The sequence below is a fragment of the Lepisosteus platostomus genome, chromosome 5 (assembly GCF_059453375.1).
Source record: "Lepisosteus platostomus isolate fLepPlt1 chromosome 5, fLepPlt1.hap1, whole genome shotgun sequence".
Classification (NCBI taxonomy): Eukaryota; Metazoa; Chordata; class Actinopteri; order Semionotiformes; family Lepisosteidae; genus Lepisosteus; species Lepisosteus platostomus.
In genome coordinates, this window is record NC_142615.1 from 44,509,376 (window position 1) to 44,653,554 (window position 144,179).

The following is a 144,179-nucleotide window of genomic DNA, read 5'->3' on the forward strand; positions in this document are numbered from 1 at the left end:
GATATTCAGACGTGAGAATATATTAAAATAAAGGATTTGATGTTGTTTTTCACCTGTCTAATCAAAGCTTGTTCAAAAATTATCTGATTATAGGACACACGAGTTTATAATCATACTCATTCCACTTTTTAACCCCGTATATATGCACAATATGAAACGTATATACACTAAATCTCACGTGTGACTCCCATAATATACATTTCTTTACGAAAATTAGGAACACTTACTACAATTATCAACCCCCCATGACGAGGCAATATTTCATACCTTTGTTTCTTTGTGGGTTCAAAGTTCTGTCCTGTCGTTTCACACGTAATGTTTTGGTAGTTATCTCAATTTTCCTTTGCAATTATCTCCAAGATCATCATCAACTTTTTGTAAAACGCTATGCACAACTGATATTTAAAGAAAGTCCTGTACCAAAACGTCTTCGTAGGGAAAGACAACTTTTTTTCCTTACGTTAGTCGCTACACGGTTACTCAAAAAATCCATTCACCGCCTTTAAAAAAAAAGTTTCGTTTTTTATTGTGGTTCACTGACATTTCTGTCACAATTCTGAGGGACCCCAAATAAAATTCACTTGCCGGTATAAAGACGCCGGCGAGGATAAGACAGGTATCGAACCACCTGCGTATCTAGCGGACGTTTAAAATAAAAAAAATGGCGTGTAATGTTGCGAAGGGCTACTGTTTTTTTTATAGTTTGTCGATTGTAAGGGACGTGGGCCGCGACAGAAATACTGGACGGGGTGGGAAAAGGTTTATTGATGGTTTATTGTACCGCAACGGTCACAATTGACTCACCAGCAAAGATGGCGCCGAGGCCACATCGGCTCCCTCCCGCCCTGCCTCGCACCGAAGCTCGAGCTGCGGAGCGCGACGCCAAACCGCCAGTCCACGGGCGCGGGCGCCGGACATAGACGTCATAAACCCTTCCGAGGCGCAGGAATTATAGATCACTGTAGTTTCTTCTGGACCCGGGTTAGGGACAGTGTGCCCTCCGTGAGAGTCTTCTGAGGAAGCCAGTGTCTCATGGGTGTCCAGGCTTGGTACCATCTGTCCATCACAGGACACACAGACACACACACTCACACACCCTGGACAGGACACCAGTCCATCACAGGACACACACACACTCACTCACACACCCTGGACAGGACACCAGTCCATCACAGGACATACACACACCCTAGATAGGACACCAGTCACTCACAGGATACACACACACACTCACACACCCTGAACAGGACACCAGTCCCTCACAGGACACACACACAACCTGGATAGGACACCAGTCCCTCACAGGACACTCAGACACACACACTCACACACCCTGGACAGGAACCAGTCCATCACATGACAAACACACATTCACTCACACACCCTGGACAGGACAGCACTCCATCATAGGACACACACACACCAGGGCCAGTTTTCCCAGAAGCCAATTAGCCCAAAAGCCTGTCTTTGGACCCGAAGAACACAGGGAGAACATGCAGACTCCACACAGACAGCCCCCCCCCCCCCCCCCGGGTCCAGACCCGAGCCCGGAGCCCCCCCGCGCTGAACCCCTCCGTACAGACGGCCGCACACAGCTCCGTTGTTCCCGATTCCCGAGGTGATCTGTTAAAAGAAGCCGGTGTGTTGCCTCCAGGTGACATTTCCTACTGGAGTCAGGACAGGAGGCTCTTCTGTACACAGAAGGGGATGGGGGTGGGGAACAAGCCGCCCAGCCCTGTGGTTGAAGCCGATACCCCAGCTTCTCTCCAGACACAGCTGGGTGAGCTCCTCCAGTCAGTACAGGGGGCTCTACTGTACACAGAGGGTGGCGGGGGTGTGGAACAACTCCTTTGTTCGGGGCCTTGGGGCATTCTTGTTGTGAAAGGCGCTATATAAAAAAAACTGAATTGAAATTGAATCTTACAGGTTTGGGTTTTTCAGAGATCTTGTCAGAGATCTTGTCTGACGTGCCCGTTTCAAAAACGTAACGACACTCCTCACGTCCGAGCGCCGCCGGTCTGTGACGTAACGTATCCTTACACAACCATGACGGTTTCATCATGGACAGCACGAAAGCCCGAAAAGTGGTTGACGTTTTAATTTGGCAACGCCACGATGGATCCCAGTTTTTTTTTTTATTTTGGAGGCCAAAAAGGACAAAAAAGGAAACGTCCGGAGTGGATCGATGGTCATCTCTGCGGTTGTTCTGATGTTCTGAAAAAACAAAACAAAAAAAAAAAACGGCTTGCTTGCCCGGTCGTGTAGTGTTTCCACACCCCACGCAAATCAACTTCTCTTCGCCCCCGGGGGCTCGTCGCCCGCAGCACCCCTCTCACGTGATAGGGGCTTACCCCGGCTGTGACGTACTTACCCTACCCCCTTCCGCCAACGTCATACCGAAGGTCGCGCTTCGGGCCGCGGCGATGCTGACGGACTGTCTTGTAGCGTGAGAAGGGTTTAAATTTCGACTTAAGGAGTTGGCCATCGTTATATTTCGCGAGGTATCATACGGGGGGAAAAAGAACATTTATATTTATCAACCTACTAGTAATACTGGGTGGATGTCACGTTCCCCAAAGTTCAGTGCCTCTTTCTAATAAAGTAGAAACGTGACATTGAACTCCGTTCGAAACAGGAGAAATCACCAGGACACGATACAACTGACGTCCGGAAAAGAAAAAAAGAACTCCTATTCCCATTTGTAATGACCCCGTAGTGTTTTTCCCGGTGTGCGCTCATCTTTCGGAGACCCGTTTCTCTCTGGTGTTTTGCTGTTGGAATAAATGCCGAGGTGACCCTTCTGTGTGGAGTCTGCGTGTTCTCTCCAGCGGGTCGTTTCCTCCACCGCAGGGGCTGGTCAAACCGGGGTCTCCCAATCGTCACAGAAGTGTGTGTCATTTTGGGTGGTGGTGGGGGGGTGCATCGGGGATACTGCGCCCCGAGGGGATAACCTCTCACCTTACTCCGGACGAAGGGAGAAGACCTGTACCTTCACGAGTCCGGGTTGTGAAAACTTCTTCTGGCAGTTCAAAACGTTTCGAAGAGACTACAGCGCTACCCTGTTTTCCATTTCTATCGTGTATTATTATACAGTCATAAGTATCTGTACTGATCACAGATCCCCCTCTCACTACCAGGACTGAAGCCCAGTGCAGCACGAATAATAATAATAATAATTAATCCGTCTGGACTCTCCACTCAGAGCTCTTCCCAGGTCAGGGGGATCCCCTCCAGCCCCCCCAGTGTGCAGCCCCCACGTGGATGATGCTCCAGTCCGCTCAGCACACAGCAGCTCTCAGTGGGGAGGAGAGCAGAGGGATGGAGCCAGTTCAGAGAGGGGGGGTGATAAGGAGGCCATGATGGGTCAAGACCAGGGGGGGAATCAGGCCAGGACACTGGGGTAACACCCCTACTCCTCTCCAGAAACACCCCGGGATTGTTAATGAGCACAGAGAGTCAGGACCTCGGTTTGACGTCTTATCCGAAGGACGGCGCCTGTTTACAGTCCAGTGTCCCCCGTCACTATACTGGGGCATCAGGACCCACACAGACCGCAGGGTGAAAGCGCCCCCTGCTGGCCCCACTCACACCTCTCCCAGCAGCAACCTCAGTTTTTCCCAGGAGTCTCCCCTCCAGGTACTGACCAAGCTTCTACCTGCTGGGCTCCAGTGGGGAGGGGGCTGCTAGCTGGGAGCTGCAGGGTGAGATGGCTGCTGGGCAAACGATGGCTAAAGAGCTTCCTAGGACACCCTGGAGTTCGTGGTCAACTTCCTTCTCTTCAGACGGAGGTGGCTTGAAATCTGTCTCGTTTCAAGGAGTATTGGACACGATGCCCCCCCTGCTTTAGCCCCGCTAACTGGTGGCACGCCGACAACGAGGGCTCTCGGCCTCAATCCATCAACCACAAACTCTCCGGGATGAAAGAGAAAGACAGACTCTGTTCGTTCGTTTCGGGGGGGGAGGGAAAAAACCAAAAGCTTTTTTTAAAAAACATTTTAATGATGCTTAACAAAACAACAAAAATTACAATACAGATTAATGTCAAGGGACACCCCCCCCCCATCTTACGATCATCACAGGACCTTAAAATAATACTTAATAATACAAGGTCATGCAGACGATCTGAGGACTCAGGTGGAGATAATGTGAAAGTTTTCCACAGTCCTGTCTGGGGTCCCTCAGCTTCAGTCCAGACTGGGGTCTGGGGTCCCTCAGCTTCAGTCCAGACTGGGGTCCCTCAGCTTCAGTCCAGACTGGGATCTGGGGTCCCTCAGCTCCGGTCCAGTCCAGTCTGGGGTCCCTCAGCTCCGGTCCAGTCCAGTCTGGGGCCCCTCAGCTCTGGTCCAGTCCAGTATGGGGCCCCTCAGCTCCAGTGCAGTCCAGTCCAGTCTGGTGTCCCTCAGCTCCAGTGCAGCCCAGTCTGGGGTCCCTCAGCTTCGGTCCAGCACAGACTGGGGTCCCTCAGCTTCGGCCCAGCACAGACTGGGGTCCCTCAGCTTCGGTCCAGCACAGTCTGCGGTCCCTCAGCTTCAGTCCAGACTGGTGTCCCTCAGCTTCGGCCCAGCACAGACTGGGGTCCCTCAGCTTTGGTCCAGACTGGGGTCCCTCAGCTCCAGTGCAGTCCATACTGGGGTCCCTCAGCTTCGGTCCAGCACAGACTGGGGTCTCTCAGCTTCGGTCCAGACTGGGGTCCCTCAGCTTCAGTCCAGCACAGTCTGGGGTCCCTTAGCTTTGGTCCAGTCCAGTCTGGGGTCCCTCAGCTTCGGTCCAGCACAGCCTGGGGCCCCTCAGCTCCAGTCCAGTCCAGTCTGGGGCCCCTCAGCTTTGGTCCAGCAAAGTCTGGAGTCCCTCAGCTTCGGTCCAGCACAGACTGGGGTCCCTCAGCTTTGGCCCAGCACAGACTGGGGTCCCTCAGCTTCGGTCCAGCACAGTCTGGGGTCCCTCAGCTCCAGTCCAGTCCAGTCTGGTGTCTCTCAGCTCCGGTCCAGTGCAGTCTGGGGTCCCTCAGCTTCGGTCCAGCACTGTCTGGGGTCCCTTGGCTCCAGTCCAGTCCAGTCTGGTGTCCCTCAGCTCCAGTCCAGTCCAGTCCAGTCCAGTCCTTGGTGGGGAAGGCGACTCCGATCTTAGCTGGCACAGAACCAGGAAAGGAACCTGGAAAGAATATTGTTATTGCAGGTGTGAGGGACACAGACACGGACATCACCATGACATCAAACAGCAAGAGGAGACTCCTCCTTGAATCACAGACACGACCGGGCGGCGTCCCCCTGTCTGCTCACCTGCACCTCCTCTTCTTCTTGTCCTTCCCGGCAGCCTGCTCCTCCTCTCCCTCGCTCTTCCTCTCCTGACACACGGTCTCCGCCGCCTCCATCGGCTCGTCCTTATCATCTGTCTCCACCGACATGCAGCTCAGGGACTTTAAAAAGACGCACCAGCACTTCTGAAGCAGAGACAGGAGAGTCACGTTAAGAGTCGGACTGGACACTCCAGGACATGAACACTGCACTGAGAGAGAGAGGGGTTCATACACACACACTGACTGGACACTCCAGTACATGAACACTGCACTGAGAGAGAGAGGGGTTCATACACACACACTGACTGGACACTGGACAGGAGTAAAGAGAGGATCAGAGCATTACCCACCTTCTTTTTCTTCTGTCTCACAGGAGGTGGTGATTGGACCTCCTCCAGCTGGAGTCCGAGGAGGGAGAGAGGGGGCAGGAGAGGGACAGCACAGGGAGAGAAAGAGAGAGACAGGTGAGTCAAGTGTCCCAAGAGTACAGAGACTCTGCTGAGATCACACTCGCAGTGAGTGAGCCTGGGTGTAGCCCACTAATACTGACCCACTGTACACCATAGGACAGAGAAGAGGAGGAGGAGAGAGACACACTGCCTGGACACCACAGGACAGAGAGGAGGAGGAGAGAGACACACTGACTGGACACCACAGCACAGAGAGGAGGAGGAGAGAGACACTGACAGACAGGGCTGACAAGACAGACAAGATGGCGAAACTCCACCACAGACAGGACAGGAGGCAGGGTGGGACCAGCACTGACCTTCTTCCTCTCTCCTGCCGGAGGAGCTGTCTCCACCTCCTCTTCCTCCTGCAAGTCAAGAGACAGGCTGAGAGAGAGACGGGCTGGTGGGACATCGGCGAACAGAGCTGAAGGCAGAGAGCCGGGGAGACAGGCCCAGCTGGGACAACGCAGGACAGACAGAGAGACAGACAGAAAGGAAGGAGAGAGAGACACAAAGATGAAGGCACAGAAAGACAGCAGGCAAAGAGAAAGATTGAGATTGAGGGACAAACAAACCGAGAGAGAGAGCGGAAGGAGAGAGAGAGAGGAAAGAGAGAGAAGGACAGACAGACTGACAGACGGGGCTGAAAGAGAGAGAGACAGAGAGGCAGGGACAGACAGACAGCAGGACGAGAGAGAGACAGAGATCGAGGGACAATAATTTGGTTTCGAAATTTATTCTGAAAATATACAATCATTCACTCCTGAAAAATATCGAGTTCAAATTATACATTATGTACAATATTGTAATCAACATATGGCTAATCATCAAAAATAAAATAAAAAAACTGTACTGGGGGACACAGCTGGCTGTGCTGTTCTGGACAGAACACACTGAGGTCCAGTTTCCACCTCCTGCAGGATCAAACAGCACCTCCACTGGCTCTCCAGTGAACAGAGGGACAGACAGAGAGGCTTCAGGCTGCAGGGTGACATTGTCTCTGTGAGCTGAAAGACAATCAGGACAGAGGATGATATAAGAACACACTCTGTCAAGAATATAGAGCCCTCTAGTGATCCTACTGTAGACCTGCTCACCACCCACAGTGACGATCACAGTGCTGATACTGCTTCCATTAAGGTCCCTCACTGTGTAGTTGCCCTGATCAGCTGGAGTGAGGGAGCGGAGTGTCAGAGAGCTGTTCTGCACTGACACTCACTGTTCGTACCTGGGGCCAGGGAGCCCTGCGCTGCTCAGTAAGACTATACGATTCTGGACAGATTGAGCAGGATCAAACAGCACCTCCACTGGACCAGCAGTGTGGAGGGGGGAGACAGAGAGGCACCAGGCTGCAGGCTGTGGACTTCTGAGTGAGCTGAAAAGGGACAGGTAGAAACATGTTGAATATTTAGTTTTACAACAATACCTTGAGTTTGGACTGCGATCAGCTTCATTTTGTATTTCAGCTGTGAAAATGCAATTTCAAAAATGCACGCCACAGTCATGTTAGGTTCAAGTTACAGTTGCATCACAACTCAATACATTTGCAATTCACTTCTGAGATAATTGTTCCTGGTGTTTGTGTTGTGTATGCCTTGCAATGGAGGGGTGAGAAATAATGGACTTATTACATTATAATGAATAATAATTGCTTACACTTATATAGTGCTTTTCTGGACACTCCACTCAAAGCGCTTTGCAGGACATGGGGACTCCCCTCCACCACCACCAATGTGCAGCATCCACCTGGATGATGGGACGGCAGCCATAGTGCACCAGAACGCTCCCCACACACCAGCTATGAGTGGGGAGGAGAGCAGAGTAATGAAGCCAATTCATAAATGGGGGTTATTAGGAGGCCATGATTGGTAAGGGTCAATGGGAAATTTGGCCAGGACACTGGGGTAAAACCCCTACTCTTTTCGAGAAACACCCCGGGATTTTTAATGACCACAGAGAGTCAGGACCTCGGTTTTACGTCTCATCTGAAGGACGGCACCTGTTTACAGTTTTTCCAGTGTCCCCGTCACTATACTGGGGCATTAGGACCCACATGGACCACAGGGTGAGAGTTCCCCCTGCTGGCCCCACTAACACCTCTTCCAGCAGCAACCTTAGTTATTATTGTGAAGAATGAAAGAATATTAGGAACATGAAAAGGTTGAATGTTTTAAATGCGTTTTTTTACTGAAACATCCGCTACAGAGATGCGCACACACGTCATTACAAACGCACACCCGCACAGAGACGTCCTCAAGCGCCTTGTTCACAATTATGGGCTCCAATAGGAACAAAAAACGCCAACCTGACAACTCGAGCATTCAAACCAAGAACCCAACAGGTACTCACGTTGGCAGCCTGTGCAGAAAAGCAGAAAGAACCACAAGCCTTCTCTATTGGGAGGAAAAACACACAGTCCCTCTCTCACACTCCTGATTTCCTTAAATAGCTCATTCTTCATCTCTGGCTCCTACATACAGTATAGCAGCGCTCAGTCTGCTTTGAATAAGCCATAAATCTAAGATTTGTTTTATCTGTTCCTCTTGTCTAGGCCTAGAGCTGCTTTTCATAAAAGAGCTGTTTGCATAAATAGCTAGGGTTACAGCTGAAGACACCAGCTTCATCCCCCAGTGTGTTATACGTCGGGAGCAAGAGAAGAGGGCCAGGCCGTGCCTTTTCATAGATTTTTCTTCTGAAAAGTCAGTTTCTCAGAGGCAGATTTAGCCCTTCATGCAGTGTAGAGAGATAGACAGGCCAGCGCGCGCACAGTTAGAGCTGCACCCTCACACAGAGTCAGACCCGCACAGACACGTCCTCTTGTTTAAACAAATACACAAACCTGACGGCGCTCACAATGATCCAGACACACACACACACACACACACACACACACACACACGACATCAGTAGTCACTCTCGCACACTGGACCCCAGCTCAGTCCTCACCTCCAGCTCCTGCGAACCGCTTCGAACAAACTGCATTAAGAAAATTAGGTTGCGTTCCGGTAGCAGGCCATCCTGGGCACCAGTGTGAGTTACACACTCATTTGTAAAAGCCCTTCCGCATCGTCGGGCATGCTTCACAGTGCTGGACCTGGGGTGTGGGTGCTGTCTGTGTGGAGTTTGCATGTTCTCTCCCTGGTCTGTGGGGGTTTCCTCCAGGTGCTCCAGTTTCCCACAGTCCAGGGACAGGCTGCCACTTTCACTGGGCAGTGCACCGTCACCATGGCAGCATGGTGGGTCGGATCTGATTTCAGTCTTTATTTCCTTTTTTAGAGATCCTGTAACCAGGACCTGTTCACTGCCATGACGGACATAAGGAACAATAAAGCCGAAGTCTTTTTTCCCACAAGAAACAACAAAACCGAAGTATTGTTCGATGTGCCGGTACAAACTTTTAGGTTATATAGTCCTTCCTTGCTGCTTCAGACGTCATTCGGTGTTATGGTAAGGGGGGGGTCGTGGTATTTGGCCAGTTAAGAGACCCTGGCCAAATGGTCAGTTTAAGATTATGCCCCCTCGCATCTGGAATCCTTATCAGTTAACCCCCTTTCCTGCCATAAACCCCTGTTGCTTAGAAGTCTAATTTTCAGGCAGAACTGACTTAAGTTAACCCTATTTACATCTTGTCTCTTACTTCAGCCCTCTTCCATTTGCTAGTTAAAAGTTGTACAACCCATTTGTATGCGACAAAAGAAGCCAGTCTGTTTCCGCCCGGCTTCGATCTGAGGGCCTTTCACATGCGAGGCGAACATGATAACCACTACACTACGGAAACGGTGGGAAGATGTGCCCAGCATGAGCTTCGCCAATGCGTTTCAGCTGCTTCCAGTGCCTTTATTGGAGTGCGCTGATGGACCGTGCTCTCTCTCCAGAGACCAGCACGCCTGTCATGGACGGAGCAGGAAAGGCGGTGCCACATTCTACAGCCCTCTCCACGCAATCGGGCTACTGAAGTGGAGAAAATCGCCTCTCCAGAAAGTGCAAATATCATAGAGGTAGAGGTAGGGAGAGAGGAGGAGTACAAATTCAAGCAGAGGCCTGAGTGGAGCACTGTCGTATGGCCCTGACATCAATCCCTCAACTCTCTGCATAAAGCAGTGTCTTATGGCCATAACATCCCACCCCCACCACTCTCAATGGAAAGCACTGTCGTATAACCATGACATCCCACCTCCACCGCTCTCTGCGAAAAGCAGTATCGTCAGGCCCTGACATCCCACCCCCACCACTCTCTGCATAAAGAAGTGTCGTATGGCCCTGACACCACCCCTCCACTCTCTGCGTTAAGCTGTGTTTTCAGGCCCTGACATCCCACCCCCACCACTCTCTGCGGAAAGCACTGTCATATAGCCCTGACACCCACCCCTCCACTCTTTGAATAAAGCAGTGTCGTCAAGCCCTGACATCCCACCCCCGCCATTCTCTACGTAAAGAAGTGTCATATGGCCCTGACACCCACCCTCCACTCTCTGCGTTAAGCTGTGTTGTCAGGCCCTGACATCCCACCCCCGCCACTCTCTGTGTAAAGCAGTGTCATATGGCCCTGACACCAATCCCTCCACTCTCTACGTAAAGAAGTGTTGTATGGCCCTGACACCCACCCATCCACTCTCTGCGTTAAGCTGTGTTGTCAGGCCCTGACATCCCACCTCCGCCACTCTCTATGTTAACCCCTGTTAACTCGCTTGCTGAATGATCTCTCAAGAAATCCCTGGTGAGATTCAACAGGTGTTTTCTTCAACAGCCACTAAAAGTCTGATGACCTTCTCTGGATTTCCTGAATATGATGTAAAATTAGTTCAAATCATTTGGTAGTTAACAGAACAAAATGCTTTGGAGGTACATTTAAAACAACAGAGCAACACTGTAGCACTTCGTGTGTGACTGAGTTTAATTGTGTAAACCTGTCTCTCTATGAACACGAGCAAAGAGTTCTCACTCAACAGAAGATTGCGATGTGAGCACAATAATGTAAGACATCTGGTGATGCCAGGGATTGAACTCAGAACTTCATACATGAAAAGCATGCACTCTACCACTGAACTACATCCCCTATGGCACAGATGGTGGAACTGACTTAAAGATGTGCATATGTTCACTGACCACAATCCACCCTTCATGAATAATTGAAATGAATAATTTATTTTTATATCCAGTCACATGGGCGACGGTGGTTGATTCTTCAACGGGGGAGAGCGTTTTTCTACCTCCTTACTCGACTGTCTTTCAATTATGTTTTCTTTGAAATCTTTTTGCATCTTTTAAGTGCTTGCGATTAAATTACGCATAGAAAAACAGCAGTACAGTTGATGTTCATGGACCGATGCACACAACTCCAGTGATAAAGCCCTGTCTGTAAATATTGTAGAAGAACGTTAAACCACGGGAATGGTAACAAGAAGGATCGTGTTCTTATTTAATATGTGCTTTTGAATTGCCTTGTCAATACACACAGGCTTTAGAGATGGACAAATAATTTACAGTGGTGTTTGTAAACAAAGATGGAACATGTTTTTTTCTATACCAGGAAGAAAGGAGCAGACTCTTAAACTTTAAGAGACAGAAACAATACCTCATCACAGCTAACACTAATTAAAACAACATCACAACAGAAGAGTGAAGCCTTGAGTGAATCAAATTAGTTTTCATTGGTCGTCTGTGTCTTCATAACTTTGTAGGTGAGAGAGAGGATTGCGAAAATGTGCGGGTGCTTCTTAGAAGTGTGTTGGTAGTACAGGTGACTTCCAAATAATTGAGCCGGGTTTTAATCCCGGCCAGTGCATCCCCAAACCTTTTCAAGATAATCATTTATCCGGTAGCACATCTCCTGAAACTAACATTCGAGGTAGGAAGCGTGCTCTTAAACACCAAAACACTCAAAAAGGAAGAAGCAGATCTCTGTACACAAGACAGTAGTGCGATATGAGAATTTCTGAGTTCTTGATGGATTCAGGCTCCTTCTCAGAGGTCCTTGCTCGCCAAATAACTTTACATCTGAGGAAGAGCACCACGGAAAAAAAACCCAACTCAACAAGCGAGCGTGTTGGTTGCTCTTGCTCTTAATGCAAGGAGCTGTTTTTTTTTCCTTGCAATAATCATTATTAACCAAAAACAGCAGCACAGGTAAGTCGCATTTGTGATTATGTCACTTCTCTGCTTCAGCAAGGTCAATAAAAGACTCTGAAAGTAGTAAAGCAAAACTGAACTCAAAATCATATTAGGAATTCTGAGCGATATATCCATACAGGTAATCCAATAAGAACGTTGAAATATTTGAATTAATCTCTCTATATATTTCGCTGCTTTTTACCCGGAGTAAAACTATTGGATTGAAGGAATGCTAACCGCTGGGTTAAAATGTATAGTTGTTATTTGGAGAAATCTGTAAACTCGTGATCTTATATATTTTAAAAGACAGCACAGGGAAAAACGACAGTGCTGATTATTTTCCAGAGACAGAGCACTGATGACCTCTCCGAGCTGATTGATAAAGCCCACCCAGTGGATACTCTAGCAGAACGTCAAAGAACATTCACCTTTGTATCCAAAGAAACCACAGGAACAACATCAGGAAGCACAATCAATTCCCCTTTTAAATCTTTCCTGTAAGGTATGCTATGTGAATCCATGAAGTTAATCCTCTGATCTCTTTTGATCACGAACAAAGTATTTCTGATGGAGCGCTATGTTCAAAGATTTAATAAGCTTTATCCCTGCCAACGATTCGGCGTGAAGAATTAAAAGTTTCACAGACAAAAGCAGCTCACCACCACAGCCAATATTAAATGTACTTGCCGGTACACTATCATGTGCACTGCCTCAAAAGTGATCTCGGCAGACGTTGTTCCCTACATAAAGCTGAACGTGCCAAAGAGAATTTCTGTTGAGAAAACAAAATATTTTTTCTGCCTTGATGTTAAGCCTGTCTTTTAGAAAGTCTATCTCTAAACACCTCCCGCAGCCTAACAAAAAGCGCTTTTACTGATTGTATTGCAGGTCTTAAAACATTAATATTTGGCAGCAGTGGGATTCAAACCCACGCCCCCAGAGAGACTGGAGCCTAAATCCAGTACCTTAGACCACTCAGCCACGCTACCTTCCTCCATACCCATCTTCCTCACATTGCTGGCTTGGACTATGGGGGGCTTCAGCTCTTGTCGTCAGATCTAATGATATCATGACATGTGGAAGTGACTGCACCTTCATCTTCCGAGATGCTTTCAATAACACAAACGCTACTTTCACTGGCACGAACACAGCAATAATGAAGGTGGTGGGATTCATCCTTTGTGCTGTTTGTAGGGGTGCAACTCTACGGTGATCTGCTGACTTGAAGAGCAAAAATCAAAATCCTCTGCTATTACTGTTGCTTTTTTCATAGTTTCTTCAAATCCTTCATTTGAACGTAGATTTTGAAGGATATTGATGATAATACCACATAAATTGTGGTTTTCTTGTGATCGCCAATTTTATTCAAATAACAGCCTTTTTTACAGTTCCTTGTGTGTTTCACAAGGTATAATAGCCCCCTTCGCATCCTCAGCTAACATATTTTAAAATTACAATAGCTTATACAGCATGCATGTTTACATTTATATTAAAATTAAAGTAAATATACAAGAATACATACAGTGCTAACCCAATAATTCTTGTCAGGTTCTGCAACAAATCTGCGTTGTTATTTTAACATGTTTCAGCTGAGGGTGCAACAGGAGTATAAATGAATTTTCCCACCAGCCATTCAAAGACCAAATTCCATGAGTGAACATTATTTTCTCAGATGTTGCCGGCATTGGACTTTGCCGGTGGTATTGAATTATGTCCACAACTGTTGTAGTAGTTCCTTCTTGAAATTCGACACGTGCAAAGCACTCGTAATTTCATAGGTGTTAAAGTTCGCTGAGTCTATTCGAGTCATGGTGTGTATCCCTGCCTATCATTGGGAGACGGGTAACTTTTTTACACTCAGATTCCAATCTTCAATGCTTTGTGTGAGAGCTTACATAACTTTCATTTTCTCACAATTTCTGACGATTGTTCCAAAGGGGCACCCTGTCAATTCCGAATACTTTTCAAAAATCTGCCTGCATGTTTGATTATTGTCATTTCATTTAGAAAAAGTTCAATATTGATCATAACTAAAGAAAATAATGATCACGAACAAAAAAGGGATAAAGATGCAAGTCGATCTTGAATCAGAGCTGGGTGAAACGGGCTTCTGTTCTGATATGGTTGTATGAGAAACAGGAGGAATCGCCAATCTCCTATAGAACATGAGTTGAATCAGGAGTGAGACATTTAGTATACTCGTGCATATGTCAACGCCTGACCTACATCGTAAAACTAACATTAAGTTGTCAGAGACATTCATTTATATACAAACAAGAGACAGACCAAGTAATAATTCTACATTAGTTCAGGTGGGTAAACCTGAACTAACTAACTAATAAACCTTTTAATAATTCTACATTAACGTGTCCTACATTGATCAGACTAATTGACATGGTCTGATTCAGAGCCTGTGCAGTTCGTGCTAATTACAACAAGGACAGTTCTGATCCCTCATCACCGAACTGAACACAAGTTCAGCTGTTCTCCAGTTTTGTTACGCATGGTTTTTCATTGCAATTGAGTTCAGAGCTGGAGCTGATCTCCAGACAGTACAGTGTTTTGGGTAAGTTGTCGAAATTCGCATGAGGCTGCAGACAACTTACCCAAAGTGTTTTCTATAGCTTTCAGGTGGAGTTCATTTATATAAAACAACGTAAGTGGTATAAACGCAACAAGCCAGACGGCAGTCCAACTTATAATTTTCTGACGCGAGGCCTGACGCGTTATTCATTATGCCACTGACCCTGCTATTGTAGTGCTAAAAAACACGTTTTCTACATTTATGTCTGTTCACTCTAAAAACTAAAAAAGACAAAGGGTTTGTGTGTCCCGCTAAAATTCCGCTTCATTTCGAATGCAAATAAAAACCGTTTTGTTCCAAGAAATCATAGATTTGTCACATCCTTCATACTATACTTCTCTCTTGTATTAGTAAAGCATTTTGATTTAAACTGAACAATATATGAAAGGTTTCATCTATACACTTACACATAATAAGTATACGAATAAATACTCGGAAGAAGCCGCAGCTCAGGTATTAGAGAGATTTAAAATCGGATCGGAGGATTTAGAGTCCAGACTGCAAACCAACAGCTTACACAGGTCTTTTATAGAACCCTTTTGATTTCCTCTACTTTGTCCCTGTGATGTCATTGTCCTGCTCGCAGCCGAGCCCGACACACGTCTGGTTTCTGTCGCTTGACGCACACCCTGCGGTCCATGCGGGTCCTAATACCCCAGTACAATGAAGGGGACACTAAACTGTAAACAGGTGCCGTCCTTCGGCTGAGACGTAAAACCGAGGTCCTGACTCTCTGTGATCATTCAGGAGAATGGTGGTGGTGGAGGGGAGTCCCCATTACCTGTAAAGCGCATTGAGTGGAGTATCCAGAACAGCGCTATATAAGTGTGCGCAATAATAATAATAATAATAATTATTATTATTATTATTGTAATGTAAAATGCAATAAAAAATAAAAAAATATCAAACTTTGATTCAAAATAGATTAATGTAAAAACTGATAAAGCTAATGCTTTTTTCAGGGCTATAGCTGTAGCTGCGAGAAGGTTAAAAGCGCACAAGTGATCTGTCTTTCGTCAAAGTAATTGCCGGAGCAGTAAGACGCAGAGCACCATCCAGCAGCTGTAGACGATGTTCGGGGAAGAGCTAATTCTGTTTTTAGCACAGGGAGTGAGAATGAGCTCAGTCCGGCTCCGAGCAGAATCCATCCTGGTTTGGTTACAGTGCGCCTGAGGATCTTTGGATCGCAACGTAAAAAAAACAATTGCTCACATCGTGTGACTTCCACGACAGGAAGGAAAGATATCACTTAAAAAAATCAGAACTGAAGATTTGGATCCTGGGCCTCAATTTGATCAAATTATTAAAATAATAATTATTAAAATATCAGATTGTGTTTCTGCAACATTTCGTGCACAGTACGCCATTTTTATCTAAAAATAAAACAACAGTCACAACGAGAGCTTTATACGCAGTCTGGGGTATATTCCCCTTTTATATTTTTGCCACTTTATATCGAACCTGTTATACTCCCAGAAGTGCACAGTAGCTTGTACAAATGTACAATTCACCACTGGTATAAACAGATGTGTGCCGTGTTTGCCTTTGTAGGCATTTGTTTAAAAAATAAGTTCACAATACGATAAAAACACAGAAAGCACAAACTTCATAATACAACGATACAAAATCAATACCAAATCATTATGCCAATTAAGTACCTATCCTTTGAAAACAGAGAACACCTTTATATCTACAAAAAACTTGACATTGTATGTATTTTTGAATTACAAAGCAGACAGAGTAGTCCCTTAATTCAAAGATCGGATCTTGGCCAAAACAAGACAATCAGACGTGGGCTGAATTCGGAACAGGAACCTCTACTTCGTCGTTTATTGAACTTTTGATAAATGTCTGAATGAAACTGATTCGCTTTTTTAACTCTTTGATTAAAGTACACAAAAAGCACCTTCCTTCAAGCTAGATTCGAACCAGCGACCTAAGGACTCCCTACTAATTCCCCTCCACTCCTCCGCTCGACCAACTGAACTATCGAAGGGATGGCGGTAGGCTCTCTGGCACATACTGTCCAATGGAGTGAAATGTTCCGGGTGATTTAAATCCCACTTCGACATCAAGTTTCCAACTCGTTTCCTTAGTCTTGTTTACCTTGAATTTAAGCCACGAACCAGGATTCTACTGTATAAACTTCCAGGGATATTACAAAATGTTTGATGGGGCATCAATCATTCCAGGCGGAAATTGACTCCTTTTTTTTCTCGAGGGATCATATTAAACATTTCATTAGTATCGAGAGGAGGATCACCATGAGACACAAAACAAACAGTTTCTTTCTGTCTTTATTAGAAAGTAGCGTTTGTGCTACATTAATAATATTTTCGTGGAAATAAAGAAGTTTCGAAATGTGGTTTTGAGTTAAATATTAGCGTGTTCATGTAATTAGTTTGTGTTTGTCATTACTATATATATATATTGCCATGTTACTAGAATTTGTAACTGAAGTTTACTAGTTGTGTTTTTTATGATGGTTAGACATTTGTTGATTACAATATTGTATATAACGTATAATTTGAACTACATATTTTTCAGGTGTGAATAGTTGTATATTTTAAGAATAAATTTCTAAAATAAATCATTGGCTTTATTTACTAGTTTCTACACCTATAAAAATCTTTCTTTGATGTATAATAGACCTTTAACTATATATGTATAGTAGTCTTCTAAATTTATCCGTATAATAGAACTACAACCATTTATGTATAATAAACATATAATCAATTTCATTCTAGACCAGTTACGGAGCACAGTTACACGTCTGGTATGCGTTCAATAGTCGTATATTCTACATCTTTTGCCCACTGGGATGTGCCGATTTTAACTTGGCACACCAAGATACACATTTTCTAATGAAACCTTAATTAAAAGACAGTTTGTTTCTCGAAAGCGTGTTATGTAAAAAAAGAGAAAAACGAAAATATATGGATGGTAATCTTTCAAAGCTGAAAATTTTACTTTTGAAAAATTGACATTTTATGTACTGTATGCAGATGCATTCGCTGGTTTTAGAACTTTGCTGTACTTCCTGAATCATTTTCAGTATTATAAAGTGGGTGTAGATTTTTCTTTCAGGTTAGGAGGCGAGTGTGTACATGTGTTTGATTTTCGTTTCACTGATTCTCATTGAAGATTTGGGAATTAACGACGAAAGAATCAGTTGCCTCGGAAAGCAGAAGGTTTGGTTCTCAACGATATTGAAGACACGCCCATGTAGAGCAGCGGGTGATGATTTGTACTATAAAAGACCAAGTGCTCAAAGTGACGTCTGCGTTTACCGTTTAGACTTTTCATCTCGGGCGCACTTTTAGAAAGCAAAGATAGAGCAGTTGTGTTGAATCACATTATAACAGCTGTCAGCAGAGTGGCGCAGTGGAAGCGTGCTGGGCCCATAACCCAGAGGTCGATGGATCGAAACCATCCTCTGCTATGTACACTTTATGCACGATTGATAAGCATTAAAACTGTTTTTTTCTCTCGTGTGTATGAAAGCTTCACACTTAAGGTACTCTTTCATCTTTACCAATAGCAGATGCCCAAATGTATCTTTGGTTGTTCTGCGATCCTTCATAGTTTCCTCAATTCCTTCAAATGAACATCCATATCAAAGCAATTATGTATATATATATTACAATTAAGGTACATATTAAAAATATCAACGCACATTTGTATAATGCTCATTTAATAATGATTGTCAAGGATTGTCAAGTTCTCCAACAAATCTGTGTTCTAATTTTAAAATATTTTTGCTAAGGATACAACGGGTGTATAAATGAATTCTCCCAACAGCCAGTTAAAGAAAAATTCCACACGTGAAGATGGTTTTCTTGGACATTGACTTAGGTACTTATTTGTTTACTTGTTGTAGTTGCACACGAGTAAAACACGAAGATTTCCTGCCACATTCAAGAGGGTTTGCGAAGAAATCCCTTCAATTTTTAGCAGAGATTTTGTTTACATCATCACAATCTGAAGCACGTCCCTGAGTACGTTTGACCCACCAGCCCTTTGTTTAACAGCTGCACAGGGACACATTCCCGTTGCTTTTCACAACTCACATGTTTGTAGTTAAAGAAAATAAAATACTGTCATTTTCCTGCCAGCTGGCAGTATTTCTTCTGCACTGACCAAGAGTAACCAAGAAGTTCATTTCATCTTTCGCAGGCTGTAATCTACAGAAAAGGAAGTGAATACTTGTATTAAGCTAAATCAAGCCGACGGAGTTGCACTGCTGTTGTTTTTCTCCACTTTTCGTTAAAAGGAGAAAAAATCACTGGCATTTTTTGGAAGCATTTCTTCTGTCCTGAGAAGCAAGATTTGTATTTTATCTTTCAGAAGTTGTATGAATTTCTTGAAGTTCAGAAACAACTTGTTCCAGAAAAGAAATTAACACTTGCTTCAAAGTAAATCAAGACGTCGGTGTCTCTTGCTGTGTGTGCTCTTATCTGTCCATCTCTCTATCCTCTTCTCTCTGGCAGTCTGTGTAGAGTATCTGAAGGGGATGTAACACCACTTGGAAAAGAAAAAAATTCTCAGGAAAATTCTCAGGCAGAATAAAAAATCATTATTCTCTTCTCAGATTCACAGCTCAGACTCACACTCAGACAGGATCTCAACTCCGTACTGCTCTCTATCCTCACAATCCAGAACCAGAAGATATTCAGACAATCAGTGCTGCTACATGAACAATATCAGACAGAACAGCCTGGACTCATGTCACATTTCCCCCTTTTATCTTTCCTCCCAGCCCTCTTAGAGACATAGAAGAGCTCCTGGTTCTAATCTCTGTGAACTGGGCTCAGGGGTCACTGATCTGGCAGTTGTGGGCTCTGTTCCAGGTCGAAAGCAAGAAGGATCTATTAACGCTTTCCAGGACTTCCAAACCCTTCAGTATTACTTTCTTTACTGTATGTCAGCCTCCCAAAATGTTTATAAATGTTTTATGAGTGTGGAATTATCTTATTATTTATATACAGTATTTATGTAATAAACACCAGTAGTGACACTATGATCGGTATATTGATTATTTGTAGCCTATGGTCCGATGGTCGTGTCTACAATAGTGACCATTTGACCAGTCTGTAGCTCTGAGCAGTGGGACTCAGATCACACAGAAGTCCCGCCTGTGTGTGATTCCATACCAGCCCTGGGATTCAGTTACTCTCACAAATGTCTCACAGACCGTCTTATAAATTTACAATTAGATGAAGTCATGTAACAGTTCTACAGATAATTTAAATAATCAGACAGCAGTTTTGGCAGTGGATACATCTCCACATGGGAGAAAGGAACTGAAATATATGTGCTCACTGTAAAGTAGGAAGAGGTGGTCAGACAAGCAAAACAACTTTGCAGATAATGTGAAGTGACATTGTTTTGTGTCAATCAGCTCACAGATTTCGCTTCATGTGCCTTAAGCTGTGCAATTTGTATGGTTGTTGAATGAGATTGATTTCTTCACAAGCCCAGTCAATTGCCAGTGGAGAGCTTGCCGACACACACCTTCATGAAGACTCTCTTCATTGTCAAGTCGCCTCCTTTGCATACAATAGTAGCACCGACACTAAGAGAAAGGATGAGAAATAGCGTTTATCAAGCGATTGCAGTGTTTGTTTGACTGAGGATCCTTGTGTGCTGAACTGGCCTCTGGAGAAGTGTAGTGCAGTAAAACAGAAGGTTTGTGTCACTCAAGATTGTTACAGAACAGAACAATACAATTACAATACTTTTATGAGAGTAAATATTACTGGTGCATCACAGTTCTTATAATGGTGAAAACAGGAGCACCTTCTCTACATTTTTGACTGAAGTATTTAAATGGAAAGAAATACTATCACTATGCAATTCATAAATGCAATTGACCTCCTCTAAATGTTCTAGTTTGATGAAACAATGTATGGAATTAGGTGACAATATCGGAATTCATTCAAATGCTCAGGATTAATTTTCAGCAACAAAAAAAGTGCTCGGAAATATTTTACAAGAATGAAACCTTACATTCACCTAAATAAACATTCACCATCTACATTAGCAGAGAACGGTAGGACAGAAGGTTAGTGTCACTGGACACTGCATCAGAGAGGCCGATCTATTCTCCCTCATTATGCAGGCTTACCCACTCATGATGAACTGTCCTCCAGCGATACTCAGCTGCCATCATCGACTCAGACATGACGTTCATGTACATATTATACCTTAATATGGCACTGCGTTACAATAATTTGATCAAAACAACTGGTGAAAAAAAAGATAAAGACTTTGTCCAAAAAAGAAGCATTTATACCTTTCCTCTCCTACCAGCCATTACAAGTCACCTAGTTTTTAATTTAGAGCTAGATTAAAGCTCTAGTCTCTTTGGGGGTGTGAGTTGGAATCCCACTGCTGCCAAATATCTCCAACTATCTCAGTGTTAAGAAGCAAAAAACACACATTTGCTGCAGAAGTAACAGGAGAATTTGTGCCATTCAGCCTCATAGCGTGATGTCATTTTCTCAGGCTCATTTTTAGATGCTTGTGATCGAATCTATGATTCTTATGAGTGTGCCCTCCATAAAGGTAGCACAGATATAACGTGCCAAGTTTTCAGAGAATCGCACTAAATACAGGTCAGAAGAAGGCGACAAAGTGTCCGCTAGGCAGTTCAGCTATTTCAACGGTGTTCTCTGTTGTTTAGGTCCAGAATGACACCCGTTACAACCAGGAAACACACAGTGTCAGGCATCAAAAAGACTTCCCAAAACCCTGATCCTCTCCTTGATCCGGTGATGGCATCCAGACATTTCCTTCAACAAAGCCAGGATACGGTCTTCAACAACACGAGTGAAAGGCTAATTCCCAGCCTTTGCAATCCTTTGCAAAGAAGGACCCCATGTGCTCAGTGTTAAATGCGCTGTTCATTATTATTATTAATAATAATAATCTATACATTATATAGTGCCTTTAAAGGTGGCTTTTCAAAGTGCTTTACAGAATGAAACCAATAAAGTTAAAAAATACACAAGATAAGCAGGATGAGAATACACAGTTAGAGGAGACAATAGATGGTGGTATTAAATACAGTAGGAACAGAGGGGTAAAGAATAGTTCATTAAAGGCTCTTCTAAAGAAGAGGGTTTTGAGTCTGGATTTGAAGGAGTTTAGAGAAGGTGACTCTCTGATATCCTTGGGAATAAAGATCCAGAGCTTTGGTACAAAACAGGAGAAGGCCCTGTCACCCATAGAGTGTAGATGGACTGGGGGACAGATAGGAGACCAGAATTAGAAGAGCGAAGGTTGTGAGGTGGGGAGTAGGGCGATAACCCAGACAGGTACTGTGGTGTCAAGCCATGGAGAGCCTTATAGGTGAGCATGAGGATTTTGAAGTTGACAGGAAGCCAGTGCAAGGAGTCCAGGACAGGAGTAATGTGATCACAGTCCAGTGCTAATTTCTTTCTTGTGGCTGCTGGTTCATTTTCAACTGTGGACTCTTAAGAAGTCCTTTATTTGACTTGATCAACACTAATCCCTAGAGGATTTTGAAAGGTTGAATCAAAATGATACATGACTCTGGTGGGACTCGAACCCACAACCTTTGAATGACTTCATTCTATCAAAGCCTAGAAGTCCAATGCGCTCTCCATTGCGCCACAGAGCCAACCGATACATCGCTATATAAAACAGCTACAGAAAGCTGTAACTCATGCTTCTCCCGTTGTCTTTAAATTAAGCTCCATAAATATTGACAATGAGTGGCCTGTTGTCTACGAATAGATACCGCTGGGATTCACACCCAGGGTCTCCTGGTTTTTAGTGAGGCGTCTTAACCAGCTAAGCCATGGTGCCAAACCTGCTAAATGTTATCCACAACTTCAAACACCTGTGAGAAACGGGCAACTGCAGTGTTACGCCTGCTGGCTCAACAGATAATCCTTTTCGAAGTTTAAGGAGAGGATTTCTTTGTCAATTCAATTAAACATTTTAGAAATGCTGAACGATTGATGTGTTTCACGCGCAGAAATATTTTATCGTTACGTACTTTTTCTGTGCAGTAAGTTCTCCTTCAACTCCGCCCACCAACAGAGGTCGTTTTTAATACAGGAGTAAAGGCACACTGCACATCAGCAAAACATCCCGTACAGGTTTAGGGAGAGCGACATCAGTGATTGGAAAGTTGGAAGTTTCGGGTCACTTTTTTATTATAGATTCAAGCAGCCCTGAATACCTTTTCAAGAAACATTTCAGAATCCCAGTCACGTCCAGTATGATTGCTACACAGGTCTACAGTATACAATCAGAATACTGTTTGTGCATTATATAAAACACACCGCCCAAAGCATTTCTAAAACAGGAATTACATGTTTCTGAATGGCCCTCCTTTATAAATAAAATAAAAGGTCTGAAGCCTGCTCCAAAGAAGCACTGTATTCAGAGCTGACAAAGATGTGATAGGAAACATCTCGGAAAATGAAGATGCAGTCATTTCCACGCGTCGCACAACAAGAGCTGAACCCACCCGACGTTCTCAAGAGAGTAAGGTGTAAGGAGTGTGGCTGGGTGGTCTAAGTGCTGGGTTTGTGCTCCATTTTCTTCGCTGGGTTAGGTTTGAATCTTGCCACTGCTAAGTGTTGGTGGGTTAAGACCTTCCTTCTATTGCGACGTCAATGGGTAAAAGCTTTGCTTGGCAGTCTGTCGAGAGACTGAACTAGGTGTTTCAAGATAGTCTTTGTCAGCTTAACATCAAGGCATAAAAAAGCCTCATTTTGTGTTCCCAACAGCAATGCTCTTTGGTCCCTTCAGCATTATGCAGGGAACAACATCTGCCGTGACCACTTTTGAGTCAGTGTGAATCGTAGTGTGCCGCAATTGTTTTTAAAATTGGTTCTGTAGTGTAAGAAAAACCGGCCGTTCAGGGACGCCAAATATGTAACTGTAGTGGCTCTCTGAAGGCACCAGTTCTGTAGGGTTTGGGCATTTACTGAGACAATTATTTATTGTAGCAGTAAATCACAAAGTTGATTCTTTTGATGGCTTTAGAGTCCAACCATGCGACATAACTCAAACAACGCACACACACAGGTGCTAATACACGAGGATACATTTATTAATACATAGAATATGCATGTAAACCTAACAGATCTTATCGAGAGGGTTATCAGAATACAAAAGATATATATTCAATCAGTTACAAAGTGTTACACATATCAAGAGGACATACGTTCAGTATATCATTCATTAAGACCGTTTCGTAAAGTGAACTTGGTTACAACTTCTACATTAGATACTCAAAACAAGTACATAACTCTTAGGAATTAAATTGATATCAACTGGTTTGGATAACAATGGAATTCTCGAGCTGTAATGCAGTGAAGTTGAATACTCATCCAATTTCTGGGGATTCAGATCTCCTGCGGGCACAAACAAACAGTTGCAGGCTGTTGCTGTCCAATCCGCGCTCTCTGGCTCGGTGCCAGGCTGTGCTGTGCGGCTTGTGACGGTGCACTGCTGATGCTCACTGTTGGCTTTAACTAGCAAAGTTTGTGCACAGGAGAAAAGATGACTGTGGGTCCCAGAAAGTCAGGAAGAGGACCGGTTCGTTCCTGATGAAGAGCTAGTTCTGAATAGTGATTCAGCTGTCCACAGTTCCGACCTGTTCACGAGGCCTGCTGCTGGTTACTCTCTGGCAACCTCCACTCTAGACTCTTAGAACAAAGGAAAGTTCTGGCACTCGGACACACTGGCCGTTCCGTGGTTGTCCGAGCTGAGTCTCAGGATGGGCAGGAGGCACGCTGCGAGAATGTCCTGCCCTTGGGAGCCTTCTGCTCCTGGGCCGTCCTGCCCTGGAATTCTCCTTTGAATTCCCTTTAGAACAGTCCACAGAATCCTCTCCAGAATCTTACTAAATCTCCCTGAATCTTACTGAATCTCTCAGGCTCTCTGTGTTGCCTGTTTTTACCTGGAGGAACTTCAGCTCGTTGATTGGCTGAAAGTTCCATGGGCATCAGAGTCCCACGTGGGTTACTCGGCCCTACCAGCCCCTGATTGGTTGATCAAGGTGAGATATGAGTCACTTACTCCTGACACTTAGGAATGCAGTCCAGATGTCCAACTGGCACTCCCTAGACAGATAGGCACCAATGGATGACCATTGATCATGATAGCCAGGCTTAGCTAAGTGCATCCCCCTTTGGGAGCTGTCCTTATCAGGAACCTTAAATCAGCCTGCATGAATAGTTTCTCTGTGGCTGCACCACAGAGATGAACAGAGAAATGGGGCCTCATTTGGGAAGGCTCAGAACACTTAATTCTTTCTTATTAATAAGCCTCGCCGCTACAGTAGGCATGGTGCATTTGTCTGTGAAACTTGAATGCTGTGCTTTTTCACGCAGAATCATCGGCAGGAGCAAAGCTTATTCAATCTTTGCGCACAGCGCTCCATCAGAAATACTTTGTCCAAGTTTTGAAGAGATTGTGGGATTCTCTGCACACGCTCACATCGCGTACCTCAGACAACACCACCATTCGATGGGAAATTGATTCTACTTCTTGCAGTTGTTCCTGTGGTTGTGATAGTTACAAAGTTGCACTTTCCTCCACCTTCTGCTATAGTATTCATTGGGTGAGCTTCATCAATTGGCTCAGAAAGGTCAACTGTGCTTCGGAAAAAATCAGCAGCAGTGTCTTTATTTTGTCGGTGAGTATGGCTGTCTTTTAAAGCACATGAAAAACACGAGTTTGTGGATTTCTCCAAATAGCAACGAATTCAGTTGTGCAGAGCCTTACTGCTTTCAGAGGGTCTTTTACCGACGCTGCTGTAGTAGAGAAGTGACATAATCACAAACGCAACCATTTGTGCTGGCTGTTTAACTAAGTATTAAGCTTTTTTAACTATCACATGATTTTAACTAATTTAACATCATCTCCAGAAGAGCACCTCGCACTGCTCACTGAGCTGATGTATGTGCCCATTTCTCAAAAAATTAAATATCATCTGAACTGATTTTTTTCTACTTTAAATGCTTTCCTACTCTTTTAATATTTCAGTTAAATCTTTTATTTTGAAGTACTTTCCATTGATATTAATCCTAGTCCCGATGAATGATTCTGGGACATGGTGCGTCTTGAATAATGTTCTTATAGGTTTCAGTTTGGAAAAGTGCGCTCTCCAGAAGCTACCGAAACCTCTAATGGTCACACAAAGCTTAATGCAATAGCAACGTTTGGGGTTGAAAAAGAATATAACTTGCTATGAATATGAACACTGTTCCAGGAGGCGTGTAAGGACTATTTTGGCTCAGATCACCAATTTACCTTACATTTCTGATCCATTAATATCGCTATTGAATGCTAAAGGTAGGTCCTGGCAATACTTCTTGAGATCTTCTTTAGAAAAATTAAAAAATATATATTTCCAGTACTAAACAAAAAGTAAAAAATACTGATTACGTGCAACTGATAAAATCTCTCTTCCAGGGACGTTGTAGCTACATGCAAATTACAATGGAAAACTTTATCAGCTTTAAAAGTTTCTTTTGCATTTATAAGACGATCAGCATGACACTCAAAACATACCTGTATTCAGTAAGCGGTGAGTCTGCTGGCTGAGCAAGTTGCCTCCTCTACACACAATAGCAGCCCTGACGCTAAGATAAATGAAAAGAAATTGCTTTTATTGGGCACTTTTCATATCCGATGAGCTTGACATCTCCCAAGGGCGATGGAGTTTTTTTACGACACTGCTTTTCCCTTTTTTCTTCTTTCTGTACTCTGATGGAAAAAAAAAGAGAAATCATGTAAGGGAAAAATGTATTTTTTTCATGGAGAAAACATGCACCAGGAATGTTTTGTTTTGAAGAAGTGATTTAACATGATACATGACCTAATTTACTAGAGTAAATGCTCACACTGCAAGGTCTGCTTTACTACAAGAGAGAAGTAGAGTGAAAGATGTCATAATTGCACTGCGTTGTTGAAGAAAACATCTTTTTCTTTGAATTCTAAATCAATCAGAATTTCAAAGTGAAACACAAACCCTTTGTCTGTATTAAAGAGATGATATTTTAAAACTGATAAAAATGTAGAAAACACGTTTCTCACTTAGAAATTTAGGATGGGATTATTACTATTACTAGTAATTACTAGTTGCAGTGCTGAACTCACCATGGTGCAATTCAGTTACATCATTGGCCAGTGGTTTCATGGATAACGCGTCTGATTTTGCATCATGAGATTGGAGGTTCGACTTCTACCGGGTTCGTGTGTTTTTAAATCAGGCTACTCAGAAATAGAAGTCCATTATGTGAATGAACCGCACCTGAAAGCAAACGTTGGTCGGGTTTCCTTCTTTCCAGCATGAAATAGCAAATCGTTACAAAAGCACCAGCTAATGTCCAATTAGCAATAGTCATTTTAATTAACATGAATATACTGTAAGGTCTTGGTACATGGGATTGGATTTCATCCACAATTTAAAAAAGGGCAAATTATATTTATAGGCTTCAGACACATTTTAATACAAAAGTGACCTAAAACTCTGTAACTTTCAGGTTAGTTTGAACCTGTAATGAAAAAGGGGCCTGAAACTTCCATTCTGTGATGTAACTGTCTCTAAAGTCGGACGTGATGTTTCACGGATGTGCAGTGTGCCTTTTCTCTTGTCATGTTCAAAATGACTTGCTGTGTAATTTCCTGAATGCGTGTCCTGTACTGCTCTGTTATTTCATTTAGATTATCTACGTGGTGTACAGATAAAACCAAACTGCAAGGTCTAATTCCTGGGTTCGGCACCAGCTGAACCTGAACATACATCATCCGATCTCAACATGATTTGAACACACAACCTTTTGATGTGGTATCAGATGCACTACCATCACACCACTCCCCATAAGCGCTTTTAATTCCCCCAAGGAGAAAAATATTTTTTTTTCATTCTCTCCTGTGAGAAGCGCCGCTCTTCCAACGAGGGTCTCTTCTTCCCAGACCACAGATTATTTTTCCTGTCCGGCTCTCACACAGAGAGCAGACACACTGTCTCCACTAATGTGTTTACTACATCTATAGATCTGACCCCCTTACAGCCCTGATATTCCTGGACAGGATCCCATATTGAGCAGTATTTCTCACGTTCTGAACTTACAGTGTGTACACAATATACTTTATACACAAAGTAAGTGTTTTCGTAACTCTTGGACGTTTTGTCAAAATGTTACTGGCATGCCAAAATTGCCCCCTCAACTGAACAGTCCCACCCCCCTCAGTTTTGGATAAAAGGTTTGGATAAAAAGTTTTTGAACACTTTCACTTACTTAACTTGAGCCGTAAAAAATAGTTGTACTTTGTCAATGGTCAGATAACTACACCAACCCCGAATTCACAGTTACTACATCAGACTGTTTGATGTGCAGGAGGGCTATCTGTCCAGGAACAGCACGTTACATAGTGTCTATGTTTTGGGGTGTCAACATTATTATGACCTTATTTGCTCAGGTGGACCAATGCCTTGCAGTAGTTTATCCTTATACTTACAATCGTTATATAACTAGGACTGTAGTTATAGAAGTTTGTACTTTCTGTTGGTTTAACAATGATTTCTTAATGATTCAGAACCTCGTTACCGTTGATGTTGTTGCAAAAATGAACACATATGGTTGATGCTCCAGGCAAAAATAATCACGTGAGTTCTGATGAACGTGGAACTGTTCTTCATCACTAAATACCAGATTGCTTGTCGTTATCTTCTAACATGAAATACTAATCAGTGGCATGCTTGCGAGAATTCACTTGGATGGTTGCAATGGCTCCATTTAAACCGAAATATCACTGCCCCCCTCAGGATTTCAGACAACCCCCCCCCCCCCCTACAGATCATTCCCCTGGCGCCAGTCCTGGGTATAATGATGAACATAGCTGCCTTGCAAGCAGTGAATCTGGGTGTGATTCCCACCTGACCCATCAACAAACCTTTTCCAATGAGTCTTTGATCAATTTAAAAAAGTCTTGAAGCTGGTAGGCTAGGGAAGAAGCACTGTTTGAGTGCACTGAGGAAAATGTGCTACTGTGCTGTGCTGCTCCAGTAGCGCAATTGGTCAGGTTGTGGTGCTTTTATAGTGGAGTTATACCGAGGTTGTGAGCTCAATCATCACGTGGAGTATGTTCCGTTTTCAGCTGCAGAAACGTGCTGTTGAATTTATGTCGGTTCTTGTGTTACTTTTTCCTCTCGATGGAGCTGTATTAATGCAGGCACACCTGCTTCCATGTCAAGTTATTTTATCGTTGCTTACAAACCAACACACTGCAGACACCTCTGATATTGTCACTGCTTGTGGGCCACGTGTTCCTGCTGTCAGCCTACCATGATCATACACCTATAGAAATATTACTGCTGTAGGACAGGAGCGAAGAAACAAAACGAAAGCACACCAAGTTTAAAAAGGTCAAAATGTGTCAAAGCCCTTCCTCGAGGAGAATGGGGTTCAAACCTACTTGTGCAGAGTATCATGTATTAAGAGGAGATTGCCTTAACCACTAGGCCACCTCCATACACACTTCAGCCCCCTCCGGACATGAGTTGCCTCTTTCCCCATACTCAAGGGTAATTTTCCTCTTCCACCTACAATTTCAACATTTACCTTGGGAGATGTCAAACCACAGAGCCTGTGCTGCGCTTCAGTGTTAGCTGTAGTGGACACCCCATTGAACATAAAAAGCAAATTGAGCTCCTTGGACATAAGCCATTTCTCGTCACTTGCCCAGCGAGCAGGCTCAGCGCACACTGAATGCAGGTGTCTCAGAGCAATTGAGATGTGTCCAAGTGGCTGTAAAAGGGATATCTGATGCCAGTGCCATGGCTTAGTTCTCCGACGGCAGGCATAGCGGCGCGCCGGTTGGAGTATTCTCGGTCGCATTTAATGGCAACGTCAGCTCAAACCACCAAATGGAGACAGGCGTGCTGACAAGCTGACCCTGCTGATGCAGAATTAACACTAGGATGCGAGAATGCTGTGGCTTAGTTGGTTAGAGTGCCTGCCTAGTAAACAGGAGATCCTGGGGTTGAGTCTCAGTGGTGCCTGTCTTGCCACACAGTGTATCATTATGGAAAGCAACATCCTTCTACATTAAATTTAATGGAAGTGTTCATTTAATTTTTGGAACAACTTGTTTTTAAAAAAATCCATACAAATTGCGAAAGATAAAATACTCATCTGTTTTGTCAGTGCAGAGGAATTACTGCCAGCTGGCAAGGAAACAAAAACGATTTTTTTGTCTTTAGCCAAAAACCTGTGAATGTAGAAGAAAGGTGATGTGCGTTAGTTTCTATGGCACAGTCAGTCCGCATATCCTTCAGTTAAACATAACGTTGGTAAATCAAAAGTCCCCAGAGACGCATTTCAAATTAATCAGACCTCAACACCGTCTCCCCTAAATGTGATGGGGTTTCTTTGGATGTCCTTAAGCATCCTGATAGTTGCAGAGATTTCAAACTTTTGGCTAAAGTCAAACTACAAGAAGTTAATAGTTGAGCGCCTAAGTCAATATCACTGGGAATGTGACTATGTAAACTTAAATAGTATTCAAAATATTGCAATTTTGTTGTAGTTTAAAAAGATATTTTAGCTGGGGATCCTCAAATGATGAGGGTAGAAAAGAGAACTATTCGACACCATCAGGAGTGCTTAACGTGTGATAAAAGTGTTTTTTAATCACAAAGTGAAAATAGTGAATTTGTCTTTCACTTAGATGTTCATCAAAAGCTCATTAAACAATGAAGGAGAGGCTCGTGTTCCAAATTCACTTCGTGTCTCATTGTCTCAATCTCTTGCTTAGATTTTTAAAATGTACACTGTTGACTATACACTCTTCCTAACACGATTAAAGAGCCAAGTTTAGTTCAGAGGTAAAGCATCTCATGCATCGTATGAAGCTCTGTTTTCTATCACCAGCGTCTCCACTCTGATTTCTTTTTAAGCGCGATATCTTTTCTGTGATTTCTTTCGTTTGAATGCCCTCATGTGTGAATTTCAGCACAACACATAAACTCGTTTGTCTGTTTTAAAGAGATGCAATTTTTAAAACAGACAAAATGAAAGACTTATTAACTAAATACACATAGAAAACGTGCACCTAATTGAGAAAATTTGGACTGGGGCGATGTATTATTGTAGCGGCGCAAGCTCACAGTGGTGCACTTGAGGAATGCAGTACAAGGGCCAGTGGTACATTGGATAACGCATCTGATTACGGATCAGGAGACTGTAGGATCGTAATGTTCTTAAACCCAGTACCATAACCGTAGTGTGTTCAGTCCTACACAACCTTTCTATCGACTGAATAAGCCTCCTGTTCCATCTCCATCTTCTTCCCACACATTCCGGCTATTTCAGCACCGTTATTGTTGGACCACAGTCACAGATACGTAAGGGACACTATTCTGAAGAACCGTCTTAAATAAATAACGTTGCAAAAGGTAACAATAATGTTTTCTTAACGTAACCTTACATTTGGGCGTACAATACAATTTTCTGTACCCTCAAATAAAACAAAACCTTACTGCTTTCTCCTGAGAAACACAAGTGTAGTGTTAAATCACAATAAATAATACAACAAATATACTAAACTAACACCCAGATGTGACAACACACAGCTATGACAGAACACATTGAAGACTTAAAAGCCCTTTAAATTTTTATTTCCTTAATTTCCATTCTCTTCCCTCCCCAGGATAACTGAAAACTAACTATAATAAAGACTGTATATGCATTACTTGTAATACAGCTACTAATAAAAATATACATGGAACATATACATAATTATTAATAAATAACACTTTTATTAGTAAATACGTGTAATGATAACATTCATTGTGAATATTTGTGGTGTCTGGAAAGCAATTTTAGTTAAATATAATAATAATTTTCAAGCAAGTGGTGCATAAGCTTGTTACTTAATGAGTACATTATTTCCATTACATTCAAGACAGTTCTAATGTGATCGATTGTTCTGCTTAGTCCGCTACTGAGTAGCTTAAAACCTATGAAGAGGTGGTTTAAGCTAGACTCCTAATGCAGTAACATCTAACGGGCAGCAGCTGTTATTTTAGGTTTGTTGCAATTGAGAACAGGTTTAGTACAGAGCTGCTGACAAATTTCAGTGGAGTTTATTGTATAAGGGTTTATTGCAATTGACCCATTGTAGCTACCAATCAGCAGCAAGGAAAAACAAACTTCACTTGTGCCTTTTAAAAAAAGGGAAACAGAGTAGTAGTTTATGTGGTAATTTCAGGTACAATGTAAGAACTAAAGTTATCTACTCCCATAGTAATGCGTGGGGTCCTATAAATAGAAAAAAACAATTTTAACCCGAAAACACAACAAACACAAAACAAGAAGTCTTCCAGGAACCTAGGTAAATCCCTGTAGTAGTCTAACAACTACAAAAAAAAACAAATGCAATAACTTCAAAAGAAAAAGAACATTAAAAACAAATCTGGGGAACAACAAAAACACAGAGTCTAATTCGAGAGCTTTTTCAAGTCTTCAGTGCTCCTCTCGTCTCAGTAGACCTCTCTCATATATTTGTGTACAGGTCAGCTGGAGGTACACAGCTGATGGTAATTTAAGTAGGGAGCTGCGTCAGAATGCATGGGCTTCAAAGGAAAAAGTCAAGGTTTATTCCATGCTGAAAAGAGAAGGAAACACAATGTTTCAGCTGTGGAGCCTTATTTGATTGTGACTCGAAGTAAACCTTTACTTCTTCGTTTGATGTTAATTTATCTCCATCAGATACCTAATAATATCTTAACTTGACAGTTGCTTTCAGTAGCTAAAGACGCTGCTCCAGGTGAGGCTCGAACTCACAACCTCGGCATAACTTCGCTGTGCACTGCTGTATAAGTACCGCGCGCTGACCGATTGCGCCACTGGAGCTGTGCAAAGTGTGCTCCTCATACAGACTGACGCTGCAGAAACACAGGGTGAAAACGGTTTCGGTTGTGGATCCATCTATACATGGGGAACACTGAAATAGCAAGGAGAATACAAGAAAAGAAACTGAAAGAATTGTGCTAACAGCAAAGGGGGACGGAGGGAGGTGGTCGGACAAGTAAATCAGCCTGGTAGATTGTTTGTAGCGACATTTTTGAGTCAATCGGCACACTGATTTCTCTTCATGTGCCTTGAACTGTGCAGTTTGTATTTTCGTTGTAGATAGGTTTCTTCAGAAGTCCAGTAAATTGACAATAATGGAGAACTAGCTGACGCACCCCGTCGTGAAGACCCTCTGTAAGGTGATTACACGTTTCATTTTCAAGTCGCCTCCTTTACACTCAATTGCTTCCTCGACACTGAGAGAACATGAGAAATGGCTTCAATTTCAATGTGAAGCGCAGTTCAGGCTTGATGGCTTCACATCTCCCATCAATCAAATAAAATTGCAGTGAAGCGATCTAAATAAGACTCTGAAGTACTGGGAAAGATGATTATTTTGAGCGTGCCTCCCAGGGTCTGCTACGAGGCTGAAGTTACAGTAGCTTCTTATTCGCCAGCTTCTTATGCGTGTTTTTCGTTCCACCTTAAATGCTGCTGCTGTGATGTTATGTCGCCTTTCGCCTGTAGATGGCTCTCTTCGATCAGTACTAATCCGGCTGGAAAACTGTAGACATCTTCACTGAAAGGGAATATCCAAATAGCGACTGTCCAAACTATATTTTTGTATGGAATATATTTCAGAAAATCGCAAACCAATTTTAAAAACTCACCATAACACGGACTTACACTGGGAAAAAGTGATTGCACTTTCTGCTTATTTCTACGGCCTCCCCCCCGATTATGAAAATGTCTCACAGTTCTGACACTGATGTGTGAAAGACAATGTAACAGACTATCAAAATCCTGAAGTACAAACAATTTTAATGCACCAGTTTTTTAAATATGACCCTCTGATCTTGGCATGTCAGAATACATCGGGAAAAAGTATGGCACGAATTGCAATGTCACGCATTGTTGAGAATATCACTGACCTTGCCGATATTTGCAGGGGATACGAATGTTTTGCACATGTTGAACTACAACATGTAAAAATTGAGCTCCTTAGTCAATATCACTGGGAATGTCCAATAATGACGTACATCAGTAGCCTCAAAGAAACTTAGACTCACACATGGAGTTTTATCTTTGTATGGAGATTGGGAGAATTAATTTATACTCTCGTTGCTCATTAGCTAAATTATTTTAAAAATATGACACAGATTTGTTTGAGAAACTTGTAATTGCCTTAAAGAGAGTCTTCTTGAAGATGTGCACCAGCTAGCTCTCCACTGTCAATTGACAGGACTTGAGAAGAAACTGTTCTCATACAACCAACATACAAATTACACATCTTAAGGAACATGAAGAGAAATCCGTGTACTAAATAACATAAAACTGTCGCTGCAAATTATCACCAAGCTGTTTTATGTATCTGACCACCTCTTTCCTACTTTGCAGCGAGCACAATTCTTTCTGTTTCTTCATTGCTATTTTACTGTCTCTTTCCCCCATGCGGAGATGGATCCACAGCCGAAACTTTAGGTCGGTTCCTGTTACACTGTCCGATTGAAAGAGCTGTATGAAAGGCACTCCCATCTCTGCAGGAAAGTTGTTGCTGCTCTCAACACAATATACTGCAGCCAAATGTGATAGCGATACTGTCACTGCCTGTGGGCCACGTGTTCCTGCTGTCAGCCTATTATGTCATGTTCATCCACACCCAGAAACATTACTGCTGTAGCACAAGAGTTATAGGTGCAGTTGATAGAGCATGAATCTCTTAATCTCAGAACTGTGGGTTCAGTCCCCACATTGGGTCCCTCTGTGTCAGTTTGATCCCCCAAATCCTCCTAGCATGACCTGATGGTGTAACAGTGATACCCAGTACCCAGCGTAATTCAGCTTTCTTTCCACTTGATTCAGATTTTGATCTGAAATCATCGGCCGAACAAAAGTTTGTCTAAATCGAGGGAGATCTGCTCTCAATCAAGTATTAAACACTTCAGCATTTACTGTTTGAATACCGCACTTTGTCAAAACACTGCCGCTTCTTAAGCTAATAAGTAACGGTTTTTGAGCATGCATTGTATTGTTAATGCTTATATTAAAAAAGCATAAATTCACATAATGGAATTTTGACGGAACAAAGTAGTCCAGCCCCTTTACAACATTACATACCCACTGATTAAAGCTTAAAACTACAGTAGCAGGAGTAATAATAATGGCAAGAACATGTTTGGAGTTCGGCATTTCATTTATTCTGCGGAAACATCGTATCGGAATGAACTGCCCGAGATAAAAGAGTAATTGCAGCTTCAGATCATATTTTCCAGAGCATTGCATTGTTCTGTTCATGCTGACTACACGCTTTAAATTTGTAATTTACTGCAAGCGTTGCTTTTCCAGATTTTTCTGAAATTCCTCGCATTTGACTTGACTTGAACTTTATTGCCATATGTAACCGGTGCTGGTACAATGGAATTCTTACTTACAGAAAGTCTCTCGATTGTAAAACAAGTGTAAAAAAAACAAAACAAAGTGCAAACAGTGCATCAAGACAATGTACAAACAAACAATAGACAATGTGCAAGTAAACATGCAGACAGTTTGAATATAAACAATACAGATGTGTAAACAATGACTGGAGACGTACAATAAATAAATTACAATGAGGTAGATGGTGATGGTGTAGGTGTGGTCCGAGGGGGATGGCTAAATGTGTTCGCCAGTCTCACTGCTTGTGGATAAAAGCTATTGAAGAATCTAGTGGTAAGTGTCCGTATGCTCTTATATCTCTTGCCTGAGGGCAGTGGGGTGAAGAGCTCATGCCCGGGGTGGTGACTGTCCTCTGTGATGGCCAGAATTCTACCACGGCAGCGGTCCTCATAGAGCTGTTTAATCTTGGTGAGACCGCAGCCGATGATCTTCTGGGCCATATTTACCATTCTTTACAGTGCCTTTCTTTCTCGCGAAGAGGTGTTGCCATACCACACGGTGATCCCGTTGGTGAGGACGCTCTCGATAGTGCAGCGGTAGAAGTTCACCAACACATGTATTGGCATCCCCCATCGCTTGAGGCACCTCAAGAAATAAAGGAGCTGCTGAGCCTTCTTCATGATAGAGTCAGTGTTCACAGTCCAGGTTAGATCTTTAGAGATGTGAATTCCCAAAAACCTAAAGCTGGTGACTGTTTCCACTTCCGTTCCATCAATACTGAGTGGGCTGTGAGTGTGTGGCCTGTGTCTCCGAAAGTCCACTATTAGCTCTTTCGTTTTCTTTATGTTCAAGTCCAGGTTATTGCTATGACACCACCGAAGCAGCTGTACAACTTCATCCCTGTAAGTGGACTCGTCATCATCACTGATCAGTCCTATTATAGTGGTGTCATCGGCAAACTTAATGATGTGGTTGTTGCTGTGTCTTGCTGTGCAGTCGTGAGTAAATAGGGAGTACAACCTTGGACTCAGATAGCAGCCTTGTGGGGTTCCAGTGCTCAGGGTGAGTGGTGTTGATGTTTTATTGCCTATCCGCACCACCTGTGGTCTCTCGATAAGAAAGTCCAGCAGCCAGTTGCAGACAGAGTTGCACAGACCTAATCCCCTGAGCTTTGTCACCAGTTGACTGGGTATGATGGAATTGAATGCTGCACTGTAGTCCAAAAACAGCATTCTCACATACGAGTTCTTAGTGTCCAGGTGTTCCAAGGCTGTATGAAGAGCCAGGGAGACAGCATCATCCACTGATCTGTTGCTCTGGTAGGCGAACTGCAGGGGGTCCAGGGACTCTGTGATGGAGGAGTTGATGTGTGACAACACCAGCTTCTCCAGGCATTTTATCACCACAGATGTTAATGCTACTGGGCGGTAATTATTCAGGCATGCCACTTTTGTCTTTTTGGGGGTTGGAACAATAGTGTTTTTTTTAAAGCAGAGCCATCACTAAAATATTTCATTCCTGTCGCTGAATACATCGTGGAAACGGTATTTGCAACGGAATGCTGTCACACATGAAACCTTTTTGTTTTTCGGTTCTGAAGTTTGAAAATGAAAATAAAACGGGGGTCACCTCATAGGCTTGAAAGAAGTCCAAGCAGCATAAAAACCCGCGAATTCTCACAAATTGTGTTGCATTGTGCTGCACCTTTCTTCTGCTGCTTTTTTAAATCAGCCTTAAACATTTGAATGCATACCTTACTGCTGCTAATCACATTCACGTGTTTACGAAGCTTTTTTCTGTCCGTTATGTTTTTGCTAAGCAGTTTCTCCATTTTCCTCATACTGTGATTGTGAGCGAGCACAACAACACTGAAACAGTGTAAAGACAGATAAAAAAGTCAGGGTAAAACGCCTGACTGTCGGGAGTGGGATTTGAACCCGTGCCTCTATTTGGAGAGCGAAACACAAAGCTTAAAAGACATGAAGCTGTGAATTTGCTGTTTTAAACCGCTTGGATATCCTGAAAAATGTGTGCTGATTGTACCAGTCGCATCCGATTTTCCGTAACTTTAGAACGATTGATATGACTGGACGAACACAATTTATGGCGTTTAGCATGACATGGAAAACGGTACCGGAGCATTCGGGTCCGGACTACCAGACTCAGAAACAGTTTTTACCCCCGCACTATCAAACTATTAAACTCCCAGCCTCTCTCACTCTCACCTCACCTCTCACCTATGATCTGAACCTCACAGTGCCTTCTTTCTTACCAAAAACCCAAACACATATTGAAAATCTATCTCTACCATACATGTCAAAAGCTCACTCCCCATCATTTCTATCCCTTTATTTCATTCTGTTGATGCATGTTTTTGCACATAACCTGTTACCTTTTTGTTGTTTTGCACACTGCCTGTTGTTGTTTTTTGCACATCGGCTGTTGTCTCTTTCTTTTGTTATACAATTGTATTGTTGTTGTGTTTTTTTCTTTGTACTACTTATGTCCGAGAGCTAGCTAAATACCATTTCGTTATTCCATATACCTGCGTATGAGTATAATGACAATAAACTTGAACTTTTAACTTGAATTTGAACTTGAACTTGACATAGTCTTGCAGGCAGTATATTATTTTATCGTTTACTCGTTTAAAAAAACACGGTCTTCTCGTTTCTAAGTCAGATTTTTAGTGCTTTCGAACGTTCCTTCCAACCTGGACTGACAGCTCACCCGATCTGTTTGTGATCAGACCATGGAGTCGGGGGCTGTACAAAGCGCACGTTCCTTCCCAATGCTGAGGCGATCATTCAGAAGGTGGGTGTGAAGAGAAACAAGCTTTGTCGACTAAAAAACAAGGCAGGATATGCAAGAATACTAATCACTGGCGACAGTTATGTTCTCTTACTATTGAGATCCCTACATTGTGAGTTTTTTTAAGACTTTGAAACTAAAGGAAAGCGGTGACAAATGAAACAGGCACGGGTGGGGCTTGAACCCACGCTCTTCGGTTTACGAGACCGACGCCTTACCACTTGGCCACCGCGCCTACTTGTAAGCATGGGAATAAGGTTGTTCAAATTATTTTTTTCTGAATCTGGTTTACATCGCCAAATGTAAACCGGAGGCAGCAACAACAATAAAAGGGATACTTGTCCTTAAACTCGGACGTGAAGTTCTGCAGACATGTGCACAATGTCCTGTTTTCTTGCAGTGTAGACATTTTGCTGTTCACGCTCCGCATTCATCTGCTTTGTGCGTTGTTAGTCCGCACCTGTAACATGTAATGTCAGCCGTCCCCTGTTCTTCTATTTCTCTAGCATGACTGCGTCCTGCTGCTCGGCTTTTGATTGTAAATTTTGAGCGAGCGCCCCGTTCAGTGTCACTTTGTCACTGTGGTCAGAAAGCATTCTTGATTCTGCTTGAGCTGCTTCATGAATTCTAGCGACTGTAAGAGCTCTTTCTAAAGTCAGCCCTTCATCCTGCAGCAATTTATAGTCTCTTATGCGCACATTTTTCCACAAGTTGATCTCTTAACATGTCAGTTTCCAATACTCCAAAGTCACAAGATTTAGCCAGTTCTCGTAGTGCAGTCACAAAAGCATCAACAGATTCGTCCTGAGACTAAGTTCTCTGCCTAAATGTATGCCGTTCCAAAACCACATTTCTCCGCGGTGTAAAGTAAGCGTCTAAGGCAGCTACAGTCTGTTCATATGTACCTTTTTCTCCAGGGAGGTTGGCGAAAATCCGCTGCACGGGAGCCCCGATACAGTGCAGTAATGTAGCACGTCTCACGGCATCCTGAGCTTCTGTAGATCCACTGGCTATTTAACAAAATCTGTAGGACTCCATCCATATCTTGTATTCCGTATACAAATCCGGAGCTACGAGGTTCAGTGGAAGCGGTGGAAAAAGCTGGGCATAAGCAAAGCTTCTCGGCGCGGATGCCATATCGTCCATGGCGCAAGCTAAACGAAGTTCGTTTCTACCAGCAAGAGAACTAAAATCCGCACTGCACTCGCTTTGAGTCCGTCAAGCACTCATCTCTCGTCGCCTTCAATGTTGTGTATCTTAATAAAGAGACGTTTTTATATTATTTTAACTATTTTATTAACTACACAGATCACGCCCTTACACCATATATTCCTGCCTTCTACTCTCTCGTTCTGTTGTCTGGCGATGTCTACTCACTATACTACATTTAGCATGACTTCTTGTTGCAGTTGAGCTCAAAACTGGAGATGATCTCCATATTCTACCGCTGTAACAAGTCCGAAACGTAGGACACAGTACACACTTTTTAAGTGAAGTCAGGTTGTTAAAAAACTAAACCAGCGACCTGTCACAGAAACGTACCCCAGTCTCCCGCGCAACAAGCGGGGGTACTCAGCACTATACTAACGAGGAGCGCTTGTCTGCAGCTGAGCGTCAGCTCTGTTTACTGTCAGCAGTCATTGCCTCATTTCCAAAGACTTTTTCACCTGCTCTCAGCTTTTCTAGACAGTCATAAACGCTCAAGAAGTAATTCATGTCAGTTTGAAGTCTGTTTCTGTTGTCTCAGCTCTTGATAAAGAAAAGCCGTGCGTGGGAGACTCCCTCTCTGAAGAAGTTTGCCGTCACCCTGCGAGGGAGAAGAGCCATCAATCACCGAGGCAACCAGTGAGACAGTTAACATTAAACACGTGAAACGGAGATGTTGTGATTTTTTTCCCGCTTAAGGCTTCAATTGTTTCTACTCTAACGAGAAAGACCTCTTTATTAGAAGTGAGATTTTAACAAACGTCTCCAGGGTTAACTGCGACCTGAACGCAACGCCTTAGACCACCAGCCATCTTGCCTGTGGTACTTAGAGCAGCGCTCAATAAAAATGATCAGAAACCGAAAGCGCTTCTTATGCGGATCAGTATATTCCGATTCCACTGGTTCTGCAAAAGAAATAAGAAAAGCCGAACTCAAAGCACTGTGTTGCCATTACGGGTACCCTGCAGCTGCTTTAAGATCTACTCACACCGTGTTGCCATTAAGGCTACCTAGTTAAAAAAAAAAACTTATCGTCACCTTTTTGAACGTGATTATTAGACACCCGTTAAATCTCAACCGAGGTTTCTTGAGAGATCTTCAGCGAGTGAGTATTAAAAAACTACGTCGCTTCCAACCTCTGCTGTCACTGTAAACTCGGACGTGATGTTCTGCAGAGTTGCAGTGTGCCTTTCCTCTTGTATTCAAGAGTACTCACTGTGTGAGCTCCTCACTGCGTGTTCTGTACTCTACTGTGATTTAATTTAGATGATTACGTGGAGTAGAGTGACAAGATCTACTTGAACACTTTCGGTTTGTGAAATGAAACACTAAATACACTACTGTAAATACAAGTAATGGACATTTAAAATAACCAAGTACAGCTAGAACAGTGAAAGATTAAAGACTATTTAGAATGACATTCACAATAGACTTAAGAACAGCACATCCGCCCGAACAGGGACTTGAACCCTGGGCCCTCAGATTAAAAGTCTGATGCTCTACCGACTGAGCTATCCGGGCTCAGTGAAAGTCGACACTGTCGAGATCCTCACAAGTCACGTGTCTCTTGTTCCGAAGAGCAGTCATACCTGACCCGTCTGGAATGACCACTGACAGACTTTATCATGAAGCGACGGCACCACTCCCAGTAGAATGAGTGAGAAATACAGCATGACATTGGTAGTTAAGGGGCTCCCACAATCCATCTTTCCTCACATTACTGATTTTTTTCAATAGCATTTGGACCTTTTTTCACATTCAGATTTTTTTCTCATTTAATAAAATCTTTTAATCAACAACATTAAAAAGAAAACAAATGGAACGTTTTTTGGAACAATAATTAAAAAAAATATTTCAATGCCTTGGTTGTATACGTGTGCACACCCTTTATAAAGGGAGTTGCAACAGTGCTGAAATTTAAAGAGCATTTCTGTAGAGAAAACAGCCTTGATGTTAAGCTTAGGGAGCCTGTCTTTTCGAAATTCTATTTCTTGACACCTTGCACAGCCTCCCGACAGACTAACAAATATTTGTTGGAGAAATTGGCTCACACACCGGAAGACACTAACGTTTATTTACATTAGAGTATGTGAATAACAGTTTAACCGAAAAAGTTTGTCATTGTGATTTTGTTAAAATTCAATAAATCGTCTATCAACAGTTAGAATTTATTAAGAAATTGTTTTATTTCATAAACTATAAGACAATTCAGAGAGTTTATAGGTCATATCCGTCGCTTATGTTCTTTTAACTCTAGAGTTCAGGATCCAAACCCAGCTGCGGACGATTGTGTTTCTTGAATCTCTTGTAATCATCAAAAGTCGATGTGTAGTCCTTCAGTACTTTCTCGAGTTGTGCCATGGATATTTTATACGTTCAATACTTGTCATGCTCTTTTGCATTTTCCTTAACAAACGGAAAAAGTTCAAAGTGTGTTTATGGCAGTGTTTCACATCTACACGAAAGCACTTGTAACAGTACAGGACACGCAGTGAGGAGTTCGTGAAGCTTTCAGTTTAGTGCGGAGTTTAGAAGGAGGATTCACTCGCTGAATGATCTCTCAAGAAATCCTGGGTGAGATTCAACAGGTGTTTTCTGCAACAGCCATGACAAGTGTGAAGCAATCTCAGGATTTCCTGAATTTGAACTAAATTATTAGTTCAAATAATTTAGGATTTAACAGAACTAAATGAGGTACATTTAAAACAGCAGCGCAACTCTGCAGCACGTCGAGTGTGCCTGCATTTAATTGTGTAAACCTGGCTCTCTCTGAACACAAGCAAAGAGTTCTCACTCAACAGAAGATTGCAATGTGAGTACTGTAATATAAAGCACCTGGAGATGCCAGGGATTGAACCCGGGACCTCATACATGCGAAGCATGCACTCTACCACTGAGCTACATCCCCGATGGAAAAGGTAATGGAACAGACTTGTCCAGATGCTCACTGATCACAATCCACCACTCACGAAGAATGCCTGCAGTTTCCCACTTGTGCGTTTCCTCTACTACAGAGTAAATGCATGGGAATGAAGAAATAAGGAAGGAAAAATAATCGCATTGAAGCTTCAAGAGACTGGGCACAAATTAATCTATTATTTTTGTATCCAGTCACACGTGCGACGGTGGTTAATTCCCAGACGCGGGAGTGCTTTTTTCTACCTCCTTACTCGACTGTCTTTCAATTCTGTTTTATTTGAAAGCTTTTTGCATCTTTTAAGTGCTCTTGATTAAACTATGCATAGAAAAACAGCACTACTGATTATTTTCATGGGCCGATGCACACTTGTTCTGTACAACTCGAGTGATAAAGCCCTGTCTGCAAATATTGTAGAAGAACATAAAAGGGTGAAACAACGCCCCAACCACAGGAATGGTAACAGGCAGGATCGTGTTCTTATTTGATAAGTCCTTTTGAGATGTCTTGTCAATGCACACAGGCGTTAGAGCTGAATAATTTACTTTTAGTGGTGTTTTTAAACAAAGATGGAACATGTTATTTCTATACCAGGAAGAAAGGAGCAGACTTTAAGAGGCAAAAACGACACCTTATCAAAGCTAATATCAATTAAAATGACATCACAACAAAAGAGTGGAGCCTTGAGTGAATAAAATTAGTTTTCATTGGACGTATGTGTCTCTATAACTTTGTTGGTGAGAGAGAGGATTGTGATAATTTGCAGGTGCTTCTTGGAAGTGCGTTGGTGGTACAAGCGCCTTCCAAATAATTGAGTCGGGTTTGAATCCGCCAGTACAAACCCAAATCTTTTCAAGATAATTTGTGGTCCGCTAACACATCTTTTGAAACACTACAACAGGTAACACCCCGTGTGAAACATCATGAACATCTGTTAAAGCCTGAGTTGTACATACTCTAATGTAAATAAACGTTAGTGTCTTCCGGTGTGTGAGCCAATTTCTACAAAAAATATTCGTTAGTCTGTCAGGAGGCTGTGCAAGGTGTTAAGAAATAGAATTTCTAAAAGACAGGCTCCCTAATCTTAACATCAAGGCAGAAAAAATGCTGTTTTCTCTACAGAAATGCTCTTTAAATTTCAGCACTGTTGCAACTCCCTTTATAAAGGGTGTGCACACGTATACAACCAAGGCATTGAAAGTTTTTTTTTAATTATTGTTCCAAAAAATGTTCCATTTGTTTTCTTTTTAATGTTGTTGATTAAAAGATTTTATTAAATGTGAAAAAAATCAGAATGTGAAAAAAAGTCAAAATGCTATTGAAAAAAATCAGGAATGTGAGGAAAGATGGATTGTGAGAGCCCCTTAACTACCAATGTCATGCTGTATTTTTCACTCATTCTACTGGGAGTGGTGCCGTCGCTTCATGATAAAGTCTGTCAGTGGTCATTCCAGACGGGTCAGGTATGACTGCTCTTCAGCACAAGAGACACGTGACTTGCGAGGATCCCGACAGTGTCGCCTTTCTTTCAGAGCCCGGATAGCTCAGTCGGTAGCGCATCAGACTTTTAATCTGAGGGCCCAGGGTTCAAGTCCCTGTTCGGGCGGTTGTGCTGGTCTTAAGTCAGTTGTGAAAGTCATTCTCAGTAGTCTCTTATCTTTCACTCTTCTAGCTGTACTGTGGTTATTTTAAATGTCCATTACTTGTATTTACAGGAGTGTATTTAGTGTTTCATTTCACAAACCGAAAATGTTCAAGTAGATCTTGTCACTCTACTCCACGTAATCATCTAAATTAAATCACAGTGAGTACTCTTGAATACGACAAGAGGAAAGGCACACTGCACATCTGCAGAACATCACGTCCGAGTTTACAGTGACAGCAGGGGTTGGAAGCGACGTAGTTTTTTAATACTCGCTCGCTGAACGATTTCTCAAGAAACCTCGGTGGAGATTTAACGGGTGTCTAATAATCACGTTCAAAAAGATGACGATACGTTTTTTTTTAACTATGTAGCCTTAATGGCAACACGGTGTGAGTAGATCTTAAAGCAGCTGCAGACACAGTAGCCGTAATGGCAGCACAGTGCTTTGAGTTCAGCTTTTCTTATTTCTTCTGCAGAATCACCGGCATCGGAATATACTGATCCGCATAAGAAGCGCTTTCGGTTTCTGATCGTTTTTATTGAGCGCTGCTCAATAAACTTTCCTCGTACTAGTTTTTCCCATGGAAAAAAAGACATTTCCCTCATTACATGATTTCACTTTTTTTCTTTTCAACAAGTAGAAAGAAATAAAATATAATTCCGTATTGGTGGTCTAAGGCGTTGCGTTTAGGTTCCAGCTTTTCCTGGAGACCATTGTTTACATCCCACTTCTGACAAAGGAGAAACGATAAAATCCCTAGGTAGAAAGCATCTCGCATTTCACGTGTTTAATGTTAATTGTCTCAGTGGTTGCCTCGGTGAATGATGGATCTTCTCTCTTGCAGGGTGACGGCAAACTTCTTCAGAGAGGGAGTCTCCCACGCACGGCTTCTCTTCATCAAGAGCGGAGACAAAAGAAACAGACTTCAAACTGAAATTAATTACTTCTTGAGCGTTTATGACCGTCTTTAAAAAGCTGAGAGCAGGCGAAAACGTCTTTTGAAATGAGGAAATGTCTGCTGACAGTAAACAGCTCCTCTTTAGTACAGTGCTAAGTACCCCTGTTTGGTGCGCGGCAGAACGGGATACGTTTCTGTGAAAGGGCAGTGGTTTATTTTTTTAACTTGTTGAATCATATTGAAATGTTAAAGAACGGAGAGAAAATTGCTATTGACCAGGATGGCCGAGTGGTTAAGGCGTGGGATTTAAGATCTAATAAACAAATGTCCACGTGGGTTTAAACCCCACGCCTCGTAAGTTCTTGTAAATATTCTGAAGTGAGAGATAACTTTGAAGATTTACACTCTATTTAAATGTTATTTCACTTAATTTCAGTTCTCTTCACTCCCTGGGATAACTGAACTCACAATCGCATACTGAAGGCTTTACATGCATTATCTGTGATACAGCTTCTAATAAGAATGGAATGAAAGTGTATTAATAATAAATGACATTGTTTTAAATAAATGTGTATTGATAAACTTCATAATTAATAAAAGTGGTGTGACAGGAAAGCAACTTAAATATTACAATGATATTCCAAGCAACTGATGCATAAATTCATTATGTCGCGACAATTTTATTCCCACTATAAAGGGTAATATTCTTATGTAGATCCAGTGTTCCCCTTAGTCTGCTTCTGAATGTCTTCATTTCAGTCTGTCCTCTATTTCAGTAACCTCTAGAGGGCGCAGGATTGGGTTCCTTGAAGTGAAGAACAGGTTAATTAAGGAGCTGTGGACTGATTTCTGCGGCCGAGTTCGTTGTAGTCTTAAGTTAAAGAATTCTTCGATTTTAAGAAAAAAGACAGGTATGTTTTGTGTCTCATGCCGATCCTCTTCTCGATCCAAATGAAAGGTTTAATATGATCCCTCGAGAAAGAAAAGAGTCAATTTCCACCTGTAATGATTGATGGCACACCAAACATTTTGTAATATCCCCGGAAGTGTATACAGTAGAATCCTGGTTCGTAGCTTAAATTCAAGGTAACCAAGACTAAGGAAAAGAGTTGGAAACTTGATGTCTTACTGGGATTTAAATAACCTGGAACATTTCACTACATTGTGCAGTGTGTGCGAGGAAACAACTCCTGTTATCCCTTTGATAGCTCAGATGGTAGAGCGGAGGACTGTAGTAGGAACACCTGGGAATCCTAAGGTTGCTGATTCGACTCCGGCTCGAAGGAAGGCGACTTTTGTGTACTTTAATCAAAGACAATAAATAACTATCACTCACATGTTGATCAGAAGCTCAATAAATGATGAAGCAGAGGCTCCTGTTCCGAGATCAATCTAAATTGGTGGAAGGGATTTTAACTAATCTGGTCTTTGAATTCAGGGACTGCTCTATCTGCTTTGTAATTCAAAAATAGATACCAATGTCAAGTTTTTTGTAGATAAAGTGTTGTCTGTTTTCAAAAGTTAGGCACTTAATTGGCTTTATGATTTGGTATTGATTTTGTATAGTTATATTATTACATTTGTGCTTTCTCTGTTTTTATCGTATTGTGAACTTATTTTTTAATCAAATGCTTACAAAGGCAAACAGGGCACACAATACAAGCTACTCTGCACTTTTGGGAGTATAACAGGTTCGATATAAAATCGCAAAAATGTAAAGGGGAAAATACCCCAGACTGCGTGTGAATCCCTCCTTGAGGTAGGCTGTTGTTCTATTGTTAGATAAATACGACGTACTGTGCACAAAATGCTGCATAAAACAACCTGATATTTTAATAATTATTATTTTATAATTTGATAAGTGTGAGGCCCCGGATTCAGTTCACGTTATCTTCAGTCCTAATTTTTTTTAAACATGAGATCTTCCCTTCCTCCAGTTGAAGTCACACGATGAGAGCGATTTTTTTTTTCCACGTTGCGATCCAAACAGTCTGACAGTGACCAAACCAGGACGGATTCTGCTGGGAGCCGGACTGAGGTCATTCTCACTCCCTGTGCTGGTACACCTTATGTAATTTTCACAATTGCGATAGACTTCTTTAAAAAAAAAGTAGATATAGCCCTGAAAAAAAGCCTTAGCTTTATCAGTTTTTACATTAATCGATTTTGAATCTAAGATCGAATTTTTAATAGGTTCAATTTATATTTAAATTGAAATATAGCATGCATACCTAATCCACCAACGGGCAGAGCAATATTTTATGGTGGATTTGTATGGGCATCTGTATGATACCACTACAGCACTGGCGCAGGTGCAAAATCCACTTTCACACGACTTTTTCAGTGCCTTCTCTCTCACATGATCCGGAGCGCAGGAGCTTATATCGTTCAAATGTTATTGATTGCTGATCGTTCAGCGGGGGTCCGGATGTGTCTGTGCGGCTGAAACCGGACGGCACCGTCCCAGTGGGCAGTGATTCGTCGAATATACGTATATATCACGGCGAAAATACGGCTATACTTATATATACGTTGCCGCGACGTATAATCAACGTTGAATTGCAACCGTAAAATCGACAACGTTAATAAATGCATATATAACGTCGAAAACACATCTTACACAGCCCCTGAGGCTTTTTACTGTTAATGTCTTGTGTGCCGCAACTAGGAGTATACAGCAATCTGCATCGTGCACGAAGAAATTATTTTTGCAGTAATTACTTTATTTACACGTGTATACTAAATATAGTAATAAATATAGTCCCACCCTACATCGACATTAAAAGAAATTAAGGAGCACAAAATGCATTACTTGAAGAATGCATATGCAAGGCAGGGGGCCAGGAGATCTGGACACTGAAAATAATAAGTTTCTGGTTCTAATTGTTAGGACAATTAGACAGGGTTTGCAAATGGTGGACAAAAATCGTCTTAATTTCCATTGTAATATTTTTTTTCTTGGAAATGTAGAAGTTGTGCATTTTAAAATTTATATTTGAATCAAAATGTGTTTTTGTTTTAGTGCGTTAATGTAATTAGTGTTTGTCATTACTATACTGTATATTGCCATGTTACCAGAATTTGTAGCTGAAGTTTAAGACTAGTTGTGTTTTTTATGATTATTGCCCATATGTTGATTGTTGATCGATTGTATACAATGTATAATTTGAAATACATATTTTTCAGGTGTGAATGTGTATTTTCTGAATAAATTTCTAAACTAAATCATTGGCTTGATTTACTAGTTTCTACACCAGTAAAACCTATCTTTGATGTATAATAGACCTCTACTCATAAACGTATAATAGACCTCTAAAGTTATCCGTATAATAGACCTCTAACCATATACGTATATTAGACCTCTAAAGTTATCCGTATAATAGACCTCTAACCATATACGTATAATAGTCCTCTAAAGTTATCCGTATAATAGACCTCTAAATTTATCCATATAATAGAACTCCAACCATTTATGTATAATGAACATCTAATCATAGACGTATAATTGACGTATAACAATAGACGTATATTAGAATTTCATTCTAGACGAATTGCAGACCACATTTATACGTCTAAGGTATGCGTTTAAGACATATATTATACGTCTTTTGCCCACTGGGGTGTATCAGGCTCCGCTGCACAGCAGCGTAAGTATAAGTGTACAGATGAAACCTTTAATGTATTGTTCGGTTTCAATCAAAATGCTTTACTACTACAAGAGAGAAGTATAGTAAGAAGGATGGAACAAAATGTATGATTTATTGGAAGAAAACGTTTTTTATTTATAAGCTCGTGTCATCCAGCTCTAATACAAAAGCGACTCGCATCTTCAGCCCTTTTTTTGATTGTGATCATTAATTTCTTTAGTTATAATCAACATTGAACTTTTTTAAAAATTAAATGACAATAATCAAACACGCAGACAGATTTTTTGAAAGTATTAGGAGTTGACAGGGTGCCCCTTCGGAATAGTCGTCAGAAAATGTGAGAAAAGGAAAGTTACGTACAGTAAGCTCTCATACACAGTATTCGACATTGGAATCTGATTACAAAAAAACTACCTGTCTCCCCAGCATTTATCGGTGCTGTTGTTCTCTGAGTTCTCTTAAGAAATACCAAATTATCTCCTAATTGCGACTTGCTCGCTGAATGATCTCTCAAGAAATCCCGAGTGAGATTCAACAGGTGTTTCCTGCAACAGCCACGACAAGTGTGAAGACGTTCTCTGGATTTCCCGAATATGACGTTAAATTAGTTCAAATCATTTACCAGGCTTCCCACGTACAAAAAGGCCCAAGGACTCCAGCAGTCTTACAACCACTGTCCTGTTTGTCTCACCAGACACGATCTCTATTCTGTTGTAATCCACGATGACCCCGTTCTTCAGGTGATTTATCATGTCCTTCCTCGCCTGTTGAGAGGCCATCCTGATCTCCTCTGCCGTGGCGTGCTTCATACACGCCCTCTTCAAGTGAGCAGGAAGCTGATCAAAAGTATTCAGGCACACCTTGCACACCAGGGGAATCCTTGCAGGTTTCCTTTGAAAATAAATAATATAATTTGTGTATAGAAACAAGCTAAGACTGATTTCTTAAATTATCCTTAATTTTCTCTCTCATAGTTTGAGCATAATGATTTTATTGTATTTATATCAGACTTGCTCATTGCTCCAAATGAAATAATGGCTTAATATAAAAAAGTGAACTCTTACTTGGTCTCAGTCACAGACTTTCCAATAGGAGCCATTGTGGAGTTCAAAAACTGCTGGTCCTAGAAGTGGGGAAGGAATGTTATAAGATAAATTGAATTACAACAGAAGGACTGGCTGAGGGAACACTGGAATATATACAAATTCCAACTAGTGAGGAGTCCATATAGACACAGCTACCTCTCATATTCAGTATAAGATGGAGAGATGAATTGGCCCTGAAAATTCACTGCAATGAGAGACTGCTCCTGCCACTGTATATGAACAAACATACATGCTCATCTATATTCATTTGCAGTTACATTATTGCAATGAATCTGTATCCAAAAAAGGATGTGCTCCATCTCGTCAGTAGATTGGATTCCAAAACTGATTTGGGTCAATATACATTGCCTTAGAAGATAAGGTACAGTCTACTGTAGGGAACCATCAATTTAGAAAGCATTGGCCTTCCCTGGGGGGCAGGTAGGTGCAAAAGCTTATCATGTTGCCATAGTAGACAAAGTTCTATAAAATGTTAAATAACTTTAAAAAAAGCATCTTGGTCTTTCAATACTGTACAAGGTGAATTAAACTGTCCCTGGTAATGCAAAGTAATGAGAAGCATCCCAGAAACTTAATCTCTAGAAACATTAGCTGTTTCATATCATGTAATTTAGTGTGATGTTGTCAGAATTCAAGGACATTATCACACACAGAAATTGGTTCAGTTGAATCTAAAAAACACAGCTAAACATGGGTTTAAATGTAAAATAGAAGTCTTACCTCTTGTCAAAAGATTTAATTCAAGAAGTGAACCTCAGATCCTTCTTTGAAAAAAGTAAGTTAAAATGAAAATGATTGTTAAAAACTGGGCTTTCAATAAATGACAAGTTTAATCTAATACTGCTCTGATCATGGTAGCAGGAAGGTGTGTAAATTACTCTGTACCTTCTCCCCAGGTGTCTAAAAGACTGACCATTTCCAAAGATGGCTGTTGAAAGCCACTTTCTACTAAAGTTAAAGTTCTACTAAATAATCAATGTAATCCATGTTACACCTCATTCACCTTGTTTTTTTTTTTATTTTAACCCTAAGATTATAGATGTTTAATACCTATGGTACCCATATTCACCCTTTATTTAATACACCATAAATTTAATATTTATTCTTAAATACTAGAAAGAGCTCTCAATAAATTAAATGCCCCATTGAACTGGTCCTAATTATACAATGCAAGGAGAAGTCTTCTAAGCCAATACTTGTTACCAGAAAGAGGCTTTATTTCAATTGTACAATATACAAAACATTACCATTTAACACAAAGATATATTCCACACCGTGGCATGCACATGATGAGATTCTTGATATTAGATTAGAAAAAAAATATCAATGCACTGAGAGACGCTTAAGAATAAAGATGCATCTGCCTGACTGCATATTAGTTTTAAAAGGTTATCAGCAAATGTATTTAAAAGTAAAAATGTAAAGTCTTACCTCTTGATCGTAGTGGTGATTCAATATCCAGGACCTTAGTCAAGTCTCAGAGTTACTGTACCTCCTGTCTCGATTGCAGGTGAAAAGTGAAAGGTATATTGCACTCAGCAGAAAGTTACCCCGAGCAAAGACTCCACCCCTCCCAGAAAACAGCACTCCCCTTTGGCAAAGCAGTGGGTGGAGGAAGCCTTTGCTACCATTATCAAACACAAAAATCGTTATAATTTAATTTTAAAAACATGGCTAAGCATGGGTTTAAAGTATATTCAACAGTGCAGGTGCATCCAAAGAAATAGAGTTTCCCAAGCCCTCAGAAAGAATTACCATTTCCAAAGATGTCTGTTGTAATTTACACACCTTGCCCCAAGGTCCAGTCAGTCAAAAGCATCTTTATTAATAAGCCTCAGTGCCTTGGTAATTTTTACTAATCTAATATCAAGAATCTCACCATGTGCATGCTGAGCTGTGGAATATATGTATTGTTTTATATACTGTAAAATCGAAATACCACCTCTTTCTGGTTACTTATCCTTTATTGCATAATCAGGGCCAAATAAAACTAAATCAGTGTCACCTGCTGGGTTCAAAATGCCTTCAGGGGACACCAAATAGGAGGCACTGGACTATAAATACCCATCCATGTTATAACACACTTACCAAGGGTTTTTTAGTTTACTCTGAGCTTTGAGAGATTTAATACCTATGGTACCCATATTCATCCTTTATTTAAGGGAAGTACACATCCTAGACACACAGGAAACTCCCTTGCCCCAAGGGAAGACCGATACTTTGGATGGTAATGATTGAACCTGGCTTACAACAGACATCTTTGGAAATGGTAATTCTTTCAGATGGCTTGGCAAACTATCTGCCCCAGCTAAGACGGGTACTTTGGATGTTAATGCTTGAAACTAGACATCTTTGGAAATGGTAATTCTTTCCGAGGGCTTGGATTTCTTTGGATGCACCTGCACTGTTGAATATACTTTAATATACTTTAAACCCATGCTTAACCTTGTTTTTAAATTAAATTATAACAAGACAGGAGGTACAGTAACTCTGAGACTTGACTAAGGTCCTAGTTATTGAATCACCACCACGATCAAGAGGTAAGACTTTACATTTTTACTTTTAAATGCATTTGCTGATAACCTTTTAAAACAAATATGCAGTCAGGCAGATGCATCTTTATTCTTAAGCGTCTCTCAGTGCATTGATATTGTTTTTACTAATCTAATATCAAGAATCTCATCATGTGCATGCTGAGGTGTGGAATATATCTTTGTGTTAAATGGTGTTGTTTTGTATATTGTGTAATTGAAATACAGCCTCTTTCTGGTGACAAGTATTGGCTTAGAAGACTTCTCCTTGCATTGTATAATCAGGGCCAGTTCAATGGGGCATTTAATTAATTGAGAGCTCTTTCTTGTAGATATGAATGCAGAATGGATACAGATTAATTGCAATAGTGTAACTGCAAATGAATATAGATGAGAATGTTCACTTTTTTATGAAACCATTATTTATTTTGGAGCAATGAGCAATACAATAAAATCATTATGCTCAAACTATGAGAGAGAAAATTAAGGATAATTTAAGAAATCAGTCTTAGCTTGTTTCTATACACAAATTATATTATTTATTTTAAAAGGAAACCCGCGAGGATTCCCCTGGTGTGCAAGATGTGCCTGAATACTTTTGATCAGCTTCCTGCTCACTTGAAGAGGGCGTGTATGAAGCACACCTTGGCAGAGGAGATCACGATGGCCTCTCAACAGGCGAGGAAGGACATGATGAATCACCTGAAGAACGGGGTCATCGTGGATTACAACAGAATAGAGATCGTGTCTGGTGAGGCAAACAGGATAGCGGTTGTAAGACTGCTAGAGTCCTTGGGCCTTTTTGTACATGGGAAGCCTGAAGACACATTGGTAAGGTGAGATATTTTTAATTTGTAAGGCTTCTGTAGTTTCTTTTTGAAATCATTGTTACAACATATTATGTAAAAGCATCTACCTGTATTCCAGTGGCCCTGAGTAGGAGGCCGCTGTCCAGGAGGAAGAGATGCCAGAGGCTGCTCCAGAAACTGAAGCAGAAGCGGAGGAGGAAGGGGAAGATGGGGAACAGTAAGACTCTCTGCTCAATAGGGTTTCTAGTGCTTTATTTTTTATTTGCACGTTGTATGTATAAAAATTGATTTTGTTTCACAGAGGCAAGGAAAAATGTAGCCTTAATTGGGATGTCAGTGAATTGGTAGATATACATAGTCACACGGGGCCACAATTAAAGCTATTTTCTCCCAGAAGCCAACTAAGAAAACGGAAACACTTATAATACATGTAATTGTCCATGTGTCTTATATCTACAGGGTGTCAGTTAAAGGTAATCTAAAAGCTCTCCGAAAAAAGAGTTGCCCTGGCTGGACTTTACAGAAAACACTCTTGATTCTCCTCTCCTGGCTGGCTTTAAACAATACCTTATCCAGGGCCTGGGAATGGTAAACTGCTCCAAGGAGGTAGGTATTTGGTACATGGGTTTTACTCGGGTTAAACTTCACATACCATGGATGTTGGTCATAAAAATAATGACTTTCTCTATATATGTTTTTCAGGTTGAAAATGTCTCCAGGTTCCTGTTTTTTATGGATCCATCGGAAGTTTCCTTAAGTTTTCTGAAGGACATTCCCAAAATGCAGACATTTGTTTCCCAGTTGAAGATGACTGGGCTGTCTCACCAGACCATTGCAGATTATATCATTAATATCATCAGATTCCTGCTCTTCATCCTAAAAAACACTAACCTGCAAGAGGAGGATCCCAGTCTAGCTAAGAGTTTAATAGACTTACATTTCTTCTCCATCTATATCAACAGCGTCATCGCTACTGAGCGCTAAAGGCAGGTCCTGGCAATACAATCTTCTTTAGAAAACATTTTTCAAACTATTGCCACTACCATACGTAAAGTAAAAGATACCGATTGCACGCAACTAATAAAATCTCTTTTCCAGGGACGTTGTAGCTAGATGCAAATTACAACCGAAAATGTATCAGCTTTAAAATTTTCTTTTGGATCCACAGGACGATCAGCATGAGACTCAAAATATACCTGTGTTTGATTGTACAGCATAGATTGTACAGCATGTATGTTTACATTTATGTTAAAATTAAGGTAAATATATCAAAATATCAACATCCAACTTCACAGTGCTAACGTACTGTAACAGTGCTTGTCAAATTCTCAAACAAATCTGCGTTGTATTTCTAAACTCTTTTAGCAGAGGACGCAACAGGAGTATAAATGATATCTCCCGCCAGCCATTCAAAGATACTTTTCCAAGGGTGAATATGGATTTCTGGGGAGTTGCGGTGTTGATCACTATTGGACTTCCCCGGTCTCAAGTGTTGTTGTTGGATATGGGCAAAAGACTCGCATTTTCTGCAAATATAAAGAGGGTTAAGGTTTCGGCTTCAGCGGAGACAGTGTTTACATTGACAATAATAAGAAGATCGTCCCTGGGTGGGTTTGAACCACCAACCTGTCAGTTAACAGCCGAACGCGCTCGCCGATTGCGCCACAGAGACTGATGAGAGAGGCTTTTCTCCATTCGCACCTTTCCGGTCAAAAAATAATCATTGCTTGCATTTTCTTGCCAGTCGGCAATATTCCTACTGCTCTGATAGCCAAGAATTACATTTCATTTTTCACAAGCTGTATGAATTTCTTGAAAAACAAGTTGTTGCAGAAAGGAAATGCATTCATGCTTTAAACTAAATCAAGCCCTATGCGGTTGTCCAAGATGGTAGTTTCTGCACAAAAAGACAGGAAGAAAGGCACAGCTGGGATGTGGAGCCCGGATCTCCAGTTAACGAGACAGGTACTTAAACTGACTCAGCTACGGTGCCGGCAGAATTCTCCTCTTTTATAGGCGCTTGGACACACCGCTCTGAGCCATCTGCGTTCACGAAGCCCTGAGTCTGCCGGCTGAGCAAGCTGCCTCCTTTACACGGAACAGGAGCCCTGACCGTAAGAGAAATGAAGAGAAATGGCTTTTATTGGGCACTTTTCATGTCCAATGCGCTTGACATCTCCCAAGGGGGACAGAGTTCATTAACGACACTTTTCCTTTCTTTCTTCTTTCTGTACACTTTGATGAAACAAAACGAGAAATCATGTAAGGGAAAACATGTAAGGGAAAACATGCACATGCACATGTCTTTTTTTCATGGAGAAAACATGCACCGGGAAATGTTGTGTTTAGAAGAAGTGAGTTAACATGAAAAGTGACCTAATTTACCGGAGCAAATGCTCACCAAGCAAGATCTGCTTTACTACTAGAGAGAAGTACAGTGAAAGACGTGATCATTTCACGCCGCTGTGGAACGAAACGCTTTTGTCTTGGAATTCTAAATCAATTAGAAATTCAGAGCAACACATAAAGGCTTTGTCTGCTTAAAAGTGATGATTTTTTAAAACTAAAAAAAAATGTAGAAAACACGTTTCTCACTTAGAAATTTAAGATGGGGGTGGGGTATTACTAGTAGCGGCACTGAACTCACCATGGTGCAATTAATTTACGTGACGGGCTAGTGGTTTAATGGATAACGCGTCTGATTTCGGTTTATAAGATTGTCGATTCGACTTCTACCGGGGTTGTGTGATTCAAATCAGGCTCCTCAGAAATAGATGTCTGTTATGTAAATGAAGCCCACCTGAAAGCAAACGTTGGGTCTGGGTTCCTTTCTTTCCTGCATGAAATAGCAAATCGTTACAAAAAAAAAACACCAACTAATGTCCAATAGTCCAATAGTTAGTCATTTAAGTAAACATGAATATACTGTAAGGTCTTGGTACATGGGAGTGGATTTCAACCACAATTAAAAGAAGGGCAAATTATAATTACAGGCTTCAGACACTTTTTCATACAAAAGTGACCAAACACTCCCTAACTTTCAGGTTTGCTTGAACCTGTAACAGAAAAGCGGTTTGAAACTTCCATTCTCTGATGTCACTGTCTCTAAAGTCGGATGTGATGTTTCGCGGATGTGCAGTGTGCCTTTTCTCTTGTTGTGTTCAAGATGAAATGCTGCATAAGATCCTGACTGGGTGCTCTGTACTGTTCTGTAACTTCATTCGGATTACCTAGGTGGTGTAAAGCTAAAACCCGACTGCATGGTGTAAATTCCAGGTTCGGCACCAGCAGCACCTGTAAACACATCAGCTGACCTCGACGTGATTTGAACACGCAACCTTCTGATCTGGAGTCAGACGCGCTACCGTTGCGCCACGAGGTCACTTGCGACAAGTGCTTTTAATTCACCCAAAGAGAAAAATCAGCGTCCCTGAAAAAGATTGTTTTCATTCTCTCCTGTGAGGAGCGCCGCCAGCCATTCAAAGATACTTTTCCAAGGGTGAATATGGATTTCTGGGGAGTTGCGGTGTTGATCACTATTGGACTTCCCCGGTCTCAAGTGTTGTTGTTGGACACGGGCAAAAGACTCGCATTTTCTGCAAATATAAAGAGGGTTAAGGTTTCGGCTTCAGCGGAGACAGTGTTTACATTGACAATAATAAGAAGATCGCCCCTGGGTGGGTTTGACCCACCAACCTTTCAGATAACAGCCGAACGCGCTCGCCGATTGCGCCACAGAGACTGATGAGAGAGGCTTTTCTCCATTCGCACCTTTCCGGTCAAAAAATAATCATTGCTTGCATTTTCTTGCCAGTCGGCAATATTCCTACTGCTCTGATAGCCAAGAATTACATTTCATTTTTCACAAGCTGTATGAATTTCTTGAAAAACAAGTTGTTGCAGAAAGGAAATGCATTCATGCTTTAAACTAAATCAAGCCCTATGCGGTTGTCCAAGATGGTAGTTTCTGCACAAAAAGACAGGAAGAAAGGCACAGCTGGGATGTGGAGCCCGGATCTCCAGTTAACGAGACAGGTACTTAAACCGACTCAGCTACGGTGCCGGCAGAATTCTCCTCTTTTATAGCCGCTTGGACACACCGCTCTGAGCCATCTGCGTTCACGAAGCCCTGAGTCTGCCGGCTGAGCAAGCTGCCTCCTTTACACGGAACAGGAGCCCTGACCGTAAGAGAAATGAAGAGAAATGGCTTTTATTGGGCACTTTTCATGTCCAATGCGCTTGACATCTCCCAAGGGGGACAGAGTTCATTAACGACACTTTTCCTTTCTTTCTTCTTTCTGTACACTTTGATGAAATAAAACGAGAAATCATGTAAGGGAAAACATGTAAGGGAAAACATGCACATGCACATGTCTTTTTTTCATGGAGAAAACATGCACCGGGAAATGTTGTGTTTAGAAGAAGTGAGTTAACATGAAAAGTGACCTAATTTACCGCAGCAAATGCTCACCAAGCAAGATCTGCTTTACTACTAGAGAGAAGTAGAGTGAAAGACGTGATCATTTCACGCCGCTGTGGAACGAAACGCTTTTGTCTTGGAATTCTAAATCAATTAGAAATTCAGAGCGACACATAAAGGCTTTGTCTGCTTAAAAGTGATGATTTTTTAAAACTAAAAAAAAATGTAGAAAACACGTTTCTCACTTAGAAATTTAAGATGGGGGTGGGGTATTACTAGTAGCGGCACTGAACTCACCATGGTGCAATTAATTTACGTGACGGGCTAGTGGTTTAATGGATAACGCGTCTGATTTCGGTTTATAAGATTGTCGATTCGACTTCTACCGGGGTTGTGTGATTCAAATCAGGCTCCTCAGAAATAGATGTCTGTTATGTAAATGAAGCCCACCTGAAAGCAAACGTTGGGTCTGGGTTCCTTTCTTTCCTGCATGAAATAGCAAATCGTTACAAAAAAAAAAACACCAACTAATGTCCAATAGTCCAATAGTTAGTCATTTAAGTAAACATGAATATACTGTAAGGTCTTGGTACATGGGAGTGGATTTCAACCACAATTAAAAGAAGGGCAAATTATAATTACAGGCTTCAGACACTTTTTCATACAAAAGTGACCAAACACTCCCTAACTTTCAGGTTTGCTTGAACCTGTAACAGAAAAGCGGTTTGAAACTTCCATTCTCTGATGTCACTGTCTCTAAAGTCGGATGTGATGTTTCGCGGATGTGCAGTGTGCCTTTTCTCTTGTTGTGTTCAAGATGAAATGCTGCATAAGATCCTGACTGGGTGCTCTATACTGTTCTGTAACTTCATTCGGATTACCTAGGTGGTGTACAGCTAAAACCCGACTGCATGGTGTAAATTCCGGGTTCGGCACCAGCAGCACCTGTAAACACATCAGCTGACCTCGACGTGATTTGAACACGCAACCTTCTGATCTGGAGTCAGACGCGCTACCGTTGCGCCACGAGGTCACTTGCGACAAGTGCTTTTAATTCACCCAAAGAGAAAAATCAGCGTCCCTGAAAAAGATTGTTTTCATTCTCTCCTGTGAGGAGCGCCGCTCTTCCAACGAGGGTCTCTTCTTCCCAGACCACAGATTATTCTTCCCGCCCGGCTCTCTCACGGAGAGCAGACACACCGTCTCCACTAATGTGTTTACTACATCTATAGATCTGACCCCCTACAGCCCCGATATTCCTGGACAGAATATTTACCACCAGCCTGGTGAACTTCTCATCTTGACCTCTCCCAGGAGGAGCACAATTAACACAGAATCCTCTCTCCATTTAGCAAATAGCACAAAACACTGTTTACCTGTCAAGACAGAAAACCAGGCTGCTCCAGGTGAGGCTTAAACTCACAACCTCGGCATGAGTCCACTGAATATGTCATTTTACATGGCCTGAACCAGGAAAGAGATTGGAAGTCAAGAAGTTATGGTTTTGTTTTAATACTTGCCTACTCTTTTAATTTTTCGGTCAAATCTTTTATTTGGGAGTACTTTCAATGGATGTTAATCTTTGTCCCGATGCACGATTCTGGGCCATGGTGTGTCTTGAATAATGTTCTTATAGGCTTCAGTTTGGAAAAGTGCGGTCTTCAGAAGCTACCGAAACCGCTAATGGTTACATAACACTTAATGCAAAAGCAACGTTCGGGTTTGAAAAAATATATTACTTGCTATGAATACAAACACTGTTACAGGAGGCGTGTTAGGGCTATTTTAGCTTAGATCATCAATTCATCTTACATTTCTTCTCCATCTATATCAACAGCGTCATCGCTACTGAGCGCTAAAGGCAGGTCCTGGCAATACAATCTTCTTTAGAAAACATTTTTAAAACTATTTCCACTACCATACATAAAGAAAAAGATACCGATTGCACGCACCTAATAAAATCTCTTATCCAGGGACGTTGTAGCTAGATGCAAATTCCAATCGAAAATGTATCAGCTTTAACATTTTCTTTCGGATCCACAGGACGATCAGCATGAGACTCAAAATATACCTGTGTTTGATTGTACAGCATAGATTGTACAGCATGTATGTTTACATTTATGTTAAAATTAAGGTAAATATATCAAAATATCAACATCCAACTTCACAGTGCTAACGTACTGTAACAGTGCTTGTCAAATTCTCAAACAAATCTGCGTTGTATTTCTAAACTCTTTTAGCAGAGGACGCAACAGGAGTATAAATGATATCTCCCGCCAGCCATTCAAAGATACTTTTCCAAGGGTGAATATGGATTTCTGGGGAGTTGCGGTGTTGATCACTATTGGACTTCCCCGGTCTCAAGTGTTGTTGTTGGACACGGGCAAAAGACTCGCATTTTCTGCAAATATAAAGAGGGTTAAGGTTTCGGCTTCAGCGGAGACAGTGTTTACATTGACAATAATAAGAAGATCGTCCCTGGGTGGGTTTGAACCACCAACCTGTCAGTTAACAGCTGAACGCGCTCGCCGATTGCGCCACAGAGACTGATGAGAGAGGCTTTTCTCCATTCGCACCTTTCCGGTCAAAAAATAATCATTGCTTGCATTTTCTTGCCAGTCGGCAATATTCCTACTGCTCTGATAGCCAAGAATTACATTTCATTTTTCACAAGCTGTATGAATTTCTTGAAAAACAAGTTGTTGCAGAAAGGAAATGCATTCATGCTTTAAACTAAATCAAGCCCTATGCGGTTGTCCAAGATGGTAGTTTCTGCACAAAAAGACAGGAAGAAAGGCACAGCTGGGATGTGGAGCCCGGATCTCCAGTTAACGAGACAGGTACTTAAACCGACTCAGCTACGGTGCCGGCAGAATTCTCCTCTTTTATAGCCGCTTGGACACACCGCTCTGAGCCATCTGCGTTCACGAAGCCCTGAGTCTGCCGGCTGAGCAAGCTGCCTCCTTTACACGGAACAGGAGCCCTGACCGTAAGAGAAATGAAGAGAAATGGCTTTTATTGGGCACTTTTCATGTCCAATGCGCTTGACATCTCCCAAGGGGGACAGAGTTCATTAACGACACTTTTCCTTTCTTTCTTCTTTCTGTACACTTTGATGAAACAAAACGAGAAATCATGTAAGGGAAAACATGTAAGGGAAAACATGCACATGCACATGTCTTTTTTTCATGGAGAAAACATGCACCGGGAAATGTTGTGTTTAGAAGAAGTGAGTTAACATGAAAAGTGACCTAATTTACCGCAGCAAATGCTCACCAAGCAAGATCTGCTTTACTACTAGAGAGAAGTAGAGTGAAAGACGTGATCATTTCACGCCGCTGTGGAACGAAACGCTTTTGTCTTGGAATTCTAAATCAATTAGAAATTCAGAGCGACACATAAAGGCTTTGTCTGCTTAAAAGTGATGATTTTTTAAAACTAAAAAAAAATGTAGAAAACACGTTTCTCACTTAGAAATTTAAGATGGGGGTGGGGTATTACTAGTAGCGGCACTGAACTCACCATGGTGCAATTAATTTACGTGACGGGCTAGTGGTTTAATGGATAACGCGTCTGATTTCGGTTTATAAGATTGTCGATTCGACTTCTACCGGGGTTGTGTGATTCAAATCAGGCTCCTCAGAAATAGATGTCTGTTATGTAAATGAAGCCCACCTGAAAGCAAACGTTGGGTCTGGGTTCCTTTCTTTCCTGCATGAAATAGCAAATCGTTACAAAAAAAAAAACACCAACTAATGTCCAATAGTCCAATAGTTAGTCATTTAAGTAAACATGAATATACTGTAAGGTCTTGGTACATGGGAGTGGATTTCAACCACAATTAAAAGAAGGGCAAATTATAATTACAGGCTTCAGACACTTTTTCATACAAAAGTGACCAAACACTCCCTAACTTTCAGGTTTGCTTGAACCTGTAACAGAAAAGCGGTTTGAAACTTCCATTCTCTGATGTCACTGTCTCTAAAGTCGGATGTGATGTTTCGCGGATGTGCAGTGTGCCTTTTCTCTTGTTGTGTTCAAGATGAAATGCTGCATAAGATCCTGACTGGGTGCTCTATACTGTTCTGTAACTTCATTCGGATTACCTAGGTGGTGTACAGCTAAAACCCGACTGCATGGTGTAAATTCCAGGTTCGGCACCAGCAGCACCTGTAAACACATCAGCTGACCTCGACGTGATTTGAACACGCAACCTTCTGATCTGGAGTCAGACGCGCTACCGTTGCGCCACGAGGTCACTTGCGACAAGTGCTTTTAATTCACCCAAAGAGAAAAATCAGCGTCCCTGAAAAAGATTGTTTTCATTCTCTCCTGTGAGGAGCGCCGCTCTTCCAACGAGGGTCTCTTCTTCCCAGACCACAGATTATTCTTCCCGCCCGGCTCTCTCACGGAGAGCAGACACACCGTCTCCACTAATGTGTTTACTACATCTATAGATCTGACCCCCTACAGCCCCGATATTCCTGGACAGAATATTTACCACCAGCCTGGTGAACTTCTCATCTTGACCTCTCCCAGGAGGAGCACAATTAACACAGAATCCTCTCTCCATTTAGCAAATAGCACAAAACACTGTTTACCTGTCAAGACAGAAAACCAGGCTGCTCCAGGTGAGGCTTAAACTCACAACCTCGGCATGAGTCCACTGAATATGTCATTTTACATGGCCTGAACCAGGAAAGAGATTGGAAGTCAAGAAGTTATGGTTTTGTTTTAATACTTGCCTACTCTTTTAATTTTTCGGTCAAATCTTTTATTTGGGAGTACTTTCAATGGATGTTAATCTTTGTCCCGATGCACGATTCTGGGCCATGGTGTGTCTTGAATAATGTTCTTATAGGCTTCAGTTTGGAAAAGTGCGGTCTTCAGAAGCTACCGAAACCGCTAATGGTTACATAACACTTAATGCAAAAGCAACGTTCGGGTTTGAAAAAATATATTACTTGCTATGAATACAAACACTGTTACAGGAGGCGTGTTAGGGCTATTTTAGCTTAGATCATCAATTCATCTTACATTTCTTCTCCATCTATATCAACAGCGTCATCGCTACTGAGCGCTAAAGGCAGGTCCTGGCAATACAATCTTCTTTAGAAAACATTTTTAAAACTATTTCCACTACCATACATAAAGAAAAAGATACCGATTGCACGCACCTAATAAAATCTCTTATCCAGGGACGTTGTAGCTAGATGCAAATTCCAATCGAAAATGTATCAGCTTTAACATTTTCTTTCGGATCCACAGGACGATCAGCATGAGACTCAAAATATACCTGTGTTTGATTGTACAGCATAGATTGTACAGCATGTATGTTTACATTTATGTTAAAATTAAGGTAAATATATCAAAATATCAACATCCAACTTCACAGTGCTAACGTACTGTAACAGTGCTTGTCAAATTCTCAAACAAATCTGCGTTGTATTTCTAAACTCTTTTAGCAGAGGACGCAACAGGAGTATAAATGATATCTCCCGCCAGCCATTCAAAGATACTTTTCCAAGGGTGAATATGGATTTCTGGGGAGTTGCGGTGTTGATCACTATTGGACTTCCCCGGTCTCAAGTGTTGTTGTTGGACACGGGCAAAAGACTCGCATTTTCTGCAAATATAAAGAGGGTTAAGGTTTCGGCTTCAGCGGAGACAGTGTTTACATTGACAATAATAAGAAGATCGTCCCTGGGTGGGTTTGAACCACCAACCTGTCAGTTAACAGCTGAACGCGCTCGCCGATTGCGCCACAGAGACTGATGAGAGAGGCTTTTCTTCATTCGCACCTTTCCGGTCAAAAAATAATCATTGCTTGCATTTTCTTGCCAGTCGGCAATATTCCTACTGCTCTGATAGCCAAGAATTACATTTCATTTTTCACAAGCTGTATGAATTTCTTGAAAAACAAGTTGTTGCAGAAAGGAAATGCATTCATGCTTTAAACTAAATCAAGCCCTATGCGGTTGTCCAAGATGGTAGTTTCTGCACAAAAAGACAGGAAGAAAGGCACAGCTGGGATGTGGAGCCCGGATCTCCAGTTAACGAGACAAGTACTTAAACCGACTCAGCTACGGTGCCGGCAGAATTCTCCTCTTTTATAGCCGCTTGGACACACCGCTCTGAGCCATCTGCGTTCACGAAGCCCTGAGTCTGCCGGCTGAGCAAGCTGCCTCCTTTACACGGAACAGGAGCCCTGACCGTAAGAGAAATGAAGAGAAATGGCTTTTATTGGGCACTTTTCATGTCCAATGCGCTTGACATCTCCCAAGGGGGACAGAGTTCATTAACGACACTTTTCCTTTCTTTCTTCTTTCTGTACACTTTGATGAAACAAAACGAGAAATCATGTAAGGGAAAACATGTAAGGGAAAACATGCACATGCACATGTCTTTTTTTCATGGAGAAAACATGCACCGGGAAATGTTGTGTTTAGAAGAAGTGAGTTAACATGAAAAGTGACCTAATTTACCGGAGCAAATGCTCACCAAGCAAGATCTGCTTTACTACTAGAGAGAAGTAGAGTGAAAGACGTGATCATTTCACGCCGCTGTGGAACGAAACGCTTTTGTCTTGGAATTCTAAATCAATTAGAAATTCAGAGCGACACATAAAGGCTTTGTCTGCTTAAAAGTGATGATTTTTTAAAACTAAAAAAAAATGTAGAAAACACGTTTCTCACTTAGAAATTTAAGATGGGGGTGGGGTATTACTAGTAGCTGCACTGAACTCACCATGGTGCAATTAATTTACGTGACGGGCTAGTGGTTTAATGGATAACGCGTCTGATTTCGGTTTATAAGATTGTCGATTCGACTTCTACCGGGGTTGTGTGATTCAAATCAGGCTCCTCAGAAATAGATGTCTGTTATGTAAATGAAGCCCACCTGAAAGCAAACGTTGGGTCTGGGTTCCTTTCTTTCCTGCATGAAATAGCAAATCGTTACAAAAAAAAAAACACCAACTAATGTCCAATAGTCCAATAGTTAGTCATTTAAGTAAACATGAATATACTGTAAGGTCTTGGTACATGGGAGTGGATTTCAACCACAATTAAAAGAAGGGCAAATTATAATTACAGGCTTCAGACACTTTTTCATACAAAAGTGACCAAACACTCCCTAACTTTCAGGTTTGCTTGAACCTGTAACAGAAAAGCGGTTTGAAACTTCCATTCTCTGATGTCACTGTCTCTAAAGTCGGATGTGATGTTTCGCGGATGTGCAGTGTGCCTTTTCTCTTGTTGTGTTCAAGATGAAATGCTGCATAAGATCCTGACTGGGTGCTCTGTACTGTTCTGTAACTTCATTCGGATTACCTAGGTGGTGTACAGCTAAAACCCGACTGCATGGTGTAAATTCCGGGTTCGGCACCAGCAGCACCTGTAAACACATCAGCTGACCTCGACGTGATTTGAACACGCAACCTTCTGATCTGGAGTCAGACGCGCTACCGTTGCGCCACGAGGTCACTTGCGACAAGTGCTTTTAATTCACCCAAAGAGAAAAATCAGCGTCCCTGAAAAAGATTGTTTTCATTCTCTCCTGTGAGGAGCGCCGCTCTTCCAACGAGGGTCTCTTCTTCCCAGACCACAGATTATTCTTCCCGCCCGGCTCTCTCACGGAGAGCAGACACACCGTCTCCACTAATGTGTTTACTACATCTATAGATCTGACCCCCTACAGCCCCGATATTCCTGGACAGAATATTTACCACCAGCCTGGTGAACTTCTCATCTTGACCTCTCCCAGGAGGAGCACAATTAACACAGAATCCTCTCTCCATTTAGCAAATAGCACAAAACACTGTTTACCTGTCAAGACAGAAAACCAGGCTGCTCCAGGTGAGGCTTAAACTCACAACCTCGGCATGAGTCCACTGAATATGTCATTTTACATGGCCTGAACCAGGAAAGAGATTGGAAGTCAAGAAGTTATGGTTTTGTTTTAATACTTGCCTACTCTTTTAATTTTTCGGTCAAATCTTTTATTTGGGAGTACTTTCAATGGATGTTAATCTTTGTCCCGATGCACGATTCTGGGCCATGGTGTGTCTTGAATAATGTTCTTATAGGCTTCAGTTTGGAAAAGTGCGGTCTTCAGAAGCTACCGAAACCGCTAATGGTTACATAACACTTAATGCAAAAGCAACGTTCGGGTTTGAAAAAATATATTACTTGCTATGAATACAAACACTGTTACAGGAGGCGTGTTAGGGCTATTTTAGCTTAGATCATCAATTCATCTTACATTTCTTCTCCATCTATATCAACAGCGTCATCGCTACTGAGCGCTAAAGGCAGGTCCTGGCAATACAATCTTCTTTAGAAAACATTTTTAAAACTATTTCCACTACCATACATAAAGAAAAAGATACCGATTGCACGCACCTAATAAAATCTCTTATCCAGGGACGTTGTAGCTAGATGCAAATTCCAATCGAAAATGTATCAGCTTTAACATTTTCTTTCGGATCCACAGGACGATCAGCATGAGACTCAAAATATACCTGTGTTTGATTGTACAGCATAGATTGTACAGCATGTATGTTTACATTTATGTTAAAATTAAGGTAAATATATCAAAATATCAACATCCAACTTCACAGTGCTAACGTACTGTAACAGTGCTTGTCAAATTCTCAAACAAATCTGCGTTGTATTTCTAAACTCTTTTAGCAGAGGACGCAACAGGAGTATAAATGATATCTCCCGCCAGCCATTCAAAGATACTTTTCCAAGGGTGAATATGGATTTCTGGGGAGTTGCGGTGTTGATCACTATTGGACTTCCCCGGTCTCAAGTGTTGTTGTTGGACACGGGCAAAAGACTCGCATTTTCTGCAAATATAAAGAGGGTTAAGGTTTCGGCTTCAGCGGAGACAGTGTTTACATTGACAATAATAAGAAGATCGTCCCTGGGTGGGTTTGAACCACCAACCTGTCAGTTAACAGCTGAACGCGCTCGCCGATTGCGCCACAGAGACTGATGAGAGAGGCTTTTCTTCATTCGCACCTTTCCGGTCAAAAAATAATCATTGCTTGCATTTTCTTGCCAGTCGGCAATATTCCTACTGCTCTGATAGCCAAGAATTACATTTCATTTTTCACAAGCTGTATGAATTTCTTGAAAAACAAGTTGTTGCAGAAAGGAAATGCATTCATGCTTTAAACTAAATCAAGCCCTATGCGGTTGTCCAAGATGGTAGTTTCTGCACAAAAAGACAGGAAGAAAGGCACAGCTGGGATGTGGAGCCCGGATCTCCAGTTAACGAGACAAGTACTTAAACCGACTCAGCTACGGTGCCGGCAGAATTCTCCTCTTTTATAGCCGCTTGGACACACCGCTCTGAGCCATCTGCGTTCACGAAGCCCTGAGTCTGCCGGCTGAGCAAGCTGCCTCCTTTACACGGAACAGGAGCCCTGACCGTAAGAGAAATGAAGAGAAATGGCTTTTATTGGGCACTTTTCATGTCCAATGCGCTTGACATCTCCCAAGGGGGACAGAGTTCATTAACGACACTTTTCCTTTCTTTCTTCTTTCTGTACACTTTGATGAAACAAAACGAGAAATCATGTAAGGGAAAACATGTAAGGGAAAACATGCACATGCACATGTCTTTTTTTCATGGAGAAAACATGCACCGGGAAATGTTGTGTTTAGAAGAAGTGAGTTAACATGAAAAGTGACCTAATTTACCGGAGCAAATGCTCACCAAGCAAGATCTGCTTTACTACTAGAGAGAAGTACAGTGAAAGACGTGATCATTTCACGCCGCTGTGGAACGAAACGCTTTTGTCTTGGAATTCTAAATCAATTAGAAATTCAGAGCGACACATAAAGGCTTTGTCTGCTTAAAAGTGATGATTTTTTAAAACTAAAAAAAAATGTAGAAAACACGTTTCTCACTTAGAAATTTAAGATGGGGGTGGGGTATTACTAGTAGCTGCACTGAACTCACCATGGTGCAATTAATTTACGTGACGGGCTAGTGGTTTAATGGATAACGCGTCTGATTTCGGTTTATAAGATTGTCGATTCGACTTCTACCGGGGTTGTGTGATTCAAATCAGGCTCCTCAGAAATAGATGTCTGTTATGTAAATGAAGCCCACCTGAAAGCAAACGTTGGGTCTGGGTTCCTTTCTTTCCTGCATGAAATAGCAAATCGTTACAAAAAAAAAAACACCAACTAATGTCCAATAGTCCAATAGTTAGTCATTTAAGTAAACATGAATATACTGTAAGGTCTTGGTACATGGGAGTGGATTTCAACCACAATTAAAAGAAGGGCAAATTATAATTACAGGCTTCAGACACTTTTTCATACAAAAGTGACCAAACACTCCCTAACTTTCAGGTTTGCTTGAACCTGTAACAGAAAAGCGGTTTGAAACTTCCATTCTCTGATGTCACTGTCTCTAAAGTCGGATGTGATGTTTCGCGGATGTGCAGTGTGCCTTTTCTCTTGTTGTGTTCAAGATGAAATGCTGCATAAGATCCTGACTGGGTGCTCTGTACTGTTCTGTAACTTCATTCGGATTACCTAGGTGGTGTACAGCTAAAACCCGACTGCATGGTGTAAATTCCGGGTTCGGCACCAGCAGCACCTGTAAACACATCAGCTGACCTCGACGTGATTTGAACACGCAACCTTCTGATCTGGAGTCAGACGCGCTACCGTTGCGCCACGAGGTCACTTGCGACAAGTGCTTTTAATTCACCCAAAGAGAAAAATCAGCGTCCCTGAAAAAGATTGTTTTCATTCTCTCCTGTGAGGAGCGCCGCTCTTCCAACGAGGGTCTCTTCTTCCCAGACCACAGATTATTCTTCCCGCCCGGCTCTCTCACGGAGAGCAGACACACCGTCTCCACTAATGTGTTTACTACATCTATAGATCTGACCCCCTACAGCCCCGATATTCCTGGACAGAATATTTACCACCAGCCTGGTGAACTTCTCATCTTGACCTCTCCCAGGAGGAGCACAATTAACACAGAATCCTCTCTCCATTTAGCAAATAGCACAAAACACTGTTTACCTGTCAAGACAGAAAACCAGGCTGCTCCAGGTGAGGCTTAAACTCACAACCTCGGCATGAGTCCACTGAATATGTCATTTTACATGGCCTGAACCAGGAAAGAGATTGGAAGTCAAGAAGTTATGGTTTTGTTTTAATACTTGCCTACTCTTTTAATTTTTCGGTCAAATCTTTTATTTGGGAGTACTTTCAATGGATGTTAATCTTTGTCCCGATGCACGATTCTGGGCCATGGTGTGTCTTGAATAATGTTCTTATAGGCTTCAGTTTGGAAAAGTGCGGTCTTCAGAAGCTACCGAAACCGCTAATGGTTACATAACACTTAATGCAAAAGCAACGTTCGGGTTTGAAAAAATATATTACTTGCTATGAATACAAACACTGTTACAGGAGGCGTGTTAGGGCTATTTTAGCTTAGATCATCAATTCATCTTACATTTCTTCTCCATCTATATCAACAGCGTCATCGCTACTGAGCGCTAAAGGCAGGTCCTGGCAATACAATCTTCTTTAGAAAACATTTTTAAAACTATTTCCACTACCATACATAAAGAAAAAGATACCGATTGCACGCACCTAATAAAATCTCTTATCCAGGGACGTTGTAGCTAGATGCAAATTCCAATCGAAAATGTATCAGCTTTAACATTTTCTTTCGGATCCACAGGACGATCAGCATGAGACTCAAAATATACCTGTGTTTGATTGTACAGCATAGATTGTACAGCATGTATGTTTACATTTATGTTAAAATTAAGGTAAATATATCAAAATATCAACATCCAACTTCACAGTGCTAACGTACTGTAACAGTGCTTGTCAAATTCTCAAACAAATCTGCGTTGTATTTCTAAACTCTTTTAGCAGAGGACGCAACAGGAGTATAAATGATATCTCCCGCCAGCCATTCAAAGATACTTTTCCAAGGGTGAATATGGATTTCTGGGGAGTTGCGGTGTTGATCACTATTGGACTTCCCCGGTCTCAAGTGTTGTTGTTGGACACGGGCAAAAGACTCGCATTTTCTGCAAATATAAAGAGGGTTAAGGTTTCGGCTTCAGCGGAGACAGTGTTTACATTGACAATAATAAGAAGATCGTCCCTGGGTGGGTTTGAACCACCAACCTGTCAGTTAACAGCTGAACGCGCTCGCCGATTGCGCCACAGAGACTGATGAGAGAGGCTTTTCTTCATTCGCACCTTTCCGGTCAAAAAATAATCATTGCTTGCATTTTCTTGCCAGTCGGCAATATTCCTACTGCTCTGATAGCCAAGAATTACATTTCATTTTTCACAAGCTGTATGAATTTCTTGAAAAACAAGTTGTTGCAGAAAGGAAATGCATTCATGCTTTAAACTAAATCAAGCCCTATGCGGTTGTCCAAGATGGTAGTTTCTGCACAAAAAGACAGGAAGAAAGGCACAGCTGGGATGTGGAGCCCGGATCTCCAGTTAACGAGACAAGTACTTAAACCGACTCAGCTACGGTGCCGGCAGAATTCTCCTCTTTTATAGCCGCTTGGACACACCGCTCTGAGCCATCTGCGTTCACGAAGCCCTGAGTCTGCCGGCTGAGCAAGCTGCCTCCTTTACACGGAACAGGAGCCCTGACCGTAAGAGAAATGAAGAGAAATGGCTTTTATTGGGCACTTTTCATGTCCAATGCGCTTGACATCTCCCAAGGGGGACAGAGTTCATTAACGACACTTTTCCTTTCTTTCTTCTTTCTGTACACTTTGATGAAACAAAACGAGAAATCATGTAAGGGAAAACATGTAAGGGAAAACATGCACATGCACATGTCTTTTTTTCATGGAGAAAACATGCACCGGGAAATGTTGTGTTTAGAAGAAGTGAGTTAACATGAAAAGTGACCTAATTTACCGGAGCAAATGCTCACCAAGCAAGATCTGCTTTACTACTAGAGAGAAGTACAGTGAAAGACGTGATCATTTCACGCCGCTGTGGAACGAAACGCTTTTGTCTTGGAATTCTAAATCAATTAGAAATTCAGAGCGACACATAAAGGCTTTGTCTGCTTAAAAGTGATGATTTTTTAAAACTAAAAAAAAATGTAGAAAACACGTTTCTCACTTAGAAATTTAAGATGGGGGTGGGGTATTACTAGTAGCTGCACTGAACTCACCATGGTGCAATTAATTTACGTGACGGGCTAGTGGTTTAATGGATAACGCGTCTGATTTCGGTTTATAAGATTGTCGATTCGACTTCTACCGGGGTTGTGTGATTCAAATCAGGCTCCTCAGAAATAGATGTCTGTTATGTAAATGAAGCCCACCTGAAAGCAAACGTTGGGTCTGGGTTCCTTTCTTTCCTGCATGAAATAGCAAATCGTTACAAAAAAAAAAACACCAACTAATGTCCAATAGTCCAATAGTTAGTCATTTAAGTAAACATGAATATACTGTAAGGTCTTGGTACATGGGAGTGGATTTCAACCACAATTAAAAGAAGGGCAAATTATAATTACAGGCTTCAGACACTTTTTCATACAAAAGTGACCAAACACTCCCTAACTTTCAGGTTTGCTTGAACCTGTAACAGAAAAGCGGTTTGAAACTTCCATTCTCTGATGTCACTGTCTCTAAAGTCGGATGTGATGTTTCGCGGATGTGCAGTGTGCCTTTTCTCTTGTTGTGTTCAAGATGAAATGCTGCATAAGATCCTGACTGGGTGCTCTGTACTGTTCTGTAACTTCATTCGGATTACCTAGGTGGTGTACAGCTAAAACCCGACTGCATGGTGTAAATTCCGGGTTCGGCACCAGCAGCACCTGTAAACACATCAGCTGACCTCGACGTGATTTGAACACGCAACCTTCTGATCTGGAGTCAGACGCGCTACCGTTGCGCCACGAGGTCACTTGCGACAAGTGCTTTTAATTCACCCAAAGAGAAAAATCAGCGTCCCTGAAAAAGATTGTTTTCATTCTCTCCTGTGAGGAGCGCCGCTCTTCCAACGAGGGTCTCTTCTTCCCAGACCACAGATTATTCTTCCCGCCCGGCTCTCTCACGGAGAGCAGACACACCGTCTCCACTAATGTGTTTACTACATCTATAGATCTGACCCCCTACAGCCCCGATATTCCTGGACAGAATATTTACCACCAGCCTGGTGAACTTCTCATCTTGACCTCTCCCAGGAGGAGCACAATTAACACAGAATCCTCTCTCCATTTAGCAAATAGCACAAAACACTGTTTACCTGTCAAGACAGAAAACCAGGCTGCTCCAGGTGAGGCTTAAACTCACAACCTCGGCATGAGTCCACTGAATATGTCATTTTACATGGCCTGAACCAGGAAAGAGATTGGAAGTCAAGAAGTTATGGTTTTGTTTTAATACTTGCCTACTCTTTTAATTTTTCGGTCAAATCTTTTATTTGGGAGTACTTTCAATGGATGTTAATCTTTGTCCCGATGCACGATTCTGGGCCATGGTGTGTCTTGAATAATGTTCTTATAGGCTTCAGTTTGGAAAAGTGCGGTCTTCAGAAGCTACCGAAACCGCTAATGGTTACATAACACTTAATGCAAAAGCAACGTTCGGGTTTGAAAAAATATATTACTTGCTATGAATACAAACACTGTTACAGGAGGCGTGTTAGGGCTATTTTAGCTTAGATCATCAATTCATCTTACATTTCTTCTCCATCTATATCAACAGCGTCATCGCTACTGAGCGCTAAAGGCAGGTCCTGGCAATACAATCTTCTTTAGAAAACATTTTTAAAACTATTTCCACTACCATACATAAAGAAAAAGATACCGATTGCACGCACCTAATAAAATCTCTTATCCAGGGACGTTGTAGCTAGATGCAAATTCCAATCGAAAATGTATCAGCTTTAACATTTTCTTTCGGATCCACAGGACGATCAGCATGAGACTCAAAATATACCTGTGTTTGATTGTACAGCATAGATTGTACAGCATGTATGTTTACATTTATGTTAAAATTAAGGTAAATATATCAAAATATCAACATCCAACTTCACAGTGCTAACGTACTGTAACAGTGCTTGTCAAATTCTCAAACAAATCTGCGTTGTATTTCTAAACTCTTTTAGCAGAGGACGCAACAGGAGTATAAATGATATCTCCCGCCAGCCATTCAAAGATACTTTTCCAAGGGTGAATATGGATTTCTGGGGAGTTGCGGTGTTGATCACTATTGGACTTCCCCGGTCTCAAGTGTTGTTGTTGGACACGGGCAAAAGACTCGCATTTTCTGCAAATATAAAGAGGGTTAAGGTTTCGGCTTCAGCGGAGACAGTGTTTACATTGACAATAATAAGAAGATCGTCCCTGGGTGGGTTTGAACCACCAACCTGTCAGTTAACAGCTGAACGCGCTCGCCGATTGCGCCACAGAGACTGATGAGAGAGGCTTTTCTTCATTCGCACCTTTCCGGTCAAAAAATAATCATTGCTTGCATTTTCTTGCCAGTCGGCAATATTCCTACTGCTCTGATAGCCAAGAATTACATTTCATTTTTCACAAGCTGTATGAATTTCTTGAAAAACAAGTTGTTGCAGAAAGGAAATGCATTCATGCTTTAAACTAAATCAAGCCCTATGCGGTTGTCCAAGATGGTAGTTTCTGCACAAAAAGACAGGAAGAAAGGCACAGCTGGGATGTGGAGCCCGGATCTCCAGTTAACGAGACAAGTACTTAAACCGACTCAGCTACGGTGCCGGCAGAATTCTCCTCTTTTATAGCCGCTTGGACACACCGCTCTGAGCCATCTGCGTTCACGAAGCCCTGAGTCTGCCGGCTGAGCAAGCTGCCTCCTTTACACGGAACAGGAGCCCTGACCGTAAGAGAAATGAAGAGAAATGGCTTTTATTGGGCACTTTTCATGTCCAATGCGCTTGACATCTCCCAAGGGGGACAGAGTTCATTAACGACACTTTTCCTTTCTTTCTTCTTTCTGTACACTTTGATGAAACAAAACGAGAAATCATGTAAGGGAAAACATGTAAGGGAAAACATGCACATGCACATGTCTTTTTTTCATGGAGAAAACATGCACCGGGAAATGTTGTGTTTAGAAGAAGTGAGTTAACATGAAAAGTGACCTAATTTACCGGAGCAAATGCTCACCAAGCAAGATCTGCTTTACTACTAGAGAGAAGTACAGTGAAAGACGTGATCATTTCACGCCGCTGTGGAACGAAACGCTTTTGTCTTGGAATTCTAAATCAATTAGAAATTCAGAGCGACACATAAAGGCTTTGTCTGCTTAAAAGTGATGATTTTTTAAAACTAAAAAAAAATGTAGAAAACACGTTTCTCACTTAGAAATTTAAGATGGGGGTGGGGTATTACTAGTAGCTGCACTGAACTCACCATGGTGCAATTAATTTACGTGACGGGCTAGTGGTTTAATGGATAACGCGTCTGATTTCGGTTTATAAGATTGTCGATTCGACTTCTACCGGGGTTGTGTGATTCAAATCAGGCTCCTCAGAAATAGATGTCTGTTATGTAAATGAAGCCCACCTGAAAGCAAACGTTGGGTCTGGGTTCCTTTCTTTCCTGCATGAAATAGCAAATCGTTACAAAAAAAAAAACACCAACTAATGTCCAATAGTCCAATAGTTAGTCATTTAAGTAAACATGAATATACTGTAAGGTCTTGGTACATGGGAGTGGATTTCAACCACAATTAAAAGAAGGGCAAATTATAATTACAGGCTTCAGACACTTTTTCATACAAAAGTGACCAAACACTCCCTAACTTTCAGGTTTGCTTGAACCTGTAACAGAAAAGCGGTTTGAAACTTCCATTCTCTGATGTCACTGTCTCTAAAGTCGGATGTGATGTTTCGCGGATGTGCAGTGTGCCTTTTCTCTTGTTGTGTTCAAGATGAAATGCTGCATAAGATCCTGACTGGGTGCTCTGTACTGTTCTGTAACTTCATTCGGATTACCTAGGTGGTGTACAGCTAAAACCCGACTGCATGGTGTAAATTCCGGGTTCGGCACCAGCAGCACCTGTAAACACATCAGCTGACCTCGACGTGATTTGAACACGCAACCTTCTGATCTGGAGTCAGACGCGCTACCGTTGCGCCACGAGGTCACTTGCGACAAGTGCTTTTAATTCACCCAAAGAGAAAAATCAGCGTCCCTGAAAAAGATTGTTTTCATTCTCTCCTGTGAGGAGCGCCGCTCTTCCAACGAGGGTCTCTTCTTCCCAGACCACAGATTATTCTTCCCGCCCGGCTCTCTCACGGAGAGCAGACACACCGTCTCCACTAATGTGTTTACTACATCTATAGATCTGACCCCCTACAGCCCCGATATTCCTGGACAGGATATTTACCACCAGCCTGGTGAACTTCTCATCTTGACCTCTCCCAGGAGGAGCACAATTAACACAGAATCCTCTCTCCATTTAGCAAATAGCACAAAACACTGTTTACCTGTCAAGACAGAAAACCAGGCTGCTCCAGGTGAGGCTTAAACTCACAACCTCGGCATGAGTCCACTGAATATGTCATTTTACATGGCCTGAACCAGGAAAGAGATTGGAAGTCAAGAAGTTATGGTTTTGTTTTAATACTTGCCTACTCTTTTAATTTTTCGGTCAAATCTTTTATTTGGGAGTACTTTCAATGGATGTTAATCTTTGTCCCGATGCACGATTCTGGGCCATGGTGTGTCTTGAATAATGTTCTTATAGGCTTCAGTTTGGAAAAGTGCGGTCTTCAGAAGCTACCGAAACCGCTAATGGTTACATAACACTTAATGCAAAAGCAACGTTCGGGTTTGAAAAAATATATTACTTGCTATGAATACAAACACTGTTACAGGAGGCGTGTTAGGGCTATTTTAGCTTAGATCATCAATTCATCTTACATTTCTTCTCCATCTATATCAACAGCGTCATCGCTACTGAGCGCTAAAGGCAGGTCCTGGCAATACAATCTTCTTTAGAAAACATTTTTAAAACTATTTCCACTACCATACATAAAGTAAAAGATACCGATTGCACGCACCTAATAAAATCTCTTATCCAGGGACGTTGTAGCTAGATGCAAATTCCAATCGAAAATGTATCAGCTTTAACATTTTCTTTCGGATCCACAGGACGATCAGCATGAGACTCAAAATATACCTGTGTTTGATTGTACAGCATAGATTGTACAGCATGTATGTTTACATTTATGTTAAAATTAAGGTAAATATATCAAAATATCAACATCCAACTTCACAGTGCTAACGTACTGTAACAGTGCTTGTCAAATTCTCAAACAAATCTGCGTTGTATTTCTAAACTCTTTTAGCAGAGGACGCAACAGGAGTATAAATGATATCTCCCGCCAGCCATTCAAAGATACTTTTCCAAGGGTGAATATGGATTTCTGGGGAGTTGCGGTGTTGATCACTATTGGACTTCCCCGGTCTCAAGTGTTGTTGTTGGACACGGGCAAAAGACTCGCATTTTCTGCAAATATAAAGAGGGTTAAGGTTTCGGCTTCAGCGGAGACAGTGTTTACATTGACAATAATAAGAAGATCGTCCCTGGGTGGGTTTGAACCACCAACCTGTCAGTTAACAGCCGAACGCGCTCGCCGATTGCGCCACAGAGACTGATGAGAGAGGCTTTTCTCCATTCGCACCTTTCTGGTCAAAAAATAATCATTGCTTGCATTTTCTTGCCAGTCGGCAATATTCCTACTGCTCTGATAGCCAAGAATTACATTTCATTTTTCACAAGCTGTATGAATTTCTTGAAAAACAAGTTGTTGCAGAAAGGAAATGCATTCATGCTTTAAACTAAATCAAGCCCTATGCGGTTGTCCAAGATGGTAGTTTCTGCACAAAAAGACAGGAAGAAAGGCACAGCTGGGATGTGGAGCCCGGATCTCCAGTTAACGAGACAGGTACTTAAACCGACTCAGCTACGGTGCCGGCAGAATTCTCCTCTTTTATAGCCGCTTGGACACACCGCTCTGAGCCATCTGCGTTCACGAAGCCCTGAGTCTGCCGGCTGAGCAAGCTGCCTCCTTTACACGGAACAGGAGCCCTGACCGTAAGAGAAATGAAGAGAAATGGCTTTTATTGGGCACTTTTCATGTCCAATGCGCTTGACATCTCCCAAGGGGGACAGAGTTCATTAACGACACTTTTCCTTTCTTTCTTCTTTCTGTACACTTTGATGAAACAAAACGAGAAATCATGTAAGGGAAAACATGTAAGGGAAAACATGCACATGCACATGTCTTTTTTTCATGGAGAAAACATGCACCGGGAAATGTTGTGTTTAGAAGAAGTGAGTTAACATGAAAAGTGACCTAATTTACCGGAGCAAATGCTCACCAAGCAAGATCTGCTTTACTACTAGAGAGAAGTACAGTGAAAGACGTGATCATTTCACGCCGCTGTGGAACGAAACGCTTTTGTCTTGGAATTCTAAATCAATTAGAAATTCAGAGCGACACATAAAGGCTTTGTCTGCTTAAAAGTGATGATTTTTTAAAACTAAAAAAAAATGTAGAAAACACGTTTCTCACTTAGAAATTTAAGATGGGGGTGGGGTATTACTAGTAGCGGCACTGAACTCACCATGGTGCAATTAATTTACGTGACGGGCTAGTGGTTTAATGGATAACGCGTCTGATTTCGGTTTATAAGATTGTCGATTCGACTTCTACCGGGGTTGTGTGATTCAAATCAGGCTCCTCAGAAATAGATGTCTGTTATGTAAATGAAGCCCACCTGAAAGCAAACGTTGGGTCTGGGTTCCTTTCTTTCCTGCATGAAATAGCAAATCGTTACAAAAAAAAAAACACCAACTAATGTCCAATAGTCCAATAGTTAGTCATTTAAGTAAACATGAATATACTGTAAGGTCTTGGTACATGGGAGTGGATTTCAACCACAATTAAAAGAAGGGCAAATTATAATTACAGGCTTCAGACACTTTTTCATACAAAAGTGACCAAACACTCCCTAACTTTCAGGTTTGCTTGAACCTGTAACAGAAAAGCGGTTTGAAACTTCCATTCTCTGATGTCACTGTCTCTAAAGTCGGATGTGATGTTTCGCGGATGTGCAGTGTGCCTTTTCTCTTGTTGTGTTCAAGATGAAATGCTGCATAAGATCCTGACTGGGTGCTCTATACTGTTCTGTAACTTCATTCGGATTACCTAGGTGGTGTACAGCTAAAACCCGACTGCATGGTGTAAATTCCGGGTTCGGCACCAGCAGCACCTGTAAACACATCAGCTGACCTCGACGTGATTTGAACACGCAACCTTCTGATCTGGAGTCAGACGCGCTACCGTTGCGCCACGAGGTCACTTGCGACAAGTGCTTTTAATTCACCCAAAGAGAAAAATCAGCGTCCCTGAAAAAGATTGTTTTCATTCTCTCCTGTGAGGAGCGCCGCTCTTCCAACGAGGGTCTCTTCTTCCCAGACCACAGATTATTCTTCCCGCCCGGCTCTCTCACGGAGAGCAGACACACCGTCTCCACTAATGTGTTTACTACATCTATAGATCTGACCCCCTACAGCCCCGATATTCCTGGACAGGTTAACCACCAGCCTGGTGAACTTCTCATCTTGACCTCTCCCAGGAGGAGCACAATTAACACAGAATCCTCTCTCCATTTAGCAAATAACACAAAACACTGTTTACCTGTCAAGACAGAAAACCAGGCTGCTCCAGGTGAGGCTTAAACTCACAACCTCGGCATGAGTCCACTGAATATGTCATTTTACATGGCCTGAACCAGGAAAGAGATTGGAAGTCAAGAAGTTATGGTTTTGTTTTAATACTTGCCTACTCTTTTAATTTTTCGGTCAAATCTTTTATTTGGGAGTACTTTCAATGGATGTTAATCTTTGTCCCGATGCACGATTCTGGGCCATGGTGTGTCTTGAATAATGTTCTTATAGGCTTCAGTTTGGAAAAGTGCGGTCTTCAGAAGCTACCGAAACCGCTAATGGTTACATAACACTTAATGCAAAAGCAACGTTCGGGTTTGAAAAAATATATTACTTGCTATGAATACAAACACTGTTACAGGAGGCATGTTAGGGCTATTTTAGCTTAGATCATCAATTCATCTTACATTTCTTCTCCATCTATATCAACAGCGTCATCGCTACTGAGCGCTAAAGCGCTAAAGGCAGGACCTGGCAATACAATCTTCTAGAAAACATTTTTAAAACTATTTCCACTACCATACATAAAGTAAAAGATACCGATTGCACGCACCTAATAAAATCTCTTATCCAGGGACGTTGTAGCTAGATGCAAATTCCAATCGAAAATGTATCAGCTTTAACATTTTCTTTTGGATCCACAGGACGATCAGCATGAGACTCAAAATATACCTGTGTTTGATTGTACAGCATAGATTGTACAGCATGTATGTTTACATTTATGTTAAAATTAAGGTAAATATATCAAAATATCAACATCCAACTTCACAGTGCTAACGTACTGTAACAGTGCTTGTCAAATTCTCAAACAAATCTGCGTTGTATTTCTAAACTCTTTTAGCAGAGGACGCAACAGGAGTATAAATGATATCTCCCGCCAGCCATTCAAAGATACTTTTCCAAGGGTGAATATGGATTTCTGGGGAGTTGCGGTGTTGATCACTATTGGACTTCCCCGGTCTCAAGTGTTGTTGTTGGACACGGGCAAAAGACTCGCATTTTCTGCAAATATAAAGAGGGTTAAGGTTTCGGCTTCAGCGGAGACAGTGTTTACATTGACAATAAGAAGAAGATCGTCCCTGGGTGGGTTTGAACCACCAACCTTTCAGTTAACAGCCGAACGCGCTCGCCGATTGCGTCACAGAGACTGATGAGAGAGGCTTTTCTCCATTCGCACCTTTCCGGTCAAAAAATAAACATTGCTTGCATTTTTTTGCCAGTCGGCAATATTCGTACTGCTCTGATAGCCAAGAATTACATTTCATTTTTCACAAGCTGTCTGAATTTCTTGAAAAACAAGTTGTTGCAGAAAGGAAATGCATTCATGCTTTAAACTAAATCAAGCCCTATGCGGTTGTCCAAGATGGTAGTTTCTGCACAAAAAGACAGGAAGAAAGGCACAGCTGGGATGTGGAGCCCGGATCTCCAGTTAACGAGATAGGTACTTAAACCGACTCAGCTACGGTGCCGGCAGAATTCTCCTCTTTTATAGCCGCTTGGACACACCGCTCTGAGCCATCTGCGTTCACGAAGCCCTGAGTCTGCCGGCTGAGCAAGCTGCCTCCTTTACACGGAACAGGAGCCCTGACCGTAAGAGAAATGAAGAGAAATGGCTTTTATTGGGCACTTTTCATGTCCAATGCGCTTGACATCTCCCAAGGGGGACAGAGTTCATTAACGACACTTTTCCTTTCTTTCTTCTTTCTGTACACTTTGATGAAACAAAACGAGAAATCATGTAAGGGAAAACATGTAAGGGAAAACATGCACATGCACATGTCTTTTTTTCATGGAGAAAACATGCACCGGGAAATGTTGTGTTTAGAAGAAGTGAGTTAACATGAAAAGTGACCTAATTTACCGGAGCAAATGCTCACCAAGCAAGATCTGCTTTACTACTAGAGAGAAGTACAGTGAAAGACGTGATCATTTCACGCCGCTGTGGAACGAAACGCTTTTGTCTTGGAATTCTAAATCAATTAGAAATTCAGAGCGACACATAAAGGCTTTGTCTGCTTAAAAGTGATGATTTTTTAAAACTAAAAAAAAATGTAGAAAACACGTTTCTCACTTAGAAATTTAAGATGGGGGTGGGGTATTACTAGTAGCGGCACTGAACTCATCATGGTGCAATTAATTTACGTGACGGGCTAGTGGTTTAATTGATAACGCCTCTGATTTCGGTTTATAAGATTGTCGATTCGACTTCTACCGGGGTTGTGTGATTCAAATCAGGCTCCTCAGAAATAGATGTCTGTTATGTAAATGAACCCCACCTGAATGCAAACGTTGGGTCTGGGTTCCTTTCTTTCCTGCATGAAATAGCAAATCGTTACAAAAAAAAAAACACCAACTAATGTCCAATAGTCCAATAGTTAGTCATTTAAGTAAACATTAATATACTGTAAGGTCTTGGTACATGGGAGTGGATTTCAACCACAATTAAAAGAAGGGCAAATTATAATTACAGGCTTCAGACACTTTTTCATACAAAAGTGACCAAACGCTCCCTAACTTTCAGGTTTGCTTGAACCTGTAACAGAAAAGCGGTTTGAAACTTTCATTCTCTGATGTCACTGTCTCTAAAGTCGGATGTGATGTTTCGCGGATGTGCAGTGTGCCTTTTCTCTTGTCGTGTTCAAGATGAAATGCTGCATAAGATCCTGACTGGGTGTTCTGTACTGTTCTGTTACTTCATTCGGATTACCTAGGTGGTGTACAGCTAAAACCCGACTGCATGGTGTAAATTCCAGGTTCGGCACCAGCAGCACCTGCAAACACATCAGTTGACCTCGACATGATTTGAACACGCAACCTTCCGATCTGGAGTCGGACGCGCTACCGTTGCGCCACGAGGTCACTTGCGACAAGTGCTTTTAATTCACCCAAAGAGAAAAATCAGCGTCCCTTAAAAAGATTGTTTTCATTCTCTCCTGTGAGGAGCGCCGCTCTTCCAACGAGGGTCTCTTCTTCCCAGACCACAGATTATTCTTCCCGCCCGGCTCTCTCACGGAGAGCAGACACACCGTCTCCACTAATGTGTTTACTACATCTATAGATCTGACCCCCTACAGCCCCGATATTCCTGGACAGGATATTTACCACCAGCCTGGTGAACTTCTCATCTTGACCTCTCCCAGGAGGAGCACAATTAACACAGAATCCTCTCTCCATTTAGCAAATAACACAAAACACTGTTTACCTGTCAAGACAGAAAACCAGGCTGCTCCAGGTGAGGCTTAAACTCACAACCTCGGCATGAGTCCACTGAATATGTCATTTTACATGGCCTGAACCAGGAAAAAGATTGGAAGTCAAGAAGTTATGGTTTTGTTTTAATACTTGCCTACTCTTTCAATGGATGTTAATCTTTGTCCCGATGCACGATTCTGGGCCATGGTGTGTCTTGGATAATGTTCTTATAGGCTTCAGTTTGGAAAAGTGCGCTCTTCAGAAGCTACCGAAACCGCTAATGGTTACATAACACTTAATGCAAAAGCAACATTCGGGTTTGAAAAAATATATTACTTGCTATTAATACAAACACTGTTACAGGAGGCGTGTTAGGGCTATTTTAGCTTAGATCATCAATTCATCTTACATTTCTTCTCCATCTATATCAACAGCGTCATCGCTACTGAGCGCTAAAGGCAGGTCCTGGCAATACAATCTTCTTTAGAAAACATTTTTAAAACTATTTCCACTACCATACATAAAGTAAAAGATACCGATTGCACGCACCTAATAAAATCTCTTATCCAGGGACGTTGTAGCTAGATGCAAATTACAATCGAAAATGTATCAGCTTTAACATTTTCTTTTGGATCCACAGGACGATCAGCACGAGACTCAAAATATACCTGTGTTTTACTGTACAGCGTAGATTGTACAGCATTTATGTTTATATTAATGTTAAAATGAAGGTAAATATATCAAAATATCAACATCCAACTTCACAGTGCTAACGTAACAATGCTTGTCAAATTCTCAAACAAATCCGCGTTGTATTTCTAAACTATTTTAGCAGAGGACGCAACAGGAGTATAAATGATATCTCCCGCCAGCCCTTCAAAGATACTTTCCCATGGGTGAATATGGTTGTCTGGGGAGTTGCGGTGTTGATCACTACTGGACTTCCCCGGTCTCAAGTGTTGTTGTTGGACACGGGCAAAAGACTCGCATTTTCGGCAAATATAAAGAGGGTTAAGGTTTCGGCTTTAGCGGAGGCAGTGTTTACATTGACAATAATAAGAAGATCGTCCCTGGGTGGGCTTGAACCACCAACCTTTCAGTTAACAGACAAACGCGCTCGCCGATTGTGCCACAGAGACTGATGAGAGAGGTTTGCCTCCATTCGCACCTTTCCGGTCAAAAAATAAACATTGCTTGCATTTTCTTGCCAGTCGGCAATATTCCTTCTGCTCTGATAGCCAAGAATTAAATTTCATTTTTCACAAGCTGTATGAATTTCTTGAAAAACAAATTGTTGAAGAAAGGAAATGCATTCATGCATTAAACTAAATCAAGCCCTATGCGGTTGTCCAAAATGGTACTTTCTGCACAAAAAGACAGGAAGAAAGGCACAGCTGGGATGTGGAGCCAGGATCTCCAGTTATCGAGACAGGTACTTAAACCAACTCAGCTACGGCGCTGGCAGAATTCTTCCATTTTCCCAGTGGGCAAAAGATGTATAATATATGTCTTTTAAACATATACCTTAGATGTATAAATGTGGTCTGTAATTGGTCTAGAATGAAATTCTAATATACGTCTATTGTTATACGTCAATTATACGTCTATGATTATATGTTCATTATACTTAAATGGTTGGAATTCTATTATACGGATAAATTTAGATGACTATTATAGATATATGGTTAAAGATCTATTATGCATCAAAGATAGGTTTTACAGGTGTAGAAACTACTAAATCAAGCCAGTGATTTGGTTTAGAAATTTATTCTGAAAATTTACAATCATTCACACCTGAGAAATATGTAGTTCAAATTATACATTATATACAATATTGTAATCAACATATGGCTAATCATCATAAAAAACACAACTTGTAAACTTCAGCTACAAATACTAGTGACATGGCAATATATATATAGAGAGACAAACACAAACTAATTACATGAACACGCTAATATTTAACTCAAAAACACACTTCGATTCAAATATAAGTTTCAAAATTTACAAGTTCTATATCTCAAAGAAAAAAATATTACAATGTGAAGTTAAGATGATTTTTGCTGTTCACCATTTGAAAAGCCCTGTCTAATTGTCCTAACAGTTAGAACCAGCAATTTATCATCTTCAGTGTCCAAACTTCTAGGCCCCCTGCCTTGCATATGCATTGTGTGCTCTGTAGCGGCGAGGCTTATTAATAAGAAAGAATTAAGTGTTCTGAGCCTTCCCAAATGAGGCTCCATTTCTCTGTTCATCTCTGTGGTGCAGCCACAGAGAAACTATTCATGCAGGCTGATTTAAGGTTTCCTTTGATAAGGACAGCTCCCAAAGGGGGATGCACTTAGCTAAGCCTGGCTATCATGATCAATGGTCATCCATTGGCGCCTATCTGTCTAGGGAGTGCCAGATGGACATCTGGACTGCATTCCTAAGTGTCAGGAGTAAGTGACTCATATCTCACCTTGATCAACCAATCAGGGACTGGTAGGGCCGAGTAACCAACGTGGGACTCTGATGCCCATGGAACTTTCAGCCAATCAAAGAGCTGAAGTTCCTCCAGGTAAAAACAGGCAACACAGAGAGCCTGGAAGATTCAGTGAGATTCTGGAGAGACTTCTGAGACTTTTCTAAAGGGAATTCAAAGGAGAATTCCAGGGCAGGACGGCCCAGAAGCAGAAGGCTCCCAAGGGCAGGACATTCTCGCAGCGCGCCTCCTGACCATCCTGAGACTCAGCCTGGACAACCACGGAACGGCCAGTGTGTCCGAGTGCCAGAACTTTCCTTTGTTCTAAGAGTCTAGAGTGGAGGTTGCCAGAGAGTAACCAGAGGATCCACCCGAGGTGAGCACCAGCAGCAAGCCTCGTGAACAGGTCTGAACTGTGGACAGCTGAATCACTATTCAGAACTAGCTCTTCATCAGGAATGAACCGGTCCTCTTCCTGACTTGCTGGGACCCACAGTCATCTTTTCTCCTGTGCACAAACTTTGCTAGTTAAATCCAACACTAAGTAGCCGGTCAGTGAGCATCAGCAGCGCACCGTCGCAAGCCGCACAGCACAGCCTGGCACAGAGCCAGAGAGCGTGGATTGGACAGCAACAGCCTGCAACTGTTTCTTTTGGGGATCTGAATCCCCAGAGATTGGATGAGTATTCAACTTCAATTCATTGCAGCTCGAGAATTCAATTGTTATCCCAACCAGTTGATATCAATTTAATTCCTAAGAGTTCTGTACTTGTTTTGAGTATCTAATGTAGAAGTTATAACCAAGTTCATTTACGAAACGGTCTTAATGAATGATATACTGAACGTATGTCCTCTTGATATATGTAACACTTCGTAACTGACTGAATATATACCTTTTGTATTCTGATAACCCTCTCGATAAGATCTGTTAGTTTTATATGCATATTCTATGTATTAATAAATGTATCCTCGTGTATTAGTACCTGTGTGTGTGCGTTGTTTGAGTTATGTCGCATGGTTGGATTCTAAAGCCATCAAAAGAATCAACTTTGTGATTTACTGCTACAATTAATAATTGTCTCAGTAAATGCCCAAACCCTACAGAACTGGTGCCTTCAGAGAGCCACTACATTTACATTTTGGCTATGGCAACGTTACATATTTGGCGTCCCTGGGCCGGCTATGATTACAGCTCCTTTATTTCTTTTTCTGTTGCTGTTGGATGGGACTTCAGCACCACAGCTAGGAGAAAATTTTAGAATATTAGTGCACAGATAAATGATGATTAATCTCTTCTTGAATATAATCTCAAAAAAGAACCATTAAGGTTTACAAAGCTCACAGCTTAATCAATGTATTAAGTTTAGCTTGCATCATAGTAATTGAGCAATTAAGTCTGTCCTAAGTAAAGAGTACCCAAAGTTTGAAAGTACAAGATAGAATAAGAGTACCTTAAATTGCTCTAGAAAGATTTGTGTCTCCCAGGCACTTCTTTTGTCATTGATCTTTCCGGCTTGTGCCAGCGAAGTTGAATTCCATCATCAGTTAATTTGTCATAAGTCTGAAAACCAAATTCTCACTGAGCTTAGACATTTTTCAAGTAAGTTTCCACTCAATATTTATTTACTCAAATATTTAGGATCAAATGTACTACTGTAATCCTTATATTTTAAAAGAAATGTTTGTAGTTTTACACCTTGCAAATTAAGTGGTTAACACATACAGTAGGTATCTATAAGCTAAATTTTGTGGATATTTAAACTTGATCAAAGTAAAAATTTAATGTAAAAATATCTTAAAAATCAATAAGCTATACCTTGACAACACTGCAAACACACTCTGACATCACTTCCACCTACTCTCCAAAGCTGGTTTATTTGGAAATAATATTATATTAGAAATAATATTAGAAGCTATTTTTACTACTGGGTCTTCATTAATCAACTAATCAGAGATACACTTTACACATGACCATTCAATGGAATGAACACATTTTCACATATTAACTGCACTTTTCTGCAGTACTTGCTCAGCCTTAGATTACAAAGTGACCACATGGAGCTTTTTTAAAACACTTTATTTTGGCATTAAAAGATAAGCAAGATTATACATCATAAACTAAAAAAAAGAAAGTATGCCAGAGATGGATCATATTAATCAGATGTAGGCTGTCATATTATGACCTATTTGTAACCAAGAATACTAGTAGTGAATATTTTCTACACCACAGAGAGAATATAATATCATACAAGCAACAGGGACTCGCTTGCATGTACAGAACTCTTCCACTGTGCTCAGCCTCTTGATGTAGAACTGGTAGTCCAATGGTTTTGTACACCTTCCCACATGCCTCAATTCATCTCTGATCTCTATAGGAGACTCAATACCCACTTCTGAAACTCTGAAATTTTTGAACACTTTCGCTTACTTAACTTGCAACCTAAAAAATAGTTGTACATTGTCAACGGTCAGTAAACACTAACTGACACTAACACTCGGACTGTTTGATGTGCAGGAGGGCTATCTGTCCAGTATCTACAGATACACGATAACTACACGTGTACTATCTGGCTATCTGTCCAGTATCTACACGATACACGATAACTAACATTAACACAAATACCACTCATATTACAACAGTAACACTATCACTAAGACATACACTATCATTATCACTAACACTGTCACAAACTACTGAAGAAAGATGTGAAGACGGGGGTTTGAATTTAATCCTTTCTGTAGAGGGTTTAGACTTCTAAGTCACAAGCTGGGGTTTATGGCAGGAAAGGGGGTTAACTGATAAGGATTGCAGATGCAAGCTAGGAACCCCCCTGGGTGTAATGTTAAACTGACCATTTGTCCAGAATATCGTAAACTGGCCAAATACCATGAACCCCCCTCTTTACCATCAGACCGAGTGACGTCAGAAACGGAGAAGAAAACACTATATAACCCAAAAGTTTGTAACAGTACGTTGAACAATACTTCGGTTTTGTTGTTTCTTGCGGGAAACAAGACTTCGGCTTTATTGTTCCTTGCATGCAATAAACTCATCTGTTTTACTTCATCTCGGGATCAAGAACCTTATTCGTTCTGTTACAACACTACTTATAATAACAGTAATGCTATTATTAAAACTAACACTACTACTACTGTTAATACTCTAACAGTAACACTATAATTATAATTGATATTAACATGAATATGAACATTAAAACTAAACTATCAGTAGCGCTATCATCATTAATACTCACATGAACACTAGCATTAAAACTACCAGTTGTACTGAATGAAGTTGTATGAATACACTAGTATTAGTATTTGTTGCTACCCATGACGTCACATCGCTCTTTGTGACGAACGCGAGACACCTAGACGCACACACTGACGTGGCGCCTGTCGCCGTGGTTACCATACTTATGATTTATAAACACGGGAAAAACTGTTACATACATTTATCAACTTGGAATATATATTTTTTTAGCTCTAGGATACAGTTACCTAAATAATAATATGAATAATCATAAAAAACACAACTAGTAAACTACAAATTCTAGTAACATGGCAATTTATATATAGTAATGACAAACACAAACTAATTACATGAACACGCTAATATTTAACTCAAAACCACAGTTTGATTCAAATATAAATTTTAAAATTTACAACCTCTATATTTCCACAAAAATATAAATAATGTAGTACAAACGCTACTTTCTAATAAAGACAAAAATAAACTGTTTGTTTTGTGTCTCATGGCGATCCTCCTCCCGATCCTAATGAAATGTTTAATATGATCCCTCGAGGAAAAAAAGCAGTCAATTTCCGCCTGGAATGATTGATGCCCCATCAAACATGTTGTAATATCCCCGGAAGTTTATACAGTAGAATCCTGGTTCATGGCTTATATTCAAGGTAAACAAGACTAAGGAAACAAGTTGGAAAGTTGATGTCAAACTGGGATTTAAATCACCCGGAACAGTTCACTACATTCGGCAGTATGTGCCAGAGAGCAACTCCTAACATCCCTTCGATAGCTCAGTTGGTAGAGGGGAGGATTGTAGTGGAAACAGCTGTGGATCCTTAGGTTGATGGCTTGAAGAAAGGTGCTTTTTGTGTACTTTAATCAAAGAGTTAAAACAGCGAAACTTTTTCACTCAGACGTTGATCAAAAGCTCAATAAACGACGAAGCAGAGGCTATTGTTCCGAATTCAGCTCACGTCTGATTGTCTTGTTTTGGCCAAGATCTGATCTTTGAATTCAAGGACTACTCTGTCTGCTTTGTAATTCAAAAGTAGATACAAATGTCACATTTTTTGTAGATTAAAGGTGTTCTCTGTTTTCAAATGTTAGGTACTTAATTGGCTTTATGATTTGGTATTGATTTTATATCGTTTAAGTATCATATTATTAAGTTTGTGCTTTCTGTGTTTTTATCGTATTGTGAACTTATTTTTTAAACAAATGCTTACAAAGACAGGCACAGCACACATCTGTTTATGCCAGCGGTGAATTGTACATTTTTATCAAGTACAAGCTACTACTGCACTTTTGGGAGAATAACAGTTTCGATATAAAGTGGCAAAAATATAAAAAGGGAATATACCCCAGACTGCGTGTAAAGTTCTCGTTGTGACTGTTGTTTTATTTTTAGATAAAAATGGCGTACTGTGCACTAAATGTTGCAGAAACACAATATGATATTTTAATAATTATTAATTTATTTATTATTATTTATTTATTTAATAATTTGATAAAAATTGAGGCACCGGATCCAAGTATTCAGTTCGGATTTTCTAAAGTGATATCTTCCCTTCCTCTCGTGGAAGTCACACGATGGGAGCAATTGTTTCTTTTTTTTTCACGTTGTGATCCAAAGAGCCTCAGACGCACAGCAACCAAACCAGGATGAATTCTGCTGAGAACCAGACTGAGCTCATTCTCACTCCCTGTGCTGAAAACAGAATCAGCTCTTCGCCGAGCACTGTCTATAGCTGCTGGATGGTGCTCTGCGTCCTACTGCTCCAGCAATTCCTTCGACTAAAGAGAGACCACTCGGGGGCTTTTAACCTTTTCAAAGCTACAGGCGGGACTGAAGCTGGAGATATGAAGGCACCCGCTGGTACATTTTCTCTAACTTTCACAATCGCGACAGACTTCTCTTTAAAAAAAAGCAGATATAGCCCTGAAAAAAGCATTAGCTTTATCAGGTTTTACATTAATCGATTTTGAATCTAATTTTGATATTTGACATTTGATATAATTTTTATTGCATTTTACATAAGAATGCTAATAATAATAATAATTATTGCTTACACTTATACAGCGCTTTTCTGGACACTCCACTCAATGCGCTTTACAGGTAAGGGGAACTCCCCCTCCACCACCACCAATGAGCAGCATCCACCTGGATGACCACAGAGAGTCAGGACCTCGGTTTTACATCTCAGAAGGACGGCGCCTGTTTACAGTTTAGTATCCCCGTCATTATACTGGGGCATTAGGAACCACACAGACCGCAGGGTGAGTGCCCAGCGACAGAAACCAGATGGTACCGTGTGTCGGGCTCGGCTGCAAGCAGGACAATGACGTCACGGGGACAAAGTAGAGAAAATCAAAACGGTTCTATAAAAGATCTGTGTCAGCTGATGGTTTGCAGTCTGGACTCTAAATCCTTCGATCCGATTTCAAATCTCTTTAATACCTGAGCTGCGGCTTCTTCCGAGTACTTATTCGTATACTTATTATGTGTAAGTGTATAGATGAAACCTTTCATATATTGTTCAGTTTAAATCAAAATGCTTTACTAATACAAGAGAGAAGTATAGTATGAAGGATGTGACAAATTTATGATTTCTTGGAACAAAACGGTTTTTATTTGCATTCGAAATGAAGCGGAATTTTAGCGAGACACACAAACCCTTTGTCTTTTTTAGAGTGATTTTTAAAAAGACAAAAATGTAGAAAAAATGTAGTTTTTTTAGCACTACAATAGCAGCGTCAGTGGCGTAATGAATAACGTGTCAGCCTTTGCATCAGAAGACTATAGGTTCGACTGCCATCTGGCTTGTTGTGTTTATACCACTTACATTCTTTTATATAATTGAACTGCACCCGAAAGCTATAGAAAACACTTTGGGTAAGTTGTCGAAATTCGCATGAGGCTGCAGACAACTTAACACTATACTGTCTGGAGATCAGCTCCTGCTCTGAACTCAATTGCAATGAAAAACCATGCGTAACACAGCTGGAGAACAGCTGAACTTGTGCTCGGTTCGGTGATGAGGGTTCAGAACTGGCGTTGTTGTAATTAGCACGAACTGCACATGCTATGAATCAGATCATTTCAATTAATCTGATCAGTGTAGGACACGTTAATGTAGAATTATTAATAGGTTTGTTAGTTCAGGTTTACCCACCTGAACTAATGTAGAATTATTACTTGGTCTCTCTCTTGTTTGTATATAAATGAATGACTCTGACAACTTAATGTTAGTTTTTAATTTAGTTTTACGATGTAGGTCAGGCGTTGACATATGCACGAGTATACGAAATGTCTCACTCCTGATTCAACTCATGTTCTATAGGAGATTGGCGATTCCTCCTGTTTCTCATACAACCATATCAAAACAGAAGCCCAAGTCACCCAGCTGTGATTCAAGATCGACTGGCATCTTTATCCCTTTTTTGTTCGTGATCATTATTTTCTTTAGTTATGATCAATATTGAACTTTTTCTAAATGAAATGACAATAATCAAATGTGCAGGCAGATTTTTGACCGCCTACATCAAGAGCGTCCTGTTTCCTCCCCAGCGAGGGCGGCAGCAGGCTCGCCCGGCCATCAGGGGCACCCGAGGAGTGGCTGTGTGGTGCGACTCCAGCAGGATGTACGTGAGGGTCAGTCGGCTCCTGTTCGGCTTCAGCTGTCGGCCATCGGAGGTGACCTTGGGAAACTGCAGCGTCAGCCGAACCACACGCAGTTACTTCTACTTCATCTACGGGCTTCACGAGTGCGGAACCGAGCGATTGGTAAGCGGGTCTTCATCTACATGCAGTGTATCGATGTGAGCTGTAGAGCTAGTGTCGAGGTTGCCTTGCCTGGGAATATCCCTTCCTCTGTGACCCTGCAGGTTGTCCAGGGCCGCCTGGTGTACTCCAACACTCTCCGCTATGCCCCGCCCTCCTCCAGTGCACCTGTGCATCGCTTCATTCCCTTCTCTGTGCCGGTCAAGTGCTCCTACAACAGGTAGGCAGGGCTCTGCTGCTGCTGAGAAGCCGCTGGGAAAGTGTCCAGAAGCCCCTCATCCCCTCTGTCCTGCAGGTTCCACTACTCCTACAAGGTTGGCTATGTCCCCACGTGGGCCAGGAGAAGGACCTTCTTCAAGGACCTGAAGAACAAGCACAGCTTTGTGCTGCTCACCACCAACTGTAAGCTCCTTGAGCGAGTGGCTCCTCCTGCCTGCAGGGGGTGCTGTGTGCAGGTGTAATGCTGCCTCTCTCTCCAGCCCACTGGGTCTGGCTCTCTCCTAAGGATAAGTACTTCCTGGGTCAGCCCATGTACTTCCAGGCCACTGCCTACTTTGCCACAGTGGAGCAGAGGCTGTACATCCACTCGTGTTACGTAACGGAGAAACCGGACCAGCACTCCCAGCCCCGTTTCCCTGTGATCGACAACTTGGGGTACGGCCCCTTCTGGGAGGAGAGGTGGGCAGGAGCCCCGAGAGCCTGCAGGGGTTCATCCTTGTCCTTGTCCCCAGGTGCATGGTGGACAGCAAGGTAGATGGCTGCCTGTCCAGGTTTGTCCCCTCCAAGCAGAAGGATGTGCTCCGCTTCACAATTGATGCCTTCCTCTTCCAGAAGAAGCTGTCCAGGAAGGTGCTGCTCAGCCTTCTTGCTCTACTGATCCATGGTCTGCTTTTCCATCCATGATCTAGATGTGAACCAGACTGTGGCAGCTGTAGTGCCTAGAGCTGCCAGCTTGCCTTCACAGATGGCAGAAGGTCCTTCTCTGTCCCTCTATTGGCCTTGATCCCTTAATGCTGTGACCTTCCCTCTTGCAGCATGAAGTGACTGAGCTGTACATGCACTGTGTCATGGCTGTGGCTCCTGCTAAAGCAACACCAGGGACCAAGTCCTGCACCTACAACAAGAAGGCAAAGAGGTACTTCTGCAAGGAGCCTGCTGAGGGTGCTCTGGGACATGCCAGGTGGAGGCCTCACCTGTCCTCCTCTCCTCCAGGTGGGAGGAGCTGTATGGTGACCATGAGGTCTGTGCCTGCTGTGAGTCCAGGTGTGCTGGCAGCCGGAATGAAGGTGGGTCTGGTTCTCTATCCCTTGTGGATGCATCTCTGCCCAAGAGACAACCATGCTTGGACAACTGAGGAATGATCCCGTGCTGGACAAAGGGACTGTTTAGATGAGCAGACTGTGGGTCTCTGGGTATAGCAGATCCCTCACTCCCGGGTGTTACTTCTCCACAGGTACCAGGAGCCTGGTGACCAGCAGTCAGGTGGCTGTGGCACCAGTAGAAGCTCCTCTGGATGTGGGAGCTGACTGGACTGAGGATGAGGAGGGGGACCCTCAGAGCTCCAGTGAGGATGTGGAGGGAGCAGAGGACTTTGGAGATGTTGGCCAGTGGACAGGTAGGGTCTGGCAGGAGGAGCTCCTGTAGGGGTGGGTGTCCTGCAGTTCAGCTGGATTGTTCTCCTTCTTCCTCCCCAGGTGCCTGAATGAAGGCTCCAGCCTGGCCCTTCTGACTCTCCTGCCTCCACTTGCCTTGTAATGGCAACATCTCAATAAAGCTGTGAAAGACCCTTCTGCCTGCCCTTGTTTCTTTATGGTTTATAGGTTTGAATGGGGTGGAGGAATTCAAGGGAAGTGAGACCCATTAATCAATGAAAGTATTTGTGGGGGTTCCCCTTTCAAGAATGCTTCCCGTATTGCTGCCAATGAGGACTGAAAATGTCTGGAGTAATAAAGCATTGTACTGGGGGAAGACGGCCGCACTATTCCTTGGGCAGGGCAGTGTGACTTTTTTTTTTTTTACTGTGGGAGAGACAGAGGTGTTCAATATACTGGAAATCCTCCCATTTCCAAGAGGGGTAGTGCTTATGGAGTGTGAGTTGCTACTGTAGTGCCCAGTAAGAGTGAGATCAGGTGTCCTATTCTAGGCTGCACAAACTGACTAAAAGAAACACAAGGAAGGAATTGTCAACAGGGGCTTGTGTAAAGTAGGCCTTCCCTTCCTTAGCAGAGGAACAATACTGGTGTGCAAACATCAGTGAATAATGGTACAGTTAGAATCACAGAGGTCTCATCTTAGGGGTGTTGGTTTCACAGCAGTGGTAGTGGACAGTCATGAGAAGTATTAGGATTGAGACTGGAGGTCCCAGCACTTGATCCGGAAGACAGGTGTTCACAACCACCTCTACCAGCAGCACAGACTGTGTAGATTGAGACTGAACGCTTACTACACAAAGCCTCTCCACTGTTTCAGTGTCCCAGTCATGAATAACAAGTGAATCCTAGTCTTCCTTTGTGACTACCTATAATTTGCACAAATCCTGCTGTCCCACTAACACTGTCAATTTTTAGCCCTACTGCAGTGCCCTATTAAAGTTTCAAGGATTTAGAATAAACTATTTTATATAGTGCTTCCGAAGGTGGCTTCTCCAAGCACTTGACAGAATTACAATAAGAATACAGAGGATAAAAAAATTCCAATAGACAGAGGAAACCATGGATGGCAGTACTAAGAAAAGTAGAAGCAGAGGGGTAAAGAATAGAACCAGTTCAGTAAAGGCTCTTTTTGAATGATTTTAGGGAAGGTGACCCTGGTAGCCTTGGACAGAGAGTTCCAGAGCTTGGGGGCATAACAGGAGAAGGCCCTGTCACCCATACAGTGTAGACAGACTTGGGGGACAGTTAGGAGACCAGAATTATAAGATTGAAGGTTATGAAGTGGGGAGTAGGGTGATAATAGATTAAACTGCAACTGAAATGTGAAGGCATGTTCTACAGTTTATGCAAGAAAGGGTAATGTTAGGCTTTTATGGGACGGGGGTAATGGCAGCACTTTTGAGGACCGTTGGTACAACAGCAGTGCTCAAGGATTCATTTCTAATATTGAGAACAATGGGTTATATACCCATCGTTCTTACCAAAGGCTCAGAGACCTTTTGCTATATAAAAAGACTCCTTTCCACCACTAATTTATACAGGTTTGGTTAATTTGGGTTTTATCAGTTAAACATTTAATATTGTATGTCAGTTTGTTGATGCCTGTATATCACAGTGATCTGCACACACACCTTCGACTGAATATGGGCTGCCAAACCTCTCCACCAAACTTATGTATCACGGTAGGTACACAAGAAGTTTATTTGTAATAACAGGGTTGTTGGTGCCAGTAGTCAGATTGGGTCAATTGCAAGGTAAGAACAGCATCACATTAACTGGAGATGATCCAGAGATTAGCATGCAGCTCTGTACGCCAGATTAATACCGATTTGCAACTCGCTCGTCTGCTGACTTTAGTCCCCTGCTCAGTAATCACAATGTTCCCAATTGCAATGAGCCCAAGGAAACAGCTGCTGCTCTCTAGAGGACACTACAGGACAGGACTAAGTACAATTCCTGCAATAGACTAAGCAGTTTAGTGCCAAACTAATGGAACACTGAATCCTATGGGACAGTTCCGAATGTAGTAACAGCTTAATACTGAAATAATATCGTAAACACCTCGTGATCTTAAGAATCTGTCGCTGTTAAAAAGTATTATAATAATAAGCTAAAATTGTACTGCAGCCACAACACAGTGGACTTGCAGCTCCTGTCCTGATCATACAGAAAGATGTCATCACTATAATACCTGTTAACAAACATAGCGCCTGCAGTCTGTGAAAGAGAGCTCTGAGGTAAATATTCCTTGCAGGGAAGTGAACTGAAAAACAGGCAAATACATCACTCAGATGAAGAGCAACGACTGTTGCTAAAGAAAGTGAGCGAGGGTACACCTATAGTAGTTCATCCACAGAAATTCAAACATAAATTTGTGACGCACCAGAGTACCACAAAGCTAGAAGCGTGCCTTCAACTGGAGTATTGTAGCATGACTATTTATAAGTCATATTAACTTATTCCAGGCGTTCATCTGGTTTAAGAATACGAATCGATGCCTTCAAATAGACCTTTAACAGTCCTTTGATGTAGAATTAAGAAAATGGGGAATTATTTGATCCCATACTCAATCCAGTAGTTTATGGACAGGCGCTCTCAGCAGACTGTGTGTAGGAGTGATGGGTGATGTGGAATTCTATGGGCTCAGTGGGACTCTGGGAGTCAACTCAGGGCTCTGCTGTAGATTCCTGTAGAACCGGTGTGAAATGATAATGTTACACTAATTTTTATGGAATCCCATTTCCGGTAGTGAGGCTTCCATAGTACACGGATGGAATAGTGGATGGTGGGCTTTTAAATTCTTTTTTTATTTAAACACCAGAAATACAAAAACGAAGACAGAATATGAAATAAGATACAGAAATAGACACTTCACATCCAGAATAATTCACAATTATAAAAGCTGAAACTTATACTTTTTAAATATTTCCATTGTATGTCCTTTTTTACTTAAAAAAGAAACTCTTCTTTAGCTCAGCTTGCAAGGCCTGGGTTCGACCCAATGCAGTGAGGCACGAACTAGGGTGGGAGCGGCGAGGGCACAAGCCCTGGAACCCGAATCTGTTACAATAACAAAAGGACAGACAATGAAATATGGGTTATTTCGAAGTCCCAAATGTGAGCTATAAAGTCGCAATTACGAGATATAAAGTTGGAATTCTGAGTTTTTAAGTCGCAATTCTCAGTTACTAAGTCGGAATTCTGAGATACCATAGCGTGTTTTTATTTTTACTCCCTGGCGGAAACGGCTTCCATAGAAATGGTCAGATTCAGAGCCGTTGCACTTCGTGCTAATTAGAACAACGCCAGAACTGAACCCTCAGCACCGTACTGACTACTGAGCACAAGATCAGCTGCTCGCCAGCTTTGTTTCGCACAGTTTTGCATTGCTATTGAGCTCAGAGCAGGAGCTGATCTTCAGACAGTCAGATGCGTTATACATTACTGTACGTCACTGGCCCTAATCTTACGGTGCTCAACTGCACCATAGTGACCTCAGCGCCACTACTAGTAATGCATCGCCCCCGGCCAAAATTGCTTAGTAAAAAAAGACGTTTTCTATACTGTCTGTTTAAAAATATTATATCTTTAAAAATGACAAAGGGTTTGTGTGTCGCGCTAAAGTTTCGATTCATTTAGAATGCAAAGAAAAAACATTTTCTTCCAAGAAATCATAAATTCGTCTCATCCTCCATACTATAATTCTCTCTTGTAGTAGTAAAGCATTTTGAGTCAAACCGAACAATATATTAAAGGAACAAGTAATAGGTTAATTCCATGCTGAAAAGAGAAGAGAGAAAACACAACGTTTCAGCTGTGAAACCTTCTTCAGGTTTGTTTTCTCTCTTCTCTTTTCAGCATGGAATAAACCTACAATATTACTTGTTCCTTTGCAGATACGCATGCTGACTTAGCTACCCACCTGAATATATTAAACGTTTCATCTATACGATTAACATAATGTTCTCCTGAATAACTACAGTAAATGACAAAGCCTTAGAGCCACAGAGAAAAACAAATTGCATTTAAAGTAATTTTAAAGGCTCGAGATAACATTGCACTATTAACGCAAATGTCTGTCTTCTTTGTGGCGCTTACTTTTTGTTGCTTTAGCAAATTTCATGCAGTTTATTTCTGACACAAGACATAACAAGCTTGTGTATTTATGACAAAAAAGCAGGGCAACAATTTATATCGGCCTTGAAATTGAAATTGTTAAAAAGTGAGTTAAATGCAGATATAGTAAATATATTTTCTCATATAATGGTGTGTTTTTTTGTCTAAAAATCCTTCATGAATGGTTTAACAGACACTTTGCATAATAAAAAAAATATATTTACGAATTTTAACTTTTTATACAGTAAAGTTTTGTTGTGAACATGAGCCCTGTTTATTGATATCACCAACACAGTTCTGGATTTTATTCTGCCTTCCTATGGACATATGAATTTTCTTTCACACAACAGCTCGCATGTGTGGTAGCTTATTAGCGCCAGGGAGAAAAAGAATATTGTTGGCTTTTAAATGAGAAACCATTTGCGTTTATACAAAATCACAATGCGTTGTCCCAGACATTAGGACATCCTCTGTTTAAACACCTGTCATTTAAAAAGATCACATTTGATTCAAAAACGATTAATGTAAAAACCGATAAAGCTCATCTTTTTTATCTAGTTTTATCTATATCTATATTTAGTTTTTCAAAGGTCTTAAAAAAATGTTTATCGCGATTGTGAAAGTTAGAGAAGGTGTACCAGCGCGTGCCTTTATATCGCCAGCTTCGGTCTCGCCTGTAGCTGCGAGAAGGTTAAAAGCGCACAAGTGATCTGTCTTTCATCAAAATAATTGCTGGAGCAGCAGGACGTAGAGTACCATCCAGCAGCTGTAGATGGTGCTCGGGTAAGAGCTAATTCTGTTTTCAGCACAGGGAGCAAGAATGAGCTCCCAGCAGAATCCATTCTGGTTTGGTTGCTGTCAGACTGTGCATCTGAGGCTTTTTGGATTGGCCTCATACTTATCAAATTATTAAAATAATTATTTAACTATCAGATTGTGTTTCTGCAACATTTCGTGCACAGTATGCCGTATTCAACAATAAAACAACAGTCACAATGAGGCCTTTACACCCAGTCTGGGGTATTTTCCCCTTTTATATTTTTGCCACTTTATATCGAACCCGTTATACTCCCAGAAGTGCGCAGTAGCTTCTACTTAATACAAATACAGATGCAGCCATTCAAAATGCGCGGTAAAAACCCGCGGTACGGTAACCTACCCACAAGCCACCGCGGGGCACCGGAGGGTACCGCAGGGCAAGTGATTGGCTGGCCAAAATGACCGACAGGGGCACTCGTGGTGCATTGGTTGGTAGTGCAAAGATTTAATCATTTAATGTCTTTACTGTGCACATTTTAATCCGCTTAGTTTTGAATATTTATATGGATTTTACCACTAAAGGGAAATTTTAGTAGCTGAGCATAAAAAGAAGAGGAGCATAACGCATCTGAAGGTCATAAACGATATTAATTTAAAACATTACTGTATGTATGTAAACTGTACTGTGTATGGCTGGTCTTGGTAGTTTAAAGAAAAAATACACACCAGTCTTCCATTTCTCCCTAAACATTTTAAGCATGAAAGTTTTATGAAACGGTACCCAAATATGCGATTGCTGTATAGAATGAATTTTAATTAAAAAAAAATATTTAACACGAACATTAAGCTGTTTACATCTTCCGCCTGAGAACAGTCACCCGTTGCTACCCAATGCAGAATGGTGATTGGCTGACACCATCTGACACCCCTCTGATTGGAGAAAAAAGACGTGCTGGTTTGCTATACCAGGAAGAGGATTTCTTTCTATTCAAAACGTGTATTTTAAAAGTTTAAGAAGTAAAAACCTTACAGCGTACACAGATTTCTAAACTGATCAGGATCGTTATCTTTGTCTTATGCATAATAATGTTCACTGCTCTGTCCAGCAAATTAATAATAAACTTTATTTTATATAGCTTTTTAAACGAATAAGTAATTAGATTGCTCATAAACCTAATCACTTGCTTTTTCTTTTTATTTAGGCTCAGATTTCAACTATAGATCGTATTATTAATAACCATAATAACAACCAACCAACAAAAACAACCATATAAACATAATACCAACCAAAAACATAGATAACGACCACAATACAAAATCAAATAATCAAACCATTTTACACTCGCAAGTCCTCCAATTATCATACTCCCGCCCCTTATGCAAAACCAAACCTTCCTCCCATCCCAGTTTATCCTGTTTATCATAAACAAAATCCACCTCAATTTTCAACATAAAGCATTACACAAAATCAATACCTCAACACTCCATACTCAACAACGATAATTCACAAACAGCCAGAACATGTAACTACACATTCCCAAACAGACATAATTTCCATAGCCCCGCCCCTTATGCAAAACCAACATCCCTCCCCTGTTCTCTCTCTCTCCTGGCGGTTGTAATTGTTTTTATTTTCAAATAAATTTTAGCAAAGTCATGTATTTTAAAAATGTTAAGATTTGTATATTTATGTCTTTATTTAGTGGTTTCATTAGTGACAAAGGCTAAACTTTCTTGGAAAAATGTCTTTTATGTAAACCATGTTTGCTATTAATTCATTCAGGGCTAAAATATGTTCATTGTCTTCTAATGAAAGAAGGGTTCCTTTCGCCGTAGTTGGGAGCCTAGCCTTTAACTAGTAAGTACTGTACTTACTGGGTTTTTGAAGGGGGGGGGGTGTCTTTCGCTGGAAATCTCGCCTCCTACTTTGAAAATACCCGTGAAACCGGTTCAATTCGTCACAGCCAGCACTCCTGCAGAGAGGGGGGTTGTACTTGCAGTGTATACAGTACACGCGTTATGCTCTTCGTTAATGTCTGTGAAGTTTTATTTAATCTCTGAGCCATACTGATTCTTCTGGAAGCCAGTTTCCGCCAGGGAGTAAAAAAAAAAAAACACACTATGGTATTCTCTCCAATGCAGTGCAGTTAAAAACATACCTCTGATGCTGCTCCTAAATGAATATCGTTTATGACCATCAGAAGCTTTATGCTCCTTTTCTTTTTTCCAGTGGATTGAACAGGGAGAGGCATTTCATGATGTACTTTTCACTGATGAAACAACAGTGGCTCTGGAACAGTTTTCAACCAAGTCGTTTTATAAAAAGGGGAGATATGTACACGTTACTGAAGCTAAAAGTTTAGCCTTTGTCACTAATGTAACCACTAAATAAAGACATATAGAAATCCCTACGTTACAGACTGTATATGGCTGGTATTGGTAGTTTAAAGAAAAAATACACACCAGTATTCCACTTTCTCCCTAAACATTTTAAGCATCAGAGTCTTACATGTGGTTATTTCGGAAACGTTTGTACGTGCTCCTTCTGACCATGTTACTGTTTACTGTTACTGACCATATTAAGTTTAAGTGCCTGTGGGCACTTTTCCTGTCCGTGGGGGGTGGACCGTCTTTCATTAGAAGGTTAGTCTGTTCTACTCTGAGAATGTAGAGGGGGTGGAAAGTGCCCGCGGTCATTTAATTAGTATTAAAATTCACACTGATTCCCTTGCGAAGATACGGACATAGGAATATTCGTGCGTGGTCAAAAAATGGCATAAAAACGACAAAGTGAAGGCTGTGAAAACATTCACAATGTACTTTATACACAAAGCAAATATACCCCCCCCCTCTCTCAATTCAATTCAAGCTGCTTTATTAGCATGACAGATGGGTACAATCAGTGTTGGGTATTTACTTTGCTTTGAGATGCCACTTTTAAAGGTGATATATAAAATCAAGGCTTTAACTTGCTTTAACTCCGCAAGTCTGAGTTCTTGTGTCTGTCCTATCCGAACCCGAAAGTATTACAATATGTATCTTTATAGCAGGTGGTGTACAGCTTTTTAGTATAGATTACACTTTTCTAAAATGTATTTAAAAAATAAAAACGATTACAATCTAATCTTTACACGTTTGATCCCAAAATAAATCTAAACGGGGAGAAAGCTATGCTGAAAATGTATTAAGATACTTAGAAGACAAAGATATCAATTTATGTTGCATTTGTCTGATTGTGAATCAAAAAACACATATATTTAAACCCGCATTTGCGATTTAAATCAAAACGTAATTTAAATCAATATAAATGTTTATATTGTAACGCCTAGGTGACTATTCATTGTTATTAAAATGACTTAAATTCGATCATGTTGTGATATTTAGAAATATAAATTTGTTTGGTGCGAGTGAGGTTTTATTTAATCTGTGACTCAGTGATGGCCTGGCATGGTGAGGTGCGCTGGCAGCTATGTGGTGTTACGCAGTGGTGGCCTGACACGGTGAGGTGCCCTGGCAGCTGTATGATGCAGTGGTGGCCTGGCACGGTGAGGTGCGCTTGCAGCTATGTGACGCAGTGGTGGCCTGGCACGGTGAGGTGCGCTGACAGCTGTGTGGTGTGGCGCAGTTGTGGCCTGGCACGGTGAAGTGCGCTGGCAACTGTGTGATGCAGTGGTGGCCGGGCACGGTGAGGTGCGCTGGCAGGTGGGTGATGCAGTGGTGGCCTGGCACCGTGAGTTGCGCTGGCATATAATGAATATATTCATTTGCATCCAACACACAGTTCAACGCTAGCAACTACACAAAATCTAAAATATGAGCTCTACTTGCCACTTACAATACCAACAGTACCAGCTAACTTCAGTAGTGACATTTTCATGGATCTTTTTAACAATAAAATTTACAACATCAGACTTCAGACACAATTAAACACGCCTCAAAAAAGTCTGGTACAAACATTTTCAGCATGGTGAAACATGGTGAACATTTCCACCACTGCGTCACACCACACAGCTGCCAGCGCACCTCACCGTGCCAGGCCACCACTGCATCACACAGCTGCCAGCGCACCTCACCGTGCCAGGCCACCACAGTGTCACACCACACAGCTGCCAGTGCACCTCTACATACCCGACCACCACTGCATCACACAGCTGCCAGCGCACCTCACCGTGCCAGGCCACCACTGCGTCACATAGCTGCAAGCGCACCTCACCGTGCCAGGCCACCACTGCATCATACAGCTGCCAGGGCACCTCACCGTGTCAGGCCACCACTGCGTCACACATATTTCAGCGCCATATATTTCATGGATATTATGGAATATAATGGATGGATATCTTAGTTATCTTTCTAATTCACAGGTTTGCATGCATAATTTAATTTTGAAAGCCAATGAGACATCAGGTACTACTGTTGTATTTATGAAAAAGAAACAAAACAAAAAACATACTAACAACTGTGCCATCCTACTCCTTAGTTAATACATTTTATTATTCATAAACAGTTAACATTGTTAGCAAAATATTTTGAATTATATTTAACCCTATTTTTTCTTTAGTTTTGTATTTAACTTATTATATGATAGTCAGACTTAATGTATATTTGAACAATGAAAATATATTTTTACAAGATTTTACATTAAGCACTTAAAATTAATATGGTAAATAATAGTAAACTTTAACATGCTGTAACAAGATCGGTTAAACTGCGAAGAAAATGCTTTCAGAGAAAATGTTTCAGGTGTGAAGAACATAGATCTCCAATGCAATTTCAACCAAACCTGTTCCCACACACCCTGCCCCCACTACCATTAGAATATACACAAACATTTTAGCGTTTCATTCTGAGCAGAAGACCCTCACACCTGAAGAGTGCTGGCTGTGACGAATTAAACCGGTTTTACAGGTTTCAATCACAGACCATGTGACATGAGAGTCAGGAAACTACAGTAACACCGTATTTGATAACACTATAAAAACGCTATAAAATAATGTGACTTGGCACAGAACAAGTTTACAGCACAGTACAAAAATAAATGCTGACCATGACTTTAGAAGCATAATTTGCCTTACACTCAATTTAAACACAAGCTGTCTTTAGCCCTCTAAGCTGGTTCATACAGAAATGTAGAGATCCAGGCTCAGAACACACAGCTTCATTAGCGAATACATATGCAGGACAACTAGAGAAGACGTTTTACAGAGGATGGATTTTTAGAAACATCCCATCAGACATCCCATCATATTCACAACGTGAAATCTAGAAAATAATATTACGTAACCAAAATCCGCAATATGGAAACAGAACCTGTGTAATTGTTGATAGATGATGTACTCGTAACATTTTTTCAAGACGAACTACAACATTTAAAAAATGACTTGTATGTACTTGATATCTCTAATCAATCCACGGGTCCCAGCACAAAACGAAACTAAAACGCATACCGTTTTGCGCTTCTTATTAGTTGCTCAAAAGTAATTCTAAAAGTATGCTTGTTGACTCCGGTATCACGTTAGTTAAAGACTTCGAAGCTTACAATGTTTAGGGAGAAATGGAATACTGGTGTGTATTTTTTTCTTTAAAGTACCGAGACCAACCATATACTGTATGTTTATGTTCCAAAATAAATATCGTTTATGGCCTTCACACGCGTTACAGTTGTCACGGACGTCCGAAGGGACAAACCGTGGGGAGCAGGAGGGCAGAAAAAGACCCATATGCGTAGCGGCGAGACGGGAAAAAGGCCCGGGCTCATTAGTGCAAAGAGTTCAGGAATGCCGTATAGAAACCTATGCCCTCAGGGAGCGGACGTGGGGCGCCCTGGTGCTAGGCGGGTCTCAGGACATCCGAACCTCAATGCTGAGCGAGGACAGAGTGCAAGACCCGGAAATATATAGCCCAAGGGAAAGAGAAGGACAGGAAGGACAGCAGACCGGAAACTAGGGACAGGACAGAGAAGGAGCGCCCTCTGGCTGCAGAGGGCGTGACAACAGTATGCTCCTATTTTTTTATGCTCAGCTACTAAGATTTCCCTTCAGTGGTGAAATTAGATATGATAGGTGTCGCATTTTAAATCATTTTCATAGTTAGAAATTATGAAACGCCCTGTTAAAAGCAAGGAAGTTTTTATGCCCGTTGAAGTAAAACAAAATGCCTGACAAAGTATGGCTTGGACAGATTCCAAGTGCTTGTACAAATGTGCTAAAGAAATTATACTTTGAGTATACAGCTTGTCCAAAGTCATCCATTAATAATACTATTAGTAATATCTTCAGTAAAGGCTTTGATGCATAAATATTTCTGATAAAGGTAGGTTGTGTACTTTTGTCCAACTGAGCAATCTTGCTTTCATAAAATATACCAACATTTTAATGACTGATGATTAACATGCTGTAATACACAGTTCAAAATTAAAGGCTCAAATGCTGTACATGAGAGGTTAAGCTCCCCCTGGCGGTTTTACAAGGCGACGCCGGATAGTTAGTCACGTGACACACGTGAACTGCGTGATACCCCGGTGGGCGTGTCGCGGTATGCCGCGAAATACCTCACCCATTTTGAATGGCTGCATCTGTACATAATGTACTATAATTTGAACTAGATATTTTTCAGGTGTGAATGATTGTATATTTTCAGGATACATTTCTAAACCAAATCATTGGCTTGATTTACTTGTTTCTATGCCTATAAAACCTATCTTTGATGTATAATAGATCTCTATCCATATGTGTATAATAGTTCTCTATAGTTAATTGTATAATAGAACTCCAACCATATATGTATAATAGTCCGCTAAATTGATCCGTATATTAAAACTCCAACCATTTATATATAATGGACAAATAATCATAGACGTGTAATTGACGTATAATGATATACGTATATTAGAATTTCATTCTAGACAAATTACGGAGCACATTTATACTTCTAAGGTATGCATTTAATAGACGTATATTTTACATCTTTTGCCCACTGGGGAGACACTACAACAGGTAACACCCCGTGCGAAACATCATGAGCATCTGTAAAACCTCTCTACCTGCCCGTTCTTCACAGAGACGTGACGAGTGTCTAAAGGGGCATTTTTAGCCGTAGAAACATTTTATCATTCCGTACTTTCCTGTGCAGTCAGGCCAGATCCACTTCAACTGCTCCCGACAACGGAGGTCATTTTGAAAACAACAAGAGCAAAGGGACACTGCATGTCTGCAGAACATCACGTCTGAGTTTCAGGACAGTAACATCAGAGATTGGAAGCTAGGGAGTTTCATTTTTGCTTTTTTATTATAGGTTCATGAAAGTCTAAATACCTTTGCAAGAAGTACTTCAGAATCCCAGTCAAATCCAGTACAATTGCTGCACAGATGTGCATTCTACAATTAGAAAACTGTCCGTTTAATCAAACACACCGCATAAAGCATTTCTTAAGCAGGAGATATCGTTTTGGAATGCGTCTTTCTATAAAAATAAAATTACTTCAAGGGCGCTATAAGCAGAGGTGTGAAAGCCTGCTCTAAAGAAGAACTATATCCAGAGATGCCAAAGAAGTCGAGGTTTCACCACGTGAGAGAATGCATCTCAGAAAATGAAGTTGCAGTCGCTTCCACGCATCATAACACTACTAGGTCAGACAACAAGAGCTGAAGAGCCGCTTTCGAGAGTATTGCGGCCGAACGCTTAAAGAGCTGGATTAAAGCTCCAGTCTTTTCGGGGGCATCTCTTGGAATCACACCGCTGCAGCGTATCTCCTTGTTAAGAATCCCTTTTTTTTTGTTGCTGCCTCCAGATGTAAACCAGATTCAGAAAAGAATAATTTGAACAACATTATTTGGGTGCGGTGGCCAAGTGGTAAGGTGTTGGTCTTGTAAACCAACGTTTGTGGGTTCAAACCCCACCTGTGCCTGTTTCATTTGTCACTACTTTCCTTGAGTTACAGAGTCTTTAAAAAACTTGCAATGTAGGAGTCTCTATAGTAAGAGAATGTAACTGTTGCCAGTGATTAGTGTTCTTGCATATCCTGTTTTTTAGTCGACAAAGCCTGTGTTTCTTCACACCCATCTTCCGAATGATCGCCTCAGCATTAGGAAGGAACGTGCGTTTGGTACAGCCCCCACTCCACAGTCTGATCACAAACAGATCGGGTGAGCTGTCAGTCTAGGTTGAAAGTAACGTTCGAAAGCACTAAAAATCTGACTTAGGAACGAGAAGACCGTGTTTTTATAAACAAGTAAACGATAAAATAATATAAGTAATGGGACAGAACATTGCCTGCCTGCAAGACTATGTCATGCTAAATGCCACAAATTGTGTTCGTCCAGTCGTGTCAATTGTCCTAAAGTTAAGGAAGATCGGATTCAACTGGTGCATTCAGCATGCGTTTCTTCAGGATAGTCGAGTGGTTTAAAATAGAAAATTTATAGATTTGTGTCTTTTAAGCTTTGTGCTCCGCTCTCCAAATACAGGCATGGGTTAAAATCCGACTCCCGACAGTCAGGCATTTTACCCTGTCTTTTTTTACCTGTCTTTACACTGTTTCAGTCTTCTTGTACTCGCTGACAATCACAACAGGAGGAAAACGGAGAAACTGCTTAGCAAGAACATAATGGACAGGAAAAAGCTTCATGAGCACGTGAATGTGATTAGCAGCAGTAAGGTATGCATTCAAATGTTGAAACCTCAATTATAAAAACAGCAGAGGAAAGGTGCAGCACAATGCAATTTGTGAGAATTCGCAGGTTTTTATGCTGCTTGGACTTCTTTCAAGCCTATGAAGTGACCCCCGTTTCATTTTCATTTTCAAACCTCAGAGCCGAATAACAAAACAGTTTCATGTGTGACAGCATTCCGTTGGAAATACCGTTTCCACGATGTATTCGGCGAACCTGAATGAAATATTTTAGTGCTGGCTCAAATGCGAGGAATTTCAGAAAAACCTGGAAAAGCAACGCTTGCAGTAAATGACATAAATTTAAAGCGTGTAGTCGGCATGAACAGAACAACACAATGCTCTGTAAAAATGATCTGAAGCCGCAATTCCTCTTTTATCTAAGGCAGCTCATTCCGATACGATGTTTCTGCATAAGAAATGAGAAATGCCAAACTCCAAACACGTTGTTGCTATTATTGTTACCTTTGCTCCTGTAGTTTTAAACTCTAATCAGTGGGTATGTAATGTTGTAAAGGGGCTGGACTACTTTTTTCCATCCAAATTCCATTATGTGAATTTATTTTTTTGAATATAAGCATTAACAATACAATGCATGCTCAAAAACCGTTTCTTATTAGCTTAGGAAGCGGCAGTGTTTTGACAAAGTGTGGTATTCGAAAAGTAAATGCTGAAGTGTTTAATGCTTGTGAGCAGATCTCCCACAATTTAGACAAACTCTTGTTCGGTCGATGATTTCAGATCAAAATCTGAATCAAGTGGAAAGAAAGCTGAATTCCGCAAAGGTCATAAGGCACTGGGTATCACTGTTACACCATCAGGTCATGCTAGGAGGATTTGGGGGATCAAACTGACACAGAGGGACACAATGTGGGGACTGAACCCACAGTTCTGAGATTAAGAGATTCATGCTTTATCAACTGCGCCTATTTATTGCTAGTGCTACAGCAGTAATGTTTCTGGGTGTGGATGAACATGACATAGTAGGCTGACAGCAGGAACACATGGCCCACAATCACTGACAATATCACTATCAGATTTGGCTGCAGTATATTGTGTTGGGAGCAGCAATATCTTTCCTGTAGAGATAGGAACATCCAGAGTGGAGACGCCGGCGAATGAAAACGAAGCTTCATATAGTACGTGCGCGCTACCACTGAATTAAACTCCCGATAGTGAACTTTTTCTGCAGGTCTTTAATTGTGTTAGGAAGAGTGAACAGTCAACAGAGCGCATTTTAAAGGCCAAAGCAAGACAATTAGATGTGAAGAGAATTCAGAACAGGAGCCTCTGCTTCTCTGTTTACTGAGCTTTCGGTGAACGTCAAAGTGAAAGACAAATTCACTATTTTCACTTTTTAATTAAGGAACAAGAAAACACCATCCTTCGAGCCGGATTCAAAACCGCGACATAACAATCGCCCACTGCTTTTTTAAACAGTTTTACGCTCTAGCAACTGAGCTATCGAAAGGTCGACTCCAAACGCACACGTTTTGTCATACGCGTAGCCCAATGTAGTGTAGTGTTTCTGTTTATTTAAATCCCAGTTCGACATCAAAATACGCACTCCCATAGTCTTGTTTAGTAGAAGAAATGGACCAGGATTCTACTGAATAATCTTCCAGAGGTCTTACAAAACGTTTGGAGGGACAACAGTGCAGGCGGAAATTGACTCTTTTTCTAGTGGGATCAGTACCATACAAAACCTTTCTTTTGGATTGAGAAGAGGATCATGGTGACACTCAAAACATCCCTGTCTTTGCTTGTTTCGAGGACTTTTGAGCTGCAAACATCGGTTCAAATCAAAACTCTGCTACTGCAGTTGCTTCTTGGAGAGTTTCTTCAAATCTTTCAACTGAACTTCTTGGGATATTGACGATGATACCATACAGATTGTGGTTTTCTTTTGATCGAAAAGTTTATTAAAATATGAGCCTCTTTTACCTTTGTCTTGGATGTTTCGCAAGGTATAATACTTTCCCTTGCATCCTCAGATAAACATTCTAAATACCACAAAGTAACAATATATGGAATACCATTTATTTTAACATATGTTTTAAAATGTACTCTTATTTAAAGCTACATTTAGTGCTAGGTAAAGATAACGTTGCTAATACTGATGTAGTAGAACTGTAAGATGAATTGATAGCTTTATCTGAGCTAAAAAAGTCCTAAAACGCCTCCTATAACAGGAAAGGACTCGTAGCAAGATTAAACTCCAAACGTTGCTATTACATTATGCATTATGTAAACACGACCCATTTCAGCTTCTGGTGAGTGCAGTTTTTCCAAATGGAATCAAAACTACAGCTCGAATGAAATAAAAAAAGTTTATGTGTCTCCTTGCTGTAACAACTGTGCCAAAACTATTCAGATACATCAGAATAGCATCAAAACGTGACTCGATTTTATTGGATATTAGGAAATGTATTTTTGTGCATTTCCCCCTACGATCATAATACCTTCCTGTTTTCATCGTGTTTATTGTTTCTGCCTGTGATCTCGGAAATAAAGTATGTGTTCACCGAAATATTCCGGGAGTTTGCTGTGGTTTGAGAGGAGTGTATGAAGGTAATAAAGGACCCAGTGGGCATTGATTCGTCGAATATACGTATATTTACGGCGAAATTACGTCTATACGTATATATACGTCGCCTCGACGTATAATCAACGTCGAATTGCAACCGTAAAATCGACGACATGAATAAACGCATATATAACGTCGAAAACACATCTAACACAGTGCCTGAGGCTTTTTACTGTATGTATCGTGTGTGCCGCAACTAGGAGTATACGGCACTCTGCACAGTGCACGAAGTAAATTATTTTCGCAGTAATTAATTTATTATATTTACTATATTTATTATACACGTGTAAATTAATTACTGCCAAAATAATTTACTTCGTGCACTGTGCAGAGTGCCGTATACTCCTAGTTGCGGCACACACGATACATACAGTAAAAAGCCTCAGGCACTGTGTTAGATGTGTTTTCGACGTTATATATGCGTTTATTCATGTCGTCGATTTTACGGTTGCAATTCGACGTTGATTATACGTCGAGGCGACGTATATATATGTATAGACGTAATTTCGCCGTAAATATACGTATATTCGACGAATCAATGCCCACAGCTTGGCATACAAGGGTTTTGCTGAGGGGGTCTTGCCACCTGCCTGAAAAAAAACAGTAAAATGTTTGAGTGCCTATAGAGTTTCTATTTTTATTTTCTTGAGAAAAGTTGATACCATTTCCTGGACACCCCGTCCCCCATCAGTGCGCGGTGCCCGGGGAAAAATCTGTAGGGGGGCGTCTGAAATTCTGAGGGGGGGTGATATTTCGGTTGAAACGGAGCTGTATGGTGCAGCTACCCAAATGAAATCTCGCAGCTATGCCATTGATTAGTGCTTCATGATAGAAGATAACGACTAGCAATCTGGTATTTGCGATGAAGTTCAGTTTCACATTTTTCGTCACTCTCACGGTTTGTATTGCCTGGAGCGAAAAGTACCATAAGCGTTCATTTTTGCAGCTACATGGACGTTCTGAATCGTTAAGAAAAAAATGTTGTAAATCCAACAGAAAGCACAGACTGCTATAACTAGTCCTAGTTATATAACAATTTTAAGTATAATGATAAACTACTGCAAGGAATCGGTCCACCTGAGCAAACAGGATCGTAATGTTGACACTCAATAACGACACTGATATGTGCAGTTCCTGGACGGATAGCCCTCCTGCCCATCAAACAGACTGAGTGACTGTTCGTGTCATTTAGTGTTGTCTGACCATTGACAAAGTACAACTATTTTTTTAGGGCGCAAATTAAGTTAGGTAAATCTTTTTGCCCAAAACTGAAGGGGCAACATTCCCCCCTCCCCCCGTGATGCCAGGCCTGTCCCCATCCTATTCCATAATGTCATTATATAATATACCATACAACAGTGACCGATCCTTACTAACTGCATGCGTTAAAATTGCACATCAGCTCATAGCAGGGGGCACATAGCTGCGATGTATTATCAATGTTAAATTTCAACCATAATATTGACAACATTAATAAACGCATACGTTGAGAAAATATCGAACCCAGCATATTTTCCGGTTATATACCACAATGCATTGCTAGTATTCGTTGGTCACCATTTTGGACACGTTTTTCAAACGTAGAACTATATCCGCAAATATCTCAGCAATCCTCTTTTGACCTGTAAGTATGAACATTAATAATACTATCTGAATACGTACAGATCTTTCTTAATATTATTTTGATTAAAATAGTACGTGAATAAGCAAAAAAATGGCACATAAAATAGTGTGAATGGGGAAGATGACACAAAATCGTTTTGCCGTTTCTCTTATTCTTATTCTATGTTGTACTTTCAAACTTTGGGTACTCTTTAATTAGGACAGACTTTATTGCTCAACTGCTATGATGCAAGCCAAATTTTATACATTTATTTCAGCTTTGAGCTTAGTAAACCGTTCATTTTTTAGATTATACTAAAGAAGATATTAATCATCATTTATTTGGGAAGTAATATTATATAATTTTCTCCTAGCTGCGGTGCTGAAGTCCCACACTACATCAACAGAAAAAGAAATAAAGGAGCACGCAATGTGTTACTTGAAGAATGCATATGCAAGGCAGGGGGCCAGGAGATCTGGACTCTGAAAATAATAGGTTTTTGGTTCTGTTAGGACAATTAGACAGGGTTTGCAAATAGTGGACAAAAATCGTGTTAATATTTTTTTTTCTTGGAAATATAGAAGTTGTACATTTTAAAATGTATATTTGAATCAAAATGTGGTTTTGAGTTAGTGTGTTAATGTAATTAGTTTTGTGTTTGTCATTACTATACTGTATATTGCCATGTTGCCAGAATTTGTAGCTGAAGTTTAAGACTAGTTGTGTTTTTTATGATTATTGCCCATATGTTGATTGTTGATTGATTGTATACAATGTATAATTTGAAATACATATGTTTCAGGTGTGAATGTGTATTTTCAGAATAAATTTCTAAACCTAATCATTGGCTTGGTATACTTGTTTCTACACATATAAAACCTATCTTTTATGTATAATAGACCTCTACCCATATACGTATAATAGACCTCAAATGTTATCCGTATAATAGACCTCTAACCATATACGTATAATAGACGTCTAAAGTTATCCGTATAATAGACCTCTAACCATATACGTATAATAGACCTCTAACCATATACGTATAATAGACCTCTAACCATATACGTATAATAGTCCTCTAAAGTTTTCCGTATAATAGACCTCTAAAGTTATCCGGAACTCCAACCATATATGTATAATAGTCCTCTAAATGTATCCGTATAATAGAACTCCAACCATGTATGTATAATGAACGTCTAAACATAGACGTATAATTGACGTATAACTTTAGACGTATATTAGAATTTCATTCTAGACGAATTGTAGACCACATTTAGACGTCTAAGGTATGCGTTTAATAGACGTATATTATACGTCTTTTGCCCACTGGGGAGGGAGGACGCGCGCATTCCTCACGGGGAGCGCAGAGCAATGAGCCGCGCCTGCAGCTCTCTGAGTCTTTTCTTATATAACCACTGAGTCCGGACACAAAGCGTTTCCAGTCCGTGTTGGAGATTTACAGTTCAGAAAACGTCTGTCTCGAGCAGAAACTGATCTTTCTGCTTTAGTTAAGGTTATCGGAATCCGCAGCTGCTGTGGGGGTATAGCGTTTGTATCTCTCGTCTCTGGCTAAACACTATCTACTGTAAAGTATAGAAATAGACAGAAGATGAAATACAGCTACAAATACTTCACTAAGGCCGAGCAGATAGGAAAGTTTAAATCAAATGTTCTATAAATCGATCTGCCTATATTTTCGAACTCCCTGTTCGAGCTCTGATATAATCCTCTCTGCTCCTGTCGTTGTCACTCTGCATTCCGTAGGGCTACAGGTTGATTTCACAATGCCACATTTAATTAAATACAGGAGAAACCGCAAGGACAACAATATGTTTTATGAAATCTTCTTCTGGATTTATATTTCGGTCTTTTTCCTTTGAATGCATACCTTGCCGTGAATCTTTACTCGATTACAGGCACCCCAAACAGTTCTTAAGGCAGAAATCGAAGCCCATTTGATTTTCTGTTAATAACGTGTTAGTGTTCACGAAGCATTTCCCTGCACATCATGTGCCCACAAACCGGTTTCTCCGTTTTCCTCTTCCTGTCGTTGTTAGAGAGCACAACAAGATGGGACAAATGCAAGAGAGGGAAAAGGGAGCGACTGTCAGGAGTGAGATTTGAACCCACGCCTCTATTCAGAGACCAGGGGTGAGTTTCCCAAAAGCATCTTAGCGCTAAGAACATCGTAAACTCGCTCTTAAGATCGATCGTTGATTTACGAGTGTTTCCCAAAACCTATCGTAACTAAAGTAGAACGTTAAATCCTTCGTAATATGCGTGCTCCCCGACCCACTCGTTAATCACTAAGTGCTTCTTAAACCTGGCTACCTCTTGCACCAACCTTAGTGACAGAGATCGCCAGACAGAGCACATTCAATTCACGTCATGGGAATTCTCTGGAAATATGGATTACTAAGTGTTTATATTAAGGATTTTGATATTTTGTTGTACTATGTAAGAGTAAATTCGAAAAAATAACATTTATTTATACAGTTATGAATTTATTAGTCATCTTGGGTAAATTTCATATTCATAAGTCAAATGTTTTAATAATACTCCCACTTTTATTACTTTTGATGGGGTTTAAATTGTATTTAAATTCCATAATGAACGTAAAACATGTAACATTACAATGTAGCGCCACGCAGGGCGGGCTGAGAACGGCACCTGGGGACTACCGGACTGTATATAGTGGGACGGAGGCTAAGATACAGTCTCTTCCCTTCGTGTGTGTGTATGTTAGCGTAGGTGCAGCGCTGTAACCCCTGTCCCTGTGTGTGTACCTTTCCCGATTTGAGTTATTAAATGTGTTGTTCAACCCCATTCCCTGAGTCCCACGCCTGCTCCATTCCGTACCGAAACCTGCGGTCGATACAATATTTTAAGTTCGAATGCCGTTTTATGTTCTGTCTTGATTGTTTACGGTAAAGCTTAGACCTACTTGTTTTTAAATTTGATTATAGGTCTTGTATTTGTTGAGTGACATGTGCCAAGCTTAGTAGTTAATTTTTCCAGATGTCACGTTAATAAGACCAATTAAAAAGGAGTTCCAACACACCCAACAACTTTAAATAACAACAGTATTTTCTCTTGAAACACTGTGATTCCTAACGATGGCAGCGTGACAAAAAATATTGCTTTAAATCAAAGACGTCGTGCAGGACGCATACACTGTTCACACAGTTAAACTTGGTTTTCTTTTACGGCATGTCAGTCATTTATTTTATTTTCTCTTAGAAACAATAAGAGTCCCATTTTGTGCCTATCTATACGCTTTCGCTTAAATGTTTGTTAAATTATGTCATGTTTACTTCATATTCCTTTTCACAAAAGGGGTTAACAAAGAAGTACTTTATACTTGCTCATTAAATGATCGATTAAGAGGGGTTTGGGGAAACCCACGAAAAAGTAGCTCGTACGTACATCGTGAAGTTGCTCGTTAGTCTCTAAGATTCATCGTTTTTGGGAAACCCCAGAACAGCCAAGCAATGAGAAGACAGGAGTCCTTGAGTCTGGCGCCTTAGACCACTCGGCCATCCTGACGAGGTACATAGGTTGGTGTGTTAAAAGCACCAGAAGTTCACAAAAGTGAGAAATGCTTTACTGGAGAAGCGGCACGTTGCCTTTTGTTGCCTAAACGGATCGCGGAAATCAAATATTCGGATCGATTCAGAGTGTGCTTTACAGCCTTTGTGTAATATTTTAAATTGTTTTTTAAAAAGTGTGTACTGTGTTCTACGTTTAGGACTAGTTAGTGTGGTAGAATATGGAGATAATCTCCAGCTCTGAGCTCAACTGCAACAAGAAGTCGTGCTGAACAAGTCAGAGCCCAGCTGTACGTGTGCTCAGTGTGGTGCTCAGGACTCAGGGGTATTGGTTGTGGTTCTAATTTGCACGAACTGCAGGGGCTCTGAATCAGAACATTTCAATTTATCTGTTCAGTAAGTTAAAATGCAGGACACGTTAAAATAGGATTATTACTTTGTCTCTGTCCCGTTTGTATATAACTGAATGTCCCTTACAATTTTAAGGACACACACCTACTAATGCGATACTCATTGCAAATAGTCCCAAAACAATCACATCCGGCAGCTGCACGGTTGAAGGTGAACATGTATCGTATTCTAATGGCTTCTATTTCCATTGATGAATGAGACAGATTCACAAGGAGATCCTTCACACGATTAAGCGAACACATTACCTTTTCTGTCTGATGTAGAGGCTACATTTGTGTCAGGAGTACTATACGGGTAAGTCGAATACACTTTCAGTGGCTGCATCTGTAGCGCTTCATCTAAGAGGATTGTTAGAGCATAGAGGTGTTCACCCACCCAACTTATTGTTTGATCATCTAAGAGGATTTTTTTACTTTCGCACATGGTTACATTTGCCCACACAACATATAATCTCTGAATGTCCAATGGCTCAATAACCCTGTTTTCCCTTGGGAACCACCAGTGTACAGTCCCGTCCCATTCAAAAATATAACAGATATACTCAATATAGTCAATTAACAAATATACAAAGATATTATGAACAAGAGAACTCTTGTTCATATAGATCCAGGTTTACACAATTAATTTCATGCATACTCGAAGTGCTTGAAGTCTTGCTCTGCTGTTTTAAATATACCTCCAAAGCATTTAGTTGTGTTAACTACCAAATTATTTGAACTAATTTAACGTCATATTCAGGAAATTCAGCAGAAAGTCTTCAGACTTGTCATGGCTGTTGAAGAAGCCACCTCTTGAATCTCACCCAGGATTTCTTGAGAGATCATTCAGCGAGCGAGTCCTCCCTCTGGACTCCGCACTAAACTGAAAGCTGCACGAACTCCTTACTGTGTGTCCTGTACTGTTACAGGTGCTCTCGTCTAGATGTGGAGCACAGCGACAAGAAGACCTTGAACTTTTTCCATAAGTGAAGGAAAATTCAAAAGAGCATGAAAAGTATGGATCATATAAAACATCCATGGTACAACTCGAGAAAAAACTGAAGGACTAAACAATGACTTTTGATGATTACAAGAGATTCAAGAAACACAACCGTCCGCACACGGGCTTGGATCCTGAAAGCTTAAGTTAAAAGACAAAGTGAAGGATGCGAACTGTAAACTCTCTTCACGTCTTACAGTTTATGAAATAAAAAAAATTCTTATTTCTTAATAATTTCTTACTGCTGATAGACGATTAGATAGATAGATGCATTTTAACAAAATCACAATTACAAACATTTTGGGTTAAACTGTTATTCACACACTCTAACGGAGAGAAACGTTAGCGTCTTCAGGTGTGTGAGTCCACTTCTAAAAAAAATAAAAAATAAAAGTTATATGAAATAAATTGTTGTACGTTTTAGGCTTGCATAGCCTTATGAATATTTCGGTTAAATCTTTTTTTTCTGTAGTAATTTCAGTTGATATTAATATTAGTCATGATTTACAATTTTTGGACATGGTTCATCTTAAATAATTTTGTAATTAGTTTCAGTTTTGGAAAATCGCACCCAGAAGCTACCAAAACTGGTAATGTTCATATACTGTGTAATGCAATAGCAGTATTTTGGGTGGGAAAGCAAAGAGTATTTCTTGGTATGAATCCCAACACTTCATAAGTGGCGTTCGAGGACTTTTCGCTTCAGATAAAGCTGTCAATACATCATAGATTTTTACTCAATCAATATCAGCAGTGTTATCGCTACCGAACGCTAAATATAGATGCTGGCAATACTTCGTGAGATCTTCGTAAGAAAATCCAAAATACTACAGAAGCAATCAAATGTATACGTTTCTTTTGGATCAAGAAGAGGAGGATAATGATAAAACATGCCTGTCTTTTCTTTTTTCAAGGACAAATGGATTATTGTGGTGTAAAGATGGGTTAAAAACCAAAATCATCTGCTATTGCTGCTGTTTCTTTGATAGTTTCTTCAAATCATTCAACTGATCATCGATATCGAGGAATAATATACAAATTGTGGTTTTCTGTTAATTGTTAATTTTATTGTAATTACATCTTCGTTTTCAGATGTCTTGCATGTATCATATAATAGTCACTGTGCGTCCTCAGCTAAAATGTTTTAAAAAGTACGACAAAAGTACAATATGCTTAACAACATTTATGGTTATGTCTATATTAAAATGAAGGTAAATATACCAAGATATTAAAAAACTATTTTACAGTCCTAACCTCATAATGCTTGTGAAGTTTTCCAATAAATCCGAACTGTAACTTTGAAATATTATTGCTGAGAATGCAAAGAGAGTACAAAGATCAAATTCAATGAGTGAAAACACAAAAGTAGTTCACTAAACTGAGTTTCTTCCCTGAAATGATTTCCTTGCGAAGCACTAAGCAGCCTTGAACAGATCACGGAAATCAAATATACAGATAGGTTCAGAGTGTGCTTTCCAACTTTTGTGTAACATTTTCCTTTGATAGGGTGGAGTTGTCTTCACAATCTGGGTTAAATAAAAAGGAGTGACATCAGTGTAAAATAGCTTTCCTTCATGGGGAACAACGGTTGTGTTCCATATTTCTAATTCTTTTGGTTTCAAGATCTCAATTTAGTGTGAAACATAAAAGCACGCTGGATAAATCTGTTACATGTCATTTACAATGGTTTTTCAACTAATAGCCCGTGCAGGGATCAAACCCTAGCTGTTGGTACGAGTTGCATAAGGCTCTGCAACATGCAGATGAGAAACTAATCTCTGCTTCTTCATTATATACACAGTGAGCTATATATACAAGCCTACTGCCCCCTACGGGCTCTGTATTTGATTGTGGTACAAGACTGGTGGAGAAATGAAGTGAGGAGGGTGTGATCATTAAAAGGCTCATAGCGTCCCTGGGAGGGCTCAACCCACCACCCTTTTGGTTAACAACCGAGCCACAAGACTCATTATACAGCTTAACACTTCTCGGTCTCAGTGAAAGTGATACACTCCGTAAAATTTCGGTAGATTAATTTGTTTTTAAAGGAAACTCACCAACTGCGGCTGAGATCTACTGGAGTTTTTTCATTCTGTACTGCGATTTCTAAAGGGTACCCTGTGAAAATACGAGTTTTGACGAGAAGGGATGGACATCGTAAGGTCAGCAGACTTGGGGAATTGGACCTTTTGGTGAAGGCTGCGGGCTCAGCAGCAGCAGAACCTGATAAGTATCAATTGACTCCGATATACTTTGAAAACTTAATGTCTGGATTTAGAGACAGCCGTGCTACTGATGCACCATGGGGTCAATGTTTCTGGATCTGTTATTGAGAACAACACCTACACAAGAGCTGTGCAGGAAGAATAAAATGTGTTCTGGGAAAAAGAGACTCTCTTCAGAAGAGCGGTGCTCCTCACAGGAGAGAATGAAATAAAAAATTTAAAAAATCGCGACGCTGTTTTTTCTCCTTTGGGGGATTAAAAGTAGCTGCTTGGTGTGACCTCCTGGTGCAACGGTAGCGTGTCTGACTCCAGATCAGAAGGCTGTATGTTCAAATCACTAGGTCAGCTATACGTTTTTCAGGTTCTGCTGGTACTGAACCCGGAATTCTCACCATGCAGTTGAGTTCTATCTGTACACCACATAGATAATCTAAACAAAATAGAGCTGTTCAGGACACACAGTGAGGAGCTCACGCAGCGAATACCCTTGAACACAAAAGAGAAGGCACAGTTCACATCTGCTAAACATCATGTCTGACTTTAGAGACAGCTACATCAGAGAATGAAACAAACCTGAAAGTTAGGGAGTTTCAGGACACTTTTGTTTCATTTAAAAGTGTGTGAAGCCTTTAAATGTAATTTGAAAAAAAAAAACGCTATTGGACATTAGCTGGTGCTTTTGTAACGATTTGCTATTTCATGCTGGAAAGAAAAGGAAACAGACCCAATGTAACAATGTAAGAAACAGCAAAACGATTTTGTGTCATCTTCCCCATTCGCACTATTTTTATGTGCCATTTTTTGCTTATTCACGTACTATTTTAATCAAAATAATGTTAAGTAAGATCTGTATGTATTCAGATAGTATTATTATTATTTATACTTACTCGTCAAAAGAGGATTGTTGAGATATTTGCGGATAAATACTTCAATCTTCTACGATTGAAAAACGTCTCCAAAATGGTGACCAACGAATACTAGCAATGCATTGTGGTATATAACCAGAAAATATGCTGGGTTAGATATTTTCTCAACGTATGCGTTTATTAATGTTGTCGATATTATGGTTGAAATTTAACATTGATAATACATCGCGTTTATGTGCCCCCCTGATGTGCAATTTTAACGCATGCAGTTAGTAAGGATCGGTCACTGTTGTAAGGTGTTATATATAATGACATTATGGAATAGGATGGGGACAGGCCTGGAGTCACGGGGGGAGGGAGGAGTGTCGCCCTTTCAGTTTTTGGCAAAAGGATTTACTTTACTTAACTTGCGCCTTAAAAAAAATAGTTGTACTTTGTAAATGGTCAGACAACACTAATTGACACTAACAGTCGGACTGTTTGATGTGCAGGAGGACTCTCTGTCCAGGAACAGCACATATCAGTGTCGTTAGTGAGTGTCAACATTACGATCCTGTTTGCTCAGGTGGACCGATTCCTTGCAGTAGTTTATCATTATACTTAAAATCATTATATAACTAGGACTAGTTATAGCAGTCTGTGCTTTCTGTTGGGTTTTACAACTATTTTTTCTTAACAATTCAGAACCTCCATTGATGTAGCTGCAAAAATGAACACTTGTGGTACTTTTCGCTCCAGGCAATCCAAACTGCGAGAGTGACAAAAAATGTGAAATTGAACTTCATGGAAAATACCAGATCGCTAGTCGTTATCTTCTATCATGAAGCACTAATCAATGGCATAGCTGCGAGATTTCATTTGGGTAGCTGCACCATACAGCTCAGTTTCAACCAAAATATCACCCCCCCTCAGAATTTCAGACGTCCCCCTACAGATTTTTCCCTGGGCACCGGCTCTGTTGGGGGACGGGGTGTCCAGGAAATGGTATCAACTTTTCTTAAGAAAATAAAAATAGAAAATCTATAGGCACTCAAACATTTTTTTTTTCAGGCAAGGGGCAAGACCCCTCCACAAAACCCTTGTATGCAAAGCTGTGTAAATAAATTAATTACTGCGAAAATAATTTACTTCGTACACTATGCAGATTGCCGTATACTCCTAGATGCGGCACAAACAATGTATAAAAAGCCTTTGGCACTGTGTTAGATGTGTTTTTGACGTTATATATATGCATTTATTAATGTCGTCAATTTTACGGTTGCAATTCAACATTGATTATACATCGCGCCAATGTATATATATATGCATAGCTATCGCTGTGATATATACGTATATTTGACGAATCACTGCCCACTGGGAAGCCAGGGTATCAGCTTGTTACCCTCTCCCACCCCTCTCTGTGTACAGTAGAGCCACCTGTCCTGACTGGAGGAGCTCATCGAGCAGTGTCTGGAGAGAAACCAGGGTATCGGCTTCAACAACGGACCTGGGGAGCTTGTTCCCCCCTCCCACCCCTCTATGTATACAGTAGAGCCTCTTGTCGTGACTGGAGGAGCTCATCCAGCTGTGTCTGGAGAGAAGCCAGGGTATCAGCTTGTTCCCCCCTTCCACCCCTCTCTGTGTACAGTAGATCCTCCTGTCCTGACTGGAGAAGCTCATCCAGCTGTGTCTGGAGAGAAACCAGGGTATCAATTTCAACAACAGGGCTGGGAAGTTTGTTCCCCCCTTTCACCTCTCTCTGTGTAGAGTAGAGCCTCCTGTCCTGACTGGAGAAGCTCATTCATCTGTGTCTATAGAGAAGCCAGGGTATCAGCTTGTTCCCTTCTCCCACCCCTCTCTGTGTACAGTAGATCCTCCTGTCCTGACTGGAGGAGCTCATCCAGGTGTGTCTGGAGAGAAGCCTGGGTATCGGCTTGTTCCCCCCTCTGTGTACAGTAGAGCCACATATCCCAACTGGAGGAGTTCATCCAGCTGTGTCTGGAGAGAAGCCAGGGTATCAGCTTGTTCCCCCCTCCCACCCCTCTCTGTATACAGTAGAGCCTCCTGTCCTGACTGGAGGAGCTTATAGGCATCCTCTCACGAGGCTCCAGTAAATGTAGGTGTTTGTGCATTTACAGGCACAATTATTAATTGTAGCATTAAGTCAGAAAATGATTATTTGATGGCTATTAGAAGACCGTCCCAGCGGGATACTCAGCAACACACACACTCGGATACTAATACAAGAGAATACATTTATTAATGCATAAAATGTGCATTTGAACGTAACAGATCTTATAGTGAGGGTTACCAGAATACAAAAGGTATACATTCAATCACGAAGAGTTACAAATACTAAGAGGGACATACATTCAGTATATCATTCATTTAGACCATTTCATAAATGAACTTGGTTACAACTTCTACACTAAATACTCTAAACCAAGTACATAACTCATAGGAATTAAATTGATATCAACTGGCATTGAGGCAGTGCTGGTTTGACGTGAGAGAAGGAGAAGGAGGGAGAGATTTCTGCTGCGGTGCGCTGCTGATGCTCTCTGAAGACCGGCTAGTTAGTGTTGGCTGAAACTAGCAGAGTTTGCACACAGAAAAGTGACTGCAGATCTGAGCAAGTCACACTCTTTAGACAGGAAGAAGACCGGTTTGTTCCCGATGTAGCGCGAGTCCTGAATACTGATATTCAGCTGTCCACAGTTCCAAAAGTAGTTCACTCGTTGATCAGGTGAGCGTTCACAGTGGGTTCACGAGGCATGCTCCTGGGCTAACCTCAGGTGGATCCTTTGGTTACACGCTGGCAACCTCCGTTCTCAACTCTTAGAACAAGGAAAAGTCCTGGCACTGGGACAAACTGGCTGTTACGTGACTGTCTGAGCTGAGTCTGAAGATGTCCAGGAGGAGCTGGAGGTTTACCTGGAGGAACTACGGTCGCTCATTGGTTGAAAGATCCATGGGCATTTGAGAATCATTTTGTGACTTACTGCTACAATTAACAATTGTCCCAGGAAATGCACAAAACCCTACAGTTATTGGTGTCTCGTGAGAGGATGATTAACCATGAACTCTGACCTTGGGGTTGTAAACCACTTGGGATGAGACTCTCCTTTGGAATCTGCACCAGAGATGACCATTCATTAGGGTGGCTGATGGGACTCAAATTTGGGAGTTGTTCCTTATCAGAACACTCTATCAGCTAGAAAAACACCTTAAATGTGAACCAAATGGAATGGCCTCTCTGTATCAAGCACCACTTGAGATGAGGGAGAGAGAGACTGGCAAGGGAGCAGCAAACTTAATTCCTGTATTTTAATAAACCTTGCCGCTACAACGGTCTTTCTCCTGAGTGAATGCGCTGGTGGGTTTTTAAGTCACTTGAGCAACTAAAACTCCTCCCACACTGACTACAGCTGAAAGGTCTCTCTCCTGTGTGAATGCGCTGGTGTGATTGTAAGTTGCTTATCTGAATAAAACCCTTCCCACACTGACTGCAGCTGAATGGTCTCTCTCCTGTGTGAATGCGCTGGTGGGCTATTAAGCTACTTGACTGACAAAAACTCTTCCCACACTGACTGCAGCTGAACGGTCTCTCTCCTGTGTGAATGCGCTGGTGGGTTTTTAAGCTACTTGACCGACTAAAACTCTTCCAACACTGACTGCAGCTGAATGGTCTCTCTCCTGTGTGAATGTGCTGGTGTGATTCTAAGGCGCTTATCTGAATAAAACCCTTCCCACACTGACTGCAGCTGAATGGTTTCTCTCCTGTGTGAATGTGCTGGTGGACTATCAAGTTACTTGACCGACTAAAACTCTTCCCACACTGACTGCAGCTGAACGGTCTCTCTCCTGTGTGAATGCGTTGGTGGGTTTTTAAGTCACCTGACCGAATAAAGCTCTTCCCACACTGACTGCAGCTGAACGGTCTCTCTTCTGCGTGAATGCGCTGGTGGGTTTTTAAGTTACTTGATTGACTAAAACTCTTCCCACACTGACTGCAGCTGAATGGTTTCTCTCCTGTGTGAATGCGCAGGTGGGCTATTAAGTTACTTGACTGACTAAAACTCTTCCCACAATGACTACAGCTGAAAGTGTGAAGGTGCTGGTAGGGTTGTGAAATGCTAGACTGACAGAAAGGCTGCTTCTCCCTGTGCCTTAATGGCAGTTTGTCCACTCCATCTGAGCAAGGCCTTGAGTGATTCTTCTTCATCCCCTGATCGTGCTGGGGTCTCTTATTCTGCAAATGCTCCATGGAATGGTCTTGCTCTGTGTGCTGAAACTGAGATTTGTTTTCTCCATAGTGTCCCTCAGTGTGCTGCTCAGCCGTGTGAATCATCTGGGGCTCCTTCTCCAGCTCTCTGAGACTAAAACCATCCAGTTCATTCAGTTGTTCCTCTCTTTGCCCAAGAACAGACATACTCTCTAGTTCATTAAAACTTTCAACAATTTTCTCAGTAACCAGATTATTAAACCTGTGTGTAAAGCATTCAGATACTAAGGGATCATATGACTGTTTCAGACTCTGCAATGACAGTCTTTCGACTTGAACAAAACAAGGCCTAATTATTATCAAGCCCTGTAGGAGCTGCTGTTGCTCCACCCTGTACTGACTCTCCTCTGTGTGCTGTATCTCAGTACAGTTCTCTTTACCAGGTACATCAGTCTGCTGCTCTGCAGGGTCAATCAACTTGGGATCCATATCCTGCTCTGTAAGATTTAAAGCACCCAGTTCTTCACTGTGCTCTTGTACAGAGACACAGCCCAGTTCATTACAACCTTGTGTAATATTGGTTGTGTCCAGATTATTCATCTTCTCTGTAAAATCATCACATACTAAGAGCCTAGGTGTCTCACTCTCAGGCTCTGTCTTCATCATGGGCACAGAGTCCAGATCCTTGATACTCTGTCTGCTCTCTGTGTGCTGCTCACTAAGTGCCTCTTTCCCTTCTGAGGCAGGGAGCTCTGTCTCCTGCATCAGACTGGAGCCCCATTCCTCCTCACTGCGCTGCTGTTCAAGAGGAGCCCTTTCCCCAGCGTCGGAGAGAACACTGGCCTCTGAGCCTGTAAATACAAGACAAGACCTTCATAAGAATAAACTTTATTTTATAGTTTCATACCTTTAGAGGTGGCTAATCAAAGCATTTTACAGAATGCCAACAACATAAAATACACAAAATTAGCACGATGAGAATACACAGTTAGAGGAGACAGTAGACAGTGGTACTAAGTACAGTAGGAAGAGAGGGGTACAGAACAGTTAAATAAAGACTCTTCTGAAGAAAAAGGTTTTGAGTCTGGATTTGGAGTTTAGAGAAGGTGACTCTCTGATACCTTGGGGAGAGAATTCCAGAGCTTGGGGCAAAACAGGAGAAGGCCATGTCACCCATAGAGTGTAGACAGACTGGGGGGAAAAATTGTTGAACACAATTAGAAGAGCTATGATTGCAAGGTAGGGAGTAGGGTGATAATATCAGACCAGTATGGAGGTGCCAAGCCAAGACTTGTAGTCTTATAGGTGAGCAGGAGGATTTTTAAGTCGATATGAACCCTGACAGGAAGCCAGTGCATGGACTACAGGATAGGAGTAATGTGAACACTTGCACTAGACCTGGTCAGGATGCTGGCTGCTGAATTTTGGACATATTGGAGTTTGTTCAATGTGGATTTAGAATCCCCAGAGAGTAGAGCGTTACAGTAGTCGATTCAAGATTAGACAACACTTTTCAGCAACAGTTAGTGATAACATAAGGCGTAGTCGAGCAATATTTATGAGGTGAATGAAAGATGTTCTGACAACATGCTGCACATGTGGGTCAAACGTCAAATATCATCCCCAAGTTTTTCAATTTAGACTGAAGCTCAAGTACGAGACCATCTGCAGACAGAGTTATACATTGGTTGTACAAAGTTGATGGGTGGTGCCAATAAGCATGATTTCAGTCTTGTCACAGTTAAATGAAGGAAATTTTGAGTCACCCAAGTTTTTATATCAGGGATACAAATAAATAGAATAGAGACAGCCACATCTGCATCAGGTTTGGTATGGATGTATATTTGAGTATCATCAGCATAGTAGTGATAGCTGAGGCCATGTGATCTTAAAAGCTTTAAACTACACACATTCATACAAGTACACTCACAATCAATTTGGGTTGTTTAAACATAGCGGAATAAGTGGGTATAAGGGCATGTTCTGATTTATCTTAATCAGAAACCTAACTACCATGTAAAAAGTAAGACTTCTGTAATAATATCACTATTACATTACATTTACATTAACACTCCACTGAGAGAGAGAGGGGGGGTTAATACAGACACATTGACTGGACACTACAGCACATTAACAATGCACTGAAACAGAGGTTAATACAGTCATGCTGACTGGACACTAGAGCACATTAACACTGCACTGAGAGAGAGGGGTTAATACACACACACTGACTGGACACTCCAGTATATGAACACTGCACTGAAAGAGAGGGGTTCATACAGACACACTGACTGGGCACTCCAGTACATTAACACTGCAATCAGAGAAAGGGGTTAATACACACACACACTGACTGGACACTACAGTGCATTAACACTGCACTGAAAGAGGGGTTATACAGACACACTGACTGACTGGACACTACAGTGCATTAACACTGTACTGAGAGAGAGGGGTTATTACAGACACACTGACTGGACACTCCAGTACATTAACACTGCACTGAGAGAGGGATTAATACAGACACACTGACTGGACATAACAGTAAATTAACACTGTACTGAGAGAGAGAGGTGAATACAGACACATTGATTGACTGGACACTACAGTACATGAACACTAGACTGAGACATACAGACATGGTCAAACTGTAACTTAGAGCATCTTACCACTGCACTGAGAGAGGAGTTAATACAGACACTGACTGGACACTACAGGACATAAAGTCTGCACTGAGAGAGAAGGGTGAAGACAGACACATTGACTGCACAATACAGTACATTAACACTGCATTGAGAGAGGGCTTAACACAGGCACTGCGACTGGACAATACAGCACATTAACACTGCAATCAGAGAAAGGGACACACACTGACTGCACATTAGATTACTTTAAAACTGCACAAAGAGAGGCTGGTTATTACAGACACACTGACTGGACACTCCAGTACATTAACACTGCACTGAGAGAGGGATTAATACAGACACATTGACTGCACAATACAGTACATTAACACTGCACAGAGAGAGGGGTTAATAGACACACACTGACTGCACATTACATTACTTTAAAACTGCACAGAGAGAGGCTGGTTAATACAGACACTGACTGGACACTGCAGGACATAAAGACTGCACTGAAAGAGGAGTTAATACAGACTGACTGTACACTATAGGACATTAATACTGCAATCAAAGAAATGGGTTAATACAGACACACTGACTGCACACAACAGGTCATTAACACTGCACTGAGTGAGAGGTTGATACAGACACTTTCTGGACACTACAGTACATTAACACTGCATTGAGAAAGAGAGGGGTTAATATAGACACACTGGTTTAATATTCAAGAGGACTCAATACAGACACAGACCCTGGACGACAGTAATACTTAAACCAATTAAAAAATGTTTATATACACAATCATTAGTATACTTATAAAAATTTAGACCAATACAACTTAAATACAATATTTATAAATGTTCATGTGGATAGCTGTGTCAGCATGTATAGGCTGCAAAGGTTTATTCTATGCTGAAAAAAAGAAGAGAGAAAAAACACGGCTCCACGGCCGAAACGTTGTGTTTTTGTCAGCATGGAATAAACCTATTGTTCATTTATAAATGTTGTTTCATAATGAAGTTGGAATACAAATTGATTCAGTGGAACAATTGTTGAATGTGAACGAGGTGTTTTCAGCACTGTAACCGGACAAAACAGTTCAGTTTCCAGTAAAGAATCCCGTTGCTACATCACACAAGTCTTTCCCACTTCACTCTGCATCTCTGCACTATGTTCTCACCAGTGAGGAAAGTTTTTATGACAGTTTGATAGTTTGTTAGATAACAAGAATGTTAACTCTTGTGAGATGTTTTCTTTAAAATAACATAAAAAATCTCACCATTGAGTTAGTTATAGACACTGTTCTTTAACACACTCTGACTTCATACAAGTCACCAAACTGACACCGGGGTAAAGTTAGCTTGAAGTTCGAAAACGATTTTGGCACGCCTGTAGCGCTTTCACGAAATCTCTTAGAGTTACAAAAACACTTGCTTTGTGTATAAAATACATTGTGGATGCTTTCTCAGCCTTTACTTTTAGTTTTTATGAAATTTTTATGACATTTTTTTGACCAAGCACGAATATTCTTTTGTCCATATCTCTGCAATGGAAGCACATGTGTGTAAAACACTTGGTTTCAGCAGTGTGGCTGTTGTATTTGAAATGCTATTGAGCCATGAAGACGACCCACCTGTCCCAGTGTGTTACCTGTAGTGTTATCTTCAGAAAATCCTAAAAAATATAAAGAAAGGTTCCACAACCCAAAACAAAGCTGGGAAAAGTCATTAAAAAAAATAAAGAAAGGGGCCACAGCCACAGCAAGGTTGTATACGGTTAGGGGAGCTGTCTGGTGTGTAAAACACCTGGTTGCAGCACTGTGGCTGTTGTGCTTGAAGAGCTATTGACTCGTAAATAGCACCCCCCTATCCCCATGTTCCGCCTGATAATGGTGCCACATTGAAAAAATCATAAAAAAATAAAGAAAGGGGCCACAGCCACAGCAAGGTTGGATGAGGTTCGGGGCCTGTCTGGTGTGTAAAACACTTGGGTACAGCAGTGTGGGTGCTGTATTTGAAATGCTATTGAGCCATGAAGAAGACCCACCTATCCCAGTGTGTTACCTGTAGTGTTATCTTCAGAAAACCCTAAAAAATATAAAGGTTCCACAACCCAAAACAAAGCTGGGAAAAGTCAGAGGACCTGCTTAGTGTGCAAAACTCTTGCAGCATTGTGGGTGCTGTGGTTTAAATGCTATTGGTTTGTGAACAGAATACCCCTATCCCAGTGCATTGTGCCATATTAAATAAAAGCATGAGAAAAAGAGATTCAGAATGCAAAGCTGTGTCAGTGTTCTGTGTAAAAAGTCGGTTTGAACATCATGGGAGCTGTTTTTAATAAGCTGCTGAGAAAAGAATATTTTAATCTTCCTGTTGTCAGTAGTATTGTGAATATAGTTGACCCTTACCTGAATGAAAACAGGATGTAAAGGAAGGGTTTCAGAAATCAAACAAAGCTTTATTCCCGTGCTTACAGTCTGGGTAATCGGAGACTGCACTGTTCTGCTTCCTATGGTCATATACGGGTTTTTCGCACGAAGCCGTATTGAACAGTATTTCTCGCGTTGTGAACGTGGGCACACAGCGGTCCCCCGGGTTCCAGTTCGTACGTAATTACGCATCAATGAAAAACCGGAGTTTTAAAAAAAGATAATTAGCTCACTGATAGTTTGATGTAAAGACTGTGGAAATATCCACGAGTCGTGGTCTTTAAAATGCTTTTGGTTTGAAGGCGTTCTGTGCTTCCATTGCGAAGATATTGACAAAATAATATTCGTGCTTGGTCCAAAAAATGTCATAAAAACGAAAAAGTAAAGGCTGAGAAAGCATCCACAATGTATTTTATACACAAAACAAACATTCTCGCAACTCTAAGAGGTTTCGTGAAAGCGCTACAGGCGTGCCAAAATCGTTTTCGAACTTCGAGATAACTTTACCCCGGTCACACTGACCTGACAGCTCCAGTTTCGTGTCCATTTCTTCTTTTATTCCTGCAGTCACTTCACAAGGAAGCGTCTGGGTACCCTGATCTCCTCCTGCTCCCGACTCCTTCTCCCACAGCTGCAATCTCCACTTCAGGCTCTCGTTTTCCTTCTTCAGCTGCGCCATTTCACTCCCGACACTGTCCTTCACACACTGTGTGATTTTAATCACGGCCCGTCTCACCAGGATCTGGGAGACGCTGCGGAGTTTTTCTTGAAACTCGTTCTCGGAGTCAGACATCCTGTTTCCAAAAACTTCTGACACTTCATACACGATCGATTTGAGCAAAACCTGCATGAAAGAGTCAAGCTGGGTTTGCAGATTTAACAAGCACTCCGCCATCCTTCTTCAGAGTCGGTCAGAAACAAAGGCTGACTTGCGATGTTTAAACAGAACAACTTCTTTATTTTTATTCTTCACAGATTCTGTTATCAGGCCTGTGCTCTGTTCAAGCATAAACACAACCGACAAGACTCTACGTTTTCAGAAACTGAAGTTATTAAAAAACAACTTCCTTCTTTATCTAAAGAAAATGATTCAATCACCTACACGTGGGTGAAATACATGCAGTGTCGCGCCGTATGATGACGTCATTCGTTAGCGTGGCGGCGACTTCAAGACAATCGAGAAGCAGAGCTGAGAAAGAGGAGTTTCTGCAGCCGGATATAAACTTCACTGCACCTCCTAGCGCCACCTAGTCAAGGGAAGTGAATCATCTGCGACTTGCGCCGTTCGTAAGTGTGAATTTTGTGAAACGCAACAGATTTTTTTTTGCCCTTCCACAACCCTCCTCCCCAACGAAAACGTCTCAAGTGGATTTTTGTTTTACATCTCCCTATGCAGGTGTTTGTTTAAAGAAAAAAATCCGTAATTTTCTCTCCAGCTGGCAGTATTTCTTCTTCACCCATAAGCAAGATTTGTATTTCATATTTCACAAATAGTATGAATGTTGTTGAAAAACAAGTTGTTCCAAGATAGGAAATAAATACTTGCATTAAACTAAATCAAGCCCTATGTGATTGTCTTTAATAATACATTCTATATGTCAAGACAGGAAGAAAGGCACCTCAGGATTTTGGACACAGGATCTCCTGTTTATTGAGAGAAGTTTTAACCACCTGTCAGTTTTCATGTCCAGGGAACTCGATGTGCTTTCCGTGTCCTCTACACCCGCCAGTAAAGCACAGCATGGGCTCAGCATCTTGACATCTCCCAAACAGAGTTGCACAGAGACCTTTTGGAGGGCAGTGGCTCAAAACGAGAGAAGGGGGCACTTTCCTTGGCAGGACTTATTACATTAGAGTATCCTGGACACAAATCATGCCCGCTTGTATTTCTGTGTTTTTTAATTCTACAGGAAATTTTAATGTGACTTCAGAGGCATTATAATATTCATTATAAAAAAAATAGTTGTCCATAATTGTTGTTTATGTTTGATTAACAGACAAAATATGACAACCCTTCTACTGAACATATAGATAGATAATACTTTATTAATCCCGTAGGGAAATTGATGAAAAAAAATACTTTATTTGCCTGATATAACACATCTTAACAAGAGGACAGAGCAAATAAAAGAATTACCATCTAATTACATGCAATACCAAATGCAATCTCTTTCCATCTTAAGAGCAAGAGTTCACATGATAGCTCATCAAATCAAAGTTTTTTTTTTCCCCAAAAAGTGTCTTTTGTGGGACAAATATTCAGGAAGCCACTAGAAATTATCATCTGGTACCACGTTTTTATGTATATCGCCATTCTCTCTTGTGCGTTAGACTTTCAGCAAGGAAAAGTAAAATGTTTATGATCCAGAACTTTGAAGTACAACGTAAAATTGTTTTATATATACTATGTAACATGATCTCTCAGAAACAAAAACAAAATAATAAGAAGAAGAAGGCATGCTCTCCTGTTTCTGTGACTGAACCATATAATGTGGTGTCCCACACCCTGGAACTGTGCCGTGTGCGCTGAAAAATCGGGACGGGTTTTCATATTTTGTATTTTAATACGTGTCGAATATGCAGCCTACGTACTACGATACAGTACGCGCTAATACTTCAGTGGACACAAGAGATACTCTGTAATTCTATACCACTCTATAGGAATGCGTGCTACGGATGCAAGTGACCAATTGTATTTAAAAAAAAGCTACTGTATCTCCGGCAAATAGGGAGAAAGGAGAATGTGCGTGATTTTGGAACAATGCCAAAGTTGTAAACACAGGAATGCATAGAAATACGTGCTGCAAACGCAGGTAATCTTGTGAGCACACGAAAGCGTGATAACAGAAAAATATTTAAGAACTGTTCTAATTTGAGAAAAATACACCGAGCGTCTCTGTGTTTCGCTCCCATGCGCATGAAATAAAAACTTTAAATAAATACAGAAATAAAAACTGAAACGCGGAAAAATGCAAGCTTGCGGATTGCTAAAGCAGGTAAGCTACACTATTTTTGAAGAACCTTATTTACCGTTGGCAAAAGAGCTGACACGTATTATGTGTAGAGAAAAAGCTGCTAAACAGCTCGACCTGCTGCCCCCCTCCCCCTGAAAGACACAGTCATTCATAGAATTATTGAAATTAAGGATTATATCAAAAGTACGATGACAGAGCGCGTTAAGATGAGCAGATGTTTTTCACTGCAATTAGATAAATCTGTAGTCGATTTGGCCAATTTGCTCGTTTACGTTAGATACGAGTTTGAGCGTACGTCCCGTGAGGACTTTCTGTTCTGTAAGCCGCTACCAACAGGAACTACAGGAGAGGACGTATTTCAGTTTCTGAATTAATTTATCGAAGAGAATGGCATCGACTGGATAAAATGTGTCTGAGTTTGTACAGACGGTGCTAGAGCAATGACAAGCCGACATAACGGTGTAGTTGCAGTAATTAGAGAGCTTGCTCCAGAAATTAATGTAAGCATTACAACATCCACCGCGAGACCTTTGCCGTCAAGTAAAATGCCTGACGATTTAATATCTGTTAGACTCTGTTGTGAATTGTATCAAGGCTCGAAAAATTAATTCACATCTGCTTTGCTCAACTAAACAGGCTCACCCCTCTCACTGAAATGGTGCTTTTTTATTAGTTGTTGTTAATGTTGTTTTTCTGTAAAACACTTTGAGAAGCCACCTTTAAAGGCGCTATATCAAATAAAGTTATTATTATAATATTTATTATATGTATGTGTGAGTGTGTGTGCACGCGCACTCATGTTGGTCATTGAGAATTTCTGGGGTTCCTATGAGATGATGACTTGTAGGTGGTACTTGGATGCTTTGGTTGGATTAGGGGTGGTACTTGGTCCAAAAAGTTTGAGAACCACTGCCTTATTCCTATTGAGCACAATCCTACTCTTCTCCTTCCTCCAAAACGCATTCACCTTATCAGCTTCTGCGCCGACTTACCGGTTCTGGGGGATTTATATCCTGTTTCCTGATGTAGCTCAGCTGTGTCTCCTTGTTTTGCTGCATAGGCCTTTTCCAACAGCGGGTCAGCTGGTTATCCTGGGTGGCCATCTTGCCCAGGTCTATATCGAGTATTTTCAGTGTTTCGCTCCGGAAATACTGGTTATAAATGACCCTTCCCCGGGTCCTCTTACACTCCCTCCCCCTGAGATCAGCCCTGTCCTCGGGCGGTCTAGAAAAAAAATAAACAGTGCATTTCGGGAGAGGGCATCTACATTTCCATGTTTCCTTCCGGGTCTATATACCCTTTGGAATTGAAACCTTTGCAGACTAAGACCCCATCGTGTAATTCTATAATTTTTATCCATATTTTGTAACATCCATGTTAATGGTGCATGATCTGTGTACAATATAAATCATCTTCCCAATAAATAATACCTCAAATAGTCTAGGGCCCATTTTATTGCTAGCCATTCTTTCTCTATCGTAGAAAAGTGTTTTTCTGCAGGATTCAACTTACGACTGATATATAAAATAGGATGCTCCAGTCCTTCAATTTCTTGCGAGAGTATGGCTCCAATTCTAGTGTCAGAAGCATCAGTTTGTACCATGAAGTCCGGTACCTGTAAGACGGGTTGAGAAGAGAGAGTTGTTTTTAAGTCTTGAAAGGCCCTCTCTTCCAATTCGGTCCATTTTTTTTTCCGGATAAATCAACTTCGTTAAATCGTGCAGAGGGGCGGCAATGGAGGCAAACCCTGGAATGAAACGTCGATAATAACTCGCCAGTCCCAAAAATGTTCAGATTTGCTTCTTTGTAGAAGGTTTGGGCCTGTTTTTAATTAACTGCACCTTCTGTTCTTGGGACATGATCAATCCTCTCCCGATCGTATAACCAAGATAATTGGCTTCCCGGGCCCCCAGACAACATTTATTTGGGTTGGCTGTTAATCCTGCTGCTCGCAACGCTCCAGTCACTGCTTCCAGGTGTTGTAGATGTTGTTCCCAGGACATGTTATGGATCATGACGTCATCCAAGTAGGTGGCTGCAAAATCACGATATGGTCTCAGAATTCGGTCCATTAATCTTTGAAATGTTGCGGGAGCGCCATGCAAACTGAAGGGTAGGACCCTGTACTGATATAGCCCCTCAGGGGTGGCAAAAGCGGTTTTGGCTTTATCTTCTTTGGCCAGCGGCACTTGCCAATATCTCTTCGTAAGATCAAGGGTACTGATGTATCGGGCATTGCCTAATTGCTCAATTAGTTCATCTATACGGGGCATGGGGTATGCATCAAACAGCGAGATCTCATTTAACCTTTTGAAATTGTTGCAAAATCGAACAGTTCCATCCGGCTTGGGGATCAGAACTATCGGGCTAGCCCACACGCTATGGGATTCTTCTATTATTCCCATCTCTAGCATCTTTTCCACCTCTTCTTTAATCAATTTCCTTTTTGCTTCAGGTACTCGATACGGGGGTAGTCTTACCTTCTTCCCTGGTATCGTTGTAATCTTATGTCGTATAAGATGGGTTCGACCAGGTGTCCGGGAAAAAACATCTTTGTTTTGGGACAGGAATTCTTCTCCCACGGCTACAGCTCCCATTTCTTCTTCCAACGGTTCGGGGAAGAAGTGAGTGACCAGAACTTCGGTCCCATGCCATTTCTTCAATAAATTGATGTGGTAGATTTGATGTTGCTGTCTTCAGTCTTGCTGCTTGACTTTATAGTTGACCGGTCCCATCTTTTCCACCACCTCATAAGGACCCTGCCAGGAGGCCAAGAATTTACATTCGGGGGTCGGAACTAATACCAGTACTTTATCACCCAGTTGGAATTCTCTTGCAATAGCTCCCCTATTATAAACTTGTTTTTCTTGAGCCTGTGCTTTTTCCAGGTTTTCTTTCACAATGGGAACAATAACGTTTATTCTCTCTCTCATTTGTTCCACATGTTCAATGATGGTCTGTAAAGGTAAGGGTTGGTGTTCCCAGGATTCCTTGACGACGTCTAATAGGCCCCATGGTTTTTGAGAGTATAGCTATTCAAATGGAGAAAAAACGGTCGAGGCCTGTGGCACTTCTCGTACCGCGAACATGAGATACAGGAGCAGCTGATCCCAGTTTTTCCCATCCTTTTGCATAGCCTTCCTCAGCATGCTTTTCAGGGTCTTATTAAAATGTTCGACTAGACCGTCAGTTTGAGGGTGATAGACTGAGGTTCAGATCTGGTGTATTCCCAGTAGCTTGCATACGTCTCCATTGACTTTAGACATGAAAGGAGTTCCTTGATCAGTTAAGATCTCTTTAGGAATTCTGACCCAAGCAAACAGTTGTACTAGCTCCCTAGCTATATTTTTGGCAGTGGCAGCTCTCAACGGAATGGCTTCAGAGTACCTTGTAGCATAGTCCACTATCACTTAAATATACTGGTTACCTTTGGTGGTTCTGATCAGGGGCCCCACCAAATCCATCCCAATCCGTTCAAAGGGGGTTTCAATAATAGGGAGGGGAATCAAAGAGTTTCTATAATAAGGTTGTGGAGCAGTTTTCTGACACTCCGGGCATTCCCGACAGTACTTCTCAATGGCCTTATAGATCCCTGGCCAAAAGAACCTAGAGAGTAGTCTCTTGGACGTCTTCTTCACCCCTAGGTGTCCACCCAGAAGATGGCTATGGGCCAAGTTAAGGAGCTTCATCTGGTAGGCCTGGGGAATCAGGAGTTGTTCCACTTCTTCCTGTCCCTTCAGCTGCACCTGGTAGAGGAGATTATTTTTTATCATGAAATAGGAGTAACTCAATGTACTAGGATCAGTACACCACTTCCCATCGATTTTCCTGACATGTCCCCATGCATGCTTCAAATTTCCATCTTCTAATTGGGCCGTTCCAAACCTACCACGATGTTCGGGTGGCTCCAAGTCCGGTAAATCCATATTTACAAATTCATCTCCAAGTACAGCTCCTCCTTCCTGTGGGTCCGTCTCACCTGGGGCATCATTAGGGGCGTCACCTCGGCCTTCCGGACAGGGCATTGGTCTTCGCCTAGCTGTTGGCACAGTTTTCCAAATTTGGAGGAAGTGGGGACAGTCTCGTCCCAGTACCACAGGGTAAGATAACTGCTCAACCACTCCGACAGTTGAACGGTAGGTCCCCTGTTCCGTAGAGATGCTAATTTCTACTGTCGGATAGACCTTGGTATCCCCGTGAATGCAAGTAATGGGTATCCCCTCTGTTCTTCCTGGAGAACGAGATCTCCCGTTCTCCAGGAAGTATTGTAGGGCTCACCAGGATCACAGTACTGCCGGAGTCCAACAAGGCCTCGACGGGTTCTCCCCCTATCTCGATTTTCGTAAGATGGGGATCCTCGCAGGTTGGGACCGGTGCTGTAAGGTAGTTACACTTGGGTTCATCTCTGGGGTCTACCTGCATGGGTTGGACAGGCTGGGGCAATGGCTGGCTAAGTGCCCTTCTTCCTGACAATTAAAACATCGTCGGGTTTCTTTCCATGGTCGGGGCCTGGAGTCTGATCTTTCCTGAAGGGGTTTCTTAAACTGTATAGGTCCTTGAAAATCATTGTACTTAATCGGCCAATTCTTCATCTCAGTTTCCAGACTCTTTGGGCTTCTTCTCTCCTCTTTTTGAAAGTCCCCCTTTTCCTCCCTAATCAAGGCCTCTGTGGCATGGTGTCTGTCCACTAAGTCCACTGCCTGATCTAGTGTCTGGGGATCCCTATCACTCACTTTCCTTCTCAGGTGAACAGGCAGACTCCTCACAAAGTGATCCAACACCACCCTTTCTACCACCTGTCCTGGGTTTAATTCTTCTGGCTGGAGCCATTGCTTTGCCAGATGTACCAGGTCAAACATCTGAGACCTCGTAGGCTTGTCCATTTGGTATCTCCAATTGTGTAACCGGATGGCTCGTATTGCCATGGTTACCCCTACTCTTGCCAAAATCTCCTTTTTCAGAGTCTCATAATTCTCGGCATCTTCTTCTTTTAAATCATAATATGCCTTTTGGGCTTCTCCAATTAAATAAGGGGCTACTCTCCCAGCCCATTGCTCTTTGGGCCATGCATTTCGAGATGCAGTTCTTTCAAATGTGGTTAAATAAGCCTCCACATCATCAAGTTCTGTCATCTTTTGTAGCCCAATTTGTTCAGCCTGAACGGTCTCTCCCTGTCTGCCGCATTTCTTCCCCTAATCTGTGCAATTCTTTGCGTACTAATTTTTGCTCCTCTATAATTCGTTCGTTAGTTTCGCTTTGAATTTGATTCCGCCTCCTGTTGCACTTGGATAGCTTCTTGCTGTCCCTTTAATGCCTGAAATTGGGCGAGAGTGGCCTGGGACAATTGCTGTATTAATTGTTCCATGTTTTTTTCTCCACACACGCAAAGCAAAACCCACACACACACACAAAAAAACTTGCTTTCTCCGATTCTCAAACCCAAGCGGGAGCTGCCCGCATCCTCCACCAATTGTGGTGTCACCGGGGGAAAACAGGTGTAAAAGAGATCTAACTCACACCACACTGAACTTCTTTGTTCTTCGTCCGTACATCTCCCCAAATCCGTTCCGCAATCCGTTGCCAGTATCCTTAAACGATCCAAATTCCAAAGTCTGTATGTCCACACTACTCCGCGCCGTATCCAAGCCGTTATCCATAATCTTATTCAAAAACCGTATCCAATTGTCCATTATTCTTAAATTCCTTCCAGCACACTCCTAAATCTCTCCTTCTTATCTAAACACTTTCACCTTATCGGCTTCCGCGCCGGCTCATCGCTTCTGGGGCATTTATATCCTGTTTCCTGATGTAGTTCAGCTGTGTCTCCTTGTTTCGCTGCATAGGCTTTTCCCAATAGCGGGTCAGCTGGTTATCCCGGGTGGCCATCTTGCCCAGGTCTATATTGAGTATTTTCAGTGTTTCATTCCAGAAATACCAGTTATAAATGACCCTTCCCTGGGTCCTCTTACAATGATCACAACTGATTTTTCTAAAGTCTGCTGTTCTTGTCGTGTTTTATCAGTGTTTTGCGAGTGATCTCCAATATCCTCTAAATCCAACCATTAAGTTTGTTTTTACAGCAGTGAAACGATAAAAAAACACTTCTGATAGCACAGGGTTATCTCTTAGACTGTTTCAGGAAGTTCTACAATTTAGTGGTCCTGTAGCTAAAGACACTGCCCCCAGCAGTTATTTTGTAATTTCTAGGGTCCACTATCTAACTGCTGTGCTCTGCTTGGTCTGTTTTTACCAGATCACTTAAATAAAGGGGCGGTAGACCCTTTAGTGTTTTGTGGAGCAGAAGAAATGCTTTAAAGTCTGTATTGTTTTTTTTAATTCAAGTTGAGAAAGAGAGAGATTGCAAAGAAAGAGATGTGTTACACAGACTGGGCAAGACATCACCTTGCCTGAGCAGCTTCTTGTACTGTATTACCTGCAGGCCTTTCTCCACCTGAAGCACCTGCAGCACCCAGGGGTGGTAAAGAACATGAGAGTAAGGATACTTTCATACAACAAAAGTAAGAAATTACATATATGGGATTTTTACAGTTTGGTGTATTCATTTTTATTTTCTCGCTATTACAGGTCGAGGAATGGGTGCAAAGAAAAAGTTGTTTCAACAAGTGGGCACAAAAATGGTCATAATTGCTGTTAAAGAGCACACAACCTAAAACAGCAGCTGGCTTCCTTTACATTTAGTGAAGAAGGGGAACATGCAAGTTGATGGCTACATTGATATACCCATCCACTCGATTCAGGATTGTGGTAGAGCTGGAACTATCCTGGCAAGCAGTGGATGCAAAGCACTGCATCGCCCATAATGTGACACCAGTCCATCACAGGACTCACTCACACCATGGCCAATTTTCATAGAAGCCCATTAAAATCCATGTTAATACAGAACAAAAGACCTCCACTTGCATAGCTCCAATCATGTATAGTATTTAAGAAAATCTGGAATGTACCTTAATTGCATTTTATTTGTGTTTTATCAGCCGTTTCATCTTTACTTCACTAAACTATGCTGTAATTCCCAGGTCAGCAGCTGTGAAAGGAGACAAAGAAGATGGACTGGTCAGCCAATGTATCAACAGTGTCGAAGTGCTAGAGAAGTGGAAGCCCAACACAGGACTGCCACCAAATGACATGCAAATTTAAAAGTTGATAAAGTATCAAATCTGGGAAGGCCTGAGCATCAGTGACGATCCTTTGAAGGGGAAGAAGTTTGTGACTTCCAGGTGTTTCCAGAAGGGAGAGGTGGTGTGTGATTACAATGGCAAGGTCATCACAAAGACAACTGCTGAAGCTCACAGATGACAGAGGGAGAGATGAGATGTCTTTTCTTTTCAGATGAACCTGCACAAAAACTGTGCATTGATGCTCATGAAAAACACTGAGCCTGCCTCCCGGATAAGGAGGCAAATCGGAAGATGGATAAATCCATCAAAGAGAAAAGACAATGTTAGGGCTATAAGAAAGTCAAATATAATCAACGAACAGCCTGTCATAATTCTGTCTGTGACAAAAAGGGTCATTGTTGAGGGGAGAAGAGCTCCTCTGTAAAGTGCATATTTTGAAGATATTCATTTTCTTGTACCTTGGAATTAATGTAAAAATTATGTTTGTGTTAATGTCTTGAAAATAGCATTTCTCATTCTAATCAGCAAGGATATAAAGAAGGGATATGGGACTACTAAAAAGATACATGATTTTCAGAAGAGTATAGAAGGCAGATAACTATCCCACTCAATTGTTACTGCAAAGAAATGCCACAGTGTAAACAAAAAGGTGAACCATTCTTGAAATGTATTGATAGAATCTGAATAGCACAGCATTCCCAGACCAGGCACTGGAGTTTCCTGCAGTGTTAGATGGGTAGTCTCTTGATAAGAGAGACATCTACAGTACTGGACTTCATGAACGACACCTTTCCAATTCATCGAGAAGAGAGCCCACAAGATGAGTCTAGAGAACAATTTCTTATAATATTAGTGGTAGTTTCTGAATAGATTAAGGACAACATAGTTGTAGAGCTATCTTGCAACTTCTTAAAAGTTGTAAAAGTGATTACCATATTGCCAGTGGTTTATATTTAAAACCTAAAGATTTAAAATTGAATCTTTCTTAAACAAAGGACATTTTTCACAGGAACAGCAGCCTAAATCAGTTGATGACTGTAAATATGACAAGCTAGTGATACATTTTAAAGTGCAAAACAAAGTTGTATTGTTTTGGTTTTGTCTTCAACATCATACTAATAGGCATTTTATTTTTAAAGCAGCCGTCTGCCCTTCACCACCAGCCAGGATGCCACGAGGTACATGAGATGACCCAGAGTACTTAATGATGCAGAGAAGAGCATATGGAGGAAAAAAAAGATGACAAGAAATATCCATTAACGTGCATATAGAAGCCAGAAGATGGGTGGTCAGCATTTCAAGAGTGGACAATGGAGGTTGAATTCAAGTTTTAACAGTGATTCTCTATAGGAACAAGTAATAGGTTTATTCCATGCTGAAAAAAAGAAGAAAGAGAACACAACGTTTCGGCCGTGGAGCCTTCTTCAGGTGTGAGAGAGACAGGGCAGTAGGCAAAGGTAAAGTAGCGGGAGAACAAAGGTTGGGAGGGAGGAGGAGTGAGAGGCGGGAGCAGGGGACAGAAAGAGAGGCCAATCAAGAGGTGTGAAGTCAGAATGGGTGCAGAGAGGTGTGAAATGAAACTTCCAATGAATGGAGAAAATTTAAAAGAACAGTAGTCTGTCGTTAAGGGAAGGGAGAATGTGTGATCCTAACTGCAGAATAATTTTAGTTTCGGTGGTCTTTCTGATGTATGAGTTCGGAAAACCGTCTTTGAGAACACAGACGGAGAGATTAGTGTGGTCGTGGCCGTCAGAGGTGAAATGAGAAACAATGGGCTTGGAGAGATCTTTAATCTTCACAGCCCTGACGTGTTCTCTGAAGCGGTCTCCGAGTCTCCTTCCTGTTTCTCCAATGTAGATGGCTGGGCATTTACTGCAAGAGATACAGTAAATAAGGTTGCTGGAGGTACAAGATGCTGTCTGGGTGATCCGGAATTGTCCTGAGGGGCCTTGAATGAGTGTGGTGGTGGCTGTGTACTTGCAGGTGATACAGCGAGCTCTGTTGCAAGGGAAAGTGCCTGGTGTGGATGGTTGTTGAGGGCGGTCAAGGGAGCTGTGAACAAGGAGGTTACGCAGATTAGGTGGTCGGCGATATGAGATGATAGGGCGATCAGAAAAGAGGGCCCCAATGGAGGGATCATCCTGTGGGATGGAAAAATTCTGGTTAATGGTCCTGGGGATAGGAAGTGTGTTAGGGTGGTAAGGAAGCACCAAGGGAATGCGGTTGTTACGGCGGGAGTTCCTGATCGGGTTGATGGTCCGGGGGGTGTTTTTGGCTCGGGCAAGGGCCCTGTCAATCACACTGCTGGGATATCCTCTGTTGATAAAAAATGAGTACATTTCGAGGGCTTGGTTCTCGAAGTCGATGTCGTCGCTGCATAGTCTTCGTAACCTAAGGAACTGTGAAAAAGGAAGAGAGTTTTTAGTGTGGTTGGGGTGAAATGCTACCTCACACAGCTACCTCCTGTACAGCTCATTTCACCCCAACCACACTAAAAACTCTCTTCCTTTTTCACAGTTCCTTAGGTTACGACGACTATGCAGCGACGACATCGACTTCGAGAACCAAGCCCTCGAAATGTACACATTTTTTATCAACAGAGGATACCCCAGCAGTGTGATTGACAGGGCCCTTGCCCGAGCCAAAAACACCCCCCGGACCATCAACCCGATCAGGAACTCCCGCCGTAACAACCGCATTCCCTTGGTGCTTCCTTACCACCCTAACACACTTCCTATCCCCAGGACCATTAACCAGAATTTTTCCATCCTACAGGATGATCCCTCCATTGGGGCCCTCTTTTCTGATCGCCCTATCATCTCATATCGCCGACCACCTAATCTGCGTAACCTCCTTGTTCACAGCTCCCTTGACCGCCCTCAACAACCATCCACACCAGGCACTTTCCCTTGCAACAGAGCTCGCTGTATCACCTGCAAGTACACAGCCACCACCACACTCATTCAAGGCCCCTCAGGACAATTCCGGATCACCCAGACAGCATCTTGTACCTCCAGCAACCTTATTTACTGTATCTCTTGCAGTAAATGCCCAGCCATCTACATTGGAGAAACAGGAAGGAGACTCGGAGACCGCTTCAGAGAACACGTCAGGGCTGTGAAGATTAAAGATCTCTCCAAGCCCATTGTTTCTCATTTCACCTCTGACGGCCACGGCCACACTAATCTCTCCGTCTGTGTTCTCAAAGACGGTTTTCCGAACTCATACATCAGAAAGACCACCGAAACTAAAATTATTCTGCAGTTAGGATCACACATTCTCCCTTCCCTTAACGACAGATTACTGTTCTTTTAAATTTTCTCCATTCATTGGAAGTTTCATTTCACACCTCTCTGCACCCATTCTGACTTCACACCTCTTGATTGGCCTCTCTTTCTGTCCCCTGCTCCCGCCTCTCACTCCTCCTCCCTCCCAACCTTTGTTCTCCCGCTACTTTACCTTTGCCTACTGCCCTGTCTCTCTCACACCTGAAGAAGGCTCCACGGCTGAAACGCTGTGATTCTCTATGTTTGGCATCAACACAAATCATATTCATATGCTCACATTATTCATTTGTACAAAGTGCCTGATATTCATTACAGGCCACGTTCCCAGGAGTACACACAACCCAGCCAGAACGTGGCTAGCTGAAGTGCAGCAGACTACAGGGAAAGTACTCTTGTCCACACGGATGTCTCTGCTCTGAAAACCAGTGGATAAAGGTATCTGACGGTCTGTTCTCAGCTGTTGATTTTGTGAAAAATATTGAATATGAAAGATTGAAGTGTGACCATTCAATGAAGTTCAGACATAAGTAATATGTTGAGAAGCTAGATCTGTTCTACTAATAGCTGTAATACCTTAATATTGTACTGTTTGCTCTGGTTTTCAGACATCAGTCCAAGATCATTGGTGGGTTAATTGGTTTCTGGTAAAATTGGCCCTAAGTGTGAGTGTGTGTCTTTACATTTCTATCTGGCATCCTCAAAAGATGGTTTTGTTTCCTTTCTTAATTGCTCTTGATTACTAGAGTTTATTTGGCATGATACATTTGTGATGAATGCTTTTTCTTTGTGAATAGTCTTATTTTAACCTACATAATGTCAATGAGTTAGTACCTTAAAGAACAAGCAGTAAAAGAAATGATATTTCAGGTTTATTAGCTAAAGTTTTTATAAGTGAACTGAGATCCCTTTACAGTGCAGAGACCCATCTTTAATATGCTGTGTGTGCTCATAATGGACTTGAAATTTGTTTTTGTCACAATGTAAAGGTATAATAAATAGATAATATACTCTATTTATCAAGACTTCACTATTTTAATTCCATACTCCCATTGACTGCTTTGGAATGCATTCCTTACAATTTTCCTAAATAATCATTGTCTCACAGAGAAGACCTGGGTGACATAACAGGGGTCAGGGCTGTGTTGACTGGAGGTTTGTGTAGACTGGCCATTGTCTATGTGAGACTGTGGGATCACTAGGGGTCCCCCCCCCCCAACACCTGTAACATTGTCAAGTGGTATAATTACCTACAAAAGCTAAAGTTTCCTCCATTAAGGGGTCACTATTTGTTACATTCTGGCGGAACAAGAGACAAGATAAACCTCTCACTGTCACTGACAGAGCAGTCCGGGACACTCTATGCTAGATTGGACTGTTGTCTTTGGAAGATGGGGTCACAGGTGATGAAATAGACCACAGTGGCAGTCCTGCCTAGCTGTTATATCACTGACAGACGCACCCACACATTGAGAAGAGAGCACTGGTTTCTGTGCAGAAAGCAGAACAACTCACTTTAACTGGTCAATTAGGTCTAATTGTTATGGGTTCGGTAATAGGGACCGAACCAGTGAGTGAACCCACTTGGAGGAGCAAACAAAACCAAGTCGGTAATCCGAAAGCAAACCGTAATCGTAGGAACGAGCCGAGAGTCCAGGGGAAGCCAGAAATCCGAAAGGGAACGAGTACCGAAGCCGATGCGAGATCCGAAGTCGTAGTTCGTAGAGCAATCCGAGAATCCAGGGGTAGTCAGTAATCCAAACAGAGCGAAAGTAACCAATCCAAGCCGAGATCCGAAAAGCCGAAGTCCAAAGGGAAAAACCGCAAACCGAAAGCCGAGATGAACACAGAGTAGAAGTAGCGCAACCAGGAAGCTCGAAAGGGAAAACCAATACTGAGCAACGAGGTAGGGAAGGACAGGTGTTTAAGTAGGATGAGACGGGGGTGTGGTGGTGAATGGGAAAACTGATAGGTGAACTGATGGATAGGGGCTATGCCTATTTCTGCCTCCTCCATTGCCGGGAGGCAGGGATCGTAACACTAATGAGTTTTATTGCCCTTGACATCTAACTTACTCCAGCCCCCCTTGTGGAAACAACCCCTAATTACTGTTCATGAGTTCCTGGCCAAACTTGTTCCCAGTGGAACCAACCTGGAGCAGCAGAACAGAGGTTTTTGTTTCTTTAAGTTGTCTGCTGTTGTAAAACAAGTCATCCCTTAGGAATAAAAACTCTCCCTCTAGTCTGGTTGCTATCTCCTTTATTTGCCCTATATTCCCAGGGCAAAGCAGCTGAGTGATCAAAAGCTGAACTGCAAGGAGCTGAATTTCACACTGGGTTACAACAGACCCTGGTGGGAGAATGGGCAGGAGAGGGCCGGTTGTGCTCCTGAACTAGTCCCCTCCTCTCCTACTCTCGTATTTGCATCACAGTCTATAAACTTTAGCCCTATTGCTTTTCTTCCAGTTCATTTTTTTTAATACAGCTCGTGAATTATGTATACTCTTCTGAAGTATCAAGAAAGCACTCTTATCTTTATTTCACGTACAGTATACAACAGACTGCTTGATAGTAACCACAACTCCAATAACTTTAACTAGAGGAAGAAACCCAGCTTCTGCTCAAAAGGAAAAAAAACATTGAAATCATAAATCTCCAACACTGGCTGGAGACTCTGTGTGTCCGTGCTCAGCGGTTATATAGGACAGGACTCAGCGCGCAGCAGGTGCGGCTCATTGCTCTACGCTCCCCGTGCGGAATGCACGTCTCCTCCTTCCAGACTCGTAACACCGCTGCATACTGTACATCCCTCTTAAATCCCAGAAACACAGAAACTCCGGGGTTTCTGTGAGTCAGTACTGGGTTTCTCTGTTCGAGATTACAAGCAGAAACCAAAAAAGCGCTGAAAGTAGGAAGTTATTTCTGTTCGTAGGCATAAACGTGTAAAAATACATTTTCTGATTCCTAAAACCCTAATAAAATCCATCTAAGTCTCCCTTTCGTTCCCAATGCACATAACTGAATATAAACCAGTCAAGTTCAGGTACTTTTCTGATGTACAGTATCTGAATAGTTCTGGCGCGGCTGTTGTAACAAAGATACTTACGAACTTTTTTTTCATACGAGCTCTTGCCGTTTTTAAAATGAATATTTTTTTGAATTAGCTAAATCACACGAAACACCAGCATCACTTATCGTAAGCATCTGACCAATTACATTGCTGAATGTTAAACCCATTTAGTCTTATATTTATTTTATTTATTTATTTTTATTTATTTTTAACTTGTTTTATTTTTTTTAAATTACACACCTGTTAACGTAGTCCGGATCGCGGTCACCGAGGACCACTCCTGTCTCCCCAGATGACACTTTTTATTTTTAAGATAAACGCGAGATAAACGTTTGTTTGAAACCGCTCCACAAATTTTCTCACATGCACGTATTCTCCAATATTACCACAACAAAACCATAAAGTTTGTTTCCACAGACATGACACTATTATGCAATAAACCAATAAATTAATGAACTAGCAGAATCCCAAAACACATGGCAACCCGGCAAGCACAGCATGTCAATATCATACATTTTTACCAACAAAACCGCAAAAGCAAAAACCAGCAAATATATATATATCCCATGTTTTTACCTTATTCTGGAGCATGATATATATCCAAAATAACCCAGACTAGTTTATCTCAAGAGCTAGAGACTAGTAAACGTTATTGATTACGTAGTAAATGTTTGAAGAACGAGCGCCAGAAATAAGGTGATTTGATTGGTAAAAACCGCTGTCATTCTTTGTATT

General features: G+C 41.5%; 2 protein-coding genes and 17 non-coding genes across 19 annotated transcripts; 3 read left to right on the forward strand and 16 right to left on the reverse strand.

Moving 5' to 3' along the window:
• Positions 1-12,763: 12,763 nt before the first annotated feature.
• trnal-uag (transfer RNA leucine (anticodon UAG)) lies at positions 12,764-12,845 on the reverse strand. The gene has a single exon. It is a non-coding gene; the product is annotated as a tRNA-Leu (tRNA).
• Positions 12,846-17,810: 4,965 nt separating this feature from the next.
• trnam-cau (transfer RNA methionine (anticodon CAU)) lies at positions 17,811-17,882 on the forward strand. The gene has a single exon. It is a non-coding gene; the product is annotated as a tRNA-Met (tRNA).
• Positions 17,883-21,992: 4,110 nt separating this feature from the next.
• Positions 21,993-22,085, reverse strand: trnar-ucu (transfer RNA arginine (anticodon UCU)). The gene is made up of 2 exons: positions 22,049-22,085; positions 21,993-22,028 (listed from the first exon to the last, which is right to left on the reverse strand). It is a non-coding gene; the product is annotated as a tRNA-Arg (tRNA).
• Positions 22,086-32,255: 10,170 nt separating this feature from the next.
• trnai-uau (transfer RNA isoleucine (anticodon UAU)) lies at positions 32,256-32,349 on the reverse strand. Its single transcript has 2 exons — positions 32,312-32,349; positions 32,256-32,291 (listed from the first exon to the last, which is right to left on the reverse strand). It is a non-coding gene; the product is annotated as a tRNA-Ile (tRNA).
• Positions 32,350-37,858: 5,509 nt separating this feature from the next.
• On the reverse strand, positions 37,859-37,930 carry trnat-cgu (transfer RNA threonine (anticodon CGU)). The gene has a single exon. It is a non-coding gene; the product is annotated as a tRNA-Thr (tRNA).
• A 2,419-nt stretch (positions 37,931-40,349) lies between these two features.
• On the reverse strand, positions 40,350-40,422 carry trnak-uuu (transfer RNA lysine (anticodon UUU)). The gene has a single exon. It is a non-coding gene; the product is annotated as a tRNA-Lys (tRNA).
• A 1,315-nt stretch (positions 40,423-41,737) lies between these two features.
• trnaa-cgc (transfer RNA alanine (anticodon CGC)) lies at positions 41,738-41,809 on the reverse strand. The gene has a single exon. It is a non-coding gene; the product is annotated as a tRNA-Ala (tRNA).
• A 13,956-nt stretch (positions 41,810-55,765) lies between these two features.
• On the reverse strand, positions 55,766-55,837 carry trnaw-cca (transfer RNA tryptophan (anticodon CCA)). The gene has a single exon. It is a non-coding gene; the product is annotated as a tRNA-Trp (tRNA).
• A 1,999-nt stretch (positions 55,838-57,836) lies between these two features.
• trnaw-cca (transfer RNA tryptophan (anticodon CCA)) lies at positions 57,837-57,908 on the reverse strand. Its single transcript has one exon. It is a non-coding gene; the product is annotated as a tRNA-Trp (tRNA).
• Positions 57,909-61,061: 3,153 nt separating this feature from the next.
• On the reverse strand, positions 61,062-61,133 carry trnaw-cca (transfer RNA tryptophan (anticodon CCA)). Its single transcript has one exon. It is a non-coding gene; the product is annotated as a tRNA-Trp (tRNA).
• Positions 61,134-64,286: 3,153 nt separating this feature from the next.
• Positions 64,287-64,358, reverse strand: trnaw-cca (transfer RNA tryptophan (anticodon CCA)). The gene has a single exon. It is a non-coding gene; the product is annotated as a tRNA-Trp (tRNA).
• A 3,153-nt stretch (positions 64,359-67,511) lies between these two features.
• Positions 67,512-67,583, reverse strand: trnaw-cca (transfer RNA tryptophan (anticodon CCA)). Its single transcript has one exon. It is a non-coding gene; the product is annotated as a tRNA-Trp (tRNA).
• Positions 67,584-70,736: 3,153 nt separating this feature from the next.
• Positions 70,737-70,808, reverse strand: trnaw-cca (transfer RNA tryptophan (anticodon CCA)). The gene has a single exon. It is a non-coding gene; the product is annotated as a tRNA-Trp (tRNA).
• Positions 70,809-73,961: 3,153 nt separating this feature from the next.
• trnaw-cca (transfer RNA tryptophan (anticodon CCA)) lies at positions 73,962-74,033 on the reverse strand. The gene has a single exon. It is a non-coding gene; the product is annotated as a tRNA-Trp (tRNA).
• A 3,153-nt stretch (positions 74,034-77,186) lies between these two features.
• On the reverse strand, positions 77,187-77,258 carry trnaw-cca (transfer RNA tryptophan (anticodon CCA)). The gene has a single exon. It is a non-coding gene; the product is annotated as a tRNA-Trp (tRNA).
• A 3,156-nt stretch (positions 77,259-80,414) lies between these two features.
• Positions 80,415-80,486, reverse strand: trnaw-cca (transfer RNA tryptophan (anticodon CCA)). Its single transcript has one exon. It is a non-coding gene; the product is annotated as a tRNA-Trp (tRNA).
• A 9,543-nt stretch (positions 80,487-90,029) lies between these two features.
• On the forward strand, positions 90,030-91,665 carry LOC148667025 (zona pellucida sperm-binding protein 3-like). Its single transcript, XM_088630983.1, has 7 exons — positions 90,030-90,314; positions 90,416-90,531; positions 90,607-90,713; positions 90,791-90,965; positions 91,043-91,160; positions 91,346-91,446; positions 91,524-91,665. Exons 1-7 carry the CDS (start codon positions 90,030-90,032, stop codon positions 91,663-91,665), a joined length of 1,044 nt encoding a protein of 347 aa, XP_088487109.1.
• A 13,004-nt stretch (positions 91,666-104,669) lies between these two features.
• On the forward strand, positions 104,670-104,741 carry trnat-ugu (transfer RNA threonine (anticodon UGU)). Its single transcript has one exon. It is a non-coding gene; the product is annotated as a tRNA-Thr (tRNA).
• A 15,265-nt stretch (positions 104,742-120,006) lies between these two features.
• LOC148667027 (uncharacterized) lies at positions 120,007-128,095 on the reverse strand. Its single transcript, XM_088632680.1, has 2 exons — positions 127,500-128,095; positions 120,007-122,776 (listed from the first exon to the last, which is right to left on the reverse strand). The coding sequence occupies exons 1-2, from the start codon at positions 127,870-127,872 to the stop codon at positions 121,044-121,046; spliced, it is 2,106 nt and encodes a 701-aa protein (XP_088488806.1). The 5' UTR covers positions 127,873-128,095; the 3' UTR covers positions 120,007-121,043.
• Positions 128,096-144,179: the final 16,084 nt, after the last annotated feature.

What these genes read in the sequence shown, in the direction of transcription:
- LOC148667025 (XM_088630983.1), top strand. Translation starts at nt 90,030, where the DNA reads ATGACAATAATCAAATGTGCAGGCAGATTTTTGACCGCCTACATCAAG. An exon ending in AGTGCGGAACCGAGCGATTG is followed by an intron (nt 90,315 to 90,415) that starts GTAAGCGGGTCT and finishes GTGACCCTGCAG; the next exon opens with GTTGTCCAGGGCCGCCTGGT. An exon ending in GTCAAGTGCTCCTACAACAG is followed by an intron (nt 90,532 to 90,606) that starts GTAGGCAGGGCT and finishes TCTGTCCTGCAG; the next exon opens with GTTCCACTACTCCTACAAGG.
- LOC148667027 (XM_088632680.1), bottom strand. Translation starts at nt 127,872, where the DNA reads ATGGCGGAGTGCTTGTTAAATCTGCAAACCCAGCTTGACTCTTTCATG. An exon ending in CACGAAACTGGAGCTGTCAG is followed by an intron (nt 122,777 to 127,499) that starts GTCAGTGTGACC and finishes TTGTATTTACAG; the next exon opens with GCTCAGAGGCCAGTGTTCTC.